We start from the raw sequence: 144,179 nt of genomic DNA, 5'->3' as shown, positions 1-144,179 counted from the left end.
TAAAGTATGAGCAAAACGAACCCCAGGTGATCTCAGGTGCTCCGGCAGGGTAAGCAGATCAAGTGCAGGTGCTCTGGCAGGGTGAGTAGATCAAGTACAGGTGCTCTGGCAGGGTAAGTAGATCAAGTACAGGTGCTCCGGCAGGGTAAGCAGATTAAGTACAGGTGCTGTACAAGATGTGATCAACGGAAAATTGATAAATGATGTTTCCTGGAAATAGTTTGCAGTATCGTCTCGTGTTGATCTTGGATATGAGCTGCGTTCATATTTAGATGAATTGCTTTGTTGTTTCGTGTGAATTGTAATAATAAAATTGATACCCCTAATGCTTTAATGTTTTGGATACTTTTAAAGAATTACAAACTATTATGTGTAACTAGACATGTTTGAGCAATAAGATGGTGGTTATTACCTTCATATGATATTATACAATTACTGTCTTTTGATGAAATTGATATCTGGTTTAACTGACTTTTGAAAAGCTGATATTCGCTGATCTCTCACTAAACAATCCTTGCTGAGAACGAACGGTCAGACTGGATATCAGTTTTCCAAAAGTCAATTAACCGACATACTTAGCGGAACAAACGACATTCATTATTTGAAAAATACATGATATTTAATGAGAAATACTTACCAAAACCAATTGTACAATACATCAAACAATTTTACAATACTACATTATATACATTGAAAAGTACTACGACATTTTGCGCGATGAAAATAATTTTTCGTAAGGTAAATACGCAGGATTTTTTTCAAAATTCATTTCATGTAGAAAAACCTACTAAAGTTTTTTCAATATGGAATAAAATAAAATTGTATAAGACAGTGTTTTATATCATTCAAAAGGTGTATTTCAAATTCAGTTGGAAAGTTTGGGTTCAAAATCAATGGTACTTTCTAATGAAAACGCTTTTGAAAATATTACCCATGATGCATTAGATTCTTAAACGGCGAATTGGAAAACTGTATTGAAACTGTCAATAGTCATTCAGTATATCAAGAAAAATAATAGTGAAGGAATAAGCATAGATGTAATACCATAGGTATTTCATCTATGGAATAAGTAACTGTCTTCAAGCATCAATGTTTAATTCAATAAAATAGAATTCAACTGCAAAATCTGTGAAAATATCCATTGTATTTTCAACAGGCGGAAAAAGTATGGCTTTAAAAATGATTGATCAGCTGCCTTAATAACAATTCTATGCATTACAGTAAACTTCGGAAAAAATATAGTACTGTCAATGGGTGTCTTCCTCGAATGCCAACATTTCATGTATTACCTATTTCTTGAATGCCGAAGTCGACCTTTTGAGAATAATGACTAAAAACTCGTTTTGGATTAACTCCAAATAAATCATGATGTACGAGTATTCGAGGCTTAATCTTTTATTTGTCAGATTGTATAGTAAAAGATAATAACGTTTTCATTGACTGTCTCTTTCATATTTTTTTTATAGGATAGATGATTTTCTTAAAATAAACCTCCTGAAACACGTGTTTATGGTAAAATTTTTTATAAGTTCGAATAAAACATATGAATTGAAGCGTATGTACTTATAACATGTGAAACCAAAAATTGGGGCGAAAATAAAAGAAAAGCAACAAACGGTAAGTTACTTCAATAACCATGCTAAAAAGTGTTTCGAAAAGTAAACTACATGTACTTCACTGGAAAATTTCCATGGTCTCAATAATAACCAAGGAATAATATATTAATTGTACTGGTTTCTAAGAAATTTAAATTACAAATTATAAATAAGGTACGTCCTTATTAAAGGCAACAGTAGTATACCGCTGTTCAAAACTAATAAATCCATGGACAAAAAAAAAATCTGGGTAACGAACTAAAACCGAGGGAAACGTATTAAATATAAGAGGAGAACAACGACACAACACTAAAATGTAACACACAAAGAAACGGACCAATCATCAGACAAAATCCCACAAGAATAACAAATATAACATCAAAACCAAATACACGAATTTGGGATAGACAAGTACCGTGACACCTAAGCGCTTCTCTGCAATAATATTCATCAGCAACGTTCAAACCATAAGTTTTAAAGACTTAAATGCATAAATTATTTATCTGTGAATACGAAACACGAGAAGCTTTAAAACAAATACACGTTTAATGTGTTTCTACTAATACGTAATGAAGTGTTCATGTGTATGCATGAGAAAAAATATATGCTTTGTGTTCGTGTATATACGATACACAAAATGATAAATTATAAAAAGTTGAGTATCAATCGTACTTGATTATAAATGAGTATCTTCAAATCCCGTTTACTCTGATCTTCTATTCAGTCATGAGACCTCCCGATTTGACGATTTACTTGGTTTGTAATAACATGAGGAACACAACGGGTTCCACATGAGAGCAGGATTGTTACCCTACTGGACCACCTGAGATCATCCCTAGTTTTGGTGGGGTTTGTATTGCTTAGTCTTTGGTTTTCTATGCTGTGTCGTGTGTGCTATAAGTTGTCTGTTGTCTATTTCTTTTTAGCCATGGCGTTGTCAGCTATTTTCGATCTAATAGTTTGAATGTCTTTCTAGTATCTTTCGCCCCCTTTCTTTAATCATACGAGTTCCGTTTAAGCTCACCTGACCCAAAGGGCCACATGATCTCTTCTAATCACTTGGCGTCGGTCGTCCGTCGTCGTTAACTTGTAGAAATATGGGTTAGATGGCGGGTTATTCAAATTCAAGCTCTTACCCTTTACAATAAATAGCCATGTTATGCATATCATTCGAAAGGAAATAAACCATAGAAATCAATAACATAGATGAATTTGTGCTTTGTCTATTTTTTAATGTAAAAAAATGCTGATTTCGATGCCTATAACGTCATTTTAAGGGTGTCCCGCTGTTACAATTTTGTTTTATGTGCGTCTTTGAAAGCCCAGTGCAGATTCATTAGTATGCAGAATGGTTTAAAATTTTACAACTATATTGTATACATTTAACGTTAAATGTAGTAATAGACGGTTTTAACTATCAGAGTAGGAAGATCGTCAGAAAAGTTTAAACAAAAAAGAGAAAAAATGTCCCAATTTGCTGCTCAACCCGTAAAAAAACTTTCTGTCTTCAATTTCATAATATATAACATACGAAAATGGATTTTGATAATATCAGAAAAATTATACATGTTCCGAAGAAGCTATCTGAAGTCATCATTATGTAACTGCGGTCTTATTTGAAAAACATCGTCATTTTTCCCGTGTCCAATAAAATGTCCCGATGGACAAAATAACACAAAGAATAATTCAGAATCTTTTTATCAAACGAAATTCTACTATATCTCTAATTTTTATCACCTGTTGACTGATATGAATGGAAAATACATTTAATTTCCTTTAAAATGATGTGATATGTCCTTTTTGTTTGAATTGCAGGTAGAAAATCCGAAACGATCTAAGATGTCCAATGAAATGTCCCCGTAACCGTAATTTGACGTTCGCGTTATAATAACGTTAAACTGGTATACGACTTTTCTTGCATATTTGGCCTAACATATTTAAATGAAATGGTCTGATCTATATAAAATAAAGTTCTCGTTTAATATTCATTAAAATGGAAATCTGCATTGTTTCAAGGATTTAAGATGTCGAAATATTTAACTGGGATACTCCATAAAGACAAGGCCCCGGAGCTACAACAAAGAGAAAACTTAATAATGACCACACCCCCACTTTATAAAAGCATGCAAGATACATTAAAAAGGAAAATGCAAACAAGAGAGAGAGAGAGAGAGAGAGAGAGAGAGAGAGAGAGAGGACATATATGATGGATGGCACACACACATGTAGCAGCTAGCTCTAAGGTATTGGGCTATTCCAGAAATAATCCATCCCCCCCCTATGGAAGACATTGGAATTCCAGATTTTTTTTTCTTGATTTTTTCTAAATTTCCAGACAAATTTCCAACCTCGACAAAAAATTTCCAAACTTTTTGTCTATCAGTGCACAAGAAATTCCATGATTTTTTCCAAGGGTAGGGTAATTTCCACATAATATTTACTGGAAGTCATTAAGAATTTCCAGAAAAGATTTCTTTGCAAATCATTATTTCCAGGTATAAAACACAAGAGTTCTATGTATGTACATCTCTTAAAAGACTTCAAAATAATTGGAGAGGAGACAAAACTTTGATACAGTGATAGTTAGGTTAAAATTTAGAGAGCAGGAGCATTAAAAATGTTGTTCAATTCATTTTATAGGTTGCACTTTGCAAAGACAGTTTTTTCACAGACTGTCTCTTTATAGGGGATATATTATTCATATATATTTTGTTTTGTGTATATACTGATATGAGATATGACATATGATGGGTGGGGTAGCCCGGGTAGGGATATACTACAGAATTATCAAGTATAAATTAGTTTAAACTCTTAGCCATTCTTAAATGTATGTAAATGTTAAAAGGATATGCTGCATGGCCTTTTGTTTTGACCTTTGAATAAAATAGAAGCACATATCAACAACTTGCCATTTTAGTATATAATACAAATTTTATGAAACTTCATAGTAAAAGAGGGCATAGTTTGAGCTGTAAAGGTACCCATAGTTCCTATGCGAAATTGCATTGTTTTTAATAATTAACAGAAGTGCAACTTATATAATTTTTAGCTAGAGTTGTTTTAAATACAAATGTATATGTACATGTATATACAAACTGATGTATGTAAATCGGGTGCAAAAGTCACAATAATTGGATTAATCTAAAACTGCTAGTGATAAATTGTGTCACATGGAAAGATAGAAACAAAGAAAATTTGGTTTGATCATGGAATAATTATATGTTGAATATAATATTTCCATGGTTAAATTTTGATGCCTTAATGACCTTTGTTCAAACATCAAAAATCTATCTTGACATATAATTAAATGTAGCTTCAGACACTTGTGATGTAATCAAGAAGATGATTATTTCAACCAAGGTATATATTAAAATCTGTATTTTTCACCCTTTTCATATAAGGTTTAATTTTTTTAAACCAATAATTTGTGCAATTTAATTTGATATCTTAAATTTTATGATGAAATTTAGGGTTTGTCCTATAACATTATTAACTAATGCCAGATTTTAGGTCATTTCAGCTAAATAGCCATAACATTTACCAATTAACAGATAATTGATACATCATTTATTCAAACACACTTGTTTGTCTTCACAGCAGGATATTGTCTAATTACCCCAATATTGTAAAAGACTGACCAGAAATGACCAGCTGTGGACCATGACTCTACTATAGATTGCAAAATACTGATACAAACAAATAGATTGTTATCAGAATCAGTGGAAAACTGTCTCTCACTGACTTTTGATTTTATATTCAGAAGATCCCCCCTTTTTTTAATTGATAGTCTTAATACAAGTAGTTATCAATGGTACCAGGATTATAATTTAGTATGCCAGACGTGCATTTAATCTACATCTACAAAGCATGTTTTATTTTCACATAAAAAGCATATAACTAAAGATAAGGAAAATGGATATGAATAAGAAATGACGGATGTTTTTTTTTTTTTTTTAAAGAAATGAGTTTTGAAAATTTAAAAAGTTGAGAAAAAAATTTTCACAAAAAGAACTCACACTCCTATCAGGCAGCAACTACGGTATTTGATTTTCAGTTTGGTTTTTTTTTTGGGGAAAAAAAGTGTTTCCAGTTTTCAGATAAAGAAATAATTTGTTTTTGACCTGAGAAAAAAATATATGTTTGTTTCAACCTCAGCTGCCACTATATATGTGATGCTAAAATTGAAAGAAAAAAATTAAAAATTGTCCAGAAAAAAAACACCTTTTGTAGAGAGAACCCTATCTGGTGTTCATAAGTTTGAGCCTGGTATCAACTTTGTGTTTTTTAAACAGTCTGAGCGTTAAGCTTTTTTAAAGACTTCAATATAAACTTTGTTAAGCATTATGGAATAGTTGATATGTTGATTGGTGTTTAATGCCACTTCTGCACAGTTGTGCTTTTTTGTCAGTTTTTATTGGTGTTTGATGCAGGAGAAAACCATGACCTTACGGTGGAAAACTAACAGTGAATTATGATTAAAGTTTAAGGGCACTGCCTTGTGTTGTATTAAAGCCTTACACACATGTCATAATTGACAGGCCAATGCTGTGGCGGATCAAGGACTTTTGGTAAAAAAGGGGGGGCACTGACCGACCAAAGGGATTGGGCTGCTCCAGTCATTTCTTTTATAAGCAACAAAACTTTTCCCACAAAGGGGGGGGGGGGGGTCCCTTCATCTGGATCCGCCTATGCAATGAGCCAGTGATAGTTAAAATACTTAGAACACTTGGACACTATATCTAAAGCCCTTATTTTTGTTCAATTAACATTTAGGCTTAAATTAAAATATTGTTTGTTTGCAGTTTACCGACCGACCCTTGAAAATCCTCCCGACTGTGAAAATTTTATTGCTTTAAATTTGAAGAATTTTTTTTAATACCTCTATTGACGCGATCCGGAACTTTGGGTCCTTTCCGGAAATGATTTAAAGTCTGGGTCAATTACGCATGTCAAGATCGGTTTTTCTTAGCTTCCCGTCAAGCGTTCATGTGACCATTTAATGATAAAGCACATGAAAATTGTTTACATGAAGTCACGGAGGAGTACTTTATGCTGCCGTCTCGTGTCAATTTTAAGACAAATAACAAACAAAAAAGTTTATTAGTAAACTGTTTATATAAATACAGATTCAGGCACATGTAATGATGTGTGATGATATCATTTACGATGATGCAGCGGATATTCATAACTGACACGATAACCACTCTGAGTCTGTCTCAAACAAATCGGGTTCAGAATCTGTGGAGCCTGACTTTATGGAACCAATTTCAGTGGTTAAATAATTCGACAGCAGCTTTAAGTATGGCATATTTTCTACAAATCGTTGTGAAGACGACAAAGATGAAACCACTCCTCTGTGACTTAAATCTTCATGGATATCTGTAAACACGCCTGTATGGAGGAAGGGCTCATTTGAAATGTTCATGGATATAGATCATGCCAAATCCATAAGAAGCAACCCTAACTACACAAAGATGTAGAGAAAATGAATGGTTAGCTTGAAAAATAAATATACTCTCTCTATATTAAATCTATCTTCTATTGCAATGAGTATGCTCCTTTAGGATAAGGGGGGCTGCCCCTCTCATTGCAATTATTCTCTTTCTTACAATATTAAATATACCCAAACTGTGTGGCCTGTGTGAATTCAATTAAAACATGTCCTTAGGAGCTATGCTGCCAATTTTTTTATGCATTAAAAACATTTCAGTACAGACCATTTACTGTTAATGGGGTGCTATGGATTTCACTCCAAACTTTAAGATTTCTTTGGTTTTCATTAAACCCTGGCAAAAATATAACCTTATCACATAAAATTAAGTATTGTTAGAAATATGAAAACAGTCGGAGGTCTTTATACTTTTTTTTCAAGTTGCCTTTTTTTTCAATTGAGGAAGATTCAATGGTTAATTTTTTTATTAAAAATACACTCTTTAATAATTGTCTTATAAATCTATAATATATACATTTTTCTGATGAAAATACTCTACTCATAAAAACATTCTAGTCAAGAAGCATACATGTCTAAATATATTTCTTTAAAACAGTTCTAGTCATAATGACATTCCTTGTTTATAAGTGTTCCAGTATTTAATAATTATACCATATTTTATGTCATAAATTGGATAATGACACTATGTTGAAGTTTCAGTTTTGGTTAAAAAGTTTTTTATCTGAAAATGCCTGTTCATTTGATGTTGGTTTTCAGCATGTCCAGTGTTTGTTGTTTTAAAATGTTTTTTTTTCTTCACAAGAAACTTGGTTTAGTGTAACTGTTTGTTTAAACTATTTTGGCTGATAAAATAAAATATTTTTCCTACCTACCGACCCTTCAGTCTGAAGGTACAGTCGGAAAACTGCAAACAAACATATTTTTAAGGTTGGCCTTAGATTTAGAACACTTGGACACTTAAGCCCTTATTTTTGTTCAATTAACATTTAGATAAAGCCTAGGGTTGAAGGTAACAAAATATCAATAAGCTCCTCAGAACTTTAAGCAATATCAGGGAACTTTAAAAGAAGATTCTTCTTACTCTCTATATATAAATACCTGACATGTAGAGTAAAATTAGATTTTTTTTGGTCCATTTTTCCATTATTTACTTATCAATAATTATTTTGCCGTCAATCTTTAGATATCAAAGTGCGAGATTTTAAATAACTTTGTCAAACTCCAGGAAATTTTACAAAACTTATAAAAATTAGACAGAAACTTCTTCTTAAATCAAGAGAAAGAACCAGGAGCAAATTTTGATTTTATTTTTAATGTAAAGATATAATAATTTTTATTCAAGAGATAAACAGGGTCATATAGCAGATGGGGATTAAAGGGGAGGTCGCCACCATTAAAGGCTACCACTAACGCTAAAATGCAACATTTTAATTTAACAGATCACATTATTTTTATTTAATAGTTCACATGATTGATAAATAGTGCAAACATCCAAGTATGAGCACTTATTTCGTCTGAATCATTTGTAATCAGCTGGTGATTCTATAAGTTAACAGCAAACTAGTACATATTTTTTTCAACTTTTGATCTAAAGATTTATAGTTTCTGCAGCGAATGAAAGAATGAACCTTAACAACTTCTTCTGACCAATTTACAGCACAATGCGTAGAACGGTGATTTTTTCCCATTCAGTAAAACAAGTAAATGTGTCCAAAGCACTCGCACGATTATTTTCTTTGTTTAGGGATATTTTTTTAGAAATTGATCCACCTATAATTTTAAGTGCAAATCATTTCTATGGCCTTTCTTTGATACTGTACTGTGCATTATTTTGGGTTTTTCAAGAAATGTGGTAATCAAAGGGAGATTTTCAGCAGAAACCACCCTTTCTGTTTTTCATTTTTTTTTCACATGTACGTTTTAATTTTTTTTCTCTCATAATTTTATAAAATTTGTTAATTTGAATTTAAATTTAGAATTTCTGATTTTCCAACTATTTTAACCTTAGTATTTCAATAAATGTTGAATTAAGCATTTGTTAAGTGTTAGATGGTAAGAATTTTGTCTTATAAGAATATCTGTATACATGTGTGGTTTTCATGACAATTGCCATTAATTAGTTCTGCACAGTGGGAAATTTTGAAGGAGCTGCTATGTTCATACAAACTATTTTATAGCTCATTTCACTAATTCACCAATGTTCTATTTCTTTTGAATCCTATGGATAGGTTTTAATAGGATATATAGCACCTATTGAAGAATCTGTTTTAATAAGATGCCAGTATTTCCTGCACACCTTTTGAAGTTTCTCTGCTTGAGGATGATAATATATAATGATTGATACATTTCATTGATATTCAACTTGGTTCTTTTTCTTTATTTTATCTTGTCTGTCTTGGAATTTGACTATAATTTGTTTTACTAATTTCAGTTCATAAAAGTTTTTTTTTCTGGTTTGTGTTTCTAGGTTATGAATAACTTTGCCTTTGATATAGGATTTAAAGTTCCAAATGGGGTGTTTGAGTTTTTAAAGATATTGGAAATTTTCTGTGGTTTTTTTTATGGCTTTTTATATCTAAAACACCAGTATTTTCATGTTTTTGTCTTTGAAGATTTCAAGGTCTAGAAATTTTATAGAATACTTATTGCATTCATAAGTGAACTTTAGCAGGTAGAGTTGTTGAATAACAGGAAATTCAATTTCAATAAGTGGTAGGGATGAGCTGGTCACCATGGTCACTATTTCAAGCTTCCTTACATTTACCATGATAAAATCTGGACATATGGATGAAGGTCAAGTTTTCAACTTGCCTGTTTATATCACAAGCATGACAAGTGTCTGAAACTAATTAGATGTCATAATCTTGTGATGTTTGTAAATGTTTCCAATTGTGTGGTCAAATCAATTATCTCTTTATCAATTTTCCCATGCATTCTTACCAGCTATTAATTTGATGTTTGTGCTTTTATTAAATCCTATTTAGTTACATTAAAAATATATAATAATGAAACATTACATTACTATCCTGAAAAGAAATTCTGATTTGTTTATAGGAAATTCCAATGCAACTTTTTTTTTGTTTAATATATATGACAGAAATAAATTTTTGATAAGTAAAAATATGAAATGAAAAGGGTGGGATATATGTGCTGGATCCCAATTCTCATGAAAATAATGACGTACGTCATGTCATGAACATGTATACGCTGTTAAAGTTAAAAAAGTAGTTTTTATTCCGGAATATGTTTGCCCTAAATTATAAACTTTTAGATACGCTTCTCATGGTTATGACTGCATTTACATGTACATGTATTACTAAATAAATTCCAGATTTTTTTGGCATATTTAGACAGAAACAGATAAATTCCAGACAAAATATTAAAATCTGATGTCTTCCATAGGTATTGCTTCCGACCTTTACACTCAAATTTCCAGACATATTGACAGCATCATGAAAAAAATTCCAGTATTTTAAAGTACAATTATAATTTCAAATGCTGGAATTCCGGAAAATTTTGGCAATGGTGAAAATTATTTCCATGGATTTTTTTTTTCACAACTGATGTCTTCCATAGGGGGGGGATGGATTATTTCTGGAATAGCCCATTAATTACACTCCAAACTCATATTCGAGAAAGAAAAAATAACAAATCAATCTTTTATGTGCAAATATTTTTTTTGTTGTGTAAAGTAGTTTTTTTTTATCTTCACAAAACGCCACAAAACATAGCTTGAATATTGGTTCTTACATCGCGATGACCGTGAGGGGATTAATTCCGATGTATTGTTGCCATAGAGATTTGACTTTCGTTTTTGACTGGAAACCGATCGCATATTTACGCGGATATCATCGATATATCGCTTGTTATAAATTCATTTCTGCAATGAATACTCATAAGAACGGAAATTAATAATACAAACATATTGTTTCGTTTGAAATATTTATATGCACACGTACAAAAGAAATGTGTTAACGCATGCGGAGGAATATCACAAGAAGGTTCTGTGGAAAATTATGAATGTCTACTCAAATCCAATCTATTGGAAAAATCAAATTGTTATTGAAGAGTGTCTACCATGCACGTGTACTGCACTTTTATTAGAATCGTAAAATAGAATGATAAACAATTGGATGAAAATTATACATACATGTAACTGCTATATACAAATATTAATTTAACTAGAACACACCCGTGATATCGCGGGTCCGTGACTGAATTTAGGTATATAACTATGCGCAAGCCTTATTTTAGTATTAGTATTGTCATCTGATAAAGTCATGCCGATTATAAGATACACAGTTTTCTCTGCTTTTAAATCTTTCTGTTTGAACCGAGATATATCTTCAGGTGAATCGTTTCTTTTTGTTTTACCATTTTATATAGCATATGTTTTTTGCTTTCGAAATCCATATTTAGTTACTTTAAAGTAGGTATGTTAGCGTTATCTACATAACCTACACATTTTGCAGAAACCAAAATAACTTTTAAATGAGCTTTTGATGGAGTGTAGAAAAACACCTGTTAGGTATAAATTTTGTTTAAAAAGGATTATACTTCTCCAAATCTATTCAATTTACGCCTCGTGTTTACAGTAATAATACAAAAAAGTCCGGGATTTAGAAAAGTGTTATTCTCGATATATGATGTTCACTTATTGGTTGCTATTCTTTGATTCGAACAATTATGTTTCAATATTTACCAAGGTTACCCTACGGACAACTACTCGAATGACAATAGACATGTAGAAACCATGCACTGGCCAAAATAAAGGATTCGCGTACTCAAAGAAATAATAAACATGCTTACCATCCCGAATCATCTTTTATCATGTCCGATTATATGGGATTAATATTGTTAAAATTCAGTATAAAGAAGTTTTTTTCAATCGTCTTTTAGTGCAAGGATGATTGAATTGTAAATCAATGATGATGAGTGGTATTGGTCTCTGATAGTTGTTTGATGTTTCGATCCCTTTGGTAATCTTTTGTTTTTAATGAACATATGTCACTTCCAAGTTGCCTTGTTCTGATTTCTCCTGGATGTTATCTGACCCACATCTAAGCTTGCGGTTTCCTCACTTGACCGGAAGTGATTTCTCCTGGATGTTATCTGACCCACATCTAAGCTTGCGGTTTCCTCACTTGACCGGAAGTGATTTCTCCTGGATGTTATCTGACCCACATCTAAGCTTGCGGTTTCCTCACTTGACCGGAAGTGATTTCTCCTGGATGTTATCTGACCCACATCTAAGCTTGCAGTTTCCTCACTTGACCGGAATTGATTTCTCCTTGATGCTAATTCAAAAAATGAACTTGTGATTTTCAAAACTGACTGGTTATTCTTCTTCTGGATGTTATTCGCCCAATATTACGGTGGCAGAATGCGGCCATGAAAGAAAAAAAAAACACGTTGTTCCCTCAAGATACTATGTCGTTCCCTCAAGATGCTATGTCGTTCCCACAAGATAGCTATCTCGTTCCTTCAAGATGTTATGTCGTTCCCTCAAGATACTATGTCGTCCCCACAAGGAAGTTATCTCGTTCCCTCAAGATACTATGTCGTTCCTACAAGATAGTTATCTCGTTCCCTCAAGATAATATGTCGTTCCCTCAATATATTATGTCGTTCCCTCAAGATACTATGTCATTCCCTCAAGATGTTATGTTGTTCCCTCAAGATGCTTTGTCGTTCCCTCAAGATACTATCTTGTTCCCTCAAGATGTTATGTTGTTCCCTCAAGTTATTATGTCGTTCCCTCAAGATACTATGTTGTTCCCTCAACATAATTTTTGATATTGCTATGTTGAGGGAACGAGTTAACTATCATGAGGGAACGACATATTATCTTGAGGGAACGACATAATATCTTGAGGGAACGAAATATCATCTTGAGGGAACGACATATTATCTTGAGGGAACGAGATAACTATCTTGAGGGAACGACATAGTATCTTGAGGGAACAAGATAACAAGCTTGAGGGAACAACATAACATCTGGAGGGAACTACATAGTATCTTAAGGGAACGAGATAACTATCTTGTGGGAACGATATAATATCTTGAGGGAACGAGATAGCTATCTTTTGGGAACGACATAGCATCTTGAGGGAACGACATAGTATCTTGAGGGAATAACATAATTTTTTTTTCTTTCATGGCCGCATTCTGCCACCGTACAATATATATATAATCTTGTGATTATTAAAAACTTGACCAGGTGTTACATCTAACGTATGCTAGTATTTCTTTATTGATTCTATGCCGCCGATAAATATGTATTTAAGGGAGGGAGGGGCGAAAGATACCAGAGGGACAGTCGAATTTATAAATCGAAAATAAACTGACAACAGTTTTTAAAATATGCTTTCACAAAAAAAATAAGGTTGAAACTCCTCGTGCAAATGCTGTTCTGCTGAATGGCTTTTGTAAATGACCTAAAACTTTTTTTGTATTTATCAAACTTTGGTAATCACTTCGAAACTTCATCCAAAAAAGCACGTCGAAATAAACAATAACCCTGCATATGTCCAATTTGCTATATACAAATCATGACTGGTACATAGATGTCATGAAGCGATAAATATACACCAAATAGAATTACAAAAAAGAAGCATGCAGTTCTTAGACAAAAAGAAACGGTTCGGAAGTAAACAAAAATAAGTTTGAGCAGGGTAAATGTTAGAAAAAGACGACATTTGATCCTTGAAGAAATATGAATTGTGTTTGAGTTTGCTACGAAACATAAGAAAAATCGACAAAATTCGAATTTCTCTCTGTAATACGTTTGTTTCAAATTGTTTCAAAACTTAACCCGTGCCCGGGTCCTCCACCATGTGATATACCTGACTTAGGTTTGGGGGACTAAAGACGAAGTATATATATTGCAAATAAAAAGAAGAACTTTCATATTATGATCCTTTACTTTGGATTCAAACGCCAAAAGAGGCTGATACATGTAATCATCACAACAATCATGGTTAAGACAATACAACGTTTCCGGAAAGTACGGATTCAACATACAGATATATAACACGTGTTTACATCTGAAAAATGTTTCCCTCATAGAAAATCGACGAAACTTGGCAATTAAATGTGTAGTGTTTCCTTTTATTTGAAGACTAGTATTCACGTTAAATCTAAATATAAAGTGGATTATCAGGTATTTAATCTTTGTGACTTTTTTTTCAATAAAGTGTAGTTGTCTTGACCTTTTGAACTGTACTAAAATAAGGTCATTATGTTGTGCAATTTTGATAGTATTTAGAACATAGGAAATCATCTGGTCAGGAAATTAATATCAGGAAAAAATAACAACTTAGTTCGTGTCAATATTCAAAATTAAACAGAAAGTGAAAAGTTCAGCGGTCCATTTAATACTATAAGGTTTTTAACGCAAACCATACATGATATTGGTCTTTCTTAGTTTAATTCTAACAAAGACTGACAATGTACATATTCCATTTGATTAAAATCCAATTTTTGTGTTTCATATTCAATTTACAGATACATGTGTGTACGTGGTTGGCGTAGGATCAAACCCACGTGATTGACGTAGGATCAAACCCGTGAAGTCAACTGCTATATTGCAAAACCAAGCTATATACTAATTCAAATACAGATCACGTGTTCATGCATACTTCATCCACAAATTGCACAGAAACTCCACTGAGATATTTTCGTCTCGAGGTTTCAAAAAGAGGGGCGAAAGATACGAGAGGGGCATTCCATAGATCGAAAATAAACCAACAACGCCTTGTCAAAAAAAGAAAAACACAAACAGACAATTAATTATGGTACACAAAACACAATTTAGAAAACTAAATACTATAAATACGAACCCCACCAAAAATTGGGGTTATCTCATGTGCTCCGGAAGGATAAGCAGATCCTGCACACACCTTTACATGTGACATCCTGCGTCAATCACGTACATCGTGTTGCTCATGTTATTACGAACCCGGTAATTAGTATAATCTGTAGGTCACATTCGTGAGAAGGGAACGGGATTGTATTTACGAAATTAGGAACATATCCGAAATCCTCTGTGAAACGGATATCCCATAACTCACAGTCAACATGAACTAACGCGAAAATGAAAATATTCCCCTCCCTCCAGTCGAGGTTGAGGTCAAATTAAGCGGCAATTTGCTGTAAAATTATTAAATACTTTTAAAAAGCGTGAGTTTTTTTTTTGGCGAAATAGAATAGGAGAGAGAAATAGAAAATGAGAAAATGATTGTCACAGAGAAAATCACAAATAAGAAAACTGAGTGACAAATGCATGAACATGAATGAAGCTTAATTAACAAAATTAGCAATTAAACGAGTTATTTGATAGATAAACAACAAACATGTTAGAACTATTGGTCAGTTTGATGGGGTCATGATTAATCCACATGTTTCAAATTACTTGATCTTAGAATTTGCTACACGAAGATTCTGTCTTCTCTTATATAACCGTATTGACAAATATTTAGTTGAATTTTCCAGTTGTACTTATCAATATTGAACGAGGTCTCAGCCATTTTCGATAGCCAAGGGTTAAGATCCACTAATCCATCCTCTCTGAAGAGGAGGGGAGTTTATGATAACCCTTAGCTAGCTAAGATGTGGAGCGGAGGGGAGGGGATCGGAACTCTTGGCTATCGAAGATGGGTCTCAGCTCGCATACTTAATAAATAAGTTGCCTGGTATATATCAAGAAAGCTAGCTTTCAACATTAAGACGGGACATTTCATCAGATTTTTTACAGGATATCAATCAAATTGACTTTATTTCCCCCCTAATATTTGGTAAATATTAATGAGACAAAAACTGTAACCATATTTACACTATGATGTCATCAAATGAAATTGGATACATTGCATTTATCATTCTTTACAATAACATGTGGTTGAATCGCTGAAAAAAATCCTCTCCTTAATTACTAAAAACATAACATAACATGCTGCATTGACAATAATATCTTGATGTAAACTAGATACACCAAATCGGTTTGACGGCTTCATAGGTGTAGCGAGTAATACATACAGTCTTAACGATCAATTAGTGTGCTTTGAAAAGAAAGCCTTATATCACGTGGAACACGACAAGAGTGTAACATTACTGAAATATTGCTCCTCAATTGCCTCGGGTATAACAAGCAATACAAAGCCAAAGTGTGAAAAGCCTTAAATAGCCAAAGTATGTATGTTCTTAAATAGACAAAGTATGCATAGCCTTTAATCGACCTTAGAATTATCAGGATTCAATTGCATGATGATGAGAGTTTTTGACAGGCTATACAGCCCTCGCATGGTCGGTTTCAATTGTACCAAGAATAACAAGCCTTATGTACTCCGCAATAAATAAATTACTAATTTTAAAGCAACAAATAGTGTCCCGAGTATGATTCTTAAAACGAACTGCGCAATATAGATGACAAACCAGAAATCATTCAGTGTAAGATCTGCCTTAAATGGCATGGTGTCTACCAAGCCTTTATTAAATAACTACGAGTATTCAAACTCTAGAATCATCCATTAGATGATTACCCTGGAATCAGCCCCTAGAATGACAAATATATAAATACCCTAGTATGACAAGCATAAAAATATCATGGTATGACAAACATTAAAAAACCCAAGTATGACAAACATTAAAATATCCTAGTATGACAAGCATTAAAATACAATAGTATGACAAGCATCACAATACCATAGTATGACAAGCATCACTATACCATAGTATAAAAAGCATTAAAATACCATAGTATGACAAGCATCACAATATCATACTATAACAAGCATTAAAATACCATAGTATGACAAGCATCACAATACCATAGTATAAAACGCATTAAAATACCCTAGTATGAAAAGCATTAAAATACGAAAGTATGACAAGCAATCAAAGTATGATGAGTCGCCATGTCTGATATAGAAGATAGAGAAAATTTATATATAAACCAACCAAGCCAAATAAAGGTAACAGTAGTATACAGCTGTTTATAGAAAGTCATAAATCTATTGAGAGAAAACAAATCCGGGTTACAAACTGTAACTGAGGTAAACACATCAACTATAAGAGGAAAACAACAAAATAACAGAAACACTGAAGTGCAACAAAAAAACCACAACGACAATGCACCACACAGAAACGAACTATAAGATAACAACTGCCATTTTCCTAACTTGGTACCGGACATGAAAAATGGGTGGTTGATCCTTGTTTTGCGCCTAGCTAAACCTCCCGCTTTTATGCAATGTAAAAACGTCAATATATAAACTTTTATAGGAGTTATTGCCCTTGGAAAAATGGTTACAGATTTTGGGCGTAACTTTAATAGATATAGATCAACAATATGCAGCAGACATGTTCAGATAAATAAAATCTACAAATAAGTAAACATGATGGAAATTACCTTTGACTGTCCCTTTGGTATCTTTCGTCCCTTTCTTATAGTATTGGTTGCCTCTTTACGGTGATTTTAACCAGGTTTTTTTTTGTGTCGAAAACTATAGAAGTTTGAAAGATACGGTAAAAGTAAAAAAAAGATCAGCCTTATAAGATCTACAAATTCGCTAACATGACCAAATTTTCAAAGTACATATAGGATGTATTCCTTTGAAATTAGATATTTACTATTTTTTCTTATAATTTTTTGACAAATATCTCGAAACGTTGAATGCAAACAATATGGATATTCGAAGTATAAACAAGAAGATGTGGTATGATTGCCAATGATACAACTCTCCACAAGAAACCAAATGACACAGATATTAACTAGTATTGGTCACCGTACGGCTTTAACAATGAGTAAAACCATACCCCATAGTCAGCTATAAAAGGCCCCGAAATGAGGGCTCATATTTTAGGACTACTTTGTCTTGTACATCACAGTCACGCTCACATTATTAGCATGTTAGCGTTTTATTGTTTTAAACATGTCCGATAAACGTTAGATAACCAATCATACTCTCATGACATTCATTTGCTCATCTTATTCCAATTGGTTATACATGATATTTAAAGAACCATTCCTGAGGGATAAGTAATAGTATAATATGCTTGTTAACGACTTTCCTATACTAGACACAATACCTCAGGTAAGTGATTAGCTCACCCTGGATAACTGTCGCTTTATCTTCTACAAAGTTAATCAATGGACGTGATACATTTCCACAATTCTTTTCTTTAATGCAAACTATTCTCGTAAATGTTTTCCGGGTTTTCCTTTATATTTGAGCAAGGTGGGTGTTGCATAGATTCAATGATATGCACGAAACTGTGCTTCAAGTATGTTTGACTCGATTGACTAGCTACACTGGAGACAACTGTACCGATTCACGTCTTCCTAAAATCTTTCTTATTCAAATTCCTACATCTATGTCTGAACTTTTTTAAACATTAAGTATCCACCTACGAAGCTATTAACGGACTACAAGGTATACGGTTACCTATGTCTGTATAGATACGATAGCCCATGAACTGAATCGGATTATTCTTATGTGCGATCGTTCATCTGAATCATAAAGTACTGAAGTATTGAACATCGGATGATCGCAAGTTCTTGTGTATGGTCAACAAGCACTTGTCCCCCAAAAAATAACATCTTTATACCTGAAAGCGAGGTTAATGTGCAGGTGAATTTTTTTTCTGAGACAAGTTCTTGTGTGGAAGATAAATTGATAAACAAAAGGGAATTCAACATCACCGTAATAACTATTATATATATATATACTAGTATGTTAGTGATACAAATCAATATATTATATTGAGATTTGTATATTACAGTTACTTGTATATGCATATATAATTTTCATCCATTTGTATATCATTCTATTCTACTAATGTATTAATAGTGCATGGTGGACAATCTTCTATAATAATTCGAATTTTCTCAAGATTGGATTTGAGTATGCATTCATATTTTCCCGCAAAACGAGAGAGCAAGGACCAATAACTCTGCATGTATATAATATAATCTCCACCTCCTTTATAGGAGATTGCAATTGTTCTTGAGATATTCTTCCGCATGCGTTAACACAATGTTTTCTGTACGTCTGCATAGATATTAAAAATTGTTACTTACATTCATAATAAACATTTTAATATTATTGAATTATGTTCTAGAAAAAAATATTTGATGAGTATTCATTGAATATATAGCAAGCGATAAGGAATGTTATTTTGCTCTCGATGATGTCGGCGTATTTATTATGTTTATAGATCGGTTAAAACCCAAAACTAATTTACATAATGGAAATTTAGGCGATAGCAATACATAGGAATGACATAACGGTTATCCTCTGTAAAAATCAAATTAACGCCAAGATCTTAAACATACCAAGAAGAAGATGTGTTATGTTTGCAAACGAGACAACTATCCATCAGAGACCCAATGTGGTAAAAGTTAGCATCAATGAACATAACCCATGCAGATGATAGCATGCTATTTAACAAAATACTACTAACACAAAGGTTCCTGGTTCGACTCCCCGTTCCATGGGGAATATTTCAGGGACTGAATTTTCGGCTCTCCATTGAAACCATTTGCGAGTATGGTCTTGAGAATCGATGATAGTCCGTCGGAAGGGGGTGATCATTAAATGGCTGGTCCGTGTTAAGAGAGAGCACCCTTGTAAATTTCGAAAAAAAGCAGGTTATTGCCGCTACAAGGCAGCATTTGAACCCGCAAAGTGGAAAGAGATTGATATAAGTTGTAATAACTTGTTTCCTAATCCACTATACATAAATATCTTTAAGATTTTTAATAAAATGGCATCGACTTGACAAAGGCAAATCTGAATCGAACTTGAACTCGAACTATAACTCGATGGTTTTGTCAGACTCATGTCGCGCGCAAGAGTTTGACTTGATATAATGTGCGTCACATAAAAAATCAAGCACATCAGTGTTAAAGTCACAAAAATCAGATTTAGAGTCGTGCGCACGAGTTTGGAAATAGTGTGAAAGTCGTGCAAACTAGTCACGAGGATCATTTTGAAAGCCGCTGAGAAGTAATAAATATAAAAAAAGAGGATCTGGTATGATTGCCAATGATACAACTCTTCACAAGAGACTGAGTGACAAAAAAAATAACAACTAAAGGTCACTGTACGACCTTCAACAATTAGAAAAGGCCATACCGCATAGTAAGCCATAAAGGCCCGAAATAAAGTCCTGCGTAATAGTGTTTAAAAGTGATGTGTTTGGTTTTATTTTTAATATACATAACATTCAGAGTTGTGCGCACTAGTTTTGAAATAGTTTGTACCACATAAAACAATCGGGAGCAACTGTTTGAAAGTCACAAACATCCGACGTGCAAACTAGTTATGTGCATCAGCTTGAATGTCGTTGAGCAGTAATAAAATCTTGCGTAAAAGTATTTGAAAGTGTTATTTCTGAGACTTTGAATGTGGACAACTTTAAAAGTCGTGAACATTAGATTTAAAGTTGTTGAACCAGCCTGCTTAAAAGTCGGGCTTATCAGTTTGTATAGTCCGGCATGAAAGTTTCATGTATGTTCGAGTATTTTAATGTTAATCTTCAATTTTAATGTTGTGCTCGTGATTTGTATTGAGATATATGTTTTATATAATATATATGATTAGCAGTCACAAGCATCAAATATAAACTCATGCGCACCGGTTAAAAGTCGAGCGTCTGCCAATATTTAAGTCCTGCGTGAAACTGTTTGAAAGCCTTGTGTTCGAATTTTTGAATGCCGTGTCTACATTTTTAACAGTCGTGCGCATCAGTTTGAAAGTCATGTGCACCAGTTTGGAAGTCTTGTGCACGAGTATAAAAGACACGCGCTGATTTTCCAAATTGGTCTGCACCAGTTTTAAACGACCTCAAACAAATATATTTTCAACTCAACGTGATCCGTCATTATGATCTCTAGATTTCAGGTTTGAACATTTGAACGTTATACTGTGCATGACACCTTTTATGTTTCACAAAAGAACATGAAAAAATGAATTATTGAAGGAGGCTATCACATTAGTACACACAAAATACGTCAATTTATAGTCTATCTATTTCGCTTTTAAGATATAACAATTGCTCTTAATCTCATTCCTATAGCATTACAAAAGCTCTGAAAACAAATAACTTTTATTGGAATCCAATTGGAAATTGTAGAATTTTCCTACTTAGTACTTGATATTTCCGATTTAATTTTATTGAATGGTTCTCAATTAGCTGCAATTGACGAATTTAATATATATAAGAAGATGTGAAATAAAATGTTGCACCAAATCAGAGATATGCAAACAATATACGTCAACTAACATATACATATCCATTATCAAATCATGTGAGACAAAATTATTATAATCTATACTTAAAGTTATTACGGAAGCGTTGAAAGAGAGTCACTATTATTAGTATTCAATAAGAAAATGTTGACTTTTGCTAGGGGCGTAACTTATCATTTATTTGTATATTGCTATGGTATACAATAACAATGATTGACAGCTAGGGGACCATGTGGTAAGCTTTAAAAGTTTTCCGATTTCTCAAAATTTCATATTAATTTAACGACGATATAAGGCGCATATCGGAATCTTAAAAAATTACTAACAATATTTCAAAATGGAAAGGTGCTATTGTAATTTTATTTCATGTTTATTAGTAAGTATAATTTTATATATATTGTGTGTTTTTCTTAAGCTTAACTGTCTTTTTCTAGTAAATTGCATTTCAGAAGAATGAATGCTTTAATTAAAAACAAAATCGTGAAAATTCACTCTTACTATTTTATTTTATTTGACTGAATTTGACATTACAAAAAGGAATACGACTATTCAATGAACTGAAGTAATTACTTTAACATTTTATTGGAATTAAGGTCTGTATTAGGACTTTAGAATATAAAAGAGATGTCCGCGAAAACAGCAGCCGAATGTCACAAATATAACAAAAAAAGATATAGGCCTATATGTTTGTTATACAGAATGATAAAATAAATATATAATACTAAAACAAGACCACAAATAAAACATTGATATGCTTATTTCCTTTTTTCTGTTTAATCAAATTTGGTTTTTAAAGCAATAATTATCATACGTTTACACAAGATGAACAACCACAATTGGAGATTTTTTTAATGGTCGTATCACTTATTTCTTTATTGTATTGCCATGCCAATAGCTGGAAAGTCTTCAAAATAAGTTTCATACCTGAAAACAAGACGCGACCATGACAACGAATGGAATGTCTCAAAATAAGTTTGCAATTCTGACAACTATACACAACAAAGGCAACTCTAAACTGAGTTTACATGCCTGCTGTTCGATGTGAGTCAAGTCTCCGTGTTCAATGCCGTGACTTATAATGGTATAGTTTTGTACAAATTGTGACTTGGATGGAGAGTTATCTCATTGGTACTCATACCACATCTTCTTATATCTAAGAAAATGTCAACGACTATAATTCTTTAGGAATGAGATTTCGTTCCGGACAACTTTTGGATATTCGTTGATACATACTTCACATATTGAGAACATTTCGGGAGAATTAAAATTTATTTGAACACATTCACGATGTACATCTTTTTCTTGACATAAATTTAAGTTTTTTTTAATTGCGAAACTGCATTAATATACATGTTTTGTATTGTAGGTCTTCGTTCTTGCCATTACTGAAATCGAGTCTTACCGTAGAAAATGTGTAAGTATATTTATTTTTCCCTCTGGAAAATTCTTCAAAAACAAAATTATGATTTATCAGAATTAGTGCTATTACATACTAGTAGCGTTAGTATATAGTGTACTGTAGTACGACGCTAGATTAAAACTGACGTGGAAAGGTAACACCCGACCTCCGAAAGCTTCATTTTTATGAAGCCCAGGTGGTCGTGTAGTCTTGCAGGACGGCTACATTGCAGGCGATTTGGTTTCACAATATCTCAGTAGCATGGGTTCGAATCCCGGCGAGGGAGGAATACAAAATATGCGAAAGCAAATTTACAGAACTAACGTGTTGAGTTGATGTTTTATATATAAATATCTATATCTTACATACAATCCAGCCTTTAATAACCTTTCACGTTTGATCCGTGCCAATTGGCAAACTATTGCCAAACACCCTAAATTAACCAAGATCTTTCCCAATCCTCCTGTTTTAGCTTTTCGGAGACCAGCAAGTCTGAAAGACTTATTTGTTAGAGCTGACGTCTCCTCAAATAAAAGCTGTTCAATTGCAGGATGGTGCAAGTCATGTTGCCTGACTTGTCAACAAATACTGAATACTCAAACATTCACTTGCCACTCGACTGGGTCTGTGTACACTATATATTGCAATGTAACTTGCAAAACCCAGAATGTTGTATACCTCCTTCAGTGTCGATGTGGCATGCAGTATGTTAGCGAGACAGAGCAGCCATTTAACAAACGCATGCATGGTCATCGAAGTGACTACACCTGCAAGCCCGACCTACCCGTAAGTCGTCATTTGAGATCACATGGACACACACAAGCTGATCTCAAAAACCTTACCATCACGATCATAGACCACAACGAGGGTTGGTCGGAGGTCGACAGAGTCGCTCGGGAAAGATTTTGAATAAGAAAGTTACGGACAGTCTCCCCAGAGGGCATAAATGAAAAAACATAGACCGAGTCCCTCATTTTCCTGTGACCACCTGTTTCAAACAACGCCGGATCTAAAACTGACTTTACAGTATAAATTACAGGTTTCCATTGATTCGGGATGATGTATAAGTACGTTGCCACGTTCAATTATTTTACCTATTATAATTTTAATATTATATTTTGTAGTGTACAGAATCATATTACATGATCCATCGCCCTGTAAGATTGATCGTTGACTATTTATTCAGTCATTTTATATATATATATATATTTATATATATTCACATTTTGGTCAAATTCATTCGCGATCGGATTAGAAATGTCGGTCAGAATTATTGTTCTTGTTGATCAGTCTTTAGTTTTCTATGTTGTGTTTTGTGTGCTATTGTTTGTCTATTGGTCTTTTTCTTTTATCGTTGTTCTCATCTTAAAGTTGATGTGTTTCCCTCAGTTTTAGTTTGCAACCCGAATTTGTTTCCTTCTCAATCGATTTATAAATTTCGACAGCGGTATGCTACTGTTGTCTTTATTTAGCCATGGCATTGTCTGTTTATTTTCGACATATGAGCTTGAATGTCCCTGTGGTATCTTTTGTCACTCTTTTGCAACGCCAAATATATAATTTAATGTTTTTTAAAAGAAAACACATCTGAATAATTTTGTTTGTCTGGTATAGCATCGTTGCTTAAATTAGAATAAGGAAACGTTAGTTCTGTATTGTAAGATGGTATGCAGTTTTGGCAGTGCGTCAAGAAACATAAATACAAAACGTTAAACAATAACGAGTTACGTAATGATACAAAAGAAAAAAAAGTCATAATTGGAATTTAACCGGGCAGCTTAATGTAGTTTCATGTCCTTGATGTTCTTTATTTATGGTGTCAATTGAAACATACGTTATTCACATCAACAAAACTTCACTTGTTAGAAAAATTGAGGTGCAAATTAGTTTTTCGTACATTAAGATACCTGGAACTCTTAAGAAAGGTAAAAAAAAATCTCAGACCTTTTGGGAATCTACGTAGCGCACGGAGCTATAGTTTCAAAGGTATTGCCTAAACTTTCGAATTATAAATTATAATCCATATCGTATTTGTAACATAGTTTGTATAACTCAATTTAGCCTTACTTATAAGAATGTGTTACCTAACTCTTTCTTAAATGGGTTATAATAAACATAATTGTTCGTAGAGTCACGAATTGTCTTTATATGATTCCTACATTGAATGGAATTCAATTCTTGGGAAACACGAACTTGATAAATATCAATAGTAACACCTTTGTATCTTGACAGGTAAATAATTTCTTCGATCTATAAGTAATCGATTTCGTTTTTAGAAACAATAAAATGTAATTACTGAGTAAAGGTTAATAGAATATAGTATCATCAACACAGAAGGTCATTTTGAAACCTAGAAATAGATAAACAGTCGTTGAAAAACAACAGAAATAGATATTTTTCCCTTTGTCATTGTTTTTTTTTTTTTTTGTATTTCATGTCTTCTTTTTTTACATTATAAAAAAAGAAGATGTGGTATGATTACCAATGAGAAAACTCTCCACAAGAGACCAAAATGACACAGAAATTTACAACTACATGTCACCATACGGCCTTGAACAATGAGCAAAGCCGACACCGAATAGTCAGCTATACAAGGAGCCGAAATGACAGTGTAAAACAATTCAAACGAGATTACTAATAAGACCTTATTATTATGTACAAAAAATGATCGCAAAAACAAATATGTGATGTAATGTATGATATACCGTCATTTGTTCCATCGAATGACTTGTTCTAACATATTTGTTTTTCTTTCAGAATTTAGATTGTGAAGAAGGAGAAAAATGCGTTTTAAAAAGGAGTACATGTTCATACCCACCGTGTTCAAAATACCCCGTGTGTGTAGGTAAGTCTTCAGAAAGTACAAAGACAATATACTAGTAATAGAACGGCCACAGTGGTACTATAGTTATGTTATTCTATACTCTACGACCAACCAATTACATTAAGTTCTATAAAAATCACGGTAAATTTCATAAAAATCTCAATTATGAGAACAATATATGGTTTCTCTTCAAAAGTGGACTTTTTTTCAATATAAGAAATTCCGAATTATAGAGAACCAAGCTTATATTCCGCTGGAGGAGATTCAATATGGGAGTAATTGAGTTTACTGAAATGAAGAAAAAAACTTGAGATCCCTAAAGATCTCTTACTTTTCTTTTTTGCTAATTACCTTGCAACAAGGTTGTGGTAAATTTAACAGAAACTATCAAAGGTTTACCAAGAAAGCCTAATTCTCCAAAATTAAAAAATATAACTAAGGTATTTTAAGGATAATAGCTGGCAATATATAGATAAGTAATAATTTCAATAAGCAACGCGTATCCCTCTGTAACACTTGTGTACCTTTTCTCTCTCTCTCCTATAGCTAAAGATAATAACAGTACAGAAGAAATAATAAGAACCCGTACGGGTACTTGTCCTGAAATTGTAACACCTGGGCCATGTATGGAACAATGTCAAAATGATGGAGATTGTCGACATAGTGAAAAATGTTGTTTCAATGGCTGTGGAAATACATGTAGATCAGTAGTAACTGGTAAGTGAGAATAGTCAACGGAAATATACATATAATTTAAAAGCAACCCATTCTACTACTAACTACAAAGTACCTTCAAGTCTATATTTACACGAAATCTCCATACTTACTCATCTTCGGAAGAGAGCGGGAGTGGATCGTAACCCTTGGCTAGCGAAGATGTACCTTCTAGATCCTACTTTATAAGATAAGTTGATATAGTATGATTGCAAATGCGACATCGAAAGGTATAGTCAGCAGAGTTTCATATTTTTTACTCGCATGTTGGAAAGACTAACCTTTGAACTCCTCTAATTCACGGGTTATCATAGGCATACTTGCAGCAAACGCGGCATATTAATAAACTATAATCATTGTATTATCGCATGGATAAGAGCAAGAAACATAAGTTAAGATTAAATGTAAAAAAAAGTTCAGAACACATGCAATGAAAAGGAATAACAAAATGGGGATCATGCCTTAATCGCTTTGATTGTATGAATAAATCTGAAAAAAAAATTAAGATGGGAACTTATATACAGTAAAAGTCTAGTCTAATTATTTTTTTGTCGGGTTCTGATGGAAACTTTTTTGTTTATTCTAGTGATAGCAAGAAAACCTGGTTCCTGTCCATGGGATTTACGACGACAACCATTGTGTGGAATGGACTGTTCTAGTGACTCGCACTGCCCAGGCAGTGAAAAGTGTTGTCTAACAGCATGCGGAAGTACCTGTTCAAGACCGTGTTACCATTGGTTACAAAGAGGTAGTTACGAAGGAGTAGGAAATGCAATTTGGTCTTTGCCATACCAGTGCCGTCCAGCATTTTAACGCTTTATAAACTAAGCTCAATACTCAAAACTGTTTCTGTGATTAAATTCTTTGTGATTTCAAAAGATTTTGAATCTAGCTTTGCAAGTACTTAAAGTACACTTAACCCGTTGTAGGCAATGATTGTGCTGAGTTTGCTACATGCAATATATGTTGGTCCTGTTGTAGGGATAAGAGTTGGGCATTGAATAGAATAGTATTGTTTTTCGATTTTTATTTTATACATGATGAATGTATATTGTGTTCAAATTTTGTGTTAATCCTAAGATCTTCTTTATGATACGTAACGAAATGTTTATTTTATGCTATAAGGCAATTCAAATAGCTTTTTTGTAATTGTTTTAACTTTGTTTTATTATTATTGAACATAATTATCATGGATAAATACGTTTACATCATCATAGCTTGCAAGGGGTTACGATTCAGTCCCTTGCTCTCATCTGGCTAGCGAAGATGCGTTTACAATGTTGTTATACCGTGTCGATTTTTCAATACATTTTAGTAGAACTATATAGAAGATTGTGATGCTCTGTGATAAATAATATACATGTTTAGAGAATAATGCTAAGTAATTTTTTTTTATCAAATGCTTGATTAAAGATCATCAATCAAAATGAAAAATACAAACCAGAGGGTAGTAGGCCTGAGAACTGATATTGATCGTGGCTTGGTACAGCATAAATGAAAATGTTACCATGTGATATTTTCTCACTTTATCATATATTTAAACTTGATAATCCAAACAATGTGTGGCTCGTGACATGCACTAGGGGTATAAAGTACAGGGTAAGAAATGTAGGAGGGTATTATTTTAGATTGAAGTGTAGCATTTATAACAGGAAAGTAGTATAAACAGCTAAATATATGATAAAGTGTTATAATGCCTATCTGTGAATGAATGATTTGTTGTTATTGACATGCTCATATTTATTTATTGACATTTTTGTTGTTGTTATTATTTGTTAATAAAAATCAGAATTATTATACTAGTTTTGTAATTTGCAAGAATATGAAGAGGGACACAAAGGAAGATAGACATAGATCATCATTTAGAATCATTTTCATAACAGTGTGGACAAGACCATTTCTTTGTGCGCTAAGGTTATGAAATGACTGGGTTAGATTAGGTGCACGTTCGTCTGTAACACCCACTTACCATATCATACATTTCATAGACAAAACTGCGGTGTCGCAAAAATGCCTAAATCAAATATTACGCATTACTAGCAGAGGACTTAACTTGTGTGTTGATTCAAACGATGAATACTTAAACTTTCTTTTTCTTCTTCTCGTGCACCTGCATGTATTTTACTCCTTTATTCTATTTAAATCCCCATTGGAAGGTTTTGACAGACAATTTTTGAGTGTACACTCACTGTTATTGATAACCAATGACAAACACGTTAAAGTTAAATCATTCAGTATTATCAACAACAAAAGTATTGCGGTTGTCCACACTGTTATGAAAATGATTCTATTTCACTCATAATGCTTTCGTTGATAAATAGTTTAAATCCTTGCTGGGAACAAATGGTTTTCAAAGCCACAGCATTTAAACCACATAAGGCATAACTACACCTGACAGTTCTGTCTTAGGATAACTTTGTCTTTGACAGACATAAACTATTAAGTAAGATTGGGTTGAGGAATTACTGTTTAATGTCCAATGGCAATTATTAATTTACATGAATATTCAGTAAGATACATCCACAATTTTATATGAATATAAAACCTGCCTTGTACTCATCTTTTCTTTAAAAGTAAGAAAAAATAGTGCCAAAAACAGTCTGTTCACGTCTTAAAACTTGAGTTTGGAGTTCTTTAGATTCACTATCAAATACATTGATTATTGTTACTTCATTTCAGCAAGTGCTTGCATCTTTTACGGTATATCCTTCTTGATATAAAGAAACACAAGATCTTACATGCTGAAATGTCTCGCCTGCTTTAAATTTATAATGAAAGTCTATAAATATGAAGAATCTCAACACGGACCAGTGAATCACGAAAATGAGATCAATATCCTATCAACCCTGCCAGATAGACATGTACACCTTACATTAATTATATACACCAAATGTAGTATCCCTATTGCTTATAGTATATGAGAAATAGTCAAAAACACAAAACAAAATTGTCCACCAAACCATGAAAATGAGGTCAAGGCAATATGAAAGCTGCCAGTTATACAGCTTACAATCATTCCATACATCAAATAATGTTGACCTATTGACAAGAGTATTGGAGATGAGGAATTGATCAAGTTAACTTTACCTTCATCACTGTGAGTCGAGTCACGTAGTCCTTGCAAGGAAGCACATATTAATGATCCATGCAATTTAGGTCAAGGCGAGATTAACCCTTCCAGACATAAGTAATTTACAATCATTGATTTAGCAAAATACAGTTGACCTATAACTTAGTGTATCAGAGAAACAGACCTAACCTTTAAAACATATCATTGGAGAATGAACAATGAAAATTAATTCTAAATCTGACAGAAAGAAATTTACGCCTTACAATCATTCAATAAATCAGTTTAAGTTGACCTAGTTCTTATAATTTGAGACAAGGACTAGACCACAAAATCATTACCTTGATCATTGATAAATGAAAAGAAGCAAAGTTCAGGTAAACCTTTCCTGAAGGTCGTGTAGATTTTGCAAGGATCCAATATACCAAACATAGTTATCATATTACTAACCAAAATCTGAGAAATCCACATAACAAAAACACTTTACAGTTGTTTTAATGCAGTCCCTGGACCCTGAAAAGGAGGTAAATGACAATGGACACATGATAGGTGAAAACTTCATATCATCAAGCATCTATAGACAAATTATGAAGCAGTCCTTATTTTCTGAAATATTTGATTTGATTTGATTTTCTATGTTTTAATGCCAACTTTAAGCACTCGTTTGGGGCTATTTCCTGGCGGCCAATTTTATGAGTGGTGGAAGCTGGAGTGCTCAGAGAAAACTACTGACCTTCGATAGAAAAACTGACAATCCTAGTCAATAAAGATTGGAGTCAAGTCCACCTGCACAAGTCGGGTTTGAACTCACAACCTCAGTGTTGACTGGCTAGTTATTACAGTAGTTACTACTAAGACCACTTGACCACGGAGGTCCCTCTTCTGCAATAAAAACTTACTCAGTTTTATAGAAATAGTAAGCACCTTTGTCATTGATGCTTCAGACAAATTAGCATATAAATGTCCTACATTCTGTTATATTATTACACGTAAAGATTGCATTCCTCTCATAAAAACTCGAAAGCAACAAATCCTTTTAACTTTGAAAGGAAGCTTTCCCATTCATTATGTTTCAGGTAAATCAATGGAAGTATATTTGACGTATTATATCATGTATAAAAAGAAAGGGAAACAGCAGATTGCATTACCAATATTTATCTGATTATGACTTGGAAGATACAAATAGGGAATAAAAAATTAGGAGTACAAAAATGATAGACAATATCATGGCCAAAACCGACAAGGATGAACACGATTGAAAAGAATTATTAATCATTACACAGAAAACCGAAGATAGAGCAATATGAACTCATAATCAAAGGACTTGTAAGCACTGAATAATTGGTTTAACTTATCAGTAGGAAGTAAACTAAATATTACTTTGTGTAAAGCATATGTCGTAGTTGATTCAAATAGTCCACAAATCTTGACAAATGAAGATAACTCAGATTTTTAGAGATGACTGTAACAATGACATCATTGATATTTTTAGAACAATTATTAGATTCCTGCACCTTGCAAAAGTTTTTTTTTACAAGTAGACCATAATTTTGAGACTTGAATATCTGAGCATTTTCACTTATAAAGTTCTGAAAATTTTCAAAAATAGGACATATAGAATGTTATGATCAATGCACTATATTGTGTGCATTTCAAAGTAATAAACCTCGAAAGATTTTGATATCTTCTCAGTATCATAGGGTGCCCATCAATGTGAACTCAGGTGATATGGTAGAAAGTGCCTGTTCAACTTGTGGTGCCCATCAGTGTGAACTCAGATGATATGGAAGGCAATGCCTGTTCCACTTGTGGTGACCGCCAGTGTAAACTCATGTGATATGGTAGACAGTTCCTGCTCCACTTGTGGTGCCCATCAGTGTGAACTCAGGTGTTATGGTAGGCAGTTCCTGCTCCACTTGTGGTGCCCATCAGTGTGAACTCAGGTGTTATGGTAGGCAGTTTCTGCTTCACTTGTTGTGCCCGTCAGTGTGAACTCAGGTGTTATGGTATGCAGTTCCTGCTCCACTTGTTGTGCCCGTCAGTGTGAACTCAGGTGTTATGGTAGGCAGTTCCTGCTCCACTTGTGGTGCCCATCAGTGTGAACTCAGGCGTTATGGTAGGCAGTTCCTGCTCCACTTGTGGTGCCCATCAGTGTGAACTCAGGTGTTATGGTAGGCAGTTCCTGCTCCACTTGTGGTGCCCATCAGTGTGAACTCAGGTAATATGGTAGGCAGTTCCTGCTCCACTTGTGGTGCCCATCAGTGTGAACTCAGGTGATATGGTAGGCAGTTCCTGCTCCACTCATGGTGCCCATCAGTGTGAACTCAGGTAATATGGTAGGCAGTTCCTGCTCCACTTGTGGTGCCCATCAGTGTGAACTCAGGTGTTATGGTATGCAGTTCCTGCTCCACTTGTTGTGCCCGTCAGTGTGAACTCAGGTGTTATGGTAGGCAGTTCCTGCTCCACTTGTGGTGCCCATCAGTGTGAACTCAGGTGATATGGTAGGCAGTTCCTGCTCCACTTGTGGTGCCCATCAGTGTGAACTCAGGTGATATGGTAGGCAGTTCCTGCTCCACTTGTGGTGCCCATCAGTGTGAACTCAGGTGTTATGGTAGGCAGTTCCTGCTCCACTCATGGTGCCCGTCAGTGTGAACTCAGGTGTTATGGTAGGCAGTTCCTGCTCCACTTGTGGTGCCCATCAGTGTGAAACTCAGTTGATATGGTAGGCAGTTCCTGCTCCACTTATGGTGCCCGTCAGTGTGTACATGGTAGTAAAATCTAATGATAAGTTGGTGATAATTTATAGGGATTGTCTTTAGTTAATGTCTCAATAAATATATAAACTGAAGATCAGCAAAGTAAGGAAAGTGTATATGATGTAATAATGATAAGTAAAAATATTCCAACAAATAATTTTATTTGTGAATCACAGTTTGTTTCATTTCTTTTTTATTCCATGTTGTCTCCTAACCAACAAAAACATAAATATGTATAAAAATAAATAAAATATCTACTAATAAAATAAACTACATATTTTGTAAAATATAAACAGCAACCATCTAATGCACAAAAAAATAAATGCAATTTATAATAATTAAGAGGTTGACAATGCAATATTTATGAAAGTTCATATATAATGCACTTTGGAAAGTAAGATTTTAATCCTGGTACCTTTGATAACTATTAACATAGTGTATGATATATCAAAAGCACTTAAATGTATACAAATAACTTTGTAATATGTTAGGGAAACATTTCAGATTGACATAGACATTATAGGCTCTGAAGAATGTTCAGCTCACTGCACTAATTTGTTTGAATTCTCAAATGGAGATAAGGCCTGAAGCTATCTAGCCTGTGACAAAAGAGGTTTTAAATGCATGCATTTCATGCAATTTTTACCCCCAAAACTGCTTCATCTACAGGCCTTACTTACACAGGGGCGGATCCAGGATTTTCAGTTAGGGGGGCGCAAAATATAATTGTTGCCAAGCGGAGCGAGGCGAAAAAATTTTGGAGGTTTTTTTAGGTAAGATTATTAAAATATTCTTCCAAAAGGGTGAAATGTAGATATCTCGAAATATTGTGCAGTAAAATGAGCAAAAAATTAAAGTTTCAATCTGAAACCGTCTTAATCCACACCTGACAACAATCTACAGATAGACGGACGCAAAGTGAGAAGAGACAGTTAACAATTGCTCAACTGACTAATATATTTTGCAAACGAAAAATTCTACTTTTACCAGCGATTTTTCATTTTTCAGTTGTCCTTTCATAATATCTGTATTTTTTTTATTTTTTTTTTTTTTTTAGGTTGTGCCAGACTTGACTGTGTTTGCAACAAAACAACTAAAATCAGAATGAGATGCATTTACGCAGATATCTTTATTTTCTTGGGATGCCAAGCATGTAATACGGTACAGAATTCAGATAAATATTTAGGTTTGCAAGTGAAATATAAATAAAGACACAGAGATACAAATTAATAAACTAACCTTCGCTTGAAACAGTACTTCTATCTTTCATTACGGATATTATGAAAGAATTTCATCTGCCGACTGTTTTCTTGATCGTGGGTGTCATGATAAAATTGTAAAATGAGTAAGGGATGTTCTGGAACTACGATTATCAAAGAAATTTATTATAAAAACCGGAAATACAATGTAACATTTGTATTTACTTTAACTGCTAAAACCTATTATATTTGTCATCAAATGCAGCAACACGTTTGACACTTCATTTGAAATAATTAATAGAACTTATAAAGCGTAGGTCAGTTGATTAGTAATCATGTTGATTCTGTTAAACTGACTGTTTTATAATATACTTTGAATGTTAAAAAAGATGGAATGGTCTCTTTTGATACTTAAATATGTTGAAGTCAACCCATTCTTTGAAAATTTTAGGGGGGGCGCACGCCCGCCACGCCCCCGCCTAAATCCGCCCCTGTTACAAGTCATAATTTGATAATCAGACATTTGTGTGGTTATCTAAAAGAGAAAAACCTTTAATAATAAAGCAGAAAAAAACATGGACTGCAACACATATAGCAGTCAACATATCGTTGACATAATACTAATAATAAAGCTTTGAAAATTTTTCTGCTAGCTTTAAAATCTTGTGTTGACAGTTTATAATCATGATAATAGGACCCTTGAATTTCAGAACAAAAATTATATACCCAGTATGTATAATCTGCACCCTTTGTACCAACAACATATTTAAGGTTTAAAAGTGCAGACTATACACAACTAAATACGGCACATGATGATTAAAATTGGTTTTTGTAGGCTGACAGCAAATAGTATTACAATTCAATGACATTCATTTTAAAATGCTTACCTCATCACATTGTAATTGAATAGAACAATGAACAATATTATTTTACTTACACAATTACAAAGTTTATACACACCCACATGTGATCAAATTTCATCCTCACTCAGAAAAACATGATCCCTTTTGTTCAGAAATATATGTCAAAAATGGTTTAAAAACAGAGAAAACCAATCAAGGGAATATATAAAAAGAGTAATTGATGTTTGATATTTTGATAGACATTGGTTTACTTGTATAATCAGGTAACCATCCTTAGCTGTCTGGCATCTAATTATATACTGGTTACCAATAATCCGGTACCGGATATCTACTTAGTGCCTTTAATTACTGGTTACCAATAATCTGGTACTGGATATCAACTTAGTGCCTATAATTACTGGTTACCAATAATCTGGTTACCTGATATCTACTTAGTGCCTTTAATTACTGGTTACCAATAATCTGGTTACCTGATATCTACTACATGTTTTGTTGTAAGTGCCTGTCTATGCTATTTTGACTTGCATCTCTTATGACCAGAAAAATAGGGTATCTTTCGATTAAATTATCCACTAACCACCAGTTCAAATATGGTGGTTACCTAATATCTACTTAGTGCCTGTCTATGCTTTTTTGATTTTTGAATCTCTTATGACCTGAAAAATATATAAATAGAGGGTATCTTTCGATTAAATTATCCACTAACCACTTGTTAAAATATTGTGGTTACCTAAGATCTACTTAAGGCCTGTCTATACAATTTTCTTATTGACTAGAAAACTATGTATGTAAGTATAGGGTATCTTTTGATCTATATAAATCAAATGTAAAATCTTGTGTCTGCAATTTTCTTCTTATAGAAAAATAGAAAAAAACATGAACGGGTAAAAATATGGAATACTAAAAAAATATTTTCGTAACAGACTCGACAAAAAATCAAATAACAGACAAAAAAACCTATATACTTTAACTTTAGAAATAATCGGGTGTATTTCTTACTGTAATTTTTGAAGAATGGACAACAAAGCAACATTAATTATTGAAATTTCAGGAAAATATGTATTATGATATATATATGGATCATGCCTTGAAGGCATAAAACTTTGCTCAGTGCTCTGAGCACAAAAATCATGCTCAAAACATGAAATCCAGCAATTTGATTGGTTGATTTTCGAGTCTGAGTACAAAAATCATGCTTGAAAGTTTTATGACTGTGATATCAGAATGTGAGTTCTAATTATTGTGATACTCTCCTAATCACATTATTTGCATTAATTTAAAAATTCTTGTAATAATTTCTGAACAGAAAGTGTCCACTTTATCAGTTTTAACAATAAAAAAATAATGTAAACAGAGAATTAAACTAGAGCAGATATTAATCTCTTGAATACTTCGTGAATGTCGTTTTACTTCCTTTTTTTTTTTCTTTTTTTTCTTTTTGAAAAATTAATAACTTGCATATAAATTTTATATGGGTCACAACATTAATTTAACATGTATGAGACAGATATAAGGTGAACACTTAACATAACTGCACAAACATATATATGAACACAGACTAAAATACACAACTGGACATTACTTTTAGGACCCATTTCGTGTAAGCATCATGCAATAAGCTATATAGGATTGAAAAGTTTGCAAGCTTTTATTGTTGATATTTGGTAAAGCATACTACAGGACATTAGATTAGAATTCATTATAAAACAATTTCCATTAAAATTATATTCACAAAAAATATAAATTGTATAGAATGCAGTCAAAATTCATAAATTTCAGAAAGCAACATTATTTACAATACAGTGTAAAGTAAAATTTCAGATAATAAATTCAATGTTTCTCTCAAAATCAGGACAAGCATATTTTGTATACATATCACACAATTAAAAGGTTTTTTTCTAGGGTTGCATTGCTTATTTTGATTACAATTATAAAAGAATAAATTATTCTACACCAAAGGAATGATACTGTTATGTTTTATCTTAAAACAATATATATATGAATTCATTTGTTTTTGGTTGGTAACAAAATTTAAATTATTAAATTTAAAGGTTTTGCTTCAGTCTACAAACAAAATTTGTATTTCAGTAAACATTTTAAAAATTAATGGTTAAATTAACCCATTAAAACCACAAAGAATGGTATCCAGCAAATAAGAATCAATAATAATGAATCCATAGTACATATATTTCTTCATGTATATACAAAATATACAAAAAATCAACAAGTCATCACAATTGTGCATCATAAAATGCATATATTAAAACCTGAAATGGAATGTTTTCTCTATAATTGGGAGGGACAAACTTACATAGAAAGACTTAATTCTTTCCTAGGAAATTTAGTCTTTCCTAGGAAATTTAGTCTTTTCTAGGAAATTTAGTCTTTTCTGGGAAATTTAGTCTTTCCAAGGAAAATTAGTCTTTCCTATAAAAATTGCTCTTACACATATAATTTTTTTACAAACTTTTTGTGCAAATAATACTGAACATATGATGGACGGATATATAAATAATTTTTCAATATAAATATGGGGAAAAATAAAAAATTTAAAGTGCACAGCACTAAATAATTTTTGTTCAATCAATATATGAACCAATGAACTAATGAAGGCATCATATCTAGTCAGCAATCATTCAAAAAGAAAAATTAAAAGGAAAAAGCACCTAAATAAAGAACACCATCTTTAAATCATCATTTATATTATTAGCAGGGGATCACCTTACACAGCTTAATTTGGAATAGGTAAAAAGGTTTTTGGTGCTTTATAAGATTATGAAACTCTCAATTACTTGTGAAAATTTAAAATAACAGCAAAAAATGTTATTCTTCAAAATTTCAATGGAACAAGAAAACCATTTCAGATTTGAGATTTCATGAATCAATTTTTATTAAGATTTGTTCCATGAGGTTAATTTGAAATATGACACATTCAACTTCATAAGCTAATGAACAGATTCACAATTATAAGAAAATCTAAATAGAACAACAGATTCTAAAATCTAAATACTGAAAATGTATAGCGTCAATGCATAGTACGCAATGGAGGGAATGATGAAATTGCATATTTAAACCCTGACCTGTCTATTAAATAATAAAAAAATATAATGAACTCTCACCATTTAAATCTAAAGCAGTCTATGAAGTCTACCTTTTTTATATTTGATTTCTGTTTTTTACTTGAAATTTATAACATAAATACATTAGTACTGAGAAAATGCAAGATATTTCACAGTCTTCAATGTCTCATTTATCTTATTTCTGTATCCATTCATTTTTCTTGATATCTAAAAATCTCCCTTTCATTAATGCTCCCCTCTATTTTGTTTTACTGTCTTCTGTCTTCTTTCCTTTACTCTTCCCTTTTTTCTTTCCCTTAATTTTTTTCTTTGCAAGTTCTCCAAGCCTAGCTTTTCTGTCTTTTGCCACTCTCTGTTTGTACATTATTTCATTAGCTCTGTCTACAATTGGGAATTTTTAGTGTTAGTCTGACATATTGAAAAGTAGTTTGTCTTCAGTCATTAAGACATACATGTACATATATGTTCAAAATTGTTAAATTAAAAAGAAATAGTAAAGTTACCTCATCAAAATTTATATATCTAGAAATGCAGCTTGTTTGGTATTCCAATACACTGTGTAAAGTTTAGCAAAGCTAATCTCTCGTGGAGAGTTGTCTCTAATAGCAATCCTACCACATCTTATTTTTATACTTAATACATTCAGGCTAATAAAAGTAATCTCAATCATCAAGTTATAACAAGTATCCAATAACTCCATTATCATTCATGGGTTGACAAAAAAGCTGTATCATCTCAGTAAAAATGAACATATTTTTTTTTACATATATTCTAAAATTTGCTCGATTAACCTTGTAGTGAAGACTAATAAAAATTTGCGTGTATAGTGAACCCCCTAAATAAAATAATACTGTGTTCTAGACCACTTCCCCTTTCGGTGATCTACAGAAATGATTTTTTACTGTATAGTATGTTAATTACACTTACTTAGAGCCCTTTCAGCAAGTCTCAATTGTCTGTATTCTATAGGTAACCATTCTTTAGGGTGACTTAGTAAGCTGAAAATATATTCATAATTTTAGAAACAATCAATAAGAGAGTTTCTAAATTTTTTTTTAGAGTTTTGATAAAGATACTAGGATTTTTTTCCATGACTTCTAACTTTCACTGTCTGTATAGAAGTTTTCTGATAAGAAACAGACCTATGTAGAGAGTCATAACTCTTAAAATTATGATTAGTTTTATTTCATTGATTTTAATATATTGTAAGCAAGTTTATTTAATACTGTTTAATATGAAAGGTAAAAAAAAAGCATTGCTAAACAGGTTATAGATTTTGATTGAGCAGAAGTAACTTCCCTTTTGTTGTGAGTGCTCAATTTCCTTTTAAAATCAGCCGAATTCAACATGTTAAACATACTGCTTCCCCTTAGAAAGAGTTTTTGTTCAGAACAATTCTTATTCCTTTTAGTCTTGCTTGATTCATTACAGGGATCCTAAAGGCTCTAATATATAAGTCTTGTGTGTATCTCATGTTTCAATTTGGTTTCTCATATAAAACAAATTAACTGTCTCTCCATATCTATCTCTTCATAAAATGATGACCAAGGGAAATAATGTATACTCAAATAACTTCATTAGAAACCTATCTGTTACAAATGAATCACTGATGTAAAGAATTATCTCCCCTTACCAAAGTATACTGGTATACACATAATGATTAAGTCAAATAAATAGATTTTGATTTTTTTTTCTAAAAATGTCATACCAAAGGTTAAGATAAGGGTTAACTAACATTTTTTGTGTTTGAGTAAATCACAAAATCCATAAATTTTCAATTATCAAAAAGCAAAACTGTCATAAATTGTTCATGTATTTGGCTTGTAATAAAAAAACTTACTTTGATGAAGAATTCTTAGGTAGTGTTGCATTCACTTCATAATGACATGTCCTCCCTGATGGAGGATATAAAGCTCTGAAAATACACAAAATATTAATTTATCTTAAAATATTTTACACAGGATTTGACATTTCAATTATATTGTACCTTGAACCAAAGTAGTTATAACAATTACAATAATTCGCATGATTAAAGTCTGACAGAATTTTTCTCCCATAGACTCAATGTAAAATAGTATTTGTAAAATTAAAAAAAAATCCCTACCTTCACTTTTTTTCCAAGATGTAAAAGGAAAAACAACTGTTATTTTATTTGGCCTAAGGAAGAAATCATCACTGTACACTGTAGTTACTAACCTTTCTAATGTTTCCGCCTTTATATTGACACCATTAGCAGCAAGTTTGGCCTGAAGTTTCTGGCATTCAACATTTTCTTCAGTATCAAAATCCTGTAAAAATCAATACAATATATGACAGACACAATGTTTTCATTAATGGAGTGACTCAGAAACTTAAAGATTTAAAGGGCATTAGTTGCCTAACTGATATTCACTTAAGCATTTTATTAGATTTATAACATTCTAAAATATTTTCTCCACAAAAAAATAATATTGCATGAAACCATAATAAAAATAATGTATCAACATTTTGTGTGGATTTTTGAACTCTGTAACAAATGTAATTTTAAACAATCCAGATGACCTCTGAAAACTGTGGATGTTCATGTGAATCCAAATATAAATGTTTGTTTGATTTCATTTCACAAATAAGGGATAACAAGTAAAGAACGATTTTTCTGCACTAAATCAGGCAACAAAGTGATTCTTCCTCGTTTATCTATTCTTTCAATTTTGACATTCTTTTGTATTCAATAACTAAACTTGAAAATGCCCAACTGTTGCCAACTAAAGGTAAATACAAGGTTGTTAGCAAACTGAACCAAATGAGGTCAATTTATTGTATTGCACTGCGATAGTATTACCAATGTATTTTCAAATATAGTAAACCAACCTAGCTGCTAAAATCCCATTACTATCTGCATATTCCACTTTTATGTTTGAACAATAAAAAAGTTGTAACTTAATTTCAATTTAAATTGTAGCCTCTTAAAAATGATTTTCAACAAAGTTCCTCTACATTGAGAATGTTCACACTCATGGTTTTGTTAACAAAGAAAATTGCATTAAAATCATTGTACTGAGATTGTTTTTGTTTGTATAAATTCTTACATCATTAGGGTTTTTGGAGGTTATGTATAAATTCTTACATCATTAGGAGTTTTGGAGGTTATGTATAAGTTCTTACATCATTAGGGTTTTTGGAGGTTATGTATAAATTCTTACATCATTGGGTTTTTTGGAGGTAAAGTATAAATTCTTACATCATTAGGAGTTTTGGAGGTTATGTATAAATTCTTACATCATAAGGAGTTTTGGAGGTTGTGTATAAATTCTTACATCATTAGGATTTTTGGAGGTTATGTATAAATTCTTACATCATTAGGACTTTTGGAGGTTATGTATAAATTCTTACATCATTAGGATTTTTGGAGGTTATGTATAAATTCTTACATCATTAGGATTTTTGGAGGTTGTGTATAAATTCTTACATCATTAGGACTTTTGGAGGTAAAGTATAAATTCTTACATCATTAGGAGTTTTGGAGGTTGTGTATAAATTCTTACATCATTAGGATTTTTGGAGGTTATGTATAAATTCTTACATCATTAGGACTTTTGGAGGTTATGTATAAATTCTTACATCATTAGGATTTTTGGAGGTTGTGTATAAATTCTTACATCATTAGGATTTTTGGAGGTTGTGTATAAATTCTTACATCATTAGGACTTTTGGAGGTAAAGTATAAATTCTTACATCATTAGGAGTTTTGGAGGTTATGTATAAATTCTTACATCATAAGGAGTTTTGGAGGTTGTGTATAAATTCTTACATCATTAGGATTTTTGGAGGTTATGTATAAATTCTTACATCATTAGGACTTTTGGAGGTTATGTATAAATTCTTACATCATTAGGATTTTTGGAGGTTATGTATAAATTCTTACATCATTAGGGTTTTTGGAGGTTATGTATAAATTCTTACATCATTAGTTTATTGGGAGGTTATGTATAAATTCTTACGTCATTAGGAGTTTTGGAGGTTATGCATAAATTCTTACGTCATTAGGAGTTTTGGAGGTTATGCATAAATTCTTACATCATTAGGAGTTTTGGAGGTTATGTATAAATTCTTACATCATTAGGAGTTTTGGAGGTTATGTATAAATTCTTACATCATTAGGAGTTTTGGAGGTTGTGTATAAATTCTTACATCATTAGGATTTTTGGAGGTTATGTATAAATTCTTACATCATTAGGATTTTTGGAGGTTATGTATAAATTCTTACATCATTAGGATTTTTGGAGGTTATGTATAAATTTACATCATTAGGAGTTTTGGAGGTTATGTATAAATTCTTACATCATTAGGATTTTTGGAGGTTATGTATAAATTCTTACATCATTAGGATTTTTGGAGGTTATGTATAAATTCTTACATCATTAGGAGTTTTGGAGGTTATGTATAAATTCTTACATCATTAGGATTTTTGGAGGTTATGTATAAATTCTTACATCATTAGTTTATTGGGAGGTTATGTATAAATTCTTACATCATTAGGAGTTTTGGAGGTTGTGTATAAATTCTTACATCATTAGGAGTTTTGGAGGTTATGTATAAATTCTTACATCATTAGGAGTTTTGGAGGTTATGTATAAATTCTTACATCATTAGGAGTTTTGGAGGTTATGTATAAATTCTTACATTATTAGGAGTTTTAGAGGTTATGTATAAATTCTTACATCATTAGGACTTTTGGAGGTTATATATAAATTCTTACATCATTAGGACTTTTGGAGGTTATATATAAATTCTTACATCATTAGGAGTTTTGGAGGTTATGTATAAATTCTTACATCTTTAGGAGTTTTGGAGGTTATGTATAAATTCTTACATCATTAGGATTTTTGGAGGTTATGTATAAATTCTTACATCATTAGGATTTTTGGAGGTTATGTATAAATTTACATCATTAGGATTTTTGGAGGTTATGTATAAATTTACATCATTAGGAGTTTTGGAGGTTATGTATAAATTCTTACATCATTAGGATTTTTGGAGGTTATGTATAAATTTACATCATTAGGATTTTTGGAGGTTATGTATAAATTCTTACATCATTAGGATTTTTGGAGGTTATGTATAAATTTACATCATTAGGAGTTTTGGAGGTTATGTATAAATTCTTACATCTTTAGGAGTTTTGGAGGTTATGTATAAATTCTTACATCATTAGGATTTTTGGAGGTTATGTATAAATTCTTACATCATTAGGAGTTTTGGAGGTAATGTATAAATTCTTACATCATTAGGAGTTTTGGAGGTTGTGTATAAATTCTTACATCATTAGGATTTTTGGAGGTTATGTATAAATTCTTACATCATTAGGATTTTTGGAGGTTATGTATAAATTCTTACATCATTAGGATTTTTGGAGGTTATGTATAAATTTACATCATTAGGAGTTTTGGAGGTTATGTATAAATTCTTACATCATTAGGATTTTTGGAGGTTATGTATAAATTCTTACATCATTAGGATTTTTGGAGGTTATGTATAAATTCTTACATCATTAGGAGTTTTGGAGGTTATGTATAAATTCTTAAATCATTAGGAGTTTTGGAGGTTATGTATAAATTCTTACATCATTAGGATTTTTGGAGGTTATGTATAAATTTACATCATTAGGATTTTTGGAGGTTATGTATAAATTCTTACATCATTAGGAGTTTTGGAGGTTATGTATAAATTCTTAAATCATTAGGAGTTTTGGAGGTTATGTATAAATTCTTACATCATTAGGATTTTTGGAGGTTATGTATAAATTTACATCATTAGGAGTTTTGGAGGTTATGTATAAATTCTTACATCTTTAGGAGTTTTGGAGGTTATGTATAAATTCTTACATCATTAGGATTTTTGGAGGTTATGTATAAATTCTTACATCATTAGGATTTTTGGAGGTTATGTATAAATTCTTACATCATTAGGAGTTTTGGAGGTTATGTATAAATTCTTACATCATTAGGATTTTTGGAGGTTATGTATAAATTCTTACATCATTAGGATTTTTGGAGGTTATGTATAAATTATTACATCATTAGGAGTTTTGAGGTTATGTATATAAATTCTTACATCATTAGGACTTTTGGAGGTTATATATAAATTCTTACATCATTAGGAGTTTTGGAGGTTATGTATAAATTCTTACATAATTAGGAGTTTTGGAGGTTATGTATAAATTCTTACATCATTAGGATTTTTGGAGGTTATGTATAAATTCTTACATCATTAGGAGTTTTGGAGTTTATGTATAAATTCTTACATCATTAGGATTTTTGGAGGTTATGTATAAATTATTACATCATTAGGATTTTTGGAGGTTATGTATAAATTATTACATCATTAGGAGTTTTGGAGGTTATGTATAAATTATTACATCATTAGGAGTTTTGGAGTTTATGTATAAATTATTACATCATTAGGATTTTTGGAGGTTATGTATAAATTATTACATCATTAGGATTTTTGGAGGTTATGTATAAATTATTACATCATTAGGATTTTTGGAGGTTATGTATAAATTATTACATCATTAGGATTTTTGGAGGTTATGTATAAATTATTACATCATTAGGAGTTTTGGAGGTTATGTATATAAATTCTTACATCATTAGGACTTTTGGAGGTTATATATAAATTCTTACATCATTAGGAGTTTTGGAGGTTATGTATAAATTCTTACATCATCAGGACTTTTGGAAGCTAGTATAAATTCTTACATCATTAGGAGTTTTGGAGGTTATGTATAAATTCTTACATCATTAGGACTTTTAGAGGTTATGTATAAATTCTTACATCATTAGGATTTTTGGAGGTTATATATAAATTCTTACATCATTAGGAGTTTTGGAGGTTATGTATAAATTCTTACATCATTAGGATTTTTGGAGGTTATGTATAAATTCTTACATCATTAGGACTTTTGGAGGTTATATATAAATTCTTACATCATTAGGAGTTTTGGAGGTTATGTATAAATTCTTACATCATTAGGATTTTTGGAGGTTATGTATAAATTCTTACATCATTAGGACTTTTGGAGGTTATATATAAATTCTTACATCATTAGGAGTTTTGGAGGTTATGTATAAATTCTTACATCATTAGGATTTTTGGAGGTTATGTATAAATTCTTACATCATCAGGACTTTTGGAAGTTATGTATAAATTCTTACATCATTAGGAGTTTTGGAGGTTATGTATAAATTCTTACATCATTAGGACTTTTAGAGGTTATGTATAAATTCTTACATCATTAGGATTTTTGGAGGTTATATATAAATTCTTACATCATTAGGAGTTTTGGAGGTTATGTATAAATTCTTACATCATTAGGATTTTTGGAGGTTATGTATAAATTCTTACATCATTAGGACTTTTGGAGGTTATATATAAATTCTTACATCATTAGGAGTTTTGGAGGTTATGTATAAATTCTTACATCATTAGGATTTTTGGAGGTTATGTATAAATTATTACATCATTAGGAGTTTTGGAGGTTATGTATATAAATTCTTACATCATTAGGACTTTTGGAGGTTATGTATAAATTCTTACGTCATTAGGAGTTTTGGAGGTTATGTATAAATTCTTACATCATAAGGAGTTTTGGAGGTTATGTATAAATTCTTACATCATTAGGATTTTTAGAGGTTGTGTATAAATTCTTACATCATTAGGATTTTTGGAGGTTATGTATAAATTCTTACATCATAAGGAGTTTTGGAGGTTATGTATAAATTCTTACATCATTAGGATTTTTAGAGGTTGTGTATAAATTCTTACATCATTAGGAGTTTTGGAGGTTATGTATAAATTCTTACATCATTAGGAGTTTTAGAGGTTATGTATAAATTCTTACATCATTAGGATTTTTGGAGGTTATGTATAAATTCTTACATCATAAGAGTTTTGGAGGTTATGTATAAATTCTTACATCATTAGGATTTTTGGAGGTTATGTATAAATTCTTACATCATTAGGATTTTTGGAGGTTAGGCCACTTTTTTTTTATTAGTTGGTTTACGGGATACTTCTTAAAAAAGGAAGGGTAGGAGGTCGAAAAAAAAATAAAAATAAAAACAATGAAAAAATGTAGGGTAGGAGGTCGAAAAATAAATAAAAATAAAAATTGGAATGAATACTGTTTTTTTAACCAAAAATGGAGAGAAACAAACAATGACATTACACTATATAAAAGTAATATAATCGCTGGAGTATATACACTCAAAAATGAGTCCACTCCTTGACGGGAAGATAGATAGATAGATAGATAGATATGATAGTATTATGCATTTTGTACTAAACATGTATGCAGATCGTTTCATAATTTGGTATTGATTCTTGCTGTTTTAATTTAAATTTAATGTGTTACAAGGAGTCCAATGTCAATGTAGATTGATGAAAGCATGTCCCTGATGAAAGGGATGTGTCTTGACCAATTGCATTTCTCTTTGTTCTGTGTATTTATTTATCAAATTTAGATCAGGGAGTGACAAAATTCCTCATAACAATACAATCTTATTGAGGAAATACCATATGCGCTCTGCATGTCATATGCCTTCATATGTGGTACATGAAAACATGTCCTTCTTAGGCTTTTTATGCTATTTTACACTGCTATTAATAAAGTATTAGCTTATATAATGTATCTCGAAGTGTTCTGTGATTGTCCCTTTTTATAAATGTCGAAGTGATTTTAATTGTCAGGCATTCTATTACAGTAATACATGTTCTGATTTTGTGTTGGGATCTTGTTCACCATATCCCATCTCTGTTCCATTAAATCTTAATGGGTACGGTGGGATGGTATTTAGGTATTTATATAATAAGGCCAATTAATCAGACACCCATCCCTGGCAGCAAGTTAAAAGATTCTTCCCTCGAGTGACGTCTGGCAAGGCTATTTGTAACAAATCTTGGATGCCAGAAAGCCAGAAACCAGACGTCACAATTATTTGGACTAATACCTCATGTAATGACAAATGGAGCTCAATCCTCAAGAAACTAAAACAACCCCTTTCGACGGGTTTCAGACTTTCTGATCAACACTTGAACCAAAGTTGACCCGCCGTCAACCTCACTGACTGTCTAAAACAGGGTTTCAAGTTAGCGGTTGTTCGACCTTTTAAACCAAACTTCCCAAACCATCTCAAAAATAATTTTCATTTTTATTATTCCTGACTGCTATGTTTATTTTGTTCAACCGTTAGATTTACACCGAAATTCTCCAAGGCAACAATATTAAAATCGTATCTGTCGTATCTGGTCCTCCATTTCAACTTCTGAAGCAAGGTTGTCGGCTCTCCGAACTTTCCCGAAGTCCTGCGTGTAACATTGATTGCCGAGTTTATGAGCTTCGGTCCTTGCATGGAAGTTGCCTCCATTTCAACTGGTTCCTTTTCACCGCATTTAAACATGATGAAACGTTGACTGAACAGGGAACCACCGTTCAACTGGTTCCTTTTCACCACATTAGATCATCATGAAACGTTGACTGAACAGGGAACCGCACGGGATTTCCGAATCCACTCCGAGGGTATTCCGACTGGAAGAAGAAAAATCGATCTTTTTTAATGATGTTTTTATTTTTATTTGTACTTCTTCAAACAGAAAAAGGTCGGCGGAATTAAAAAAAATCTTCAAAATCGTTTTTATTTTTATTTCAAAATCGTGAAAAACAGGGTCGGCGGATCCGTAAACCAACTAATAAAAAAAAAGTGGCCTTATGTATAAATTCTTACATCATAAGGAGTTTTGGAGGTTATGTATAATTCTTACATCATTAGGATTTTTGGAGGTTATGTATAAATTCTTACATCATTAGGATTTTTGGAGGTTATGTATAAATTCTTACATCATTAGGATTTTTGGAGGTTATGTATAAATTCTTACATCATTAGGATTTTTGGAGGTTATGTATAAATTCTTACATCATAAGGATTTTTGGAGGTTGTGTATAAATTCTTACATCATTAGGATTTTTGAAGGTTATGTATAAATTCTTACATCATAAGGAGTTTTGGAGGTTATGTATAAATTCTTACATCATAAGGAGTTTTGGAGGTTATGTATAAATTCTTACATCATAAGGAGTTTTGGAGGTTGTGTATAAATTCTTACATCATTAGGAGTTTTGGAGGTTATGTATAAATTCTTACATCATTAGGATTTTTGGAGGTTATGTATAAATTCTTACATCATTAGGACTTTTGGAGGTTATATATAAATTCTTACATCATTAGGAGTTTTGGAGGTTATGTATAAATTCTTACATCATTAGGAGTTTTAGAGGTTGTGTATAAATTCTTACATCATTAGGATTTTTGGAGGTTATGTATAAATTCTTACATCATAAGGAGTTTTGGAGGTTATGTATAAATTCTTACATCATTAGGACTTTTGGAGGTTATGTATAAATTCTTACATCATAAGGATATTTGGAGGTTATGTATAAATTCTTACATCATTAGGAGTTTTGGAGGTTATGTATAAATTCTTACATCATTAGGAGTTTTGGAGGTTATGTATAAATTCTTACATCATTAGGAGTTTTAGAGGTTGTGTATAAATTCTTACATCATTAGGATTTTTGGAGGTTATGTATAAATTCTTACATCATTAGGAGTTTTGGAGGTTATGTATAAATTCTTACATCATTAGGATTTTTGGAGGTTATGTATAAATTCTTACATCATTAGGATTTTTGGAGGTTATGTATAAATTCTTACATCATTAGGAGTTTTGGAGGTTATGTATAAATTCTTACATCATTAGGAGTTTTGGGAGGTTATGTATAAATTCTTACATCATTAGGAGTTTTGGAGGTTATGTATAAATTCTTACATCATTAGGAGTTTTAGAGGTTGTGTATAAATTCTTACATCATTAGGATTTTTGGAGGTTATGTATAAATTCTTACATCATTAGGAGTTTTGGAGGTTATGTATAAATTCTTACATCATTAGGATTTTTGGAGGTTATGTATAAATTCTTACATCATTAGGATTTTTGGAGGTTATGTATAAATTCTTACATCATTAGGAGTTTTGGAGGTTATGTATAAATTCTTACATCATTAGGAGTTTTGGGAGGTTATGTATAAATTCTTACATCATTAGGAGTTTTGGAGGTTATGTATAAATTCTTACATCATTAGTTTATTGGGAGGTTATGTATAAATTCTTACATCATTAGGATTTTTGGAGGTTATGTATAAATTCTTACATCATTAGGATTTTTGAAGGTTATGTATAAATTCTTACATCATTAGTTTATTGGGAGGTTATGTATAAATTCTTACATAATTAGGACTATTGGAGGTTATGTATAAATTCTTACATCATTAGGATTTTTGGAGGTTATGTATAAATTCTTACATCATTAGGATTTTTGGAGGTTATGTATAAATTCTTACATCATTAGGAGTTTTGGAGGTTATGTATAAATTCTTACATCATTAGGATTTTTGGAGGTTATGTATAAATTCTTACATCATTAGGAGTTTTGGAAGTTATGTATAAATTCTTACATCATTAGGAGTTTTGGAGGTTATGTATAAATTCTTACATCATTAGGATTTTTGGAGGTTATGTATAAATTCTTACATCATTAGGAGTTTTGGAGGTTATGTATAAATTCTTACATCATTAGGAGTTTTGGAGGTTATGTATAAATTCTTACATCATTAGTTTATTGGGAGGTTATGTATAAATTCTTACATCATTAGGATTTTTGGAGGTTATGTATAAATTCTTACATCATTAGTTTATTGGGAGGTTATGTATAAATTCTTACATCATTAGGACTATTGGAGGTTATGTATAAATTCTTACATCATTAGGAGTTTTGGAGGTTATGTATAAGTTCTTACATCATTAGTTTATTGGGAGGTTATGTATAAATTCTTACATCATTAGGACTATTGGAGGTTATGTATAAATTCTTACATCATTAGGATTTTTGGAGGTTATGTATAAGTTCTTACATTATTAGGAGTTTTGGAGGTTATGTATAAATTCTTACATCATTAGGATTTTTGGAGGTTATGTATAAATTCTTACATCATTAGGATTTTTGAAGGTTATGTATAAATTCTTACATCATTAGTTTATTGGGAGGTTATGTATAAATTCTTACATCATTAGGACTATTGGAGGTTATGTATAAATTCTTACATCATTAGGATTTTTGGAGGTTATGTATAAATTCTTACATCATTAGTTTATTGGGAGGTTATGTATAAATTCTTACATCATTAGTTTATTGGGAGGTTATGTATAAATTCTTACATCATTAGGACTATTGGAGGTTATGTATAAATTATTACATCATTAGGATTTTTGGAGGTTATGTATAAATTCTTACATCATTAGGACTATTGGAGGTTATGTATAAATTCTTACATCATTAGGGTTTTTGGAGGTTATGTATAAATTCTTACATCATTAGGATTTTTGGAGGTTATGTATAAATTCTTACATCATTAGGAGTTTTGGAGGTTGTGTATAAATTCTTACATCATTAGGAGTTTTGGAGGTTATGTATAAATTCTTACATCATTAGGAGTTTTGGAGGTTATGTATAAATTCTTACATCATTAGGATTTTTGGAGGTTATGTATAAATTCTTACATCATTAGGAGTTTTGGAGGTTGTGTATAAATTCTTACATCATTAGGAGTTTTGGAGGTTATGTATAAATTCTTACATCATTAGGATTTTTGGAGGTTATGTATAAATTCTTACATCATTAGGAGTTTTGGAGGTTATGTATAAATTCTTACATCATTAGTATTTTTGGAGGTTATGTATAAATTCTTACATCATTAGGAGTTTTGGAGGTTGTGTATAAATTCTTACATCATAAGGATTTTTGGAGGTTATGTATAAATTCTTACATCATTAGGACTTTTGGAGGTTATATATAAATTCTTACATCATTAGGATTTTTGGAGGTTATGTATAAATTCTTACATCATTAGGAGTTTTGGAGGTTATGTATAAATTCTTACATCATTAGGAGTTTTGGAAGTTATGTATAAATTCTTACATCATTAGGAGTTTTGGAGGTTATGTATAAATTCTTACATCATTAGGATTTTTGGAGGTTATGTATAAATTCTTACATCATTAGGACTTTTGGAGGTTATGTATAAATTCTTACATCATTAGGATTTTTGGAGGTTATGTATAAATTCTTACATCATAAGGATTTTTGGAGGTTATATATAAATTCTTACATCATGAGAACTTTTGGAGGTTATGTATAAATTCTTACATCATAAGGATTTTTGGAAGTTATGTATAAATTCTTACATCATAAGGATTTTTGGAGGTTATATATAAATTCTTACATCATTAGGACTTTTGGAGGTTATGTATAAATTCTTACATCATTAGGAGTTTTGGAGGTTATGTATAAATTCTTACATCATAAGGATTTTTGGAAGTTATGTATAAATTCTTACATCATTAGGACTTTTGGAGGTTATGTATAAATTCTTACATCATTAGGATTTTTGGAGGTTATGTATAAATTCTTACATCATAAGGATTTTTGGAGGTTATGTATAAATTCTTACATCATTAGGATTTTTGGAGATAATGTATAAATTCTTACATCATTAGGATTTTTGGAGGTTATGTATAAATTCTTACATCATTAGGATTTTTGGAGATTATGTATAAATTCTTACATCATTAGGATTTTTGGAGGTTATGTATAAATTTTTACATCATTAGGAGTTTTGGAGGTTATGTATAAATTCTTACATCATTAGGAGTTTTGGAGGTTATGTATAAATTCTTATATCATTAGGATTTTTGGAGGTTATATAGACAATAACTGTTTAGTGTCTTTAAATATCAGCTGTATTTGTACGAGGCTATGAAACAAGGTGTATGCGAGCTTTTAGCGAGCTACTACACCTGTTTCGAGCCGAGTACAAATACAGTTGATATTTAAAGACACTAAACAGTTATTGTCTTTATCCTGCAATTAATTCTGCAAATTGTTTGTGTTTTGAAAAACACAAACACTTACATATTTAGCATTTATTTTCTATTTGTAATCCCTTGAGGCCCGCGTAGTAATATCTAAATCACACATTACGCTGAAGATGGATTCGCAAAAAAAGAATCTCGAATGGTCAATAATAATACATCGCTCAAGGTGAATAAATATCTATTTTAACATAACAACTAATTTCAACAGTAAAAATTAAAAACAAAACATTGTCCAATTTGTAACAGAAGTGTACGAGTTGTCCTACGCTTCAGACTTGACTTTCACTAAACATGCATGCTGAAATTGACATGGCTGATTTTGTAACACAATCATACACATTCAAGTTTTGAAATCGACAATTGTCATCGTCATTGGAATGCAAGTGGAATACACATTCTGAGGTCACACAGTTCAAACAATACCCAGTTCGGCAGTGGGCGGAGCTTAGAAGCGATATATGTATAGTATACAGATACAGCATAGCGATATCTGTAGGGCTGTATCTGTATAGTAGGACACACAATTGCAGGATAAGTATAAATTCTTACATACATCATCCCCAAGGGTGACTGGGGTATAGAAATATGGTCACTTGGTCTTCTCCCGACCTGCAGTAAAACGCTTGCCGAAGTGGGTCGTCCGTTTGGCTGTGCGGGATGTATCAAGTTCGCAGTCACGTCCGGTCAAAAGGGGGACGTTAAATCCGATGCCTTGTTTAAAGAGAGTGCCACGCTCTTTGCACGTTAAGAACCCTTGCAATAACTCTCTGAGGGGTTCGTAGGTGGCCTGTTGCAAGGCAAAATTTCTGTCCCTATCCAATATACCCTCCTTTTCCAGTGGCAGTCCAAATTTCTCAGACCATCATCCCAGATGGCCTTTATTGTAACAACCTACCTATTGTATTTATTGTAAACTTGTTCTCGTCCTGAATATGCATGAAATATTTGCCACTGGACGGAAAACAACCAACAATCAATCAAATTCAATACATCATTAGGATTTTTTGAGGTTATGTATAAATTCTTACATCACTAGGATTTTTGGAGGTTATGTATAAATTCTTACATCATTAGGATTTTTGGAGGTTATGTATAAATTCTTACATCATTAAGACTTTTGGAGGTTATATATAAATTCTTACATCATTAGGATTTTTGGAGGTTATATATAAATTCTTACATCATTAGGATTTTTGGAGGTTATGTATAAATTCTTACATCATTAGGATTTTTGGAGGTTATATATACAGGTTTACCAGTTCTTGGTCGTTCTACCACTTTGGATTTACTAGCTGACCGCAAAGGTGGAGCTGATCTGCCTCTAGCAAAGGCACCATATACCTCTGGACAAAAGAAAAACATATTCATTTTATACTGTCACAGATAGGATTGACCTTGTGGGCCGAGAGGTTTATGTGATCTACTATTTTTTTATATAAATCAAATGCATAATTATACATATTATCACCAACAATAATTTTTTTAATAGTTTTCTAAGTTTCCTCTAAAAAAAATTGACCACTGCCTTATAAAATATTAAAAAGCCTGTCCAAAGTTCAGAGACTTGTCAGTAGTTAAATTTGTTTATATCTTTTTTTTGTCCTTTGAAGAAAATAAAAGTGTTGATTGAAGATCATTGTTCAATTCATTACCCCAAGTTTAGATTCACAGGGATTTAGAGCATGGCATATGATACACATTTATAGGCCTTTTTGAACTGATGTTTATAGTTTGTTTTTATTCCCAGGTTGTGGGGAGGTTTGGAATCCCACTAACATGTTTAACCCTGCCACATTCTGTATGTATGTGCAATTCCTAAGCCAGAAGCCTGTTATTCAGTGATTTGTTGCTGTAACATATTTATTTTTTGTTTCTTTTTTTGTACATTAATTGTTAGATTTTGGATTGGTCTTTTCCGGGCCATTTTTAGGTGACCATGCTGTATGGGTTTTGTTGAAGGCCATACAGTGACCTATAGTTGTTAATATCTCTGTCTTTTGGTCTCTTTTGAAGAGTTGTCTTATTGGCAATCATACACAGTCTTCTTTTTTATATGTTTTAACCTTGAGCATTACTTACTATTGGACAGTTTATCATTGTTAGGTAGCTGTACAGTTTGTGTGCTCACTTTCTTGCTGTCTTCTTTACTGTAAATATATATGAAGATAAAGTAAATATTATGCAGATTAAAATAGAGCATAAATAAAATGTGTTAAGAGTGCCAATGAGACAACTCTTCATCCAAGTCATAAAAGTACATTTTAACACAAGCTTCGTCATCTTTAATTAAACCAAAAACTCTTTTCATCTTTTGCTTAAAATTTAATATATCAAAACAAAATATAATAATTGAGGAATCGGTTTACTTAAGAAAAGAGGAATGGGTCCATAGGACACAAATGCCCCTGCTCATAAATATATAGATTCTACCACTGCATCAAGTGTAATACAATATTCATCCACTCGAGACAGTTAAATTTTCAAATTTAAAATGCGAGGCTTGTCGAGAGTGGATAAATATAGTATCACACAAGATTAGGTGCAGGGCTTCCAAAACGGTCATATATTCCGGTCATTTAGATAATGTCCGGTAAGAGACCGGCTGGGAAAAGCATGAAACGGTCATATACTTTTTAGTTTTCAAGGTTTTTTCGGTCATTTTAATATAATTCACGATCTTTTTGACCCAACATTTTGCCTTTAACAGCCATACATTTCCGGTCATAAAAGTGACATGTTGATTAATTGCTATCAAAACAACCCTTACTTCAATACTTTCTAATTTTAATCAAGGCTAATTAGTTGTTAAACAGCTAAAAACTATACCTGTTCAGGTGACAGGTAAACTTATTTCAGTACCGGACATCGTATAAATTAATCGGTCCATTCACAATTACTTTCGTACCTTTCAGAGGTTTGTATCTAATTGATTTAGTCCAAAAAATCAAATTCATAATAAATACATTTATAAACTTGATTTGATGAAACATTTAAAAAGGTTTTACATGAAAAAATCGTCAGAACTACGTTGTATGAACAAGAACATGTGTGCGCATGTGCACAGGTGGGAAATTCAATTATGCATCCTACATTTCTGAAAAATTCTAAAACTATCATTGACACCTGTACCTAATGTTCATTTCAAGTATTTTGTTGAAGAAATAACGTGGAAAGAGCTTCTTCGCTCAGTCGTGCTATGTAAACGTACACTGATTTTACGTATCCGTTTATGGTCCATGTTTAACCATTGTCAAGTCAACATCCGGTTTGAAAAATGTGACTTTAAAAACGAAAATAAAGTTCTTGACAACGTCAATTTGCACAAATAAAGAGTCTAATGCAGATATTAGCGCGCTGAAGTGCACACTTTAAATGATGCAATGCCAATTTCAACAGTTTAGGTCAGAACATCAAATTCATATCAAAGTAAAGTTTAATATCGTTTTTAATTTAATGTCAATCATTGGGATGGCCATCTGATTACCAAAATTGCCTTTTGTGACTTAGTCTTGGGGATTAAAATTCGGATCAGATATAAAATGTCCGGCTGGCTCAGAAAATTTTTGGAAGCCCTGATTAGGTGGTGGAATCTGTTTCTCTAATGATTTTCTAACATTATGCAGGCAAACTTATTCCTTCTTATCGAATGATCTGCAAAAAGATGTGTTCTATTTATGTCACCACGTCATCAGGCATGGTCATCTTTTTTCATGCCGTCACAATAGGAAATTCAGAGGAAAGCAAGAAAATTCGTCGTCATAATCGGATTTTAACCAATGAAGAACTGAGATCAAATGACCCACACGTTGATTAATTTTCTTTTATACAATGGGTGCAGAAAGGGATAAATTGACAAATTAGAGAAATTGCTATAAATAATTCCATTTTATCTGTGTTCAAATTTATTTTATTGTACTTCTAGCAAAATTCATATGCAATCCTATTTTACCTGTCTTTTGGACAATTACAGTGACCATGTGAATGAGCAGTTGATTTCTTCCCTGGACTTGGCTTTTCTGATAAAGATTTAGGTGGCTACAACACAATAAAAATAAACTAAATTACAATGATATCATAAAGCCAATATAACATATGCTATAAAGTGATTTGTCCTTATAAAGTAATTAAGAGTAGTATGAGATTTATCCATCATCTGCTAGAATGAAAAAAAAAACCAATATATTTCGAACAGTGACCCAGATTGACTTAAGGTCATTTGGTACCTTACACTACAGGGAGATTACTCTGTAAAATCAGGTAAATGTTTTAATTACGTTGTGTAGTGTGTAGTTAAGGGAATATTAAGCTTTTCAATTATCAAAATTGGTGTTTGTCAAACTGCTATATAAAAATTGTAATTTTTCTGATAAAATAGTTGGTTCAAAATTTTTGAAATTTTTATATTTTTGTTAAAGGGTCAAAGAAAATACTTTGTCCAAATTTTATGAAAATTAAACGAGTCAAATTAATTTAAGTGAAAGTGTTGGGTACCACCTTAAATGCTTTATAAAATAAATTGTAAATTTTTCCTCTTTTTCCTACTTTGTATAAACGTATGTAAGTGTTCCTCAGTGAAGTGGTTCAGTGTTGAAATTGCTTATATTCATTAGATTAACATCATTCTATATATGCTAGTGGCACACCCTGGTCATGTGCAAAACTGAGAAGTGCAACTACATCTACCATGACTACCAATGTATTGTAGCTTATTTTTATTTTCCTTTAGATCAGTATAAATATTTATATGGTGAAACATAGACACTACAGTTTTCTTTAAAAACTGAGTTGACCAACATTTAAATACTTATCATTTGTAATCACCAGAGCTTTTTCATCTAATTAGACCCAAACAATTTCTGGACATGCTAACAGAAGAGCATTTTCCAATCACAGCAAAAATTAACCATTTTTTATTAATATTTTTTTCTGAAAAAAAAAAGAAAGGGTCAGTTCCTTTAAATTAGGGTCAGTTGAGAGACCAGAATCATATCCTTATTTAAAATGGCTGAAGCAAGAAACAAAAGAATATGCAGTATGTTAATAAAGCACTCACCTTCTTATATAATTTAGTTTTTGGCGGCAAGCTTTCTGGCGGGGATAAATTCACAGTTTGTGATGGTTTCCCTAAATGTCTTTCAATTATTTTTTCAATTTCTAAATCTTTTGAGGTTTTTAAATCTGCTTCATTTTCACTTCCTGATTCCGGACCAAAACTTAATTCAGACATTTTGTCCTCCTCATCTGTTTCCGAACCAATACATATATGTTCCTCATAAGCCATCTCCATTGTCTTCAAAGATTTTCCATTTTGTGTTATATTGTCATTTACATCTGTAGCAATTGTCTGGTTTCTTGTTTCAGTCACATGTGTTGGCCTTTTCTCTTTAAATGCTGGTGTAGGTTTTCGCCATGAAGGTGCAGAAAATGGTCGTTGAACCTTGAAGAAAAAAATTTGTCATCATATCAAAAGTCTAGAAATACTAATTTAAATTGAGATTTTGAAATATGATATAATTTTTATAATTCACGGACTCATTTCGATATATTCAAATAAAACTAAAAATTAAGAGGCCAAAAACATTCTGGAAGTATGTTGCGTTTTAAATTAAAAAAAACCCAAAGCATAAAATCAAAATAACACTGAGTTATTTTCCGGTGTTACCTCAATCATGAAGGCTCACATCTGAATAATTGCCAGCCTAAGATGTTTACATACAACAAAAAGTTAGAACCTCATAATCTTACTAAACACTGTTTTTGTAAATTTTGTAATGAAATTTAATTTTAAGCACAGTATCAGTATATTCAATAGATACACTGACATAGTTGGACACTTCATACATTTTATTTATTTTACATATTAGAGATTGAATAAACATTTATAATGTAACTTCATCAATGTCGTTGGCACGTTTCAAGTAACTTTGAGTTATTTCCCTTTAACCTGACTTGGTGAGTCTAGATATATCATTCCCCATAATATAAGGTTATTGCATGAATTTTGGGGAATATTGTTCCAAGTAGAATTTTATATTGCTCGAGCTTGCAAGTGCAATATATGTTCTACCAGGGACAATATTCCCCAATATTCATGTGAAAACCCTTTTATTGTATAGTAATATAATATTTGAAAGTAAAAATTGGTTTAAACTAAGATTTTGTCGTTGATGACGTCATGAATTTTGAAGATATATTGACTAGTGCAATATTAGAATTTAATGCACCCAAACTTTTAGTTACTTTCTGTGGGAAATATTATATTGCTATGCAATAAAAGATCTTACCACATTCCATATGTTTCAATACCTTGTTAAGACTTTCCTCTGGTTTTGTGCTGTGGCCATTTTTCAGGACTTCATTATCTTTTTTTACACTACGGTGTCTGTTTATCTACAAGTGAAACAATTAACATTACAAACAGAATCAAAGTCAATGAAGTTCAAATGATTTCAGATTTATCTAAAATTTATATTCAATGCATAGGACTCATTCTTAAGTTCAATTTTTTTTAAAACAACAAACCCAGCAATTAGAATATGATCTTGAAATCGTCAAAACAAAACATTCTTATCATTTGCTGTGAGCCAAAGCTCTGTGTTGAAGACCTAACTTTTACAAATTGTGACTTGGATGGTGAGTTGTTCTAATTGGCACTCATACCATGTCTTCATATATTTATTAGCATACTTATACAAGTGAAAATCAAGTGAAATTCACAAGGACATATGATAAACATGAATTAGTAGCTATTTCTTTTCCTTGAAATATGTAGACCATTTTCATATATGACTATATTAAATTGGATACTAACAATAGCACCCTTTACTTTGAATACACAACAAATACTATAAATCATACCATTTCACTAACAGGTCTAGGTTTTGATCTAACTCTAGTTGCCTCCCTTAGCTGTCGATCTTTTTCATATAATTCATTAGTCTGTTTATCAATATGACTTTGAACTTTTGTTTCTTTCATATCATTGCCAGATTCATCCAATTCTATTGTTTTGATTGTTTTGACAAGAGGGGCTCCAGTAACCAAATGAGAGTTAAGTTTCTCCTTTTTCGGTGCTTTAACATTTGACTGAGTTACTTGACGCGAAAGCTCGTAGTAATTTTTTGAAGGTTGTGATGTGGTTTTTGTTGTCATCCAAGGTTCTAATTTATCTGGTGTAATGACTTCCTGTTGTTTTTCCTCATCACTGTCTGAAACTTGCATCTGCTGAACTAAAGTTACTACATCTTTCTCACTCTTCAGTCCACGGTAACGCTTTCGCTTTTTGGCGTTATCCAAATCACAGTAAGCAACAGTGACAGAACTTAATGGCGTAGTTGGTCTATTACTTGATGCTGATGCTGGTCTATTGCTGAAACTTTTATCACACCTTTTATGATCATTAGAGTTGAAGTTGAATTCCAGATTTTCATTTTTCGGTTTTTCTGATCTGGTGTAACTTTTATTGTTAGTTAAAATTCTCGTTGTTTTTGTCTCATGTTTCATTTCAGTTAATGAGACTGTTTTATTGCGTGAACTCAAAGGAACTTCTTGTGTATTAGCACTTGAAACAGACAAAACTGATTGAAGCTCTTCTGATTCGAGGATTTTCTCTGGTTTCTTTCTACTTAATTCAGATACTTTATGACCAGCATTTCTAGGGGTAATGTCAATTGTAACATTTCTATCTTCACTGAATTTTACTGAGACTTTCTCTAAAGGATGGGGTTGATTTGAGTCAATGTCACTCCGAGGGGTATTAGTAACCTGTCCCGAATATTCAGAATCAGAATAATCATATGAATCATTAACATCCTCCTTCTCCCATGAGACCACATCACTTTCACCGTTAGCATGAATCTCAAGTTTGCTTTCCTTAGAAGTTAGACCATTTACATGGGTAAATGTGTATCCAGGCAAGTCATTTACACAATGATTAGCAGACGACACTTTCTCTATGAAGTCATTGATAGATTCAGACTTCTTATCAGCATGTATGTGTTCTTCTGCCATTGTTAATAACCTGCAATACATAAAGACATTCTCAAATCAGTAAAACATTAAGACATTCTGAAATCAGTAAAACATAAATCATATACATTTGGAAAACCAGAAAAATTAAGTACACTCTGAAGTTTCATGCGTACCAATTTTACCAGATTTTATTCTATTCTTTAAACAAAAAGATAAAATAGCTTCAACGTTTTATGGTTTTCTTAATTAATCTGAGCCAGTGCTGCTTTATAATGAAACATTAAATTTCACTTGCAGTTGAACTAGAGGCTTTATGAGCCAGAATTACTCATGAGGTACTGTAGCAGACACTTGAGAAACATCATTTCAGAATGATTCAATATTAATAAGTAACAAGGATGTGTCCACAGTACACGGATGCCCCACTCCCACTATTATTTTCTATGTTTAGTGGACTGTGAAATTGGAATAAATTCTCTAATTTGGCATTTAAATTAGAAAGACCTTAATCTTATCAAAGGGAACATGTATACTAAGTTTCAAGTTGATTGGACTTCAACTTCATCAAAAACTTCCTTGACTAAAAACTTTAACCTGAAGCGGGACAGACAGACGAACGGACGGACGAACAGACGGACAGACAGACGCACAGACCATAAAACAAAATGCCCCTCTTCTATCGTAGGTGGGGCATAAAAATCATTTCTGCAGTGTGCATCTTCCGACTCATTACACAGCATTTGTACAAAACCAATGATTGGTAAACATGTATCAAGGGCAATGACCCTTCATTAAGTGATTTTATCCCAAAGATGTTTACATGGTAGATTCACTGATTCTATTTCTAATTTAAGACTCTTAATCTTAAACATGATTTTTCCTGGAATTTTCATTGTAAATTTATTCTGCTCAGTAAACCAGTTCTGCATTTTACCTTTTTCAACTATTAGAATCTATAATTTTGAATTATGTGCTTAAACAAATATTTCAGGGACAATAACTTCGAAATCTCCACCTGATCAATTTTACATATTTATTTACTGTTCTATATTTAGCAATGGTGGTCATGTTTGTTGATGAATCAAAATCTTGGGTAAATTTTATAAATACTGAAAGGAATATTCAAAAAGTTTGGTTCAAATCAGTTCAATACTTTCCGAGGAGAAGACTTTTGTAAAAGTTATCCCTATCAATCATGGATCTTCAGTCTTTCTGTACTTAAAATTGATACAAATTGAAACAAACATTGCTAACTAGCCAGTGGCTAGAAAATAGAGTGCATCTTATCCCTGCAAACAGAAAAATGTGTACCTCTCTGTGTCAAGCTCATCCTCATCCTCGTCCTCTTCTTCTTCATCATACATTGTTGGCAACATCAGATGTATTGGTGCTGGGGGTACATGTGGTGGAGGTGTAGGAGTCCTAGGAGACTCAGCATGGGTGTACCGAAGTCTAGGAGAATTAGCAACATCATCAGTGGTACTGAAAAACAGATAATGATATGTAATATGAATAAAATAGGTAGCAACCAAACAACACAAGATGAATTTAATTATATATATGTCAGCATGATGATTACCAGTTGATATTATTGATGGTAAAGATGTTAAATTTCAAATAAAAGTAATGAGTAATGATAGTTTCACAAGAAATCTATCATTGGGTTTGTAATAACATGAGCAACACAATGGGTGCAGTTTCTGCCTATCCTTTCAGAGCACCTGAGATCACCACCAGTTTTTGGTGGGGTTCATGTTGGTCTTTATTTTTCTATGTTGTGTATTGTGTACCATTGTTTGTCCATTTGTCTTTTTCTTTTTGTAGACATGGCGTTGTCAGTTTATTTTAGATCTGTGAGTCTGAATGTCCTCTGTTATCTTTTGTCCCTCTTTTATGACAGTTAATGTTGATGTTTTTTGGCAGATTTATTCTATTGATATTACTCCATGGCTTTGATCTTAAATTCATATTTGTGTATACGTAGTGATCGTCAATTTACCCCAAAAACATCTTCTCATATAAGTACTATAAGCAGTCTTAAACTTGCAGTGAGAAGAGCTCTTTTGCTCTATATTGAAGTTTTACTGTGACTTTGACATGAAGAACAGCAATAAACTAGAGGCTCTAAAGAGCCTGTGTCGCTCACCTTGGTCTATGTGAATATTAAACAAAGGAAGCATATGGATTCTTAACAAAATTGTGATTTGGTGATGGTGATGTGTTTGTAGATCTTACTTTACTGAACATTCTTGCTGCTTACAACTAGCACTATCTATAATGAACTTGGCCCAGTAGTTTCAGTGGAAAATGTTAATAAAAATTTAATGAAAATTGTTAAAAAATTTAATACTATAAAGGACAATAACTCCTTAGGGGGTCAATTGACCATTTCAGTCATGTTAACTTTTTGGTAAATCTTACTTTGCTTAACATTATTGCTGTTTACAGTTTATCTTTATCTATGATAATGATCAAGATAATAACCAAAAACAGCAAAATTTCCTTAAAATTTCCAATTCAAGGGCAGACACCAAACAATGGGTTGTCTGATTCATCGGAAAATTTATCAGCAGATAGATCTCGACCTGTTAAACAATTTCAACCCCTTGTCAGATGTGCTCTAAATGTTTTGGTTTTTGAGTTATAAGCCAAAACCTGCATTTTACCCCCTATGTACTATTTTTAGCCATGGCAGCCATCTTGCTTGGATGGCTGAGTCACCAGACACATATTTTAAACAAGATACCCTAACAATAATGATTGTGGCCAAGTTTGGATTAATTTGGCCCAGTAGTATCAGAGGAGAAGATTTTTGTAAAAGATAACTAAGATTTACAAAAAAATGGTTAAAAATTTACTATAAAGGGCAATAACTCCTTAAGGGGTCAACTGACCATTTTGGTCATGTTGACTTATTTGTAAATCTTACTTTGCATAACATAATTGCTGTTTACAGTTTATCTCCATCTATAATAATATTCAAGATTATAAAGAAAAACAGTAAAATTTCCTTAAAATTACCAATTCAGGGGCAGCAACCCAATAATGGGTTGTCCGATTCATCTGAAAATTTCAGGGCGGATAGATCTTGACCTAATGAACAATTTTACTCTTAATGCTTTGGTTTTTGAGTTATAAGCCAAAAACTGCATTTACCTCTATGTTTTATTTTAAGTCATGGCAGCCATCTTGGTCTGTTGACCGGTCCCCAGACACACTTTCTAACCTAGATACCCCAATGATGATTGTGGCTAAGTTTGGTTTAATTTGGCCCAGTAGTTTCATAGGAGAAGATTTTTGTAAAAGTTGACGACGACGGATGACAGACGCAAAGTGATAGGAAAAGCTCACTTGGACCTTTTAAAAATGAATGAAAAACAAATATGTTACATATAAACAAATGACAACCACTGAATTATAGGCTCCTGACTTGGAACAGGCACTTACATAAATAATGTGGCGGGGTTAACATGTTAGCGGGATCCCAACCCTCCACCTAACCTGGGACAGTGGTATAACAGTGCAACATATGCGTTTACTTTTCTACATTGGTTGAGGTATGGGGGAGGGTTGAGATCTCACAAACATGTTTAACCCCGCTGCATTTTTGCACCTGTCCCAAGTCAGGAGCCTCTGGCCTTTGTTAGTCTTGTATTATTTTCATTTTAGTTTCTTGTGTACAATTTGGAAATTAGTATGGTGTTCATTATCACTGAACTAGTATATATTTGTTTAGGGGCCAGCTGAAGGACGCCTCTGGGTGAGGGAATTTCTCGCTACATTGAAGTCCTGTTGGTGACCTTCTGCTGTTGTTTTTTTATTTTGTCGGGTTGTTGTCTCTTTGACACATTTCCCATTTCCATTCTCAATTTTAACATAAAAATATGTGCACTTTAAAATCATTCCACACACTTATTATTGTGGCCTTATTTCTGAAAGTAAACCAAGTAAAGACAAAATGGTTACAAAACCATCAAGTCTTAACGTTTGTCACACCAAAAATTAAGTTCAGATCAAGGTCAAATGAAACTTGTCAATCAGACATGTACACCTGACAATCTTTCTGTACACAATATATTGTGGCCCTTTTACTTGAGAAAATCCAAGAAACAAACAAAACCACAAAAATCTCAAAATTGTCTAATGAACCATGTAAATGAGGTAAATTCAGATAGCCTGCCAGACAGTTTTCATGGTTGGGTTTGCTTTATTACAAAACAAACCATGAAAACTAAACATTGATCATTAAACCATGAAAACAAAACATTGATCATTTAACCATGAACACTAAACATTGATCATTGAACCATGAAAACTAAACATTGATCATTAAACCATGAAAACAAAACATTGATCATTTAACCATGAACACTAAACATTGATCATTAAACCATGAAAACAAAACATTGATCATTTAACCATGAACACTAAACATTGATCATTAAACCATGAAAACTAAACATTGATCATTAAACCATGAAAACTAAACATTGATCATTTAAAAACCATAAAAACTAAACATTGATCATTTAAAAACCATAAAAACTAAACATTGATCATTAAACCATGAATATGAGGTCAAATTCAGTTAATACATGAAAGACAAAAATTCAAACACTAGATGTTGTTTTTTGGCTGTGTTACATATTTGTTTTTGTTCATCATTGTGTACATGTGTACATAAATAAGGCCATTACTTACCTTGTTTGAACTGTTTTACATTTTTTTATTTAGTGGCCTTTTATTGGTAACTATTTGTTATAGGTTTTGCTCATTGCCGAAGGCTGTATGGTCATCTATAATTGTTAACTTCTGCTTTATTAGGTCTCTTGTGTAAAGCTGACTCATTAGCAATCAAACCACATTTTCTTTTGACCAACCTAAAAATTGCTATTTTTCATTGTGTTTTTTGACAAATGAATAAAAATAACAAATTCCATTTTTCAATCTTTTAATTATCATCAATAACAATTCATAAAAGTAACAAGTTAATAACAATAATTATCCAGTAAATAGCACTATAACAGTTCTAAGTTCATATAAATCTATAAATTGTCATTCTAAGCCTTTATAACATTGCAAGGGTACGTAAATCAGTTGTGCCATTCTTCTTTTTAAAACTTTCTCTGAATTTTAAAAGTTTTTTTACAACAGAATTTTTCCTTTCAACATGAACTTGTTCATCATTGGAAGTAACAACAGGTTTCTTAAATACTTTATCATCTGGACTGTCTTTGGCTTTATAGTTCTGCATATTGGCCTTTGTACTACATCGAGGAATTGTTTTGGATGAATTGTAAAGTGGGTATTCTATGCTCAAACTGTCAGACAGTATTTCATTCTTGTGTGTAGATTTCCCTTTTATCAAAGACATTCCATTAACTGTCTCATTTGGAAGTAGATTTGGTTTTGAAGCCATCTTGTGAGACCTGACCGTGACCTTTGACATCTGTCTAGATGAATGGGACGGCCTGTTTGACCTTTTCTTTACTGTTCTCAAATAAGATTCCTCTAGAGGCACATCCGTTGAGGAATGTTGAAGAGACCATGTGAATACACTTTCTGTATTGGAATTAGCAATAGTTGCTTCCCTTTTGTTAGATACAGTTATTTCCCTTTTGTGAGATACATTTGATGAAAATGGCTTCATCTGAAGGTCTTTAATCTTGATTATAGGTGAAAAAGACTTGTGGATTTTTCTCTCAGGACGTGGTTTATACAGCAATGTTGATGAAGCTTTTGGAACAGATACTCCCCTGCAAACTGGTTTACATCTCTTTTGATCTACTGGTTCTTCCATCATGGTGGAAGAGGCCAGAGGATTTGAACCTTGACTTTTTGATGATCCAAATGATTGTTTCTTCTCTTGGTTTCCATTAACAAAATTCCCAGTAACAAATGAGGTAGAAAATTGAAATGAATCTTCTAGATTATAAATAATCTCTTCTTCACATCCTTCTACCTCCCTTTCAATAAATACAGTTTCGTCCTCGTCATCAGATAACTCAGTATCAGTAGACATTGGAGAGTGTTCTGAATCACTGCATCCATCAGATTGAAGCTGGTCTCTGTATGATTTGGAGTCATTTAAAGTGTTGATTAGCAGGCATTTCTGAATGTCTAAATCTGTTAATCCTTTAGGTGTAAGCATAAAAGTGGGGGTCATGGGATCAACTGGTACAAGATTTTTGTTTGGAGTAACCGGGAACTGTGATTGGTTCATCCCAGCAGTGGACAATACGTCTTTGAATTGTTGTCGTAACTCCTCAAAATCTGCTAAGAATTCTTGTTCTTGTCTTTTGATAGCAAGCTAAATAAGAAAAAAACAAGTTTTTAAAATAGTTGAATTTCAAAATTTGTATCTAATTTCGTTGTTAACACAGAACATATTTAATATACTTTATTGTAAGAACAGAAAAAAAATATAATTTCATTGTTAATACAGAAATGTTAAATGACAAAAATCAAATTCATTGTAAATACAAAAAATTTCAAATGTCAGTGTTTGGACAGAAATTTGTTGGCTAGTTTTGTTTTTCTGGTATCACATGGAAACCTTCTAAGAAATATTTCAAAAGGATAATTATGAAAACAAATATATTAGATAACTTACCATATTTGCTTCTAACATTTGGTAGTTTTCATTTTGGAAGCCATTCTGCATATCTGCATCTTTCAAAGTCCAATCTAAAGAAATAAAAAATTATAATAACAATTTCTTGTATTTTCTACACATTCAATTTATTGAAAAATTCACTTATTACTATGGACTATTTTCTGAACAGTAAAAATAGTTAATATTTACTTATTGTTCAATAAATTGGAAATACAAATTATGTTTTTTTTCAACAATTAACTTTAAAAGTAGAAGTTAAAAGATCCTAAATTTTATATTAAACTTACCATTTAAATCATTCAAGTTCTTCATGATGATATCTTCTCCAATATTTTAATTGTAAGTTGTTAACATGTAAAACTTGTAGATTATTAGATAAAGAAATGAAATTGCAATTGATGACAAATGTAGATTTCAGATAACATATATACCTAGGCTATACAACTGTGTGAAAATTACTTACAAGTAATTATTACACATTACAGATTAATTAGTAATTAATGCAGTCATCAAGTACTTGTTAATTATGTATCTTTAGGTTAAATTAACAAGTACTTAATTTAATGAATGAAGTACTTGCAATTTGTACCTCAAGGCTAAATGAGATTAAATTTTGTGTTAATTAACAATTCTGCTTGTGTTAATAAGCTGTAAGAAAATTGACACATTTTTAAAGTCAGAAAATGAGTAGGATGTAATTACATGATTAATTAACAAAAGTGCTTTTAATTAGTAGTTTTCTGAATGATTAATAACATATGCATTGGTCACATTTTGATTTCAATTCTACCAATACAAGGAAATTTTATAAAAATGTTTTAACTCTGTGTTGGTCATTTGAAATAAATGTTGAAATTGCAAAATTGACTTTAATTTAAAACTACCCTAGTCATTCCTAGTCATAAACTTTTTAAAATAAAAAGTTCTTGTGGAACAATATGCAATCGTAATTATGTTGTTAAGAAGTACATGTATATTGAAACATTTTTTTTGATAGGTGCATTATTTTATCTCTATTGTTACCATGTTCAAAAGAAATTACTGGTTATTTAGAAAAGGTTTCAATAAAATTCTAAGCTTGTTTTTCATAGCCAATAAGATGGTTTTCAAGATAAAAAGTCTACATGTTTTCATTCTGTTATATGACGATTATATGTCAATTTTCCATGCTGAACTGAAAATGACCTATACAAAATGGTCACTGTACTGCCTTCAACATTTAGAAAAGTACACTGTTTAGTCAACTTGGCATGAAAAACATGACAATTCAACCAAGAAATGGCCTATTTTATAACTAAACAAACTAGAGCCTCTAAAGAGCCTGTGTTGCTCACCTTGGTATATGTGAATTAAACAAAGGAAGCAGACATTTCATGACAAAATTGTGTTTAGGTGATTGTGATGTGTTTGTACATCTTTCTTTACTGAACATTCTTGCTGCTTACAATTATCTCTATCTTTAATGAACTTATCCTTGTAGTTTCAGTGGAAAACAGTTACATATAGTCAATGGTCCTGTCAATCTGAAATTAACATCTTCAACATATCCTTCGCCTGCAGAATGATAGAAGGAGGAGAAACACTGCAGTCCGAGGTCAGTATTAGTAAAAATTTACAAATTTTATGAAAATTGTTAAAAATTGATAATAAAGGACAATAACTTCTTAGGGGGTCAATTGACCATTTTGGTCATTTTGACTTATTTTTTAGTCTTAAATTGCTGTACATTATTGCTGTTTACAGTTTGTCTCTATCTATAATAATATTCAGGATAATAACCCAAAACAGCAAAATTTCCTCAAAATTACCAATTTAGGGGCAGCAACCCAACAACTGGTTGTCCCATTCATCTAAAAATTTTAGGGCAGATAGATCTTGACTAGATAAACAATTTTACCCCCATGTCAGATTTGCTCTAAATGCTTTGGTTTTTGAGTTATAAGCCAAAAACTGCATTTTACCCCTATGTTCTATTTTTAGCCATGGCGGCCATGTTTTTTGATGAAATGGAAATTTAAACACAAACTTTATTCTAGATACCCTAGGAATCAATCAGATGAAGTTTGGTTTGAATTGGTTCAGTAGTTTCAGAGGAGAAGATTTTTGTAAAAGTTAACAACGACGGACGCAAGACGACGCCCACGACGGCGCCGCCGCCGAACGCCAAGCGATGAGAAAAGCTTTTTATGTTTTTTAGTGTGCATGCACTGATTATGAAATACTCTATACCTTTTCTTTTCTATTATATTTACCAGTCTCAAGATCCATTGATGCATGTGTAACATCTATATAGCTAGTGATAAAAAGCCTGGTTTCAGGACATTTAAAGAATGTTTTAAACAGAAATGGCAAGAAAAAATTCCACCACATTTCTGTGCGAAATAGCATTTTATTTGGTTGTCAGGTTAAAGACTCCATCTATCTTCGATATTTAGCCAATTGTTTTATTTCATATATACTAACTTGCTTTGTAAATCTACATCTAAATGGAGCCTAGGTGTGCCTGCTGGTGCTGGAGGCGTTTTCCTAGCTGACTTCAACAATTCTGCAATTAAAATAACTCATTAATGTAACAATTCTGCAATCAAAATAATTCAATAACAAAGTTGTATCAATACTAATTTTAAACAAGTTCTTTTTTTATTTACACAACGGTAGTTAAAAAAGTAAATATAATCAAAATTGAATGTTAATATCAAAGATCAGCTCATCCTGTGCATACCAGCATGTCAAGGCATAAGACTAAGAAAAGTATTGCTAAATCCTAGATTATTTCTTGCCTTTTACTTGACACAATGAGACTTGTGTAGGTATATTTTACTTGACACAATGAGACTTGTGTAGGTATATTTTACTTGACACAATGAGACTTGTGTAGGTATATTTTATTTGACACAATGAGACTTGTGTAGGTATAATTTACCTTGATTTGAGTCTGAAAATTTCATGCCAGCAGGAGGTCCAATCCATCCCGTTGTAGCCGAAAAGGATTTTGGCGGTCTTCCAGTTGGATCAAATTTTGCTCCTTTTACTGAAACAAAATTATGCAAAGCTCAGTAAACTCACATGTCAGAAATTGTGGAGAGTAAATAAATAGATTTGACCCTAAAATAAACTTCCTGTGTGAATATTGTTTAAAGCAACAGTTGTGTTTAACATTAATATAATTAGGGGTTTATGAGTCAAATGGTCAAGAATTTCCAAAATTTCCTTAATTTTGTGGCTGTATAACTGATAAAAGATTTAAAAACAAAATTATAAATGAAAGAAACTGTATAGTTTTATTTAAGGACCAATCTTGCTCCTCCTTTACTCCTCTTTATAGATGTTATTGTGTGAATCAAACTTTTCTATTGAATATATTTAACTCTTTCCTCCATAATGACGCCTTTTGAGGCCTCACTCAGTGTAGTACCTCAGTTGAAACAATTTGACTACAAAATGTCTGCATCAGACTTTAAAAAATCTGTATTCAATATGAAAAGGATACTCATGAGAATATCTGATTTTAATTTCATTGATGAAATATTCATTTTCACCATGCATTAATACTTTAAATCTGATGATTTTTTTATTGAAAAAATCCTATGCAAATCAAGTATGTAAGAAAAAAAATCCATAAAAGAAAGGGTTAAAGAACACATAAAGATAAGGTAAAGATGATGTAGTTATATATTGCTTGTGCAATAGTAAAACCTAGACCTTTTTTAACAATTATATCCTATAAGAAAATGAATGGGATAACACTAAAACAGTAACTACTAACCTGCAATGCCTGGTGAACGTTGGACGCATTCTTCTTTAGCACTTTGAGGACGTTGTTTTCTACCAGTAGGAGGGTGATGTTTCCTCGCTGATGTTTTAGCACTTGATGGCCTTGATGATGCTTTTGTGTTGGCTTTAAGAAGGTCAGGTATAGATGCATTACTTCCCCTGAAAATAAAGATTTCCATGCCTTGTAATGTTTCAACTGGTAACTTATCATATTTATATGAATGAAATGTTTATTTCAGAGATAAAAAAAAGTTTCTTTTACAGATCCATAAATACTAAAATATCATAAATGAAATCATAAGTGTCAAGTATACAAGAGTGGTTCTGATAATTACCTCCCTTGTCAGTAAATAAATGTATGTAAAATATTCTTTTTCACAGGTTCGTTTTGCTCAGTGTTTAGTTTTTTCTATGATGCATTTTTGCATTTTTTTTCATGGTTTTCTGCCATTGTAAGTTTGTTTTCAATTTATGAGGTTATAATGTAAATGTCTGCTTGGTATCGTCAGACTTTTTTTGAACTATGACAATGTTAAATGATGTTTAAAAAAAATTCACATTCACATAATGTATTAATGGTTGATTTTTAAATATAGATACATTTAAATTGGTTTTAATTTAGTACATGCAAATAATTAATACCTGTAAAATTAGTATACTTATGTTACAATAGTACATGTATTGTAGACTAGTGTACATGTTAGACATTTTACATGTCATGCATGTAGATGCAATCCTTATAATAAACAATTCAATTTTGTCCTAGATGCATGTAGTAATATTAAGTTACATTTTTTTTTATATATGCAGCCAACAATGGATTCTTTAGATGCTCCTTCTTTGATTTGTTTGAGAAAAACATCCCCCCCTTTCCCCACAAAAAAAATCAAAATTCCACAAAATATGATACTTTGAGAGTATGTTTAATATATTACCAGGCAGTTCTCTGAGAATTAACAGACTGTATAACAGGTTCTGGCACTAGATTGGTAAAACTGTTACTTCTCTGTGATGTTAAGTTTGTAGCTTTAAGGTCTTTTTTATTTGCCAGTCCAAAGTTATAGACAGACATTGGTTTGACCTGCTGCAGATGATTTAGTGATACATTTGATGATTTCAGCCATTTCTAAAAAGTAAACATGTTGGTACATAAACATTGTATCATTGTATAACAACTATGAAAGCAATTACAACTGATAAAGACAGACAATGTAATGATAAATCATGAATATGTATCACTCACTCAGTGTGTACAAATGGGATATGTGTATAATGTATTTACATACATGTTTAAATAACCAGGAGGGGACATACAATATGTACATGACATACATTTTAAGCAATGTTTCTTTGCTTAAATATTTTGATAAAACTGAACCAAACAGACAAGTATAAAAGCAAATTATTATATCACCAATTATTTGTCATTTATCTCAAAGCTTATGTTTGCCCTTCTAAGCGTTCTAACAATTCAATTTCAGAGTCAGTACATCTTCTTTTTTCTTTTTATATTTTTCAATAAAAAGATAACCACCAAGATGTAGAAAACTTGCACATGTGTCACACTTTATCATAGATATTTATTAAAGATACAGGAACTGTAAGAAAAAAAACCATTTCAAATTTTGTTATTTTGGTTTTCTGTAGTTTTTAAAATTGCTCAGTCTCCTATTGATTAAGACTTGACATCAATAAGCATATGCTCTATTTCTAAGAAGGAGATACATGTATAAATGTAAACTACAAAATTGTGTACTTAAGGCTAAGTATACACCTTATCTTTATTTATATGCCATTGCTGGTCATCATAAACATGATAAAGGTTCCTGAAAAATCTTAATGTCATAATACAAAATAGTTCAAGTCATGCAAGTGGTGAAGATTCAAGGGTAGAAATGACCTTTGTTGTCAGACATCATTCAATTTTAAATCAATTTTTTTGGTAATAACAAGTGAAACTGTGAGTCACTGATGATACCCCCGCCGCAAGTGGATAATATTAATAGTGTAAAAATATGCAAGTGTTTGGTAAACAGGAAGTTGTCAAATGATCAATCTGAAAACGCATCACACGGTATAGCTGACTTAGATAAACCCTGAAACCAAATTTCAGAAATCCTTGTATTGTAGTTCCTGAGAAAAATGTGACGAAAATTTTCAACTTGGCTATCAAGTGTAAAATCATACAAGTGTTCGGTAAACAGGAAGTTGTCAAGTGATCAATCTGAAAACGCATCACAGGGTATAGCTGACTTAGATAAACCCTGAAACCAAATTTCAGAAATCCTTGTATTGTAGTTCCTGAGAAAAATGTGACGAAAATTTTCAACTTGGCTATTATGTGTAAAATCATACAAGTGTTCGGTAAACAGGAAGTCGATGAATGATGAATCTGAAAACGCATCACACGGTATGGCTGACATATATAAATGTTGATTCCAAATTACAGAAAGAACAGGAAGTCGATGAATGATGAATCTGAAAACGCATCACACGGTATGGCTGACATATATAAATGTTGATACCAAATTACAGAAAGGGTGGATGTGTAGTTCCTGAGAAAAATGAGACGAAAGTTTCATGGGACGGACTGACTGACGGACGGACTGATGGACGGACAGACAGAGGTAAAACAGTATACCCCCCTTTTTTAAAGCGGGGTATAATTATTTAATTATTTATTTAGCTATATATTTTTTCTGCAGTGCCACATCATAAATACAAATGTACCAATGAGTTTTATACAAAAGTGACGTAAATTTACCAGTGTGATTCAAATTACAGAGAGATTATAGTGTCAAGTTGACACTTCTAAAGACATGAAAGACTAAAGACTAAAGATCTCACACAGGTTCCCGTAAAATTTTGATGTCATAATACAAAATATCTGACGCCACAATGAAAAAGTGAATGTTGTGTGTGTCAAAAGTTCAAGCAGCCGGGTCAGCCGTGATTAGTGATAAGGTGAATTGTCCAAAAGGAAGTCATCTTTCATACATGTACAACAGGCTTTTTTTTTAGTTATACTCATGAGGGTACCCCCATTACAATCCTCTGAGCACAGAAGTTTGAAAACTTAGTAGTAACAGTGTATAAATATGTCAAACTCGACTATCACAGTAGAGCTTTCTCTCTGTACTCTGAGACTGAGGATATAGCATAAAAATCCAATTCTAAACAATTACGGTAGAATTAGCTTTTCTTGATTGCTCTGCTTCAGCACAATACTCATCACTACTGTAAGTGTCGGCTAAGTCATCCATTTATTTGCCTGTTGTCGTTGTCATTATAAAAAGTTGCGGAGAAAAATAATTAATAGAAGGCAGCCATATTGTTTACAATGGTTTCAAGTCGGATTTGTACCGAGCCTTCTGATTGGTTTATATAAATCATTCTTCCAATCAGAACATTCGTCTTCTTCGATTTTGGACAGTTATCCAACTACCATAGCAATATATGTTAACAATATGGCGGCACTGGGTCGTGGTGTAACTGTCACAAACAGTGCAGGTTTGTTTTTTACAGATCTGGCAGTTACAATTTTGAGCAATTATAATCGAAATTTACCACACACATATTTAAACTTCAATGTTATTGCAAAAATATGAATAATAAAAATATGCAAATATATTTTCTCAAAACCAGATCAACATCAGTTGATGTGTAAACAGATAAATAACCAATACTGTTGGTATCAGGCTTGTTCGCGACCAATACATGTTCCCATCTTACACTCACAGGTTTGCGCCCTAGGTCCTTTTATATCCTACAACCAAACCAATAAAAACATGAAAAAGGTTGCAAACGTGTGTGTGAACAGACTTTGGGTGCGAATTAGTCCAAATAATTATGACGTCTTGAAAGGCTATTTTAATTTTTTTCTTTGACGCCTTACATCGTCGAAGTAAGGCGTCAAAGAAAAAAATTATAATAGCCTTTCAAGACGTCATAATTATTTGGACTAGGTGCGAATGTGTATATGTGAAAAGGGGGAATGTGTTATAGGGCGAACAGACCTCAAATGACTGAATAAGAATGTCATTATCCGAATGACACCTGGAATGACCGAATAACAATGTCATTATTTGAATGACACCTGGAATGACTGAATAACAATGTCATTATCCGAATGACACCTTTGAATGACCTACATGTAGTCTGACATTGGGACCCACGAACCCAGCTTGTCTGGCAAAATAGTCGTTGTACGTCAGAGTAATCTCGAACTAGGAATGACCGAATAACACTTTTAAATTGTATTTCAAGCAAATATTTGTGACTTTTTAACATGGATTTATCAGAATTACCCACTGATATTTTAACATCTTTTTGTTCTGGTGAAGGAAACAGGAAACTTTATCACTTTCATAAAAACAAAAACCAACAATTCAACAAAATCATGAACAACTGATTGTTATTTGCATGGTCCTGATCCTAAGGTCAAAATTGACACAACTTAATGAACTTGTCTCTCTTGTACTAGTGTAACTTCCTCTTATGGTACACCATTTCTCATAGAAATTTCTCATGTAGTAATAAAAAAATTATTTTGTGCTCAGGATCAGGTTTCCGGATTTGCAGTTCTTAGAAACAGGCTGATCTAGATAAATCAGGGTTCTGATTAATGTGAGACCATGAGTCATGGACTCATGTAAATCTGTCTGGACTCAGGTGAGTCCAAAGATGCATCAACTTTAAGATGAAAGATTTTGTATAGCTTGAACACACATATCATGATTTCTCATACAATGTCTTATAAAAAATTGTTTAACACATAATTACTTGTCAGTTTTTTATTCCCCATTTATGGGCATTATGTTTTCTGGTCTGTTCGTTGGTCCCGCTTCAGGTTAAAGTTTTTGGTCAAGGTAGTTTTTGATGAAGTTGAAGTCCAATCAACTTGAAACTTAGTAAACATGTTCCATGTGATATGATCTTTCTAATTTTAATGCCAAATTAGAGATTTTATCCCCTTTTCACGGTCCACTGAACATAGAAAATGATAGTGTGGATGGGGCATCTGTGTACTGGGGACACATTCTTGTTTTTACTTCGTCTTATGCATTAGACTAGTAGCTAAATTGGTGCAGACTGAAGACTTGATAATAACAATCATTCGTATCAGATAAAATTCAGTTATGATGATCAAAATATATGTATTGGTATTATTATGATGAAAATAATGTTGAAGGCCGTACCTTGACCTATAATGGTCTACTTTTATAAATTGTTACTTGGATGGAGAGTTGCCTCATTGGCACTCATATCACATCTTTCTATATCTATATATCACTTTTTTTCAGTTAAATCAAGTAATTTGTATGAATTCTGAGATGTGACATGAAGTAAAAAAAATCAATTGCTTCTTCTAATAAATAAATCCATCAACCATGGCCGATAAAAGAAAGCGTAAGACTGAGTATGTTGTGTCTGGTGGTGTTGACACAAGTTTAACTAAGGACCAGCCTGATGAAGATGTACAAGAAGCAAACAAGGAACCAGAAAAACAAATTAAAAATGAAAAGAAGGAACAAGTGGAAAAGACTGCCCCAGAAAAAGTACCCCCACCACCCGAAAAACCTAAAGAAATGACCAGTGATCTAGGTGGCGGGGAATTTCTTAAGACTCAAGGCAGTGAAAACCCATTTAATGTAAAAATATCAACATATAAAATAGATCCAAAACTGATAAAAGTTGATCAGTTTTACCCATCATTAGAACACCAGTTTAATAAATCCAATACCAAATTTCTGGAAGAACAGGATAACAGAGTTGAGAAAGCAATGAAAGAAATAGTGGAAGAGTCTTCCACATTTACCTATGACGAAACAAGTACCAGTGGAATTGATGATACACAGAATTCTATGGCATTGGTGAAAGCTCCTGAGAAAGCTGAAGAAGAGAAACAACCTGATGACAACAATTCAGCTAAACAACAGGTATGGTATATATTGTTTAGATTTAAAATACAAAAAAGAAGATGAGTTATGATTGCCAATGAGACAACTATCCACAAAAGATTAAAATGACACAGACATTAACAACGGTAAAAAAAATTAGAATCATACAAAACTTAAAGTTTAAAGTTTTGTAGTTGAAATGGCTTGTCTAAAAGTTAATTATACACTGTACAGTACATGTATATAAAATGTATATTTGTATTTGTGAAGAAGAAAAATCTAGTTTTGAAAAAATAAGATCAAACCAACTTTATGTGTGTGACATGTATGTGCATGAACATGTACAAATGTAACTATGTATATTTTTATTCCACTGTGCATTGATTTGGTATTGATTCATGTGCATGTATGTTTTATATCTCTTTATGTATTAAAAAGGTGAAATGAAGTATGTTTTTCAATACAAATGTACTACACATGTACAGTAATTCATGTTCAAATCAAAACTATATTTTATTAATTGTTAAATCGTTATACAGTTCCTAGTTAATGTAGTATTGCTTTTTAGAAAGAAAAACCAGCATTTGCCAAAGTTTTCTTTGGGGTGAGAAACAGAATCAATATAAGAATACACAGATAATTCACAGTACCCTGTTCAGTCTGTTGTTTGGCAGTTCTGAAAACAATCCACCCTTATTATCCTTTGTTTATTTAATTCTAATGTTTGTTGTCACTGTTACATTTGTAAATACACTGTAACTCATGCTGCATTCCTCCCTTCTTAATATTATGATTTTATTTTTTAATTTTCTGTGCATTTAAACCTGTTCCTAACAATTGGATACATTATTTACTAACCACACCTTGTTTTGCTTGTTGTACATGCATGACATGATTGTATGTGTTTTTTACTGAAATCTTATTTAAGGAGTATTATACTCACAGAGTTTTATTAAATTCTAGTTAAATAATGATTCTACCAATTATTCCATCAATTATATGATATTCATTCATATCATGAGGCGATTTGTTGCAGTTTTTCACTTAATGTAAGAAATTCTATGCTAACAGACATGACAGAGGCATGTGATAAGGAAATTAAAATACATGAAAAAAAAATACAAAAATTTAAATAATAAATCATTGACAAACTGACAATATTTTCACATCAATCATACAATGTATATAGAATAAGCATCATGTTTGCTATATTTGCTTTTGATGAACAATGTGAATTTGAAACTCTGCAGCAACACTGATAATCTGAAATCTCTTGGAAACTTAACTGTGACTGAGTGTTCAATTGGTCATATTTTGTTATCTACAAAACATTCATATGATTTTTTTTATTCAATTCAATTTGTATTATTGCAAATTTATAATCTGCACAACTACCTTTTTTCCTTTATATTTCATAAGTTATATTATATATCTATCTAGATTATAATTAATTTACATTATGTTTTTTTGTCCAGGCAGCATCAAGTGTATTTGCTACTGCTGTAGACGAACAAACTTTAGATGATGCTAAGCGCCGCCAACAAACCCTGTTTCAACCAGAGTCATGGGAACCAGTCAGTAAATATTCACCAGGAATGCAAGAGATAATTGATGCCAGGGCAAATGAACAGTAAATATTCTTGTTACACATATATGCCAAAAAAATAGGGTGTTTTATGGGACTCAGTCAGTAGTTCACAAAACTTATTTTAATATGAACTTTTTCACCAGGTAGTATTATTTCTAGATATGCACTCAAACTGCAGCATAAAACAGTGTATTGGATGCTTACATGGTAGGTATTCGGAAATGGCAAAAATTCTAGGATGGACACAGTTAGAAATCAATGTGACATTATAACAAGAATGATATTAGCAATATAGTTCAGTGTCCAGCTAGAAATTGAAAGGGGCAGGGTAAAAGTAGAGGGCAGGGCAGTTTTTTAGGATAGAAAAGGCACTGGGAATGGGCAAAAGGGCACACACTTCTATTTTGGGCTAACAAGACCACTGTACAGTTCATTTGCCAATTATCAATTTGAATTTCTAAATTTATACATTTTTCATAAGAATTGTCTCTCTTTTCAATTGAAGACTGATATATACAAATATATACTGATATATCTGGCCATTGTTAGTCTTGTATTTTTTAAATTTTAGTTTCTTGTGTACAATTTGGAAATTAGTATGGCGTTCATTATCACTGAACTAGTAAATATTTGTTTAGGGGCCAGCTGAAGGACGCCTGCGGGTGCGGGAATTTCCAGCTACAGTGAAGACCTGTTGGTGACCTTCTGCTGTTATTATTGTTTTTTTTATATGGTCGGGTTGTTGTCTCTTTGACACATTCCCCATTTCCATTCTCAATTTTAAAAATTGTACTGGATAAAATGAGCTTCAGTTCACCCAAAGCTTGATAACTGAAAGTGATATATAACAGTATATGCATTTCAACCAGATTTTAGTGATTGATTGATAGATTGATTGTTGTTAGCTTTATTGCTGCATTTGCACAGAAAGGCTATATCTCAGCAATAAAATTTTAGTGAAAAATAACAACAGGTTTCAAATATTTTCAAAGGTTTTGAGCTTAACAAATAATTAAATGAGATAAAAAGATTTGAAAAAACAAAAAGGTTACACACATGAAACGCACAAATAAACTTGTTCTATTTGCTAGAGTTAAAATTCTGTCCAACAAAGTTAAGGGAGACAACTAATTGTAGGGTCAACTACAGGAATGGCAAAAATACAGTATTATTGTATTCAAAATATTATGAATTGCAAATAAAAATTGTAATATTGTTTATACTTTCTATTTTCCAGTTTTGCTAAAGCTATGGAATTGAAGGAGAAGAAAGACTTTACTGGAACTATTAACTTTATCAACAAATCTTTAGCCTTGAGAGACTTACATATCTATTACGTAGAGCGAGCTGAAGCCTACATCCAATTATGTGATTTTCAATCAGCCATTTTGAATTACAAAAGAGTGTGTTTGATGGAGCCAGAAAATGATGATTATTATAAAAGACTAGCATTTTTGTTTTATTTCCAAGGACAAACATTATTTGATCAAAGACTTTATCCTGAAGCTCTAGAAGCATTTGCCAGAGCTGCAGAAATGGCACCTGATAATGTGGGATATCATATTAGGAGGTACTACTCAAAATCAATAACAGTTCACATAAATTAATTGCAATTTTATTAAGATGCTCCTGGGGGGGGGGGGGGGCTAATTCAATACTAAATTGATAAGGGGTGCTGCTTGGGTTCTTTTACCCCACCTTTTTCAAATAATTTAGATTTTAAAAATGTATACCTTTTCATTCATTGCGTAGGTAAGAATGTAAACTTTTCCCATATTGTTTGAATTTCATGTGGTGTATATAATGGTCTGTAATATTATAAGAGAGGAATACTTATAAAGTGCCAAAAAAGAAAAACTTGGTTGATAAAAACAGCTTGGAACACAAGAAAGAAGATAGATGAAGAAGTAATGGGGACTTTATTGACCTATTCCTATATTTCTTATAATTTTCCTGAGGCTGACCCATTCACATATTTCAGGCTTTAAAGGGGAAGTATAGGAAGTGCCCCCAAATTTTAAGGTTTTTGAATAAAAGAAATAGTAACCAAGTACAAATAGAAGGATAGTCACCTTCACCCTCAAGCCTTAACCTAATTCATTGAATATAGAGATACTTTTCAGATACATGTACATGTATGTTAAAATGCTAAATTCAGTTTGAATCAACATAATACAAGATAAGTGCATGACTCAACAGTAATGGAAAAAAGTAAAAGGTACATGTATGATATGTTTTTGTTCCATTTAAACAAACATGTACACTATCATTAAGAAGTACACATACAATGTATGTTCTACAAATTTTACCTTTATTTAAAATAAATTGTAATGACATGTTGCGTTTATTCACAATGTTAATGCAGTTATAACAATTATTTTTATTCTGAATTGTACATTCATGCGTATAAGATCAAGTTCCTGAATAAGTTCATTTGGTATTTTTTCTGTTTTCAGTATGACATGCTTAGCAGCCTTACACAGACATGGAGAATGTTTAGCTTTAGTTAATAAAAGATTAGAATCTGAAAATGACAATCCTGATCTATATATAATGAGAGCTAGATTACATGAAATGTTCAGAAATGTAAGTAATATTTCTGTAAAAAGAACAAGATTAAATAAATAGTTCATCTATAAAATTATTATTTTGAAATTTATAAGGAGACAAATTTAAAATACTGAATAGATAGACAATAACTGTTTAGTGTCTTTAAATATCAGCTGTATTTGTACGAGGCTAGGAAACAAGGTGTATGCGAGCTTTTAGCGAGCTACTACACCTGTTTCGAGCCGAGTACAAATACAGCTGATATTTAAAGACACTAAACAGTTATTGTCTTTATCCTGCAATTAATTCTGAATATTGTTTGTGTTTTGAAAGACACAAAAACTAAACATAGTAGCATTTATTTTCGATTTGTAATCCCTTGAGGCCCGCGTAGTAATATCAAAATCACACATTACGCTGAAGACGGGTTCGCAAAAAAAAGAATCTCGAGTTGTCAACAATATTACATCGATCAAGGTGAATAGTTATCTATGTTAACATAACAACTAATTTCAACAGTAAAAACAAATAACAAAACATTGTCAAATTTGAAACAGAAGTGTACGAGTTGTCCTACACTTCAGATTTGACATTCACTAAACATGCATGCTGAAATTGACATGGTTGATTTTGTAACACAATCATACACATTCAAGTTTTGAAATCGACAATTCTCATAGTCATAGGAAGGCAACTGGAATACACATTTTGAGGTCACACAGGTTCAAACAATACTCAGTCCGGCAGTGGGCGGAGATTTAAAGCGATATCTGTATAGTATACAGATACAGCATAGCGATATCCGTAGGGCTGTATCTGTATAGTAGGAGACCTAAATGCAGGATAAAAAGTAATCCTGAACTTCATATCGAAAGAACTGTGAAGATCTACGTAGGTAATAGTCTTTAAGTACTGAGGATTCCCTATTATTCATGGGATACCAAATTTTGTGGTTTTTGTTGGTACAGGTGAACCTCAAATTTAGATATTCAACAAATCACAAATTTGCTATTGGGTTGTAGTAGGCTTTGACAAAACCACGAAATCAAATATCCACGAAAAAATGCAAGATTTTCTCAATCCACAAAAATTGAAACCCACGAAAATAAATGTGAAGAAATCAGCCAAGAATGGGTCTTTAACACAGCTAGAAAACCCAGCACCTGCAGACGAGCTTCAGCTGGCCCTAAAAGAAATGTGTACATAGTAAATGCAAGAGAGACACAGTTTTGGTTGATAGCTTTATTTGATGTATAACTCAAAAATCACTAGAAGAAATAAAATAAACCATTGAACTATCTAGTGCCTAGGAATTAGAAATATATAATTAATGATTATGTGTAGTTTGTGTACAACCCATAAAAGCCTTTATTACTGACTTTACATTTGATTATATAATTAGGTTGTTAAAATGTTTAATCCCTTTGGTATTTTTCAGACCACATTGTGTTATTATGATGTGAAAGATGCCATGAAGTTAAATGAAGACCACCCTGAAGCCAAAGCAATGACGATTAAACTGGAGAAACGAGCTCTAGAGAATAAACATCATGCCATGCAATTAAACCTGCTTGGAAAACATAGAGAGGCACTGCAGAAAATATCTGTTGCTATAGAAACTGACCCAGCTGTTGCAGATTTTCATGTTCTTAGGTAATGGAAATTTTGCTTTTGATAAAGTTTGATGGAACTAAGTTTAACAAATGTTTGTGCAATAAAATGAATATCATAAGACCAAACAAAACTTAAGGTGATGTTTATATTTAGAAAAAGAGAGAATATGTTTTGTTAACAAAAAGCTATGTTATTTAAAATATGCGTAAACAGACCTTTTAGTAAAACTATATAAATTTACACAGGAATAATAAAATCTGGATGCAAGCTTGTTTTAAAGTTGTCTCCCATTTTTGGCTTAAAATGTAACTGTCAAGAGTGAGGTTCAGTTTAATAAAAGATAAAAGTCTTATGGTTGATTTTTTTCAGGGGTACATTACACAGAAGATTAGCTGATTTTAATGCTGCAATAGATGACTTCCTGTTGGCGCTAGATAAATGTGACCATAATGAAGAGAGTCCTGTCTATATTGAATCACAAAGACAACTTTTGTTGACTTACAATGATTTTGCTGTGGAATGCTTTACAAAAGGATTTTATGATGAAGCTATTATTTTGTTGAATAAAGCTATCAAAGGAGAGAAGAGAGAAAAGGGACTTTACATCAACAGGGGAGGTAATTAGTTAGTTAAATGATTTACACGAGTCCTTTATTGTTTATGATGTAGTCTTTGGTAGATTATTATATTGTTGTATTAGCTTCTATGTTTTTGCTTAAGGGGAGGAATTAGGCACACATTTCTTATATATAGTATCGATATCTGACTCAGTATTCCTATAAATGATGCATAACTGTGGTCTTTAGGAATACAATTCAAAAACCTGATCTAATTTTAACAGAATATTTAGAAGAGTATAGATTGTCTTTTTATATCTGAGATGTAATAAGAAAAGTTTTTTGTTTCGATTTGACAGAATTAGAAATAAGAACACCTTAAATCTTATTTTAGATCCAATATTGATTAACCATTTATTTTAAGTGCTAGAGTGAATAAACTAGGATCCTTTTATAAAAAAGACAATGGAACTGAAGACAGGGGACCCTTAAATATTTACCTGAATTTGTGTATATATATTGAGTTACCTAGTTATTGTCTTTATTTGTTTTTGTTGTTGTTATATGTCACAAACTGTAAAGTTTACAAAATGTATATGGCAATAAAACTTTTAATTGAATTGAATATATTTCTCTTTTAAGAATTTTAAATCAATTATTTCACAAACAATCTGTTAATATTTTCAGATTGTTTCTTTAGACAAGGAGATTATAATTTTGCTTTACAAGATTACCACCAAGCCTTAGACCTAGATTCCATGGATAGCAATGTGAAAAACCGAGTGTCAGTGATTTATAATGAATATGCTACTGTAGCATACCAAGATAAAAACTACCCTGTAAGTATACCATAAGTGGTAAATATTTTGTTAACAGTATTATAAAAAGAATAAATTTCTTTGTAGTATCTAAATGGTAGAATGACTTTGGCATTAATATAGTAGTAGATTGCTTCAAAAGTAAGAAATCTGAGGTAGCCATCATGGGACATAACTCTATTTTCAAATTATTCATTATTTCCCTTGTTAAATGCAGATTTTTAGATTCGTTATTTCTTATAAAACCAAGTTAATTGTACAAGATATTTTTACATATAATAACATACAGATTTTGTGCATGTACAAGGATGAGAAATAGGTGATGAACCTGGAGAACATACTTCTTGACAATTCTGATCAATTTACACAAAGTTTTTGATACTGGAATATTTTTTGAAATAAATAAGCAAGCACAAAAAAAACCACCAAACCCTGGAACTCCTTGTGTACACCATTTCCAGTTGCATTACACTATTTATTAGAAATATTGAATGAGTATGATTCTATGACTATATTATTCTATTCTACAGGAAGCAGAATCTAAATTTACTCTAGCACTCCAGTACAATATTAAGATGGGGAGTTACTATATATCAAGGTCCAGAGCAAGATATATGATGGAGGTAGGTAAAGATATGAATTAGGGGAGTATGTTGCTTATAATCCTTATATGAATATGAATACCAACAATATAATCTTTCTGATTTATTTTTTAATGTTGCAAATTTTAAGCATGCAGTGCATTTTATTGTGAGGTATAAATTTTGCTGTGTATATAACAAATAACAAGGCATGTTGAGCCTTTTTTGGGTCACTTGAATTTAAAAATGAATTGATATTATAAATCTAGCAAATAATTTCCTTCAGGTGTTCATATAAAAATAAGGAGATGTGGTATGATTGCCAATGAGACAAGTATCAACCAAAGTTTAAATGAAGTGGATGTAATAAATTATGGGCAACCATACAACTATTCAGTATGAGAAAAACCACATACCATATAGACGTCTGTAAAGTATGAGAAAAACCACATACCATATAGAGGACTGTAAAGTATGAGAAAAACCACATACCATATAGAGGACTGTAAAAGGCCATGACATAGAAATTATGAAACAATTCAATTGAGAAAAAAAGATTAGTCACATAGATAATTAATTCATAGTTTTGAATTTCTTCTCACATACTTGTATGATTTTTAACAGCCTCTTTATATTACGATTACAAGACATAACCTTCTCTTCGTTGATTTTTATTTTTTAGAATATGCAAGGTGCTAGACAAGACTTGATTATGGGACTTTTATTGGACCCTACTAATGAAGAGGTCCTGTCCATCCTGTCCAGATTGTTTCCAGGAAAGTCTGTTGGTGATGTGGTCAACAGTAGGGCTGCTGACCAGGCTAAAACAATCCTTCGTGGCATACTGTACCCAACAGTCCTAGTGCCTAAAAAATCATCTACAGTTGTTAGGTTAGTAACCATAGTTACCATAGTCTTATCACTTGTGATATTCCCTCTCCCACATATCTAAAATGATATCTTCTTATTTAAAAAACCTTTGAATACTATACTGTGGATTCATTTATTTGTGGGTTCCAATTTCCGTGGATTGAGCAAAACTTGATATTTGTGGATATTTGATTTTGTTTTTTTTAAGCAAAGTCTGCATACATTCCTTAAGAATATGTGTAATTTGTTGGACATTTAAATTTGTGGTTCGCCTGTACCAACGAAATCCATGATAATTTTTATCAAAGGAATATTAATGAATCCACAGTACTAAAGACAATTTTTTTATTTGAAAGGTTCCTTTCAGTTCATCTTATCATCCTTCCTTTGCCTATCACAGCTTTGAGAATGTGACAGCACCATACAATGTCTGAGGGCTATTCCAGAAAAAAATGTATGAGGGGGTTGGAAGGCACATTGTATTAATAATACATGGGTGATGGGTATCAGAGCAACTTTTCACACTATAATTCTCAATTACAATTGTATGGGTGGCGGGTGCTGACAAAAACTGCCTTCCAATCCCCCCCCCCCCCCTACATTTTTTTCTGGAATAGCCCTATGGAATAATAGTCGGACATCACAACATGTGAGGAGATCTTATCAAGCTTACTTTTCTCAAGCTTGAAACTGTATATGGTGGAAAAAAGACCATGAAAAGATAAAAAATAACACTTTATAAGATTTGTATAGATATCATTAAACATTAGCTGCTACATACAATGTGAAGCTTTTTGCTTGTACACTTGCCAAAAAAGATCCACATTGTGGCCAACTGTTGATATTTATCAAGATCAATGTGTAGAAGTTCCTATGATCTTTACTTATCCCAACAGGCTGTCCTTTTTCTAGGATTTTTTTTTTTTGGTAGAAATGGTTTGAAGAAACCACCTCACCTGCCACCAAATAGTGGTCTTACACAAAGTTTCTTATAGATGTCTTATTTAAAGTTATTATAGCATAGAAGCGTCTTTTTATACAAATAAGAGTTGTGACTGTTTAGAGTTGTACTTATTAAACTCTTATAACAAGTCTTATGAAAATAGTGTTTCAATAGTGCGTCCAAGGCTCTTTTCTGAATTAACATTCATCATGAATGCTCATAAACCTTGACTGTTAAAGTAACCACTGAGATCACTCTGAATAAGTGTAGTTTTCTATTTAAAAAGAGAATGTAGATTGAAAAATCTTTTTTTTTTAATTTAGTTCTGCAGATATAGAAGAATTAACAAAAGACCCTGGATTAATGTCAGCGTCTGCTAAGTCAACATGGAGCCAGGAAGATGCTGACATCTCTAATGTGGAGGAGAGAATGTACAAATCAGGAAGTTGTTTCCCTGACCTGAAAGCTTGTATGGATGAAAGAGATTTCAACTTGAAGCTGGCAGGAGAGAAGAAACAGGTAAATTACAATGTTACATTGAAACTAGGAAATTAATCTTTCAAATATGTGTTGAAAATTATGACCTCACTGGATTTTGAAAAATATGATCTTACTATCAGATTTTTTTTTATATAGATTTTAATTTCTGATACATGCATTGTCACTTTTGTTTTATTTCATGTATTTCGTCTTCTTACATACAACAGAATGTTTTTCTTATGAGATCAACAACCCGTATTGCCTTTGGGAAATTATTTCTCCAGTTTAGACTAATTGTGAGGCTTATGATATTTGTGCTGTTTGGTATATTTAAGAAAATTGTGTTTTTAATATAAGATTTTGATTTATATAATTATCTGGTTTTTTTATTATAGGTGCATGAGGATGTTAAAACTGTGATGATAGAAAGAAGAACTTTGAAATACTCCGGTGGGAGGGTGTGTCCCTTACCCCCTCCCTCATCCAAACCATTGTATGGCGGTCGTGCATTTAAGAGAAAATCCAGATTAGCTGAAGAAAGTGCAAATAAAGGAAGTAGTACAAACTGGAGACAATTTACACAGGGAATTCCAGTTGTTGATGCTTGAAATAAACAAGGGAGATAATATATAATTTGAACATTGAGTTATGTCCCATGGCATAATATGCAATGGTTACCTCTTTGGAGCCATAGGAAGTGTGTAAAGGCAATAATCACTGCCAGTTCTGTGGAATGCCAACACAGAGAGTGATGAATGAATGCATAGTTGCAGATGTCACAGGATGTGGTGTGATACACAGACTTAAGTGCTGAAAATAGTTCATGTCAAATTATGAGTGCCAATTGTATAAAGTTTCATAACCTGCATTAAATTCATTGTCATAAATTAAATCATGAACATTATCATAAACTGGTGTACTCTGCTGTCTGTGTGAATGATTTGTCAAAACAATATTTTGACTTAATGTATATATGTCTTCCTTCTAAGTAAAACCTCTATATAATTAGACATTCTGAAATATGTTAGGCTGGTTGATGTGTTGCATGAAAGTTTGAAAAATGATTAAGAAGATTGTTGGCTAATAAATACTTCTTTTTTCTTTGAACAGCTTTCACTATGAAGATAAGAACTGGCACATATATTTCATTTATTGGAAACTTGATCAAATTATTTTTAAGAGATTTTTTATTTCAAAATACACACAAACTTCAGAAAAAAACTTACCTGTACAATGTATTTGTTTGTTAAAAGTAATTTTGTAAGACATAGGTGCTTTTCAATGAAAAAGATATCTTTTTAAGTTTAAAACTTTTATTATTACAAATGCGCAGAGCACTAATGTCATTTATTTGATTAAATAAAGTGCAGTTATTTATTTATTTTAGTCGATCATGTTTATAAGGAATTATACCTGCATAGTAAAATGAGGTTAAAGGTTTATTTAATAATAAGACAATGATTTGCACGACAAAATACTCTAAATTTATTATACCATACATAAAATGTGTACCAAAGTAATTTGATGGACCTGCCATGGATTACTAATGATGAAACCAAGTTATTATCTGTGATATATTTGTTATATTATTTTTAAGAATATTATGATGCTTTGTTTTAATATATTTTATAAGATCTATGTTCATTTAAAAAAAAAATTAAAACATTTTGTATTTAAAAAGAGTTGTGCTTATCTTGTAATTGAGCCTGATTGTCATGATTGTAACCCTGAAGTCGGTAATTTATAATTTACATGGCATTGCAGCTTTTGGGTGCCAAGTCTGTGATAGCAAGAAGCTTTCAGCGTTTCTGTCTGTATTTATGTGTATACATTCAACTTCAGGTGTACATTTCCAACTGGCAACTGTCATCTGACCTTGACCTCAGTTCCATGGTTCAGAGATAAGTTTTTCTGTCGTGGCCTAGGGACAGTGATCTGGCAGCTTTAGCTTACTTCTTAAAAGCTTTATATTTTAGAAGGTGATATTGGATGCTTCATAATTTGTATATGGATGCCACATGTTACAAAGATATTGTCAGTCACATGTCTGATGTTCTTGATTTTATTTACATGGTTCTGTGACTTCTTGAAAAAAAGTAAGGATTTTTGTAGTGTTAAATTCTCTCTTAAAATAAGTAATAGGATAACTATATTTGGTATGTGCGTACCTTGCACGGTCCTCATGTCTGTCAGACAGTTTTCTCTGACCTCGACCTCATTTTATGGATCAGTGAACAAGGTTAAGTTTTGGTGGTTAAGTCCATATCTCAGATACTGTATGCAATAGGTCTAGTATATTCGGTGTATGGAAGGACTGTGAGGTGTACATGTCCAACTTGCAGGTGTCATCTGACCTTGACCCCATTTTCATGGTTCAGTGGTCAAAGTTAAGTTTTTGTGTTTTGGTCTGTTTTTCTTATACTGTAAGCAAAAGGTCTTCTTTATTTTGTGTATGGAATGATTGTAAGGTGTACATGTCTAGCTGGCAGGTGTCATCTGACCTTGACTTCATTTTCATGGTTCAGTGGTCAAAGTTAAGTTTTTGAGTTTTGGTCTATTTTTCTTATACTACATGTAAATGCAATATGTCAACTATATTTGGTGTATGAAAATATTTTATGATCTATATGTCAGTCCTGCATGTTTTGTTTGATGATGACCTCATTTTCACAGTTCATTGCTCAGTGTTACGTTTTTGTGTTTTGGTTTGTTTTTCATAAACTATAGACATGCAATAGATCAACTATACTTGTTGTATAGAAGAATTGTTTGTTGTTCATGCCAGCCTGGCATGGTTCATCTGACCTTGACCTCATTTTCATGGTTCATTGGTCAATGTCTAGTTTTCTTGGTTAATGTTAAGTTTATGTGACAATTGTAATAAAGCTTTATATTTAGGACTTTCAACATAATATCAATTATTAGTAAAGATGGTGAGACATTTCAGTGTGTGCACTCTTGTCTTGGTTTTGTCAGTTTCTCAGAAACTATAAGCAAAGGTCAACTATATTTTGGTGTATTGAATGATTGTAAGGGGTTTATGTATTTCTCTTTTGGTTTATATGACCTTCATCTCATTTTCTTGGACTATATTAAGTTATAGTAGTAAAGCTTAATATTTAGGACTATCAACTTAGTACTGTGGATTCATTATTATTCGTTGGATACCAATTTTCGTGGATTTCGTGGGAACAGGTGAACCACGAAATTAAATGTTCAACGAACACCAAATTTTCTAAAAGTTTGTATGCAGATTTTGGCAAAACCACGAAATTAAATATCCACGAACATGTAAATTTTTCTCAATCCACAAAAATTGGTACCCACGAAAATAAATGAATCCACAGTATCAATAGTTAGTAAAGAAGGCACTCTTGTTTTAAAGTGGGGCTAGTTTGTAAAAGCATTTGAGAACATACACTCAAAATGGCAGAAAAACATGTCGGCCAAACCTCTTTAAAGCCAACATTTACTGGAACTCACTTTTGAAAACTAATATGACATGTTTAGGTTCTCTGTTTTTGTGTTCATAGATAGAAGTTACTACTTTACAATGATTTCAACTAGTCTTAAAATTGAATCGGACGAAAAAATGAAATAAAAAAATCAGTTTTCATTTGGTTTTTGTTTGGTCTGTAACATCTGTCACAAAGCAAAACATAGGGATAGTGATCTACTGCTACATCAGCTTAATACTTAAAAGATTTTATAAAATATTTCAGAAGGTTGAAGACCTGGATGCTTCATACTTTGTATAAGATGCCTTATGTTATGAAGTTTTTTTTTATATCAGTATGTTCTTTTGCCTGTCGGGCAGTTTCCACTTGACTAAGTTCATATTTCAGATACTGCAATCAATGGGTCTACTGGTGTATGTAATGATTGTAAGGTGTACATATTGAACTGACCGGTGTCATCTGACCTTGACATCATTTGTATGGCTCATTGTGGTATATTTTTCACATTCACTGATGAGTCTTGCATAGTTCATCAGATTGTGACCTCATTTTCAAGGAGATAATAATATATTTAGTGCATAGCTCATGTCTAAATAGAGTTGTTGGTCTCTAATTGCATATTTGCCAATTATCAATTATGACAAAAACACAATTGAATCAATAGATGAAGACATGGGGTATAGCCAATAGAGACAGCTTTACAAACACAAACCCCTAATAATTCTGTAGGTGATCAGTAAAAATCTGACAGCCTTCAACAATAGATCACTGTATATTCCCCATGTCAATTTCTATACAGGGTCGTAACTAAGGTTCAAATTCAGGGGAGGCAGGGGTTTGGAGGCCGCCGATCGAGGCCCCCTTAGATAGGGACGCCATTTTTTTTCTCTGTCAGTCATTGGCTAAAAAGTTTCATATGTGATCTCATATGAAAACTGACCCCCTCAATACTGAATAACAGACGGACGGCCAAACAAAAAATAAATAAAACAAATACTCAAACAGTTCACTTTCGATTAAAAATCTGAAAAATGACAGACATAACACGTATCATGATAACACTGTTAAAACTGTAAACTTTAGTTGTTTATAATATAAATTCAAGTTTTTCGTGTACATATTGTCAATATTTTAATTGATTACTTCAAAAAAAATGTTGGTGTAGAAAATTCAGGGAAGGCAGTTGCCTCCCCTGCCTTATAGGTAGTTACGGCCCTGCTATATCACCCCCAAAGTCGGAAGTCCATCAATCCAGGGCCAATGAAATACTATATATGGGTGATGGTACATTGGTTATAACAAACAAGAAATTGATTGATTAATGAATGCTTAACATCCATCAGTTTAATAAGAATAAATATGAGAATAAGAATATTTTATTTTATCGCTATTTTGTGCATTTTTCCTTTGATCTTTTTTTGTGATAATTTTCATATCATGCTACTCGCTTGAGATGGAAAAATTATCGCTAGAAACTAAGGACGCCACGTGTGTTGTTAACGAAATTGACATTGAAATTTACAACGTCGTCATAGGTAAAATAGCGATAAACAGATTATCATTGGTCATCTCAACTCGATTGCTTTTCTCACTTTCGCTGTTCCAGCTCAAGCGAGAAAATCATTCTCGTTGAGATAATCAACGATAATCTATAAGTATACAATTTAAAAGCCAATTAACCTTCATATACATGTATATAGTATTAATTATACAGTAATTTGTGAAATATTTTACACTAAATGAATATACAATTACTAGTACTCTATACCAGATGCAATGTTCTACCCCAGAATATTCAAATGGTACCATGGAAATTAACATTATAACTGGTTTTCCAAAATATAGCACCATGACCTCTATACATTCTATTATAGAGTTATCCACGATAGCACCATGGCCCTATACATTCAATAATAGAATCATCAACGATAGCACCAGGGTACCATAGTGCTTTCAGGCCCAGGGGAGAACACTGGCAGATTGTGTTTGACGATAAATACAATAGAATATAAACCCTTTCTAATACCAGTACGTAAAAAATAAACTACATCATTACTACATGTTTCTGGCATGCAAATATCCTGTATTATATCTCAACAAGTACATATAAATCTTGACACTGACATACTCAATTTTTTTGACTCACTGAACCTCAACCAATTAAACTGTATTTGAATTCTAAGGGAAAATTTTATTTAGAATGAAAGTCCCTTCCATTTTGTATGTTTGTTTTCAGGGCATTCCACTACAAAATGAAGTTTCATGAAAACTGCTGAAAGCTTTTTTGAATTATTTTTTTTTGAATTATTTTTTTGATAACTAGAAAAATTCCCCTTTTGATTAAAAAACAAAAGAGAGCTCACGTTAATAATGACAATAGATATAAACAATTCACAGAAGTTTCTTGCAAATTGGTTTAATTGCTTTTGAGTTATTGTCCGACATGTTGACAACAGACAGACGGATGGACAACTGTATACCATAATACATCCAAAAAACAGGCATATAAAAACAAGCAGTAATTTCTGAATTTACAGTATATTCTCAATGAATTTATTAAAAACCTTTCATCTGAATTGTAATGTGTTCAGTTTATCTAATAAAGAATAAGTTATCTCTTTCTACTACTTAGTTACCATTTAAAAATAAATAGAGATTGCTATATAATTAAGTAATGACCTTTTAACACTAATACTTTTTTTCTCCTTTACATGTCAGTTTTCAACATACACATACAATGTATAAACATTCTTTAAGAACTATGAGATTTATCTGGACTTTGCTTTTGTTGTATTTTCACCTGACTTTGAGCAATAAAATGTAAATTTACTATAACAGTAATACACTGCTGACATATTTCTTTGTTTTTGTTGAACATATCACCTCATTTTGACCATGAAAATGTAAATTTACTATGACAGAAACAAGGTTTACATTCCATTTCACCATACTTCTTTGTTGTAAATCCAAACACTGTCTCAGATCCCTCAGTGGTACATTCTTCATCCTCTAGTTTAATATCCAATCCTTGTTTTGTTAAATCGTGCACTATACAGTTTGAGATAGATAGTGCTTGATGTTTGTCGCTAACCTTCAGTGGAATTGTCATTGGGAAATCTTCAGACTCCTTGTTGTAATGGTCAATCATTTGTGTATTGTCGCCTCCATCAAAAGGTACGGCAAAATCTAATACATGGTGGCGTTCATTGTAATAAACAAAACCTATACCACCTTCTGGCTGTTGTTCATTTAGATATATTAGATAAACCACTGTCTGTCCATGTGCTGTTGCTGTTTTGAAATCATAAGCTGCTTCCAAAACAATTTCTTTTATTTCGGTGTAATTGTCTATTGGGTCTGGTCTATTGCCGTAAAATGGATACAGAGGTGGCAGTTTGAGTAATTTATCTCGTAAAGCTGTAATAGCAAAGTAATCAGCATCCCGAAACACTGCTGCAACAACACCCTTTGGAGGTATGTATGTTTCGTCTCTTAGAAATTCTAAAATGTGTTCAAAATGATCACCATTTCTATCAATAAAATATCGACCTTTGTTATCCAAATTTAGATTGTGCCGACCACTAAACATGGCACCTAAGAAGGATTCTGGGTACTTTGTAATTGTCTTCAATGTTGTATGAAAAATTTGTCCTCCAACATTCAACTCTAGAACTTCAGGAATCTGTAAAAAATAAAAATGCATGAATCAATAAAATTGAGAAATGAAATAGGGAATATGTCAAAGAGACAACAACCTGACCTAAGAGCAGAAAACAGCCAAAGAACACCAATGGGTCTTCAATACAGCGAAAAAAATCCTGCACCCAGAATCATGTTTTTGTTTTATCCCAAGCCACAGCAAGGGGTTAAAAGCAAATATAATGTCTAACCCGTATTTCAATGAAAAGAAAACCATGTCTGTCATGAATTTATTCGAATCGTGTAAGACAAATATGGCAATTTTGTCAACCTAGAAAGCCTTCTACACACAATACAGTTTTGGATGTTTTGTGTTAACCCCCATATACAATTATTAATAATATCATATTATTCAATACTAACTAAAAAAAACCAAACATTTTTTCAACTAAAATTGTTCTTTTTATCTTATTTGATTACATTCCAATGTAGACTGTGGAAGCCTGTAAATGCCCAGTGTTTATTATTGATGCAGGAAGCAGGAATTTTTATTTTATAACATTTCATATAAAAAAGGTTACTGAAATTTACTGATTTGTTCATTTTGCATAGAGATAATTAACCATATTATATTTGATGCTTGGCACAGATTTTACTGTCAAAAACTGAGCACCTGGTTGTATAAATAAGATGCTGTGCTCATTGTTGAAGGCTGTACAGTGACCTATAGTGGTTAATTACTTTTTCATTTGGTCTCTTGTGGAGAGCTGTCTCATTGGCAAACATACCACATCTTCTTTTTTTATATTAACTTGGAATAGCCAATTTTCCGTATTAAAATATTGAAAACAACACGTTATTAATTTCTTGCGTCCGAAGCGCCTTTCTGGATTTACCTTCATCAGGAACGCTTAAAGCCAAACATTTGAAATCCAAAGATGTATAAGTACCGAAACCGTTGAAGAGCTATATATAAAAAATACCTAAAATAAATAGCCAAATTCATCTAAAGCCAACTTTGCCTGAGGGAGTTGAAACCTTAGTTTCTTAATAATTTATAAATTTATAAACGGACAATTTTTTTAGTAAAGTTTGTTAAATCATGTCAGTACCGAAATACTATAAAAGTGTCTGTGCGAAGATATACTGTTATTATTCTGGTTCAGAATATGCAGGTTAATATGTAAAAATAACATTAAATATATACTGTAGTGCTTTATATCAAATTTAAATGATGAGGTAGAGTTTTAATGTGCTTTTCTCAGTCTGTTTATGATGTCTTTACACTAAAATCATATAAAATCACTTCTGGTGGTTTAGCCCATTTCAATAGTTTCTGATTTGGTATTTTTAATTTGCATATACATTTCAGTAATGATATCTGTTATTTTCAAGCTTTCTAAAGTCATTAAAAATTGAAATGTACATGTCATTAGTATTTAATACACATTGACAATTTATTGTTATTATAAAAAGCTGTTTATTTATACTGATTACTATCTATATTAAACATAAAAAAAAGTTGCCCTCTCCCTTGAAAACTGAACCCATGTAGAAAATGGTGCTACAAAAACAAACAAATTGAATGGCATCCTTTAGGTTCACTGAGTGGCGTTACCTTTCCTTCGTCTGTTTGACTAGGTGACTTGGAATGATCTCTGCTGAAAGGAACAAAATCCATGTATAAGAGGAAACAATAAAATTCACTCTACTATAGCTAGGAATATATATACTTAAAGGTAAATAGAAGTATGTGTGCTAACATTAATGAAACAGCATCCCTATGACAGAAAGAAAGTCTAGCAGTCATCAAATGAACATCAGCATTAGAAACAAGAAGCTCTCAAGATCCTGAATAGCTCACCTTAATTCTTTTGGATAACCCTTTCCTCCATAATGACGCCTTTTGACGCCACCCCCCTTACTCCATAATGACGCCTTTTGACGCCTGTGTAGTACCTCAGTTGAAACACTTTGAAAACAAAGTGTCTGCAGTTGACTTAATAAAATTTGTATCCAATATGAAAAGGAATATCATAGGAATATCCGACTTAAATTTATTTGATGAAATAGTTGTTTTTCGCAATGCCTTAATACTTTAAAGCATATGTTCAGCATTTTATTAAAAAAATCCTATGCGAATCAAGTATGCAAAAAAAAAAATTAAATGGAGGAAAGGGTTAATCTCTTATCAATGATTATTTTGGCTTTTCAATTTATTTAAAATGTTCTTTGGATCGTCCTATTTTCTTCAAAAGCCAAAAAAAATAATCATTTTCTCCTATTTTCTATTTTAGCCATAGGAGCTATGTTTCTTGACATAAAAGGAAATAAAATATAAAATTTATACTAGATACTCTGAAACTCTGAAACTCATTTAGCCTAAGTTTGGCTGAAATTGATACAGCAGTTTCAAAGGAGAAGATTTTTTGAAGTAAGTCAACATGATGAACAAATTGTGAAAAAAGTCTTTAAAGGGCAATAACTCCTTAAGGGGGCAATTGACAATTTTGGTCATGTTGACTTATTTGAAGATCTTACTTTGCTGAACATTATTGCTGTTTACAGTTTATCTCTATCTATAATAATATTCAAGATAATAAACAAAAAAAAATGGTTAAAAAGTGACTATAAAGGGCAATAACTCCTAAAGGGGTCAACTGACCATTTCGGTCATGTTGACTTATTTGTAAATCTTACTTTGCTGAACATTATTGTTGTTTACAGTTTATCTCTATCTATAATAATAATCAAGATAATAACCAAAAACAGCAAAATTTCCTTAAAATTACCAATTCAGGGGCAGCAACCCAACAACGGGTTGTCTGATTCATCTGAAAATTTCAGGGCAGATAGATCTTGACCTTATAAACAATATTACCCCAGTCAGATTTGCTCTAAATGCTTTGGTTTTTGAGTTATAAGCCAAAAACTGCATTTGACCCCTATGTTCTATTTTTAGCAATGGCGACCATGTTTGATGATAGATCAAAATCTCGGATACAATTTATAAACTAGATACCCTAAGGAACATTCAGTTAAAGTTTGGAAGTATATGGCCCAATAGTTTCAGAGGAGAAGATTCTTGAAATAGTTTACGACGACAGACGACGACGGACGACGACGGACGCCAAGTGATGGCATAAGCTCACTTGGCCCTTCGGGCCAGGTGAGCTAAAAAGTATGAAATATTCCATGCATGTCAGTTATAGCACTTGTTTAATCTTTCAGTATGATCATTCAATAATTATATGACAAAGCAAACTTTAGTAAATAAAATTGAGAATGGAAATGGGGAATGTGTCAAAGAGACAACAACCCGACAATAGAAAAAACATCAGCAGAAGGTTACCAACAGGTCTTCCATGTAGCAAGAAATTCTCGCACCTGGAGGCGTCCTTCAACTGGACCCTAAACAAATATATACTAGTTCAGTGATAATGAACGCCATACTAATCTTCAAATTGTACACAAGAAACTAAAATTAAAATAATACAAGACTAACAAAGGCCAGATGCTCCTCACTTGGGACAGGCACAAAAATGCGGCGGGGTTAAACATGTTTATGAGATCTCAACCCTCCCCCTATACCTCTAGCCAATGTAGAAAAGTAAACGCATACCAATACGCACATTTAAAATTCAGTTCAAGAGAAGTCTGAGTCTAATGTCAGAAGATGTAACCAAAGAAAATAAACAAAATGACAATAAAACATAAATAACAACAGACTACTAGCAGTTAAGCTGACATGCCAGCTCCAGACTTCAATTAAACTGATTTAAAGATTAGTTGTTTGTTTTTACACTTCAATCACTATGTATATATCATAACCCCCCCCCCCCCCCCCCCCCTTTTCCACCCTTAACAAACAAAAACAAAAGGATAAAAAAAATTGCCTATTCTATAATAATCCTAGTTTAGAAACTTAAATATAAGGCTTACTGATTGTGGGACCTTCTGTGATATGGTGATCTAGATCTGGACCTCTCATCTCTACTGTGATTCATATTTCTTGATCTGAAATAAAACAATTCTAAATTAATTTCATATACTTGATGAAGACTTCAATAATACAACATAGAAATTACAATAGCGGCATATATTATTTGTATATAAATAAATTGTGTTTTTACTGTCTTCTGATTGGTTAAAATTATTAGTTTTATTTTCAATGTTGTCAATTTTGATGGCGACACGCCCACTCTGACGTTGAGTATTCATACGCCAACATGTGTGTACGCTTGTTATTGTTAATATTAATAATATAGAAAGTTCTTTGAGCCTTATTTTTGATAGAAATTTATTTATAATGAATGGCAATGATTTATTTTGATTTTATTGAACCATAAAACTAATTTTTGACTCTTCACATTTTACATAATCCGCTTCACGGATTATTCAATGTGAAGAGTCAAAAATTAGTTTTATGGTTCAATAAAATCAAAATAAATAATAGCCATTCATTAAATATAGTGCTTAAATATTTCAGAAAAGGAAAAAGGCCTAGAATTGCTTCATACCTTGTATATTGATGACCATATATTTTATGAAGTTTCAATCTGTCATATGACCATTGTCCTTGACTTTATATTTATGTTTAAATACTTTTTAGTTTTTGTCAAATGAATTTCTAGCTTATTATGATCTATGGATTGTAAGGTGCAGATGTTGGACTGGTAAGTTATATCTGACCTTGACCTAATTTTTACTGTTAATGAGTCAATGTCTGAGTTGCCATTTATATAATAAGAATCGCTTAGAACTACAAATGTATAAATACCTACACTGTGAAAAACTCAATCAATTTATTTTTACATTCATTACCAGTATTTTTAAGAAATAATTGATGCAAGCTATACTTTATTGTAGTTTTAACATGGGTAGGCATCATATTCGTGATTATTTTTGCCCAAGCGATAGTGAGGGCTAAAATAACAATATATAAATAATGCTTACCCATGTAAAAACTACAATAGAGCATAGCTTGCATCAATAAGTTCGATTCTGATTAGTACAATTAAGATTATTTCAATGTCTGATGTGTATAAGTGTATAGCATTTGTGTTGGCTCTTCCATGAACCTCCTCTTTTGTTTGTGAACAAGCAAATGACTGGCAATGTGATTTTGCAGAGAGAGGAGTTTTTGAACAGCCAGCGTGAATGGTTGTTGTATCTAGGTCAAATATGTCAATTTTGAATTGCAACACATTACAGTCATAATAAATAATTAGTTACAACATGTGCATCATTTAAGAGTTTGGAAATGTTTTAAATTAATAAATAAATGCATACCAATTTGATAAAGTTATTTCATTATTCTGCAGTAGCCAATATATACGCATTTGCAAACAAATTTTATTGGTTTTAGAGCATGAATTTATTCCTAAAGCGAAAGAAGCATGTCATATTAGGATAAATCTTTAATGTTCAGCTGTTAATAATGCAAGATAAATAAATGTGATATCTTCATATGTTTTGTAGTACTAGTAAACTTATATTAATAGGAAGGTGAAAGACACCAAAGGGACAATCAAACTCATTAGTGGAAAGCAAAATAACAAAATCATAAATCAAAAAAAAGTTGTCATTATTGTAATCATACTTCTGTCATATAATGTAAATTCTAACATTCCATTATCCACAAAATTGGACTGGAAATAATAAGAATTATCTTACATATCTTATTAACATCAATATCTAAATATCTCGTTAAAAAAATAATCATAAAAGTATTTCCTTTACAAATGCCCTCATTTTTGCAAGGATCTCATATTGCAATTTGCTGACATTACAGTATTACAAAAGAATGACTCTAGATGCTGTACATTGATTATCTTATAAGACAATCTACCTTCTAATGGTTAGCTTGTTTATACTTTTAAGATGAAAATATTGAAAAAGAATACTTTAATAATGTTACTCAATGAACTTAACATAAGGCTCCCTAGTCATGCTAGTGCCTGTATTTGCAACTTTCATCTGTCAATTTTGCACAAAATTGATAAAATGCAATTAAACAGGCTATTATTTGAACTTGGAAGTATTTTTAAATATGGAATTTGAATAATTTCTTGTGTTTATTTTTTTTTAATAAATTCCAAGTTTATTGAGCGGTTCATAACACTCTCCATACAATGTATTTTGGTTTAAGATAGTGTTGTGCACGGCACAGTACATTCTATTGAAAATATACTATTTTTTTTGTAATGGAAAGTGTTGTGCGCAGCACAGAACATTTCAGTAAAGAATAAGCATGGAATTTATTAAAAATTTCAATAACAAATAGTTCAATGAAAAAAATCACCACAATTATTTGAACACTTTAATTTAAACTGTAATTGTACTGCTCCTCAGGGCTTCAACCGTCTTGATTGACAAATAATAATTATTGTTGTTGCTGTATGGGTTTTTGTCACAAAAATTAATGTGGTCAAAGATCCAACAAATCTATTGCACAATACTGTGCATTGAAGATATTTGAAAAATTTTGAAAAAAAAGGGATCCCTTAAAAAAATGGTAGCAAAAAATTCCCTCTCAACTTTTTGAAACCAAACCCCCCTTTGAACAATAACCCTTAAACTCAATCCCATGCTTTCTTTTGTAGTATTTTACCTTGTAGTACAATTTCAGAGAGATCCATACACCCAATGGTACGCTGTGGTACAATTTCAGAGAGATCCATACACCCAATGGTACGCTGTGGTACAATTTCAGAGAGATCCATACAAATACACACAAGTTATTGTCTAAAAACTAGAAAAATGCTTGTTTAGGCCCCTTTTTGGCCCTTAATACATAAATTTAGCCCCATTAACCCCAAAAATGAATCCAAACCTTCTTAACTTGTGGTTTTAAACATTGCAGTATAATTTCAGAGCAATTCAGAAATACTTGTACACAAGTTGTTTTCCTGAAACTAGAAAAATGCTTGGTTTGGGCCCCTTTTGTACTCCTAATTCCTAAACTGTTCGGAAACCAATGTGTCTTTGGAAGATGCAGATGATGACGACGACATCATACCATTTACGATCCCAATTTTTTTGGGGTTGTATAAAAATATGTAAAGCATGTTAACGTATTGCAATTTTTTTGACTAGTATAAAAGTTTTTTTGCGAAAAGAGCCACAACTACTAGAATTCTTTTATCCACAACGTCCTGAATATGACCTTAAACTTAAACAAATCAAACACTCTCCCTATTTAATGACCTGGTTCTTGTTCTTGGTCTTTGTTCGCCACCTTGAGCTCCATATTCTGATTTTGAATTTGAGGTACCAGACTCACGTGAACATGTTTGATCCTGTAATACAAAATGTAATACAATTAATGTATGAAATATAGAGATAAGATAGATAAAATAAAAAATAAAAATATTTGTTATGAGCCCATAGACATAATTTAATCATGTGACCGTGACGTCATCAACGTTTTTTCATGGTTTTCTACCGTTTAAAATGGAATTTAGAATTAAATTATAAGAAATAACTGTAATATTTTTTCTGTCTATTAGAAATACCATATAAAATGTGGTGCCCACTGTTAAATAACTCGCTATGAGCGTTATTCAGTGTGCTCCAAATTTTTTATGTTATTTCTTTATAGACAGAAAAATATTAGTCATTTCTTAAATATTTTGCTCAATAACATCCTTTTTTTTTTATATAAGACTTCAATAGCTCATGAAAAGTCATTTACTAAGATTCAAGATGATTCTAGATTTTTTCTTTCTGATTTGAAACCCATAGAATACCAATGCAAATATAAGGTACATTTGTAAAAGACTGAATTAACATAGTCTGGCCTTTTAAACAAAATCATCTATTTCAAACAGGAGTTTCATAGTCAATCAATATTTTTTTTGGCTTATTTTGTCCCTTAACCAATGCTCTTCCGACTTGCAGTTTGAATTTTAAATTCTTGACTTTTCTTTTAATTTCACCTAAGTCATGTAAGTACATCCTTAAATCTTATATATATATATATTTATATATAAATTTTATTTCATTCTGATGTCAGTAATTACGAAAATTATGTATTTGTACAATAGAATACATGGAAAGGTAGAATAAAGTACTTTTGTAATAAGTAAAGCAAATATATACAAAACAAAATTATGTCATAAATACTGAACTGTAAAAAAATACACTTTTCAATGTGAAGCAGATTTTGAATAGGGCTATATTCATTATTTACATATATATATTTGATGTGATTCTACTTTTAGAAAAAATATCATCTAATATTTTTATCATATAATGTATCATATTCAAATAATAATGTTATATCCTGAACATGCATGAAACAGTTGCCAACTTAAGCAACCTCCAATCATCAATTGTTTTATGATGTTAATTTCTAATACAATAGAGATCAGCAATACATAGAGTTGCCTTTATTTTGACTATTTCAAGTAAAAAAACTAGTCTTGAGAAACTTAATGCTAATTTTAAACTGGTTGTACATGTAGATTGATTGGCCTCAAATTATTTTTTTGTTTTTATAACACTTAATCTGTTATATTCTATTCAACCTATGCCAACATATTTTCCTACAATTTTATACCTACATTTCAAAATGTTGGTATAGGTTGAATGAACCGTATGAAGAGGTATATCATTTTCTATGTTAAGTGGACCGTGAGATAGGAGTAAAAACTCTAATTTATCATTATTAAAAATTAGAAAGATCATATCATAGGGAACATGTGTACTAAGTTTCAAGTTGATTAGACTTCAACTTTATCGAAAACTACGTTGATCAAAATTTTAACCTGAAGCTGGACACACAAAAAGATCTTTAGGTTACGTTCCCAAAGAGTCCTATTTTTCGATGGCTATTATTTGTTTTATTTGTTTGTTACTCTGTCCTATATTTTCTCCCATTAATCTGTTTATTCATTGTAACCCTGTCATGTAATATTGTCATTTTAATGTTATAATTAACACTGTCATTAAAGCGGGAGGTTTGGCATGCCACAAAACCAGGTTCAGCCCACCATTTTTTCATAAAATGCACTGTACCAAGTCAGGAAAATGGCCATAGTTACATTATAGTTCGTTTTGGTGTGTATTACGTTTCGGTGTTGTGTCGTAGTTTTCTTATATTTGATATGTTTCCCTCAGTTTTAGTTTGTTATCCAGAATTGTTTTTTCTCTATCGATTTATGAATTTTGAACAGCGGTATACTACTGTTGCCTTTATTTTTTCGACTGTCAGACTATTAAACTGTTGGACCATTGAACGGACTGTTGGGCATACCCTGAAATAATCAAAGAGCTGAAAGCTCTGAGGAAAAATGACGCCACTGTCTCTAATATTGGGATAGTTTTTATGCAAGTCTTGATTTTCACATACCGTAATTAGTTTAACACTGCAACATGTGTCGAAAGCATATAATTGATATTCGTATATGTGTGTGTGTGAAGTGAAGGTCACAACTGGCTGTTTTTTTAAGACAAATGAATAGGTCAAGACATAGAAAGGCTTGTATATTTCTCACTGGAACATAGTCTGAATCTGGGTCCGTTCCCGCCAACACATGTTCGCCCCTTTCACTTTCACACCCTACATGTTCGCACCCAATCTTAATTGGTTTTGCGTTTAATAACTCTGTAAGCAAGTGTTTTCTTATATGTATCAAATTGGGAAATTTAAAATTAATCATGAATTTGACTGAAACTTCAATTACAGAGCCATTTTCAAGAGTCAAACCCTGCTTTAAAAATAAGACCTCATTTTGTCAGTGATGATACATAAATAGACCCTCAAATCTGCAAATGTAGTCATTTCAGGTGTGAACCAGATGCTCCGCAGGGCGCAGCTTTATACGACCGCATAGGTTGAACCCTGAACGGTTGGGGCAAGTATGGACACAACATTCAAGCTGGATTCAGCTCTAAATTTGGATTGTGATTAAATAGTTGACACAGCATAGGTTTCTGACACAGAATGAATGTGGTCTTATGAACTTAAACAAATTTTGCCTTTGAGCAATTCACTATGCTGTTGAATATTAATCCTCTCAAAAAAAATGTTTGAAGAAATTTTCTTTTTATTTATGAAATCTGAAATGAAAAAAAATTGACCCCCCCAATTTTTTTTTCACATCCCCCTTTCCCTTATTTCAAAACTGATCTCAATTCAAATTTCTAATGAAGTTTGCAACAATAACTACTCATTTAAATACATCATAAAATATCAAAATGTAAAAAAAGTGCTTGTTATCACTGACAATGACTGAATGGTTAAGATTGTTTTAATCTATCAGTTGGTAGTAAAAGTGAATATACATTGTATATTGTATAAAACGATGATTTAAGTTGATTCAACTACTATTCTGGACAAAGAAAGATAACTCCAATTGAAATCCAATTGGAATTTCTTGCTATTGCACAATATTGTGAAATTAGATATTTCTTGCTATTGTGCAATACTGTGCAATTGAAAATATTTGCTATTGCACAATACTGTGCAATTGAAGATTTCTTGCTATTGCACAATACTGTGCAATTGAAGATTTCTTGCTATTGCTGAATTTATAACTGTGCAATTGAAAATTTCTTGCTATTGCACAATACTTAATATAATAATTTTGGCTCCTGATTTGGACCAACTTGAAAACTGGGCCCATAATCAAAAATCTAAGTACATGTTTAGATTCAGCATATCAAAGAGGCCCAAGAATTCAATTTTTGTTAAAATCAAATTTAGTTTAATTTTGGACCCTTTGGACTTTAATGTAGACCAATTTTAAAATGGGACCAAAAATTAAGAATCTACATACACAGTTAGATTTGGCATATATCAAAGAACCCCAATTATTCAATTTTTGATGAAATCAAACAAAGTTTAATTTTGGACCCCAATTTGGGCAAACTTGAAAACTGGGCCAATAATAAAAAATCTAAGTACATTTTTAGATTCAGCATATCAATGAACCCCAAGTATTCAATTTTTGTTAAAATCAAACTAAGTTTAATTTTGGACCCTTTGGACCTTAATGTAGACCAATTTGAAAATGGGACCAAAAATTAAGAATCTACATACACAGTTAGATTCTGCATGTCAAAGAACCCCAATTATTCAATTTTTGATGAAATCAAACAAAGTTTAATTTTGGACCCTTTGGGCCCTTTATTCCTAAACTGTTTGGACCAAAACTTCCAAAATCAATACCAACCTTCCTTTTATGGTCATAAACCTTATGTTTAAATTTCATAGATTTCTATTAATAATTACTAAAGTTATGGTGCAAAAACAAAGAAAAATGCTTATTTGGGTCCCTTTTTGGCCCCTAATTGCTAAACTGTTGGGACCTAAACTCCAAAAATCAATATCAACCTTCCTTTTGTTGTCATAAACATTGTGTTTAAATTTCATTGATTTCTATTCACTTAAACTAAAGTTATTGTGCAAAAACCAAGAATAATGCTTATTTGGGCCCTTTTTTTGGCCCCTAATTTCTAAACTGTTGGAACCAAAACTCCCAAAATCAAACCCAACCTTTCTTTTGTGGTCGTGAACCTTGTGTCAACATTTCATAGATTTCTATTAACTTAAACTAAAGTTATAGTGCAAAAACCAAGAAAATGCTTATTTGGGCCTTTTTTGGCCCCTTATTCCTAAAATGTTGGGACGAAAACTCCCAAAATCAATCTTAACCTTCCTTTTGTGGTCATAAACCTTGTGTTAAAATTTCATAGATTTCTATTCACTTTTACTAAAGTTAGAGTGCGAAAACTAAAAGTATTTGGACGACGACGACGACGCCAACGTGATAGCAATATACGACGATTTTTTTTTCAAATTTTGCGATCGTATAAAAATGTTTAAATGACAGTTTTTCAGTTTATATTTATGCACAATTTCTACTGAGACAGCACTGTTTGGGAAAAAAATTGTCTTTTTGGGAATAATTTTAAGCCATTTTTTTTCAAATTGGGATTCTTCTCCAGGGGAAAAAGCCTTTATTCTCCACTAATTTAAGGCAAACAATATCACTGAATGATATATATATGAGTAGTCCAAATAATTATTACATCTGGCAAGGCTTTTTAAATTTTATTCTGGGACACCTTCCTATGACCGCAAGGCTATGTTAATTTTTTTCTGGGACGCCTTCCTACGAACATCGTAGGAAGGCGTCCTAGAAAAAAAAAATAGCCTTGCCAGACGTCATAATGATTTGGACTAATACATGAGATATTGGATATTTAAATGCATTATTTTAACCAGTTGAGCATTTTAAAGGATTGTTGGTTTAATGCTGTTTAAACTACTGAAAAAAACCCACCTTAAATTTGCTAATTATTTGGCATGAAAATTGATTTATTGAAAGGGACTCATACTTTTCCATTTCATTTAAATATTGTTAAAACAACAGCTTGGGTAAGAGCTTTGTTGTTTACCTTTATCATGTTTATACACAACATATTCACTTTAAATGGTTTTGTTGTTTACCTAAATACACAACAACACATTCACTATGTTCTTGGTAACAGTTATTAACTAATTAATTGAATAGAAAATATTATAACAAATATCATTGGATGCCGAAATGACGTCAAATAGGTGCCAATTTGACAAGATGCCAATTTTACCATGGTCCCGTCTTGACTTGTGCGTTTCAATTCCTCTGGGATCGTTTGCGATATTTTCTTAAGAAAACCTATTTTCCATCATCAAAGAGAAGAAGAAACTGCTTGAAAATGATTCTGGATGTTCATGATTGTTGAAATAAGTTTAATTCACTCAAAAAACAATTTTGAAACTTGCGATGTTAAACAGGAAGTTTCAAAAGCATGTGTAAAAGAAGAAATTAACAGGTGAGAGTGGAAATCCGTACATGACAGATATCACTATAGTACGACTTTGAAAGTAAAACAGTTCCATGCTTTTGTAAAAAAGTCTTTAATATACCTATCACATTAATGTTTGAAGGGTCTTAAGCTTATTCAAACCATATAAGTCGGTATGAAACACCAAAACAGAATGAACAATAACCGATTACGTTTTGTAGTTTACAAATTCTAAACTGGTTCCCGTCAACCTACAACACTTTGTTCGAGTGTATTGGAATACAAGCAGAAACCAGTTACGTTTGTAAACTGGTTCCTGGCAGATTACTACACAATGATCATGCATAATGATAACACAAGCAGATTCCAGTTTGTATGGAAAATAGTAAATACGAAACCAAGCGCAGTAGGCAGAGAAATGTAATGAAGTTCAGGTCGCCAGTAATGGAACAATGACTGCGTCATTTTCCAAAAATGCCAAAACATATTGCGCAAAAATAACCTTTTTCCACCCTCATTAAGGTATTGGACGAATTTGCTTGTAAAATATTTTTTAGTCATCTGCTTGACCAGAATACAATTTTTCCCCCATAAAATTGGGGGATCAAAATATTAAAAAAAAAAAAAAAACACATTCACAACAAAAACCCCTTCCCCTTTAAAAAAAAGTTAGATGGTCGTCCCTTACATATGCAAAAAAACATATTTACCTCAGCAGGTTCGGACAACAGTAAGTTGTCCATCTTTCTCCTTTTAGTTTTATGTATATTTATTCTATTCAATTCTGGAAGGGCCACTGGGAACTGGGGAAAGACACCAATAGTATTGTGCGGGTTTTAGATACATGAAATAATCATCTTTGTTGCATAATATTAGGAACATATATTTATATATAGATTTATGTAATCTTCCCAGGTAATACCAAGGGCGTACAGTCTTATAACATAGATCAAAATATTCTAAATAACAGCGTGTGACAAACCTGGGGCTATTACAATATCATATAACATATATATATATATCATCAATAATATGACCTTCTTTAATACTCATTACTATTGAACTCCTTGGTATGTCCCAGTGCATATTGAGGTCAGATACATATTTGCAAGCTATCATTTGATCTTTGTTATGAGGGTGGATCTGAAAAACAGGCAAAAAAAAAAGACAGGACAAGAGACATATATATATATCACTGACTCAGACGTACTTATGAATATAATTATTTTCTGTGACTGTATCTTACATTAATTTGTAGGATCCTTTACTATAGATAATTTAGCTGATCTGTAACAATAACATCTTCATGCCTTATATATCATGTACTGTAGTACGCCGCTAGATTAAAACTGACGTGGAAAGGTAACATATGGCCACCGAAAGCTCTTTTTTTGAGAGCCCAGGTGGTCGTGTGGTCTAGCGGGACGGCTGCAGTGCAGGCGATTTGGTGTCACGATATCACAGTAGCATGAGTTCGAATCCCGGCGAGGGAAGAACCAAAAATTTGCGAAAGCAAATTTACAGATCTAACATTGTTGGGTTGATGTTTAGACGAGTTGTATATATATATATATACAACTCGTCTAAACATCTTCTTCTTCTTTAGGTTTCTAGCGATCCTTCAATTATTGAAGATTATTCGCCGGGCGTCGACTATAAAATTTATAATTTACATTTTAGCAGGAAAAAAATCAAAAATAACAAAATCAAGAAAAAACAAAATAACGTATGTACATTAAAATTTGTTTTTGATAAAACTATATACATTTGATAACAGAATAGTTAGGGATAGAATATGAGGATGAGAGCAGATTCTGTGATCATACTCTTAAATCCCTCTACTGTACTGCATGATACTATTTGTTGTGGCAGATAGTTCCAATTTATAATTGTTCGTGGATAAAAAGAATATTTATAACTGTCTTTAGATGTTTGTATTTGCCTAAATGAGTGCGGATTGCTATGTCTAGTTCTATTGTCTATTGAGATCAAAAGGTTATGTGTAGGGACTGCAACAATTTCATGAATAATTTTGTAGAAGAAAACAAGTCTGTAACGTAAGCGCCTAATTTCGAGTGGGTACCAATTTAGGTCTGTCATCATTTCAGTAACTGAGCTGGTGTTATGCATGAGAAGCGTGCTGCTCTTCTCTGAACTTTTTCGATTTGTGTAATTTGCTGTTTTTGATGTGGATCCCAGATTGTTGAGCAGTACTCTAATTTTGGTCGGACAAGAGCTTTATATGCATGTGCTTTAACTTTTGGAGAGGCTATTTTTAGGTTTCTACGAATAAATCCAAGGGACTGATTTGCTTTTGATGTCATGTTATCTATATGTTTGTCCCATTTTAAATTTGATTGAAGAGTTAGGCCTAAATATTTTGTAGAGTCAACTTTTTCTAGAGAGTGATTGTGTAATTTATAAGTGAAGTCTAAAGGTTTGCGTTTTTGAGTTACACTGAGAATGTTGCACTTATCAGGATGAAAATGCATGAGCCAGTCCTGCTCCCACCTGCCAGCCGCTTCTAAGTCAGACTGTAATTTATATGCGTCATCTGTTTTTTTGATTTCCCTATAGTAATAATACTATCATCTGCAAACAATCTTAATGTGCTATGTTCAATATATTCTGCCAAATCGTTAATGAAGATCAAAAATAAATGGACCAAGCACTGTGCCTTGAGGTACCCCAGATGTTATAGGTATTTTATTTGATGTTTCACCTTCAAGGTCTACAGTTTGTGTTCTGTTTGTTAAGAAATCTTGAATCCAATGATATGCATTGCAATTTATACCGTAGAAACCAATTTTGTACATGAGGTGGTGATGTGAAACTTTATCAAATGCTTTTGCAAAATCCATTATTATGATGTCTATTTGAATGTTTTTATTATTTGAATTTGCAAGATCTTGAATAAATGATATTAGCTGAGTTTCACAGGAGCGGGACGATCGAAAACCATGTTGTAAATCATACAATATTTTATTTTTTTCCAGGTGTTTCATTATGCTACTAGCTACAACATGTTCTAATAGTTTGCAGCAGATGCAAGTCAATGATATTGGGCGATAGTTTATTGGATCGTGTTTGTCGCCTTTTTTAAATGCTGGACATACACTTGCGTGACGCCAGTCATCTGGGATCTTTCCAGAGTTCAGTGATGATTGGAATATGATTGTTAAGATGGGAGTGATGGATGATTTACACTCTTTTAAAAATTTACCATGGATGAGATCAGGCCCAGCTGCTTTGTTGATGTTAATGTTATTTAGAAGTTTTTCTATGCCCTGTTGTTGTATTTTAATATCAGGCATTTGTGGATGTTTACTGACGCCCTTATCTGGTATTGGGTCATCTGTTACAGGTGTGAATGCTTTTTTGAACTGTTCATTTAGGACATTTAGAATATTAGCTTTAGCTTTTGAGTCAGATGTAAGTGAGCCCTCTTTTCGGAGTGGTGGTATATTAGAGCTTTCAGACTTTTGTGTTTTTATATAACTGAACAGATTTTTTGGGAAGCTCTTTGATATGGTAGTAGTGTTGTCATCAACTGGTATGCCACATATCATATGTTCAATATAATTCCAATAAGATGTTCTTAGTTGTTTTTGTATATCATGTTTTAATTTTTTGAGTTGGTCTAGTTTCCCCTTGCCTTTCAATTTGTACTTTTGATATTTTTTCTTATACTTTTTCATTTGTCGTCTAATACTGTCTGTTATCCATGGTAAATTTTTGCTGTTTCTCATCATTTTCTGGGGTATGTTCTCAGTGATAGTGTTTTGTAATGAATTTTTAAATGAACCCAACAATGTTAGATCTGTAAATTTGCTTTCGCAAATTTTTGGTTCTTCCCTCGCCGGGATTCGAAGCCATGCTACTGTGATATCGTGACACCAAATCGCCTGCACTGCAGCCGTCCCGCTAGACCACACGACCACCTGGGCTCTCAAAAAAGAGCTTTCGGTGGGCATGTGTTACCTTTCCACGTCAGTATTAATCTAGCGGCGTACTACAGAACATGATATATAAGGCATGAAGATGTTATTGTTACAGATCAGCTAAATTATCTATAGTAAAGGATCCTACAAATTAATGTATGTATATATATGGGCGTTTCAATAAAAACGTACTTGCTTGTTCTAGCCACTTTTTAAGAAATGTGTTCGATCTTTGCAAGTAATTTTTTGTAACTTCGATATTTTTTGGTAGGGGTGTGCCATTTTTGCCTAAAAAAACGTACCCATTTTAATATAGCATTCACTAATATTCAGTACCTATAGTTATTTAAATATTTAAGAAAGAATGACCTATACTTATATAAGCACTAACTCATCATCACTCATAAATATACCAGCTACCCTTATATGAATTATTGACATTGTTTGGTGCACATATATTTTATCGTTATATATACGCATGGATTGTTGGATATTTATATATGATATGTAGAGCATATCCCAAATCAATATACAATTATCAAACGTAAATGCAATTTAATATAGGATGTCATTAAAAACAAAACAACCAAAATGGCAGGTCAAGTCCCTAGACCACCTGTTAAGCATTCATACTCTAAAATATAGCCAAAAAAAATGTAGAAAATTCGAATATCACGGCCCAGGCCATGTGTAAATTTCCAACAATCTATGGCTTCCATGAATTATTTCTTAAATAATAATTTTAATTTCTACCTATATTCGCACAGTCTTATATAGCTTATAATTATCAACACTTTCATAGAATCTGTCACTCCAATTATAATTGACTGATAAGACATTTGCCATATGACTTGTAATATAAAAACAGGTGAAAATTATCTAAAACACTTAGTATAATCAAACGCAAAAGTCCTACATATGTTCCCAATAATTCGCACCAAAATGATATTGAATATACATGAACTCGTTATCTGCAGCTCTATGAAAACGACAAAGGAGTAGGTCCGGTAAGGGCCGATTTCGGCCTCAATTGTCAAGTTCATCTAACGAAAGATTTTAGACACTTTTTAAACATTTAAGTGTCTATTTCAATTGATTCAAATAGTTTATGTGAAAGATTTTTATTAAAACGCTCCGATCCAAGCTTCAATATGAAAAATCTATCAAATATGCCAAAAATCGTCACTTTTCAGATGGTTTTTGTCGAAAATGAAAGTGGCCTCATCCGTGTTCATCCTCGAGCTTTATATCTATTATGTATTATCATCAAATACAACTTACATTTCAATATTATGAATGAACACGAATGCGGCCACTTTCATTTAAGACGGAAACCGTCTAAAATTTAACTAAAATGCTAAAATTGTAAAGATTTCAGTAATTTAGCATGACTTTATGATGCTAGTACCCGATACATATGCATTGTATTGTCAAAAACAGCCCATATTTATGTAGCAGAAGCATTCTACTTTTCAATAGATATCTTAACGATTAACATTTTCACAATATTCTAAAACGGCTATATTTTTGGCCAAAAAGGGGTTTTACTGAACCTACTCCTTTTAAAATTAAACTGTCAATACATTTTATAATTTGTTAGTTGATAAATACCACATGTTTTGCTTAAATGATTCACGGGTTGTAATTATTATAGAATAAATTAATATTCAATACACAGTATCAACTCAAACTTTATAAAAGTAGATACATTTATTTGAATGTGATATATCATATAAACCAGTACATGTAAGAAGAATAAATACTAGTGTACAATTTCCCTTTTTTAGCGGACGCACACCAAGAAAGTGTTACATTTGATTAAAATCTATCAAATATATGCTCCTTTTGTTTCCTATTTGTTTGTGTTGTGGTCGTGTAGTGTTGTGTTGTCATTTCAGTGTTGTATTTAACTTTGCCATTAAAGTGCGAGGTTTGGCATGCCACAAAACCAGGTTCAACCCACCACTTTCATTCCCCTTTAAAAGTGTCCTGTACCAAGTCAGGAAGATGGCCATTGTTATATTATTGTTCGTTTCTGTGTGTGTTGCATTTTAACGTTGAGTCGTTTGTGTTTTCTCTTATGTTTGAGATTTTGAGATAAGACGTGGCACGGTACTTGTCTATCCCAAATTCCTGTATTTAATTTTGATGTTATATTTGTTATTCTCGTGGTGTTTTGTCTGATGCTTGGTCCGTTTCTGTGTGTGTTGCGTTTCGGTGTTATGTCGTTGTTCTCCTCTTATATTTAATGCGTTTCCCTCGGTTTTAGTTTGTTTTTTGTCCATGGATTTATGAGTTTGAACAGCGGTATACTACTGTTGCCTTTATTTGTCTTAGAATAGGTTATAAAACATGTTTACATCTAAATATCAAATGCCTGAGAAATTTGCAATATTTAAAATTGAAGATCCTTTTCAATTTCCTCATTCTTTAGAATATCAAGTTTTTTTTTTATAAGAATCTAATATATAAATTGTCATTTAGATGGTTTTTCTCTGTCCTTGAGTGTCTATCAGAAGCGAACATAAAAACCTCTGAAATGTAATACGCTTAGTTTTTGGTTTCCACGTTATATTTTCTGTCGTTTAATCAGCGTCCCATGATAGATTTATAGCTTTACTTCGTCATTTCATAATCAAGAAAAGTTGCTTTCTTTAAAATAAAAAATGCACTTATAAACATCTTTGACGTGGTAGGTTTTTTGTTGTTGCTGTTTTTTTTATACGATTCTGTGACAGACAGGAGAGTGCTAATTCAGTACAGCTCCTGTCTAGTTCACAAGCATAAATCATGTTTTTTTCAGTTGTTGAGCTATTTTATTTCCGTCAAACTATCCAGGGTATATTTATAAGTACACACACAGACACATATTTTTAAAAGTATTAAAGGTAAAAACAATCCTGGGGAAAACACGTTAACCATCATTGTGTCGACCTAATGGTTGTTAATACTTTCCGGGAATTCGAGTAATTTAATGATTGTTAAACGTCATCAAAGAAACGAGGCTTATATATCACAATTTGACACATAAATAAAGGCAACAGTAGTATACGCAGGTGGCAGTTAGGTCCGCTGCTGTATGCCCTGAGGTAATCGGTGCCCTGAGGTAATCGGTGCCCTGAGGTAATCGGTGCCTTGAGGTAATCGTAGTAATACGTCATTGTTTAAATACGCACGAAAATATAGTTCTTATTTAGATAGATCTTAATAACAAATTTTGATGTGACCAAATACCAAAGATGTCAACAAACTAACCAAATGATTTTATTATTTGTATTCACCGATCATTCATTTCGTATGTACGTGTAGGGTGGGGATGGCTGGTAAAATTATAAACCTTTTTTTTTTTTTTATAAAAGTTCAATTAATGATCTGGAGTATTCATTCATGACAGGGTTACCTGAGGTAACCCCAATTATAACAACAAATACCTGCATTTAACTCAAGTCAACTGAGGTAACTTTATATATACATCACATAAACAATACAAATCTATAAAGTCCTACATTCTAAATTAAGAAATTGTGTAATTAGAATATAAATGTATACACTAGCAAAGTATGTACTAAAAATTCTTTCATAACAGGGTAACCTGCGGTAATCCAAACAATAACAGCAAATACAACATATTTAACTCAAAGTAATTCAGATCACCTTTACATATACATCACATAAACATTATAATTTCAATGAATTCCTACATAACAAAAGAAGAAAGTGGTGTATTACAGCATAAATGCATATACGAGCAGAGTATCTAATAAGTATTTTGTTTTGACAGGGTTACCTCAGGTAACCCATAAAATAGCAAAAAGTATTATCCATTGATATCAAGTTAACTAAAGTCGCTTTTCCGATATATCACATAAACAATACACATCTATGAGGCCTACATGTAAATTAAAAAAAAAATTGTTTACAACATAAATGTTTTCACTAGCAAACCATCTAATAAGCATTCTTTATAACATGGGTACCTGAGGTAACCCCAGACATAATAACAAATATAACTTAACGTAACTGAAGTAAACTGAGATCACTTTTACATGAACATCAAATAAACAATACAACTTTCATGAAGTTCTACATTTAAAATAAAGAAGTTTGTTTATTAAAATAAATGTAAACACTACCAAAGTATCTACGAAGTATTCATTCATGACAGGGTTACATGAGGTAACCCCAATAATTACAATAAATACAACCCATTCAACTCAAGTTAACTCAGGTTACATTTATATATACCTCGCATACACAATACAAATCTATGAAGTCCTACATTTTAGATTAAGTGAACTAAAGTCGCCTTTCCTGAATATCATATAAACAATACTTATCTATGAAGTCCAAAATGAAAAAGTAAATGGTTTATTAGAAGTAAAATGTATACTCTGGAAAACTATCTACGACGTATTCTTACGTGACAGGGTTACCTACGATAACCAAAACAATCACAACAAAGATAACCCATCTAACTCAAGTTCACTCAGGTTACCTTTAAATATGTATGCATAACATAAACAATATAAATCTATGAAGTCCTAAACTTCAAATTAACAAATTGTGGAATAAAAATATGAATGTATACACTAGCAAAGTATCAACTAAGAATTTTTTATAGCAGGGTTACCTGAGGTAACCAAAACAATAACAGCAAATACAACCTATTTAACTCAAGTTAATTCAGATCAACTTTACATATACATCACATAAAAAATATAACTTCAAAGAATTCCTACATTAAAAATTAAGAGGTTGGTTTATTACACCATAAATGCATATACTAGCAAAGTATCTACTAAATATTCTGTCATGCACGGTTACCTCAGGTAACTGATAAAATAGAAACAAGTATTATCCATTCATATCAAGTAAACTTAAGTCGTCTTTCCCATATATCACATAAACAATACCCATCTATGAAGTCCTACATTTAAAATAAAGAAATTGTTTGATTACAACATAAATGTTTACACTAGCAAACTATCTAAAAAGCAGTCTTCATAACATGGGTACCTGAGGTAACCCCATACATAATTACAAATATAACCCACGTAACTGAAGTTAACTGAGGTCACCTTTACATGTGCATCACATAAACAATACAAATTTTATGAAGTCCTACATTTAAAATAAAGAAGTTTGTTTATTACAATTAATGTAAACACTAGCAAAGTGTCTACGAAGGATTCATTCATTACAGGGTTACCTCAGGTAACCATAACAATAACAACAAATACAACCCATATAACTCAAGTTAACATAGGTATCACCTTTAAATATGTATGCATCACATAAACAATACAAATCTATGAAGTCCTACATCTTTAAATTAAGAAATTGTGTAATTATAATATAAATGTATACACTTACAAAGTGTATACTAAGAATTCTTTCATAGCAGGGTTACCTGAGGTAACCAATACAAAAACAACAAAAACAAACTATTTAACTCAAGTTAATTTAGATCACCTTTACATATACATCACATAAACAATATAACTTTAATGAATTCCTAAATTTAAAATAAAAGAAGATGATTTATTACACCATAAATGGATATACTAGCAAAGTATTTACTAAATATTCTGTCATGACAGGGTTACCTCAGGTAACCCATGAAATAGAAACACGTATTATCCATTCACATCAAGTTAACTTAAGTCGCCTTTCAGAAATATCACATAAACAATACACATCTATGAAGTCCTACATTTAAAATAAAGAAATTGTCCGATTACAACATAAATGTTCACACTAGCAAACTATCTCAAAAGCATTCTTCATAACATGGGTACCTGAGGTAACCCCAGACACTATTACAAATATAACCCACTTAACTGAAGTTAACTGTGGTCACCTTTACATGTGCATCACATAACAATACAAGTTTCATGAAGTCCTACATTTGAAATAAAGAAGTTTGTTTATTACAATTAATGTAAACACTAGCAAAGTATCTACAAAGAATTCATTCATTACAGGCTTACCTCAGGTAACCCAATAATAACAACAAATACAACCCATTTAACGCAAGTGAACTCAGGTATCACCTCTAAATATATATGCATCACATAAACAATACAAATCTATGAAGTCCTAAATTTTTAAATTAAGAAATCGTGTAATCAAAAAATAAATGTATACACTTACAAAGTATTTACTTAGAATTCTTTCATAGCAGGGTTACCTGAGGTAACCAATACAATAACAACAAATAAAACTTATTTAACTCAAGTTAATCAGATCACCTTTACATATACATCGCATAAACATTATAACTTCAATGAATTTCTACATTAAAAACGACGAAGTTTGTTTATTACACCATAAATGCATAAACTAGCAAAGTATCTACTAAGTATTCTGTCATGACAGGGTTACCTCAGGTAACCCATAAAGTAGCAACAAGTATTATCCATTCATATCAAGTTAACATAAGTCGCCTTTCCGGTATATCACATAAACAATACACATCTATGAAGTCCTACATTTAAAATAAAGAAATTGTCCGATTACAACATAAATGTTCACACTAGCAAACTATCTCAAAAGCATTCTTCATAACATGGGTACCTGAGGTAACCCAGGCACTATTACAAATATAACCCACTTAACTGAAGTTAAATGTGGTCACCTTTACATGTGCATCACATAACAATACAAGTTTCATGAAGTCCTACATTTGAAATAAAGAAGTTTGTTTATTACAATTAATGTAAACACTAGCAAAGTATCTACAAAGAATTCATTCATTACAGGCTTACCTCAGGTAACCCAATAATAACAACAAATACAACCCATTTAACGCAAGTGAACTCAGGTATCACCTCTAAATATATATGCATCACATAAACAATACAAATCTATGAAGTCCTAAATTTTTAAATTAAGAAATCGTGTAATTAAAAAATAAATGTATACACTTACAAAGTATTTACTTAGAATTCTTTCATAGCAGGGTTACCTGAGGTAACCAATACAATAACAACAAATAAAACTTATTTAACTCAAGTTAATCAGATCACCTTTACATATACATCGCATAAACATTATAACTTCAATGAATTTCTACATTAAAAACGACGAAGTTTGTTTATTACACCATAAATGCATAAACTAGCAAAGTATCTACTAAGTATTCTGTCATGACAGGGTTACCTCAGGTAACCCATAAAGTAGCAACAAGTATTATCCATTCATATCAAGTTAACATAAGTCGCCTTTCCGGTATATCACATAAACAATACACATCTATGAAGTCCTACATTTAAAATAAAGAAATTGTCCGATTACAACATAAATGTTCACACTAGCAAACTATCTCAAAAGCATTCTTCATAACATGGGTACCTGAGGTAACCCAGGCACTATTACAAATATAACCCACTTAACTGAAGTTAAATGTGGTCACCTTTACATGTGCATCACATAACAATACAAGTTTCATGAAGTCCTACATTTGAAATAAAGAAGTTTGTTTATTACAATTAATGTAAACACTAGCAAAGTATCTACAAAGAATTCATTCATTACAGGCTTACCTCAGGTAACCCAATAATAACAACAAATACAACCCATTTAACGCAAGTGAACTCAGGTATCACCTCTAAATATATATGCATCACATAAACAATACAAATATATGAAGTCCTAAATTTTTAAATTAAGAAATCGTGTAATTAAAAAATAAATGTATACACTTACAAAGTATTTACTTAGAATTCTTTCATAGCAGGGTTACCTGAGGTAACCAATACAATAACAACAAATAAAACTTATTTAACTCAAGTTAATCAGATCACCTTTACATATACAGCGCATAAACATTATAACTTCAATGAATTTCTACATTAAAAACGACGAAGTTTGTTTATTACACCATAAATGCATAAACTAGCAAAGTATCTACTAAGTATTCTGTCATGACAGGGTTACCTCAGGTAACCCATAAAGTAGCTACAAGTATTATCCATTCATATCAAGTTAACATAAGTCGCCTTTCCGGTATATCACATAAACAATACACATCTATGAAGTCCTACATTTAAAACAAAGAAATATAAATGTTTACAATAGCAAACTTTCTAAAAAGCATTCTTCATGTCATGGGTACCTGAGGTAACCCCATACATTAGCAATTTTACCTGACCATATCGGGAAATAGGTATTTAGTCGGATCTTAACACGTACGTGTGATTTGTTTAAACCGGTTTTCGATAAAAATATACGAAAAAATGTCAAAATGTTTAGGACTTAATTAAATCCGTATTTCGGTAAGATTGTGCAAGCATACGATTTTTGTTGCGTCTTACACTTTGAGAAGCGAATAATCTGTAACTACTTTATTCAAATATTCTGTAAAAACGTTAATTTTGAGCTATGAAAGTCAAGTGGCTAGAGAATTTTTCCTGAGGAAGTTTTAAAAAAGTGCAAAACATTTTTTTTTACAGTGGGTTAGCTTTCATTAGTCTTCACTATCTATAGATTAACAACTTTTGGTTATATTTATAATTCAGAATCATCATTGAAGGTGGAGCGCGATTGCGCAGTTAATTAATTACATGGATGTGCCATTTGTATGATGAGTGACATTCCGTGGTATTATGTGCCAATTCGAAAAAGTTATACGAGAATTGTCTCCCCTTAACAGGTTCATTTTATATAATTATGTTTAGGTTTCTGATATAATTTAGAATAATTACAAAATGAATAAATGCAATATATTTCAGTTTTTGTTATTGATGTATCAAAAAATTGATATAAGAATATAATTTCATAAATTTGAAACGTTTAAAATTTTTACATACCAATGTAAAGAACTTTTTATCATTTTTGAAATAGACTATGAATAAAAATTGCAAGAAATTACTTTCCTTCACAATAGATTGATTGGGAAATGAGCCAGAGTTATCTATTTGTGATCACAGAGAGGGACTAGCAAGCAAATTTTGATTGCAGCTAATTCATTGTTCAAACAATGTTCCCCTATAAACGAATGTTATTTTATACAAATATAAGGACTTAGTTAGCTAAATCTACAAATATTATTTGAAATTATGAATTTTTTATTGCAATAGATTAATATGCTACATGATACATAATTACAAATATAACCCACTTAACTGAAGTTAACTGAATTCACCTTTACATGTACATCACATAAGCAGTACAACTTTCATGAAGTCCTACATTTGAAATAAAGAAGTTTGTTGATTACAATTAATGTAAACACTAGCATAGTATCTACTAATATTTTTTCATAACAGGGTTACTTCAATGAATTTCTACATTAAAAATGTAGAAGTTGGTTTATTACACCATAAATACATATACTAACAAAGTATCTATTAAGTATTCTGTCATGACAGGGTTACCTCGGGTAACCCATAAAATAGCTACAAGTATAATCCATTTAAATCGAGTTAAGACAGATCGCATTTTCTAAATATCGCGTAAGCAATTTACATCTGTGAAGTCCTACATGTAAAATAAAGAAATTGTTTGATTACAACATAAATGTTTACACTAGCAAACTATCTTATAAGCATTCTTGCATAACAGGGGTACCTGAGGTAACCCCAAATATAATTGCAAACATAATCCACTTAACTGAAGTTATATGAGATCACCTTCACATATATATCCCATAAACAAAATAACTTCAATGAAGTCCTACATTCAAAATGAATAAGTTGGTTTATTACAATTAATGTAAAGACTAGCAAAGTATCTACGAAGTATTCATTCATCCTCAGGTAAACCCAATTATTACACCAAATACAACCCATTTAACTCAAGTGAACTCGTGTAACATTTACATATAATCGCATAAACAATACGAATCTATGAATTACTACATTTTAAATTAAGAAATTGTGTAATTACAGCATAAATGCATATACCAGCAAAGTATCTACGAAGTATTCTTTCATAACAGGATTACCTCAGGTAACCCAAAAAATAACAACAAATATAATCGATTCAAATCAAATTAACATAAGGTTGCAGTCTTGTTATTGACTGCTCCATAGGCTAACATGCAAAACAGCTGATCTTAGAGAAAAAAATGCATGTTCATATCATGGATGTACAAAAGTGAAATTGTGATTTAATTGAAAAAAGGGGGTCTTGCCACGGAGAATAAAACTTTACGCAATCCTGAAGTCAACTAATTTTTTCCTACTTTCTGTTTGCTATTTTTACTAGATCTTTATGAATAATCTGACCATGCACAGTTGTACAGTGGTTCACTGAGGTAACCTGACCATGCACAAGAGAACAATGGTTCCCTGAGGTAACCTGACCATGCACAGTTGTACAGTGGTTCCCTGAGGTAACCTGACCATGCACATTAATACAATGGTTCCCTGAGGAAACCTACCATGTTAGTACAATGGTTCCTGAAGTAATCTGACCAGGCACAGTAGTGCAATCGTTCTCTGAGGTAACCAGACCATGCACAGAAGTACAATGGTTCCCTGAGGAAACTTGACCATGCACAGAAGTACAATGATTCCCTGAAGTAATCTGACCATGTACAGTAGTACAATGGTTCCCTGAGGAAACTTGACCATGCACAGTAGTACAATGGTTCCCTGAGGTAACATGACAATGCACAGTATTACAATGGTTCCCTGAGGTAACCTGGCCATGCACAGTAGTACAGGGTTTCCCTGAGGTAACATGACCATGAACAGTAGTGCAATGGTTCCCTGAGGGAACCTGACAATGCACAGTAGTACAATGGTTCCCTGAGGTAACCTGACCATGCACAGTAGTACAATGGGTCCCTGAGATAAACTTACCATGCACAGTTGTACAATGGTTCCCTGAGGTAACCTGACCATGCATAGTAGTACTGTGGTTCCCTGAGGTAACATGACCATGTACAGTAGTACAATGGTTCCCTGAGGTAACCTGACCATGCACAGTAGTACAATGGGTCCCTGAGATAAACTTACCATGCACAGTAGTACAATGGTTCCCTGAGGTAACCTGACCATGCACAGTAGTACAATGGGTCCCTGAGATAAACTTACCATGCACAGTAGTACAATGGTTCCCTGAGGTAACCTGACCATGCATAGTAGTACTGTGGTTCCCTGAGGTAACATGACCATGTACAGTAGTACAATGGTTCCCTGAGGAAACCTAACAATGCACAGAAGCACAATGGTTCCCTGAGGTAACCTGACCATGCACAGAAGCACAATGGTTCCCTGAGGTAACCTGACCATGCACAGTAGTACAATGGTTCCCTGAGATAAACTGACCATGTACAGTAGTTCAATGGTTCCCTGAAGTAACTTGATCATGCACAGTAGTGCAATGGTTCTCTGAAGTAACCTGACCATGCGCGGTAGTGCAATGATTTCCTAATTACTTACCATGCACAGTAGTACAATGGTTCCCTGAGGTAACCTCGCAATGCACAGAAGTACAATGGTCACCTGAGGTAACATGACAATGCACAGTAGTACAATGGTTCCCTGAGGTAACCTGACCATGCATAGTAGTATTGTGGTTCCCTGAGGTAACATGACCATGTACAGTAGTACAATGGTTCCCTGAGGAAACCTAACAATGCACAGAAGCACAATGGTTCCCTGAGGTAACCTGACCATGCACAGAAGCACAATGGTTCCCTGAGGTAACCTGACCATGCACAGTAGTACAATGGTTCCCTGAGATAAACTGACCATGTACAGTAGTTCAATGGTTCCCTGAAGTAACTTGATCATGCACAGTAGTGCAATGGTTCTCTGAAGTAACCTGACCATGCGCGGTAGTGCAATGATTTCCTAATTACTTACCATGCACAGTAGTACAATTGTTCCCTGAAGTAACCTGACCATGCATAGTGGTACAATGATTCCCTGAGGTTACCTACCATGCACAGTAGTACAATGGTTCCCTGAAGAAACCTGACCATACACAGTACAATTGTTCCCTGCAGATTAGTATAATGGTTCCCTGGGGTTACCTGACCATGCACAATAATACAAAGGTTCCCTGCACAGTAGTACAATGCTTTCCTGAGGTTATCTGACCATGCCCAGTTGTACAGTGGTTCCCTGAGGAAACATGACCATGCACAGTAGTACAGTGGTTCCTTGTAGTAACATGACCATGCACAGTAGTACAATGATTTCCTAAGGTAACATGCCCATACACAGAAGTACAATGGTTCCCTGAGGTAACCTGACCATGCACAGTAGTAAAATGGTTCCCTGAGGTAACCTGACAATGCACAGTAGTACAATGGTTCCCTGAGGAAACCTGACAATGCACAGAAGCACAATGGTTCCCTGAGGTAACCTGACCATGCACAGAAGGACAATGGTTCCCTGAGGTAACCTGACCATGCACAGTAGTACAATGGTTCCCTGAGATAAACTGACCATGTACAGTAGTTCAATGGTTCCCTGAAGTAACTTGATCATGCACAGTAGTGCAATGGTTCTCTGAAGTAACCTGACCATGCGCGGTAGTGCAATGATTTCCTAATTACTTACCATGCACAGTAGTACAATTGTTCCCTGAAGTAACCTGACCATGCATAGTGGTACAATGATTCCCTGAGGTTACCTACCATGCACAGTAGTACAATGGTTCCCTGAAGAAACCTGACCATACACAGTACAATTGTTCCCTGCAGATTAGTATAATGGTTCCCTGGGGTTACCTGACCATGCACAATAATACAAAGGTTCCCTGCACAGTAGTACAATGCTTTCCTGAGGTTATCTGGCCATGCCCAGTTGTACAGTGGTTCCCTGAGGAAACATGACCATGCACAGTAGTACAGTGGTTCCTTGTAGTAACATGACCATGCACAGTAGTACAATGATTTCCTAAGGTAACATGACCATACACAATAGTGCAATGGTTCCCTGAGGTAACCTGACCATGCACAGTAGTAAAATGGTTCCCTGAGGTAACCTGACAATGCACAGTAGTACAATGGTTCCCTGAGGAAACCTGACAATGCACAGAAGCACAATGGTTCCCTGAGGTAACCTGACCATACACAGAAGCACAATGGTTCCCTGAGGTAACCTGACCATGCACAGTAGTACAATGGTTCCCTGAGATAAACTGACCATGTACAGTAGTTCAATGGTTTCCTGAAGTAACTTGATCATGCACAGTAGTGCAATGGTTCTCTGAAGTAACCTGACCATGCGCGGTAGTGCAATGATTTCCTAATTACTTACCATGCACAGTAGTACAATTGTTCCCTGAAGTAACCTGACCATGCATAGTGGTACAATGATTCCCTGAGATTACCTACCATGCACAGTAGTACAATGGTTCCCTGAAGAAACCTGACCATACACAGTACAATTGTTCCCTGCAGATTAGTATAATGGTTCCCTGGGGTTACCTGACCATGCACAATAATACAAAGGTTCCCTGCACAGTAGTACAATGCTTTCCTGAGGTTATCTGACCATGCCCAGTTGTACAGTGGTTCCCTGAGGAAACAGGACCATGCACAGTAGTACAGTGGTTCCTTGTAGTAACATGACCATGCACAGTAGTACAATGATTTCCTAAGGTAACATGACCATACACAGAAGTACAATGGTTCCCTGAGGTAACCTGACCATGCACAGTAGTAAAATGGTTCCCTGAGGTAACCTGACCATGCACAGTAGTACAATGGTTCCCTGAGGTAACCTGACCATGCACAGTAGTACAATGGTTCCCTGAGATAAACTTACCATGCACAGTAGTGCAATGGTTCCCTGAGGTAACCTGACATGAGGTAACCTGACAATGCACAGTAGTACAATGTATTCCTGAGGTTACCTGACCATGCAAAGTTTGACAGTGGTTCCCTGAGTAACCTGACATTAATAGTTGAACAGTGGTTCCCTGAGTAACCTGACAATGCATAGTATTACAATGGTTCCCTGAGGTTACATGACAATGCACAGTAGTGCAATAGTTCCCTGAGGTTAAATAACCATGCACAGTAGAACAATGGTTTCCTGAGGAAACCTGACAATGCAGAGTAGTACAATGATTCCCTGAGGTACCTCACCATGTACAGAAGTAGAATGGTTCCCTGAGGTAACCTGACCATGCACAGTAGTAGAGTGGTTCCCTGAGGAGACATGACAATGCACAGAAGTACAATGGTTCCATGAGGTAACCTGGCAATGCACAGTAGTACAATGGTTCCCTGAGGTAACCTGACCATGCACAGTAGTAGAGTGGTTCCCTGAGGAGACATGACAATGCACAGAAGTACAATGGTTCCCTGAGGTAAACTGGCAATGCACAGCAGTACAATGGTTCCCTGAAGTAACCTGACCATGTCAATAGTGCAATGCTTCCCTGGGGAAACCTGATCATGCACAGTAGTACAAAGGTTCCCTGAGATAACATGACAATGCACAGTAGTACAATGGTTCCCTGAGGTAACCTGACCATACACAGTAGTACAGTGGTTCCCTGAGGTAACCTGACCATGCACAGTAGTGCAATGGTTCCCTCGGTAACATGACCATGCACAGTAGTACAATGGATCCCTAAGGTAACCAGACCATGCACAGTAGAACAATGGTTCCTTGAAGTAACCCGATCATGCACAGTAGTACCATGGTTCCCTGAGGTAACCTTACCATGCACAGTAGTACAGTGATTCCCTGAGGTAACCTGGTCATGTATAGTAATTTACCTATGACCTGAGATAACCTTGTCATGTACAGTTATTTACAGATGACCTGAGGTAACCTGGTCATGTACAGTAATTTACAGATGACCTGAGGTAGACTGTCCTTGAAAAAAAAGAACATAGATGTAATCTGGACTGACTAAGCTGACGAAGGGAGTTATGAACATTCAATTGTGGTAACCTGAGGTTTGTAGAAAATTAGCGTGTTGCAAGGTTTATCTGTGGTTACATGCAGCTGGTACAATGACCATGTAGTTATGACCTTAGGTAACCTCACCATATTCTAACATACAGAGGTATTCTGAGGTTACATATGTATATACAGTAGTTAAGAAATGACATTAGTTAACATGTGCACTTGGCCATGTATAGAAATGCAGAAGTGCCCTGAGGAAAACTAAAAAAAATTAGTGTTTTGTATAGTTTATACAAAGTGTGGTAATATGAGTATGTGCAGTAATACAGAGTAACCTCACCAGGTACAGCAATACAGAGGTAATATTAGGTAACCTCACAATGTTCAATCACACAGAGGTGACCTGAGGTAACCTAACCATGTGAGCAATCATAGATATGATCTGAGATACAGGAAATACACAGTAATTTAGAGATGACCTAAGGTACAAAAGTCCACTGGAGATGTGAGGTTTTTCCTTGAAAATATCCAACATCTCTCAAATAAGAGTGATTAAGACAATTAACATTTTAAAAAAGCAGTTATATACTATATAACCTGTGCTTGTAACTACGCTACTTTCAAAGTAATGTCAAATGAAAAAAAATAGATTACTGTTCGTACTGCAATGTTTCTCTTTTTCAATACTGGTGAATAAAATCCTTACAGTGTGAACTGGCTGGTCATCATCGCGTATGATACGATTTTGATACGCATACACAGATAATGAATATTATGCATGAATATAGATAAGATCAGCACGTGTAGCCATAAACTGAGAGTTGTTGATTTGTAGTGTAAATATATAGATGCCGTTTATAGAATACAAAATTAAATCAGAAACATAGTTATTAAAATTGAGAAAGGAAATGGTGAATATGTCAAAGCGATAACCACCCGACCATAGAGCAGACAACAGCCGAAGTCAACCAATGGGTCTCCAATGTAGCGAGAATTCCCGCAGGTGTAGGTGTCCTTCAGCTGGCCCCTAAAAATATGCAAAATAGTTCAGTGATAATGGACGTCATACTAATCTCCGCATTATACACAAGAAACTAAAATTTAAAATCATACAAGCCTAACAAAGGCCAGAGGCTTCTGACTTGGGACATGCGCAAAATTGCGGCGATGTTAAACATATTTATGAGATCTCAACCCTCCCCCTATACATCTAGCCAGTGTAGAAAAGTAAAAGCATAACAATACGCACATTATAATTCAGTTACCAGCAGTTAACTTACATGCCAGCTCCAGACCTCAATTAAATTGATTGAAAAATTATGTGTTCATCATATGAATATCAGGCACAATCCCTCCCGTTAGGGGTTTAGTATCATACTATCATAAAATATATGAGAAGAACATAACCCGTGTCATGCCAACAACTGTTTTTAAGAAATGGATGTGTTTAGTTCCGATTCCGATTTGAATCGGAACTAAGCACATCTATTTCTAAAAAAACAGTTGTTGGCATGACACGGGTTATGTTCTTCTCATATATTTTATGATAGTATGATACTATGAATCAATATCAAAGCCAAAATATGCAATCTTTAACGACCTCAAAACAGTATATATCCCTTTTTAATAAGTCTATTTAAAGGTTTTGTTAGTTTCTGAGGAGAATACTGACATTTTTGTTCTTTATATAGAATACTTACATAAAAAAATGGATGTGAAATACCTGAACGTATAAGATGTCTGCATGTTGAGTTATATTTACGAATTATTTCCTTATACCGATGATAAAATTTAGTAAATATTTTGACCAGTTTGTGATATCGAAAACCCTGGTGTAATAATTTTTAGTAATACATAAATTTCTCTCGCTAAAATATAATACGTTGTTACATACACGAGAGAATCGTACAAGTTGAGATATATAAACACCATAAGATGATGACAATGGAACGTCACCATCTACAAATGGATAATTAACAATAGGAAATGAAAAAAAACATCTCTCTTATCAACAATTTTTGTATTAATCTTCCCGTTTCTGATATAGATATCAAGATCGAGGAAAGGGCAGTGGTCATTGTTATCGTTAGCTTTAATTAAAGTAAGTTCTACAGGATAAATTTCTTTAGTATACATACGGAAGTCGTTATTATTGAGAGCCAATATATCATCCAAATATCTAAAAGTATTGTTAAATTTTCGTATCAAATATTGTTTTGATGGGTCTTTTCTAATTTAAGTCATAAATTGTAATTCATAACAATACAAAAAAAGGTCCGCAATAATTGGTTCACAGTTAGTCCCCATTGGAATTCCAATAACTTGACGATATACGGAATCTCTAAAGCGAACAAAAATGTTATCAAATAAAAATTCAAGCGCATAAATAGAATCAAAGCATGTCCAATTGACATAGTTCTTTTGTTTATTGCTACTAAAAAATGATCGCAAAGAGTTTGAACATATGTACTCGCATTCCGACTTTTTAAATGCCCAGTTAATTAGGGATGTGAATTTTTTCTTAATAAGAATATGAGGCAATGTGGTATATAGGGTAGAAAAATCAAAACTTTGAACAGATTTAAAATCACCAATATATGCATGCAATTTATCAAGTACTTCCAACGAGTTTTTGACACTCCAAAAGTAATTAATTCCAATAATTTCAAAGGCCTTATTTGAACAATTTATTATAAGGTTTTTTATTGTACCAAGTGTACTAGTAAGTAAAACAGACAATTTAGTAGTTGAACAATGGACAATAGCGGGTCCAGGGGTGTTCTGGGTATAGGAACCCTTTTTTTTTTGGAGATCAATGCATTTGAATGGAAACATATAGTTGGAACCCCCTCCTTGTGTCCTGGATTGGGACCCCCTTTTTTTAAATGGATGGATCCGCCACTGCCCCTCATGCAGTCGGACAAGATGGACTGATTTTCAATAATAAAATTAACGGTACCTTTTTTCTTGCACCAGATGCGCATTTCGACAATACATGTCTCTTCAGTGATGCTCGCGGCCAAAATATTTGAAATCCAAAGCTTATATAAACGATGAAGAGCTATAATCCAAAAGGTCAAAAAAGTCTAGCCAAATCCATAAAAGGAATCAGAGCTTTGCATGAGGGAGATACATTCCTCAATTTATAATAATTTCTAGTATTTTATAACAGCAAATTTTAATAACACAAAAAATCCGTATGTTCATGCCAGTACCGAAGTACTGGCTACTGGGCTGGTGATACCCTCGGGGACTAATAGTCCACCAGCAGAGGCATCGACCCAGTGGAAGTAATAAAATTAACGGTACCAATTTTCTTGCACCAGATGCACATTTCGACAATACATGTCTCTTCAGTGATGCTCGCGTCCAAAATATTTGCAATAACCTATCTATTAAATGTTATCATTTTCTACTTATGTTACTTTAAAAGAAGTAACCAAAATCAATGTCCATATGTAAGTTTCATATATTACCAAACACAATGATAGTCAAAGTTTCAACAGGATATTCACGAAACTTAGGCAGCAATCATTTCATTTTCAGGGGAGGGGGGGGGGGGGGGGGGCTTTTTTTTTTTTTTTTAAGTTTGTTTCTTATTGTTCTGCACCTAAATGAAATGCTAAAATTGAAATGAAAGAAAAAAATGTTTTCGACCTGTCTCCAAAAAATATTGTCTTTCGCCGAAGGAAAAAAAACCATACCCCCCCCCCCCCCCCCCCCCCCCCGAAAATCAAATGTTTGCTGCCTTAGGCATGTGTGGATATTTTTTATTCTTTAATAGTTATAGTTTAAATGATTGTATATACATTCATTTACATAAATCTCTATGAAATCAGTTTTTGACAACTATTATTATAAAAGTTTAAATCGCCATTCAAAAAGTGTTTTCTTTATAATTATTTTAAGTCATTTACGTTTCACTAAATAAATATCTGTTCACGTTGCAATGATCACAAATAAACCAAATATTTGGATTTTTTTTCGTGAATTATTTGTCGTAACTTATTGTAAAAAATTGTATGTGTTCCTGTTTTCTCCTATTTTTCGCACATATACTGTTCAGTCGAAATAGAAAGTACAATGATGTATTTTTAGTTTATTCTATTTTTAGATCATGTTATTACTACGCATATGGGCACTATTGCCACGATTACCTGAGGGCACCGATCACCTCAGGGCATACAACAGCGGACCTAAACTGCCATGTAGTATACCGATGTTCAAAATTCATAAATCGATATAAAAAAACCCAACAAATCCGGGTCACAAACCAAAACCGAGGGAAACGCATTAAATATAAGAGAATGACGACACAACATTAAAATGTAACACACACCGAAACTAACTAAGCATTTGACAAAATCCGAAGAGATTAACAAATATAACATAAAAACAAAAAATATGAATTTGGGATAGAAAAGTACCGTGACACGTCTTATAATAATGTGAATTCCCACTCAAATTTAAGAAGAAACAAACGACACAAAAGAAACATAACGTTAAAATGTAACACACATGGAAACGAACTATAATACAAAAATGATTATATTCCTGACTTGGTACAGGACATTTTTAAAGAAAACAATGGTGGGTTGAACCTGGTTTTGTGGCATGCCAAACCTCCCTATTTTATGGCCATGTTTGATATAACATTAAAATGACAACACAACATTACATGACTATACAACAGAAATAAATAGGAGAACACAATTGACAAAGAAACACACGAATAATAGCTAACAAAAGGCACCAGGTTTAAAATTTTGATACGCCAGAAGTGCATTTTGTCCACACAAGACTTACTAGTGACGCCAAGATACAAAAGTTTGAAAGCCAAAACAAGAACGAAGTTGAACAGCATCGAGGACCAAAAGTTGTGCCAAAATCGGCAAGGGTTTCTGTTAGGTACTAGAACGCGCGTTTCTTTTACATATAACTCAGCTGTGGCGCTGGAATAAAAACAATTTGTAAATCAAATTAAATAGGCAATTAATTAATAAACAGATGGTCGAATAAAAACCCCATCAAAAAGCTGTGCCAATGACGGTCTAGGCAATCTAGCACTTTAGAAGAAAAAAACGTAAAGGTTTGCATGACAACATTTAATTTATAAGCCGTAAATTTGAAGAAAATTTTCATATAAAAGAAAACTCATGTCAACAAAAGGGATCTCTACTGAACTTGTGATACCCTCGGAGACACAACGTTCACCGGCATTGTCATGGATTCATTAGTTTTAAAATTAAAAAAAAAATCGACCATAGATAAAAGGTTTATAAAACTCATCAAAGGCTTTCATGCAGTTTTGTATGCAAGGCGTGCATTTTGTCTATACAAGACTCGTCAGTGATGCTTGAATACAGTTGGAAGGGGGAATCAAAAACATACTATTGGAAAAAGAAAGATTTCCTCTGTAGTTATAGGAGTTAATGCTTCAGCCTTGGTTGATATGCATTCCTCATGAAGACAGATCAAGAAAAACGGCTTCGTACACACGACGTTTATACAGCGTTTAATTCATTCACACACGTGTTTGTCTACAGGGACAAACTTCGTACACACGAAATTTATACAGCGTTTAATTCATTCACACACGTGTTTGTCTGAGGGGACGACCACATCCTTGACATTGAGGCAAAAACAAATGTGTATTTTTAAAAAAAATATTTTTAAATGTCGACGTGTCTTGATGTTCATTTTTGTATTATTATCATTTTTATTTGTATCAAAGGTCTTTAACACTAAAAGAATATTAACGTCTATTTTTCCCGATTTCCCAATTGTCCGTTTTAACCCTTGATACATGAATGTGAGTTCTTAACATAGCACAAGGTTATGTATCAATGTTAAGAATATTTATATTATCAAGACATTAGAATTGGATATAAACAGAAATGATTTGTTATTTTCTTTTTCCTCGGTGATCATGGTAATGCCGGAAATGGCAAAAGATAATGGTTATTTTTCTTTTCTTTTATACATCTAACATAGACACAATACCGTACTAAACAATATTTTTAGTATTTGTCAACGTCACAACAGACAAAACACAGAAAGTTTACGCAAAGGGACAGGTAGCAATAACCGTTGAAAAAAACCACTTTTGCACTCTTGAAGATTATATTGAAGTTATAGAGTAATGAAGGTATAAAAGGTACAGGTTCTATAATCCATGATATTCACTCATGATCGATAAACAACCCCTATATACATCACAATGAAAACAAAATATCTAGGCTCTTTCTTTAAAAAAAATATACCAGCGATACCAAGGATGACGTTTGCTATAAAAAAAAAACCACAGAAAATAATAATTGAAAATGCAGAAACAAACAGAAAAAGAACAAATGAAACGGAAGTAAACTCATAAATAAAGGCAACAGTAGCTCTCCAACGGTTTCGGTACATATATATCTTTGGATTTCAAATGTTTGACTTTGAGCGGTCCTGATGAATGTAAAGCCAGAAAAGCGCTTCGGACGCAAGCAATTATTAAATGTGTTGTTTTCAATTTTTAGCTCAACTGGCCCAAAGTGCCAAGTGAGCTTTTATCATCACTTGTCGTCCGAAATCGTCCGTCGTCGTCCATCGTCCGTCGTTGTCGTCTGATACGGTGCTTTTTGTCCGCAATTCGCTTTTTGTCCGCTTTTGCTTTTTGTCCGATAATTTTGCTTTTTGTCCGAAACTTTTGCTTTTTGTCCGTTGCTTTTTGTCCGTTTTGCCTTTTGTCCGATCATTTTGCTTTTTGTCCGAAACTTTTGCTTTTTGTCCGTTGCTTTTTGTCCGTTTTGCTTTTTGTCCGATTCTTTTGCATTCTGTCCGAAACTTTTGCTTTTTGTCCGTTGCTTTTTGTCCGTTTTGCTTTTTGTCCGATAATTTTGCTTTTTGTCCGACACTTTTGCCTTTTGTTCATTGCTTTTTGTCAGTTTTGTTTTTTTAGCTCACCTAGTTTTCTCGTTTGAATTGTTTTACATTGTCTTATCGGGGCCTTCTATAGCTGACTATGCGGTGTGGGCTTTGCTCATTGTTGAAGGCCGTACGGTGACCTATAGTTGTTAATGTTTGTGTCATTTTGGTCTTTTGTAGATAGTTGTTTCATTGGCAATCATACCAGATCTTCTTTTTTTATAAGCTCTTCTCATCACTTTGAAAAAAATTAAACTACTGGCAAAATAAAATCAGATGTGGCCCAAACCATCCTTATGGTATCTAGTTTTAAAAAATAGTACCCATTGACACGCCCAATAATGAAGATGACCGCCATGTCTAAAAAAATTGAACATAATGGGGGGGGGGGGGGGGGGGGGTTAAATGTAGATTTGGGCTTGTATCTCTGAAACTAAAGCATTTAGAGCCAATCTAACAAGGGTTAAAATGTTCATCAGGTAAGCAAAATCTCTCTGCCTAAAGTTTCAGACATATTCAACGTGTTTTCGGGTTGCTGCCCCTGAATTGGTAACTTTAAGAAATATTAGCAGTTTTAGAGTTATAAAGACCTTAAGCTTGGTTGCTATAAAGGAGGGGGAGGACAGGGGTAAGGGAGACAGGGAGAAAGGGGGTAGGAGAAAGGAGAAAGGGGTGGGAGAAAGGAGAAAGAGGGTAGGAGAAAGGAGAGGAAGGCTACGAGAAAGGAGAAAAAGTTGGAGAAAAAAATAAAATATGAAGAAATAAAATATCTCTCTTTTTTCCGGTAAATTAAAAAAAATAAAATAAGGAGAAGAGGGGTAGGAGAAAGGAGAAGAGAGGTAGGAGAAAGGAGAAGAGGGGTGAGAGAAGGGAGAAGGGTATTCCCCTGTCCTCCCCCTCATAAAGACTTAGCTAACTTGTTTTAATGACTTAACTAACTCAATCGTTAACCAACTCGATCGTTCAGACAATTTCTCTTACTTGCTTACTTAAAACAAGATAGATAATAAGTTTTGTTACTAAAATAATACTTATTGTAAATACACATTTATTCACACAGTTATGACTAATTATGATAAAAAAAATGTTAATTCGTTGATATTTTCCACTTGTATCACATATTCATATGAAAAATTCTACTGTCCTGATAACTGCGACATGTAGTTCAAGATCTGATTTTATTCCTTTTTCTTTTTCAGTAGTAGTAACCCGGGATACAGGCATCTTTCTTTGATGGTACATACATACTCTATTAATAAAAAGTATACCTAACATTTTATCACATTTACGGATTAGTATTATTAAAAAGTATTGCATTTTAGTGAAGAAAACAAATAACAACAACTTCTCCGTTTTTCCGCCCTACAGACTTGACCAGTTTTAAAATAATCACTGTTGTCTTTATTTCAAATGCTTCTTTAAGTTAGATCATAAGTAAATGTTTTTTGAAACAGAATTTTCTTATAATTTGCCATAATGAAGATTTTACTATGTTTTTTTTCAAAAATATAATAAAAAGAATGGTTCCCCGCGCTATTTTTCAAGCTATGAGTCGTTGAAAATTGCCTAAATTTGGTTAGTTTGTTCATGGAATAACACATAAGAGTGCGTAAAAAAGTTCTATGAGATAGAATTTTGAAATAAATTGTGAGAAGATAGGTTTCGTAATATGCTTTAAGAAAATAAAAAGAAAACATGCTGTCACCGAACTTGTTTTTTTGCCACAAGAAAAAATAAAAAAAATCCATTTTAGCCTAGTATAAATATTGTACTAAAAGAGTTATATCCCCTTAAATGGCTCTTTTGCAAAAAAGGATTTTAAAAACCAAAAAGGTTGATATTTGTTAAAATATTTTGGATGATACAATAAATTAACAAGTTTTCTTTATATAAATAAACAGTCTAACCATAAAATTGCAAATCTGTTTCCAAATTTGCTGATTTGGGCAAATAACTAGACCGAATTTGTACTGTGATTGAACAATCAAGATGGCGGTTTACCATCAACCTACCTTAAAAGGTGTATTTTACATTTAGAAATGGCTCTTTCTATATCTAAAATATTGTACATATCTATTTCGTTAGGAAAATCAAGTAAATGCTAAGTATCTCTTTAATCTCTCTCCCCCTCTTTTCGAGTATGTAACTACTTGACTGTCAATGCTGTTGTGTTTCCCGAAGTATCTTCATTACTTGAATAGCATCAAACGTTTTTTTTTAAGTAACGGTGTACGCCATTTGGAAATAGTTGCTGTAGACATTCCGAAATTCAAAGATTAATAAGTGTTATCTAAAAAATTAGCTACAAAATTAATATAAATTATGTCACAATCGGAAAGAAGAAATTGTGTGTGTAAGCTTACTATAAACACATGCAACACACGTCGACACCATTTGCCAAAATAATAAAACAATTCAAAGGAGAAAAACCAATGACATGATTGATTTTATACAAAACTGTAAACGACAAACAAATGATGTACAGAGAAAAAAAACCTACCAAACAACAGTGGAGTTTCTGACTTATTTGTATGATTGTAATATATAATATTTAGCGCGGTAAACATTTTTAGATTTTCAATATTATTTGATTTGATCAATTTCCAAACCATTATGCTGTTTCGAAGATGTTCGTCTGAATCTTTGAATATCCCTTGTATTCTACAAATTGCAGAAGGTACACCATAACTAACACGTTTGAGGATGACAGCCTAACTTACAACTAGAATTAATAAGCGTGTTGTCTATATATAACACTATCTATAATGTTGTCTGTTGTGTAAAACAAGTAAAATACTTAATAATGCCAACCTCGCACACGTACAAATATCCTTATATATTGCCTTCTATACTTTTCCTGTTTATATCTCCTTAATTACTTTTTCTATTTCTTCATTTTCTTTTTTTTACTCATCTACTAATTATGTTTATTTTGATTCAACATTGTATCCACATAAATGTACATATGAACGCTAATATTTTAATATAAACTCATTATGGTATCATATATAAGAGAGAGGAGGAATTTACCAAAGAGGTAATAACACTAAAACAGGTTGAAACCAATCAACAAAGCCATAGTCAAAATAAAAACAATACACACAACAGTCCACAAACTACAACATTAAAAAATAAAAGAAACAAGAACCCTGTAAAAACTGTGATTTATGGTTTTAAGGAAGGGTAAGCATTAGCGGAAACAATTTATCGCACCAGCCATATTCGCAATATATATCTCTTCAGTGATGTTGGAGACCAAAATAATGAAATAAAAAATCTGCCAGGATACATATATGTTGAATAGCTAAACAATATCGCTAATAAGGAGTCCTTCAATTGTTAAAATGAGACGTCCTTCAAATTCCTAGTATGTAAGCGCACGTCAGATACTCTTTATCATAATGTCTAATTTTAAGGTCTTTCTATAAACAAATGAGTTTCAATCGTATTCTATAATATGTCAACCATTTCGGTCATATTTGGCGACCGATGAGTTCATCGGGATACTTTAGCTTCCAGATTTCTCATTATCAAAGGATAGTCTAGCCTGTACTATGATATTGGGCTGGTATAATGGGATAATTGTACATAACGTTAAATATATATATTATATATATACGAGTCTAAATTGAAAACTACGTTCAAACCTATGACTGCGTTGGATAAAAACCGCAATTTTTATACGTGTGCATGTCAAACAAATTTCGTTGTAGAAGGGTCTAAAAACAGCACAAACAACATTTCCCAAAAGACCAAAAGAGTGAAAAAGTATATTTAAACAAAACGCATTTGACTAACAGGTCGAACAACTGATGTTCTTTAATCCTGCTGACTGCCATTGACGATTGCCAAATAAAATTGATCACAAGATGTAACAAAATGGATCCTAATATAAATTTAATACGTCACAGAAAAAAAAAATTGTTAACTTGTGGACAGGATGTTGTGCCACAAACATTCGGTGTCAATATTTCTTTAGTACACCATATCCGGATTTCGACAATAAATGTCTCTTCAGTGATGTTAGGGATCGAAACGGTATTTGGAAGGCCATATAAAAAGTACCCTCATTTTTAGAGAAAGTACCCTCATTTTTAGATTAACTCTTGAATTTTAAGAGTCAATATATAGGATGAACGGATCATATAAACCGGAGGGAAAATATGATACATGCCCAAACAAAAAATATAAACGAGTCTAAATTGAAAACTACGTTCAAACCTATGACTGCGTTGGATAAAAACCGCAATTTTTATACGTGTGCATGTCAAACAAATTTCGTTGTAGAAGGGTATAAAAACAGCACAAACAACATTTCCCAAAAGACCAAAAGAGTGAAAAAGTATATTTAAACAAAACGCATTTGACTAACAGGTCGAACAACTGATGTTCTTTAACCCTGCTGACTGCCATTGACGATTGCCAAATAAAATTGATCACAAGATGTAACAAAATGAATCCTAATATAAATTTAATACTTCACAGAAGAAAAAAAATTGTTAACTTGTGGACAGGATGTTGTGCCACAAACATTCGGTGTCAATATTTCTTTAGTACACCATATCCGGATTTCGACAATAAATGTCTCTTCAGTGATGTTAGGGATCGAAACGGTATTTGGAAGGCCATATAAAAAGTACCCTCATTTTTAGAGAAAGTACCCTCATTTTTAGATTAACTCTTGAATTTTAAGAGTCAATATATAGGATGAACGGATCATATAAACCGGAGGGAAAATATGATACATGCCCAAACAAAAAATATAAACGAGTCTAAATTGAAAACTACGTTCAAACCTATGACTGCGTTGGATAAAAACCGCAATTTTTATACGTGTGCATGTCAAACAAATTTCGTTGTAGAAGGGTATAAAAACAGCACAAACAACATTTCCCAAAAGACCAAAAGAGTGAAAAAGTATATTTAAACAAAACGCATTTGACTAACAGGTCGAACAACTGATGTTCTTTAACCCTGCTGACTGCCATTGACGATTGCCAAATAAAATTGATCACAAGATGTAACAAAATGGATCCTAATATAAATTTAATACGTCACAGAAGAAAAAAAATTGTTAACTTGTGGACAGGATGTTGTGCCACAAACATTCGGTGTCAATATTTCTTTAGTACACCATATCCGGATTTCGACAATAAATGTCTCTTCAGTGATGTTAGGGATCGAAACGGTATTTGGAAGGCCATATAAAAAGTACCCTCATTTTTAGAGAAAGTACCCTCATTTTTAGATTAACTCTTGAATTTTAAGAGTCAATATATAGGATGAACGGATCATATAAACCGGAGGGAAAATATGATACATGCCCAAACAAAAAATATAAACGAGTCTAAATTGAAAACTACGTTCAAACCTATGACTGCGTTGGATAAAAACCGCAATTTTTATACGTGTGCATGTCAAACAAATTTCGTTGTAGAAGGGTATAAAAACAGCACAAACAACATTTCCCAAAAGACCAAAAGAGTGAAAAAGTATATTTAAACAAAACGCATTTGACTAACAGGTCGAACAACTGATGTTCTTTAACCCTGCTGACTGCCATTGACGATTGCCAAATAAAATTGATCACAAGATGTAACAAAATGGATCCTAATATAAATTTAATACGTCACAGAAAAAAAAAATTGTTAACTTGTGGACAGGATGTTGTGCCACAAACATTCGGTGTCAATATTTCTTTAGTACACCATATCCGGATTTCGACAATAAATGTCTCTTCAGTGATGTTAGGGATCGAAACGGTATTTGGAAGGCCATATAAAAAGTACCCTCATTTTTAGAGAAAGTACCCTCATTTTTAGATTAACTCTTGAATTTTAAGAGTCAATATATAGGATGAACGGATCATATAAACCGGAGGGAAAATATGATACATGCCCAAACAAAAAATATAAACGAGTCTAAATTGAAAACTACGTTCAAACCTATGACTGCGTTGGATAAAAACCGCAATTTTTATACGTGTGCATGTCAAACAAATTTCGTTGTAGAAGGGTATAAAAACAGCACAAACAACATTTCCCAAAAGACCAAAAGAGTGAAAAAGTATATTTAAACAAAACGCATTTGACTAACAGGTCGAACAACTGATGTTCTTTAACCCTGCTGACTGCCATTGACGATTGCCAAATAAAATTGATCACAAGATGTAACAAAATGGATCCTAATATAAATTTAATACGTCACAGAAGAAAAAAAATTGTTAACTTGTGGACAGGATGTTGTGCCACAAACATTCGGTGTCAATATTTCTTTAGTACACCATATCCGGATTTCGACAATAAATGTCTCTTCAGTGATGTTAGGGATCGAAACGGTATTTGGAATATATATATATATATATATCTATAATTCTAAAATTACGAGGTCCAATTTGTCAGACGTCATCACGTAAAACGATGAATCAAATAATTCAACTTTATATATTACTGATATAGTACAATGCTGTTGATTAAAAATTACACCACTCCAGACCCTTTTGTTTTCCACATAATTAATTTTGCCAATAATTAAGAAGTTCCGGGTCGAATCCGATACCGATACCAATAGTATATTCACCTGTTACCTATTAACTTATCTGTACGTTCCGCATCTGACAGGCGCACCACCAAACGCTGTATTTAGGATTTTGCTATATACACGGGTCGTAATCACAGGGTTGACACTACTACTGTTCCCCATTGTAGTACTTGTAGTACTTTTATCAGTATGACTTTCTAAGATGACAATAAGAACAATAAAAAATCTGGACTTAAAATAAGGCGTATAGGTACAGCATGAACAATTTTCAATTTGTTGAAATGACGTAAATCAGCGAATCAAAGAACTCAACTTTATTTATAACTCATAAAGGACAATGCTGTTGATTAAAACATACTCCTTTTCAGGCCCTTTTGTTTTCCAAATAAAATTATTAATACCAATAATTGATCAGTTCTAGGTCGACGGGTCCAAACAAATTAAAAGTCCTGATATTTTTAATCAATCCAAGGCTTAATTATGTACGGCTCAAATACGTGATCATAGTAGAAAGAAAATCAGATGAATAGAACAACTAGTTGGCTGCTGTTGTCTAAAACGAACATAGTCCCTAGTGTGAACAGTGTATAACTTGCCATATTTTTTATTGATACACTTTCCGAATTAATGTTTCGATATCTAATGCATGAAATTATATGTAGGGGGGTGACATTACATGTTAAAAACCTTTGGATGAATAAGTAGTGGTTTGGTCCAGTTCAAAAAGGTCAAATTTTAGTACGTCTGATGCTGTCAAACTTAATTCTAGACCCTCTTATCACAGAATTGTTAATATTTTGAGTTAGAGCTGGTATAACTTTCTATGATTTTGGTATTATTTGTCCCATTAGTAGTACACTACACTGTAAAACAAAATTTGAGAAAGAGCAGGTGCGATTTTTTTAATTTTAATTTATTGTCATAAAGAAATGCACTACGAAATAAACTGTGTTCTCGGGCCATATATGTTGATTTTTGGGTATTTCTTACTACAACAAGGTGCTGTAAAACTGAATGTAATTCAACAAAATATTAAATAAAATTAGAAAAAATATCGTTTCAAGATAATGATAAAAAAAGGTTTCAAAATGTTGTCTGCATTTAACCAATATTTGGATGAAGTATATGTTATTTTTTTTAACTATTACCATAAACCAAGTTATTTAAGTTTTTTCTGGATTGTTTGTTTTGAAGCAATTAGTTCATATATTTTGGTATGTTTTTAAATAGCGCTAGAAAGCGTAACTTTCTTTGATTGATATCTAAAATTGTAAGAAACAATGCCATTTTCAGTCGTCAATTAGTATATCTTAGTTTAGGCAACAAACCAGTTGGTATAGCCTAGTAGTTTGTTTTCCTTTTGCCAGAGGTGCTTTTCATATTAATTTACACATTTTTCATTTGAAGTTGACTGTGTTAAATTTTTTGACTATCCAGTTAATTTTTGAATGATGTATACAAATATTAACTTTTACGTATTTTACTTTTTATAGAGATTTATGTAGAGGTAAACAGATTTATTTTTTGAACCCCTTATCATAAGAAGATAAGACGATTGTTTTTTTAAAATTGTAGTACCTTGTAGGATCTTGTAGATTACACTTACCGGTATCCAAAACAAAGGACTTGCATATACTAGGTATAACACTTCAGCTAACGTGAATGAATTTTCAAGTACATTTGATTAACATTAATCTGGTCATATAAAATTTAATAGTTTCTCATTCATGGTATGCAATACAGTTTCGATCCCATAATGTTTGTACGAAAATTTGCATAAAAGCTGAGATAATTCAATTGTGTAATGATAATATACCTTCATGTGCTACTTTAAGTCTAAGAGATAAAATTGGTAAAAAAAATTTTTTTTTTTTACATTTTTATCCTTTTGATTTTTATTTGAACACAAGCGGATTTTTGTACAAAAAAATATGAAAATCGTTTTAACCCGTCTCTTAGTATGTTCAACAATGCTTTGCAAATACTATCGGAATCTTAGGGAAAACGGCATTTTTGTGGCATTTTATCAATTAAAAAAAAATCAATTTTGACTTTTTCATTTAAATTGGTACAAATAACTTTCATACGTTATCATAAACAATACAGTTTTAAATAAGAGGGGTCCATGTACTCGTTTTCAAGTGAAATCAGTTCAAATCACACCAAAAAAAACCCCAGTCATTTCCAGATATGTCACAGTTTGACCTCTCGAAAATTACTTTTACATTAGGAACGCCATCACCTCCCCTGCATTTGTATTGTATGCAACTAATGGCAGAGGGTAGTCGAGAAAGGTTGGATTACTTTTACAGTTCATTCAAATCAATCAGAGGGATATGTATGTTTTGGAACTCGTATTAATGTCATATAATTTTAACAATTCTTTCCTTACCAATTTGACTATACGTGTTGTCTTTTAAGAATAGATACCTTTGAAGGTTGTTCAAAAGAAACTTTTCTAAATGTATTTACCGTGTTTATACAAATCAGGAAAATGTATTATTTTTTTCATTAAAACTTGTTTTTCAGAATTTTTTATTTCTTATGTTTTGTATTTCAATCTATTCATGCAAATACCGTATAGCCATGGTAGCGGAAAGTTTGACAACTTATTGAATAAAAAATCAGAAGACATTAAAGAAGTTTCATCACATGATTTCTTGTACAACCTGTTTGGTATATGTGTACCTAGTAAAGCCAATAATCAAAAGTGTGATCATTATAAAACAGTTTACGCTCGGCTTTTAACAGTGAGTAAACCACAGTTTCAAGTTTCAAGAGTCATAACTAAGGCAAAATATCACTAGTCTGAAATTATTTATTTCAAGTCCTTAAACATTTTCTTAATCTAAACGAAATTGAAGGATGCTATACATTCTCTCAGGATACAACTATACAAGTGTTTCAAGCTTTCAGATAGATAAGGAAAAATGGAAAATCTAAGGTGGTTTCATTTAGAACTGTTCCATCTAAAGAGGGGCGAAGAATACCAAGGAGGTATTAAAACTCAAATGCGAAAATGATCTTACATCGCAATGGCTAAAAAAAAGAAGACAAACGCACACAAAAAATCAAAGAACACAAAACATAACATTCTGAGCAAAACTTGGGGTGATCTAAGCACAGGCGCTTGGGTCTATGATACAGTTTTTTCTTTTTTTTTTTTTTATTAAAATATTCAATTTTCTATATGTTTAACACATATCTATCACTTCTGTGCATGTCTCACCTAGTTTCGAGTGATTTAAACGACCCAGAGAAAATACCCAATTTTGTTTCTTAGTATTGGGTATTTTCTCTGGGTCGTTTAAATCACTCGAAACTAGGTGAGACATGCACAGAAGTGATAGATATGTGTTATACATATAGAAAATTGAATATTTTAATAAAAAAAATTAAAAAAAATCTGTATCATAGACCCAAGCGCCTGTGGATCTAAGGTGGTAAGGAGATTTACATCTATACCACTCCACATTCTGTATGTTCTTTTTCTGTCCTAAGCCAGGAGCCTTAATTCAGTGGTTGGTGTTTTTTTACTGTTGTTTTTCGTTAATTTTTATGTACAACTATTAGGCCGCTAGTTTTTCGTTTGAATTGTTTTCATTTGTGATTTCGGGGCATTTTATAATTGACTATATAGTATATACTTTGCTTATTGTTGAATTTCGAACGTTCCACACTCATAAAGACAACATATAAAACATAGAATTTAATTTAATTCCAGACGTACTATTGGCGAATAGTATGTTCCTATTAAAATCATTTCAGAAAATATACTTGGTCTACTATAAGATTATTACAAAAAACATATCTAATGAAAAATAAGCATCGACCGATAGCACATGAAAGTAAGATCAAAGTAAGGTCAATATCAGATGAACCGCGTTTAATATTATAGTAAAATTAACAAGCCCCTGTATACGCTTATTGTAATTGACCCATTGATAAAAAAAATACACAAGGAAAAAAACCATAACAATTAAACATTGACAAAAGAATAGTTGGATCCTACAAATACACCCTAAAATCAGCCTACACACAAACGAAACAACGAAAATAAAATCAAGGCGATCAATTGAAAATTGTGTCATTGGAGCAGTTTTGTTAATTATTGGGATATTTTTCACATCTAAAATAAATTAAACAAAAGATAAAAAAGATGTCGGATTTACATACCTATATTTTGCATTATGTTGAGCGCTTCTCGGTCGAAAGTGAATACAGGTCAAAATTATAAATGCTCTTCTAAAACTTTTCCACTGAACGTTAGAGAGCGATATTGATCAAACTAGATGGAGAGATTTTTCATTGGCATTCATACCATATCTTCTTATATATAGGGAAAGAAACGAATAGTTCATGTACAAATCATTTACATAGTGAGTATGGTGTGTATTTCATTCCAAAAAAGGGCAAGGTATTACGAAGTTCAAAATGAAACCTGCAGAAAATATACATGTACTCATTTTTTGCATTTTATATCGGACAGAAAATATACATGTACTCATTTTTTGCATTTTATATCGGACAAAAAGCAAAATTATCGGACAAAAAGCAAAACGGACAAAAAGCAACGGACAAAAAGCAAAAGTTTCGGACAAAAAGCAAAATAATCGGACAAAAAGCATAACGGACAAAAAGCAACGGACAAAAAGCAAAAGTTTCGGACAAAAAGCAAAATAATCGGACAAAAGGCAAAACGGACAAATAGCAACGGACAAAAAGCAAAAGTTTCGGACAAAAAGCAAAATTATCGGACAAAAAGCAAAAGCGGACAAAAAGCGAATTGCGGACAAAAAGCACCGTATCAGTCGTCTGTCGTTGTCGTCCGTCGTCCTTCGTCGTTGTTGACATTTTACATTTTGAACTTTTTCTAGAGAACCACTAAATAGAATGGAACCAAACATGGCAGGAATGTTTCTTATGAGGTGCTGATGAAGTGATGTTACTTTGTAGCCGATCCATCATCCAAAATGGCCGCCAGAGGGAGGACTTAGTTTAACATAGGACCCTATGGGAAATGCATAAACATCACTTCTTTTAGTGAACCACTGAATGGAATGAAACTCAACATGGCATGAATGTTCCTTATGAGATGCTAACAAAGTGTTGTTACTTTTTAGCCGATCCATCATCCAAAATGCGCCAGCAGAAGACTCATTTAACATAGGACCCTATGGGAAATGCATACAAATGACTTCTTTTAGTGAACCCCTGAATGGAATGAAACAAAACATAGAATAAAATTGAGAATGGAAATGGGGAATGTGCCAAAGAGACAACAACCCGACCAAATAAAAAAACAACAGCAGAAGGTCACCAAAAGGTCTTTAATGTAGCGAAAAATTCCTGCACCCGGAGGCGTCCTTCAGCTGGCCCGTAAACAAATATATACTAGTTTAACAGAGTTTAACATAGGACCCTACGGGAAATGCATACAAAAGTCTTCTTTTAGAGAACCACTGAATGGAATGAAACCCGACATAGCATGAATGTTCCTTATGGAGTGCTGACCAAGTCTTGTAATTTTGTAGCCAAATTTAATCTTTTTTTATATGATTTCAAAAACCCAAGTAGAGTTAGGTGAGCGATACAGGCTCTTGAGAGCCTCTAGTTTTATTTTGAGTGTAAATTTACATTGCGTTAAGACGTGTCACGGTACTTGTCTATCCTAAATTTATGTATTTGGTTTTGATGTTGTATTTGTAATTCTCGTGGGATTTTGTCTGATGCTTGGTCCGTTTCTGTGTGTGTTACATTTCAGTGTTGTGTCGTTGTTCTCCTCTTATATTTAATGCGTTTCCCTCGGTTTTAGTTTGTTACCCCGGTTTTGTTTTTTGTCCATGGATTTATGAGTTTTGAACAGCGGTAAACTACTGTTGCCTTTTTAAAACTATGTAAAAAAAAACTAAATTCAAACAATGCTATTTTAATGGTTAATTCAATGAGATAACGTTTCAAATTTAAACAGTAAACTCGGATATATCTTATACTTAAGGAAAGAGTCAACATTGTTTTGAACATATAGTTTCCATAGAGGTAAATAAAATAAAAATAGTACTATATCAATGTATGTCTATACCATGTTTAAAATGGATCATTTTCAGCATTAGAAAAGTTTCCATAATTCATTTGAAATTCTGCTTTTATTTGTTTTTTATTTGTTTTTTCGACGTGTTTATTTGCTTCAAGTTTTTATGTTAACACGTACTTCATTATAATCTATTACAATTTCGCATACATCCAATCCAAATTTAATAGTAAGATATACATATAAAGGCTGTGTTTAAATCTCATTATTACCTTATAGTTGTATATGAAGTGATATTTTAATGATTTTTTTTCGATTGAAATGATTTAGCAGAACAAAACATTTTTAACCTAGACACGTCCCTACATAAAGTTTCGTAGTCATGCATCCTTACTTTTACATTGTACTATTTCTATACAGATTATCATTAAAGATATGCACGGAAGTAGACATGAGGTATACTGTAATGTGAAATAACGTAACTACGAATGTGACATTAAGCAGCCAACATACATGTATACATACAAGTGAGATGTTTAGCTAGCATAAAA

The 144,179-nt window shown here is 32.5% G+C and overlaps 5 protein-coding genes across 7 annotated transcripts; 2 read left to right on the top strand and 3 right to left on the bottom strand.

Moving 5' to 3' along the window:
- The first annotated feature begins 21,531 nt into the window (after positions 1 to 21,531).
- On the top strand, positions 21,532 to 28,030 carry LOC134705562 (waprin-Phi1-like). Its single transcript, XM_063564280.1, has 5 exons — positions 21,532 to 21,672; positions 22,663 to 22,710; positions 25,453 to 25,540; positions 26,066 to 26,236; positions 26,820 to 28,030. The coding sequence occupies exons 1-5, from the start codon at positions 21,634 to 21,636 to the stop codon at positions 27,044 to 27,046; spliced, it is 573 nt and encodes a 190-aa protein (XP_063420350.1). The 5' UTR covers positions 21,532 to 21,633; the 3' UTR covers positions 27,047 to 28,030.
- Positions 28,031 to 34,639: 6,609 nt separating this feature from the next.
- LOC134708455 (uncharacterized) lies at positions 34,640 to 72,921 on the bottom strand. The gene is made up of 16 exons (XM_063568983.1): positions 72,772 to 72,921; positions 70,522 to 70,712; positions 69,579 to 69,745; positions 68,736 to 68,843; positions 68,276 to 68,357; positions 60,508 to 60,678; positions 58,084 to 59,245; positions 57,532 to 57,615; positions 56,279 to 56,662; positions 55,175 to 55,260; positions 53,305 to 53,372; positions 52,444 to 52,568; positions 39,395 to 39,486; positions 39,039 to 39,113; positions 38,126 to 38,196; positions 34,640 to 37,579 (listed from the first exon to the last, which is right to left on the bottom strand). Exons 1-16 carry the CDS (start codon positions 72,847 to 72,849, stop codon positions 37,437 to 37,439), a joined length of 3,087 nt encoding a protein of 1,028 aa, XP_063425053.1. The 5' UTR covers positions 72,850 to 72,921; the 3' UTR covers positions 34,640 to 37,436.
- LOC134708457 (uncharacterized) lies at positions 64,209 to 67,287 on the bottom strand. Its single transcript, XM_063568987.1, has 3 exons — positions 66,100 to 67,287; positions 65,810 to 65,883; positions 64,209 to 65,506 (listed from the first exon to the last, which is right to left on the bottom strand). Exons 1-3 carry the CDS (start codon positions 66,122 to 66,124, stop codon positions 64,265 to 64,267), a joined length of 1,341 nt encoding a protein of 446 aa, XP_063425057.1. The 5' UTR covers positions 66,125 to 67,287; the 3' UTR covers positions 64,209 to 64,264.
- An 82-nt stretch (positions 72,922 to 73,003) lies between the features above and the next one.
- Positions 73,004 to 86,658, top strand: LOC134708456 (tetratricopeptide repeat protein 16-like). 2 transcript variants are annotated; one of them, XM_063568984.1, is made up of 13 exons: positions 73,004 to 73,096; positions 74,890 to 75,525; positions 76,055 to 76,090; positions 76,962 to 77,116; positions 78,312 to 78,644; positions 79,531 to 79,660; positions 81,063 to 81,277; positions 81,608 to 81,855; positions 82,483 to 82,634; positions 83,144 to 83,236; positions 83,877 to 84,085; positions 85,331 to 85,526; positions 85,883 to 86,658. In XM_063568984.1, exons 2-13 carry the CDS (start codon positions 74,977 to 74,979, stop codon positions 86,093 to 86,095), a joined length of 2,529 nt encoding a protein of 842 aa, XP_063425054.1. In that variant the 5' UTR covers positions 73,004 to 73,096; positions 74,890 to 74,976; the 3' UTR covers positions 86,096 to 86,658. The 2 variants fall into 2 exon arrangements, with proteins under 2 accessions (XP_063425054.1, XP_063425056.1); XM_063568986.1 differs by lacking the exon at positions 76,055 to 76,090 and having other exon boundaries at positions 85,883 to 86,656.
- A 3,959-nt stretch (positions 86,659 to 90,617) lies between these two features.
- On the bottom strand, positions 90,618 to 106,233 carry LOC134708453 (BTB/POZ domain-containing protein KCTD7-like). Of its 2 annotated transcripts, none has more exons than XM_063568981.1 (5): positions 106,093 to 106,233; positions 99,794 to 99,885; positions 96,527 to 96,601; positions 94,203 to 94,245; positions 90,618 to 92,627 (listed from the first exon to the last, which is right to left on the bottom strand). In XM_063568981.1, the coding sequence occupies exons 1-5, from the start codon at positions 106,123 to 106,125 to the stop codon at positions 91,830 to 91,832; spliced, it is 1,041 nt and encodes a 346-aa protein (XP_063425051.1). In that variant the 5' UTR covers positions 106,126 to 106,233; the 3' UTR covers positions 90,618 to 91,829. The 2 variants fall into 2 exon arrangements, with proteins under 2 accessions (XP_063425051.1, XP_063425052.1); XM_063568982.1 differs by having other exon boundaries at positions 94,203 to 94,242.
- Positions 106,234 to 144,179: the final 37,946 nt, after the last annotated feature.

The sequence above is a fragment of the Mytilus trossulus genome, chromosome 2, assembly GCF_036588685.1.
Source record: "Mytilus trossulus isolate FHL-02 chromosome 2, PNRI_Mtr1.1.1.hap1, whole genome shotgun sequence".
In the NCBI taxonomy this organism is placed as follows: domain Eukaryota; kingdom Metazoa; phylum Mollusca; class Bivalvia; order Mytilida; family Mytilidae; genus Mytilus; species Mytilus trossulus.
The sequence above is the reverse complement of the archived record's forward strand: the minus strand, read 5'-3'. Positions and strand labels throughout refer to the sequence as shown.

Bases quoted from the DNA above. Each gene is read 5' to 3' on its own strand.
- LOC134708455 (XM_063568983.1), bottom strand. From the start codon at position 72,849: ATGGATGACTTAGCCGACACTTACAGTAGTGATGAGTATTGTGCTGAA. The intron at 53,373-55,174 runs GTAAAATAGGAT...ATATATTTACAG, and splicing joins TGTAATTGTCCAAAAGACAG to TAAAGAAGACAGCAAGAAAG. The intron at 39,487-52,443 runs GTAAGAATTTAT...TGATTTTTACAG, and splicing joins CCTCCAAAAATCCTAATGAT to GATTTTGATACTGAAGAAAA.
- LOC134708456 (XM_063568984.1), top strand. From the start codon at position 74,977: ATGGCCGATAAAAGAAAGCGTAAGACTGAGTATGTTGTGTCTGGTGGT. The intron at 77,117-78,311 runs GTAAATATTCTT...TCTATTTTCCAG, and splicing joins GATGCCAGGGCAAATGAACA to TTTTGCTAAAGCTATGGAAT. The intron at 85,527-85,882 runs GTAAATTACAAT...TTTTTATTATAG, and splicing joins TGGCAGGAGAGAAGAAACAG to GTGCATGAGGATGTTAAAAC.
- LOC134708457 (XM_063568987.1), bottom strand. From the start codon at position 66,124: ATGAAGAACTTGAATGATTTAAATG. The intron at 65,884-66,099 runs GTAAGTTTAATA...TTATTTCTTTAG, and splicing joins GAACTTGAATGATTTAAATG to ATTGGACTTTGAAAGATGCA. The intron at 65,507-65,809 runs GTAAGTTATCTA...TTTCTTATTTAG, and splicing joins AAATGTTAGAAGCAAATATG to CTTGCTATCAAAAGACAAGA.
- LOC134705562 (XM_063564280.1), top strand. From the start codon at position 21,634: ATGGAAAGGTGCTATTGTAATTTTATTTCATGTTTATTA. The intron at 21,673-22,662 runs GTAAGTATAATT...TTTGTATTGTAG, and splicing joins ATTTTATTTCATGTTTATTA to GTCTTCGTTCTTGCCATTAC. The intron at 26,237-26,819 runs GTAAGTGAGAAT...TGTTTATTCTAG, and splicing joins ATGTAGATCAGTAGTAACTG to TGATAGCAAGAAAACCTGGT.
- LOC134708453 (XM_063568981.1), bottom strand. From the start codon at position 106,125: ATGGACAACTTACTGTTGTCCGAACCTGCTGAG. The intron at 99,886-106,092 runs GTAAATATGTTT...TTTGTATTACAG, and splicing joins TGTTGTCCGAACCTGCTGAG to GATCAAACATGTTCACGTGA. The intron at 96,602-99,793 runs GTCATTAAATAG...GTTTTATTTCAG, and splicing joins AGACCAAGAACAAGAACCAG to ATCAAGAAATATGAATCACA.